The sequence below is a fragment of the Hevea brasiliensis genome, chromosome 2, assembly GCF_030052815.1.
Source record: "Hevea brasiliensis isolate MT/VB/25A 57/8 chromosome 2, ASM3005281v1, whole genome shotgun sequence".
Taxonomy (NCBI): Eukaryota; Viridiplantae; Streptophyta; class Magnoliopsida; order Malpighiales; family Euphorbiaceae; genus Hevea; species Hevea brasiliensis.
Window position 1 is genome coordinate 122815297 of NC_079494.1, and position 142846 is coordinate 122958142.

The 142846-nt window shown below is 34.2% G+C and overlaps 14 protein-coding genes and 1 non-coding gene across 21 annotated transcripts; 10 read left to right on the plus strand and 5 right to left on the minus strand.

The window, feature by feature from the left end:
- Positions 1-3175: 3175 nt before the first annotated feature.
- On the plus strand, positions 3176-3819 carry LOC110637747 (uncharacterized). Its single transcript, XM_021788059.2, has one exon. The coding sequence runs from the start codon at positions 3216-3218 to the stop codon at positions 3555-3557; it is 342 nt and encodes a 113-aa protein (XP_021643751.1). The 5' UTR covers positions 3176-3215; the 3' UTR covers positions 3558-3819.
- Positions 3820-5782: 1963 nt separating this feature from the next.
- On the plus strand, positions 5783-18574 carry LOC110637749 (SPX domain-containing membrane protein At4g22990). 2 transcript variants are annotated; one of them, XM_058142345.1, is made up of 11 exons: positions 5783-5972; positions 6704-6784; positions 10790-10910; positions 11435-11746; positions 11904-12008; positions 12487-12941; positions 13115-13413; positions 16281-16468; positions 17193-17383; positions 17964-18097; positions 18257-18574. In XM_058142345.1, exons 2-11 carry the CDS (start codon positions 6732-6734, stop codon positions 18493-18495), a joined length of 2097 nt encoding a protein of 698 aa, XP_057998328.1. In that variant the 5' UTR covers positions 5783-5972; positions 6704-6731; the 3' UTR covers positions 18496-18574. The 2 variants fall into 2 exon arrangements, with proteins under 2 accessions (XP_057998328.1, XP_057998331.1); XM_058142348.1 differs by lacking the exon at positions 6704-6784 and having other exon boundaries at positions 5801-5972.
- A 1308-nt stretch (positions 18575-19882) lies between these two features.
- On the plus strand, positions 19883-24193 carry LOC110637744 (ATPase GET3A). Its single transcript, XM_021788053.2, has 7 exons — positions 19883-20308; positions 20660-20784; positions 21466-21616; positions 22645-22755; positions 22995-23133; positions 23242-23357; positions 23733-24193. The coding sequence occupies exons 1-7, from the start codon at positions 20045-20047 to the stop codon at positions 23907-23909; spliced, it is 1083 nt and encodes a 360-aa protein (XP_021643745.2). The 5' UTR covers positions 19883-20044; the 3' UTR covers positions 23910-24193.
- A 722-nt stretch (positions 24194-24915) lies between these two features.
- On the plus strand, positions 24916-24996 carry TRNAL-AAG (transfer RNA leucine (anticodon AAG)). Its single transcript has one exon. It is a non-coding gene; the product is annotated as a tRNA-Leu (tRNA).
- A 527-nt stretch (positions 24997-25523) lies between these two features.
- LOC110637732 (ubiquitin-related modifier 1 homolog 2) lies at positions 25524-26749 on the minus strand. Its single transcript, XM_021788035.2, has 4 exons — positions 26602-26749; positions 26231-26306; positions 26064-26146; positions 25524-25768 (listed from the first exon to the last, which is right to left on the minus strand). The coding sequence occupies exons 1-4, from the start codon at positions 26622-26624 to the stop codon at positions 25651-25653; spliced, it is 300 nt and encodes a 99-aa protein (XP_021643727.2). The 5' UTR covers positions 26625-26749; the 3' UTR covers positions 25524-25650.
- Positions 26750-27526: 777 nt separating this feature from the next.
- Positions 27527-33821, plus strand: LOC110637751 (peroxisome biogenesis protein 16). Of its 5 annotated transcripts, XM_021788070.2 has the most exons (10): positions 27527-27884; positions 28363-28431; positions 28515-28572; positions 28937-29153; positions 29262-29560; positions 29642-29910; positions 30083-30150; positions 30251-30312; positions 30424-30501; positions 33361-33821. In XM_021788070.2, the coding sequence occupies exons 1-9, from the start codon at positions 27816-27818 to the stop codon at positions 30483-30485; spliced, it is 1173 nt and encodes a 390-aa protein (XP_021643762.2). In that variant the 5' UTR covers positions 27527-27815; the 3' UTR covers positions 30486-30501; positions 33361-33821. The 5 variants fall into 5 exon arrangements, 4 of the variants coding, with proteins under 4 accessions (XP_021643762.2, XP_021643759.2, XP_057998353.1 ...); XM_021788067.2 differs by lacking the exon at positions 33361-33821 and having other exon boundaries at positions 27532-27884; positions 30424-30705; XR_002491573.2 differs by lacking the exons at positions 30424-30501; positions 33361-33821 and having other exon boundaries at positions 27536-27884; positions 29642-29993.
- Positions 33822-40965: 7144 nt separating this feature from the next.
- LOC110637736 (transcription factor TCP9) lies at positions 40966-43213 on the plus strand. The gene has a single exon (XM_058142388.1). It carries the CDS (start codon positions 41420-41422, stop codon positions 42476-42478), a length of 1059 nt encoding a protein of 352 aa, XP_057998371.1. The 5' UTR covers positions 40966-41419; the 3' UTR covers positions 42479-43213.
- Positions 42466-45539, plus strand: LOC110637735 (uncharacterized). Its single transcript, XM_021788043.2, has 2 exons — positions 42466-43953; positions 44060-45539. The coding sequence occupies exons 1-2, from the start codon at positions 43341-43343 to the stop codon at positions 44932-44934; spliced, it is 1488 nt and encodes a 495-aa protein (XP_021643735.2). The 5' UTR covers positions 42466-43340; the 3' UTR covers positions 44935-45539.
- Positions 45540-45579: 40 nt separating this feature from the next.
- On the minus strand, positions 45580-54979 carry LOC110637734 (phospholipase D beta 2). The gene is made up of 10 exons (XM_021788042.2): positions 52842-54979; positions 52252-52368; positions 48643-48837; positions 48169-48420; positions 47972-48040; positions 47699-47846; positions 47427-47575; positions 46949-47119; positions 46429-46626; positions 45580-46168 (listed from the first exon to the last, which is right to left on the minus strand). The coding sequence occupies exons 1-10, from the start codon at positions 54549-54551 to the stop codon at positions 45875-45877; spliced, it is 3303 nt and encodes a 1100-aa protein (XP_021643734.2). The 5' UTR covers positions 54552-54979; the 3' UTR covers positions 45580-45874.
- A 659-nt stretch (positions 54980-55638) lies between these two features.
- LOC110637727 (subtilisin-like protease SBT1.1) lies at positions 55639-58422 on the minus strand. The gene is made up of 2 exons (XM_021788030.2): positions 58266-58422; positions 55639-58106 (listed from the first exon to the last, which is right to left on the minus strand). Exons 1-2 carry the CDS (start codon positions 58414-58416, stop codon positions 55783-55785), a joined length of 2475 nt encoding a protein of 824 aa, XP_021643722.2. The 5' UTR covers positions 58417-58422; the 3' UTR covers positions 55639-55782.
- A 1698-nt stretch (positions 58423-60120) lies between these two features.
- On the minus strand, positions 60121-63894 carry LOC110637731 (subtilisin-like protease SBT4.14). Its single transcript, XM_058142397.1, has 11 exons — positions 63618-63894; positions 63411-63502; positions 63226-63323; positions 62967-63110; positions 62777-62882; positions 62036-62549; positions 61807-61904; positions 61495-61719; positions 61288-61396; positions 60991-61204; positions 60121-60893 (listed from the first exon to the last, which is right to left on the minus strand). Exons 1-11 carry the CDS (start codon positions 63702-63704, stop codon positions 60355-60357), a joined length of 2226 nt encoding a protein of 741 aa, XP_057998380.1. The 5' UTR covers positions 63705-63894; the 3' UTR covers positions 60121-60354.
- Positions 63895-68514: 4620 nt separating this feature from the next.
- On the plus strand, positions 68515-72261 carry LOC110637725 (CRS2-associated factor 1, mitochondrial). Its single transcript, XM_021788027.2, has 5 exons — positions 68515-69204; positions 70128-70255; positions 70498-70723; positions 70805-70932; positions 71586-72261. The coding sequence occupies exons 1-5, from the start codon at positions 68652-68654 to the stop codon at positions 71724-71726; spliced, it is 1176 nt and encodes a 391-aa protein (XP_021643719.2). The 5' UTR covers positions 68515-68651; the 3' UTR covers positions 71727-72261.
- Positions 72262-72842: 581 nt separating this feature from the next.
- Positions 72843-83963, plus strand: LOC110637724 (lysophospholipid acyltransferase LPEAT2). The gene is made up of 14 exons (XM_058142404.1): positions 72843-73495; positions 73746-73926; positions 74024-74083; positions 74493-74656; positions 74749-74812; positions 74923-74991; positions 75205-75300; positions 75801-75845; positions 76699-76769; positions 81368-81434; positions 81936-81981; positions 83071-83183; positions 83275-83322; positions 83538-83963. Exons 1-14 carry the CDS (start codon positions 73014-73016, stop codon positions 83706-83708), a joined length of 1677 nt encoding a protein of 558 aa, XP_057998387.1. The 5' UTR covers positions 72843-73013; the 3' UTR covers positions 83709-83963.
- Positions 83964-95011: 11048 nt separating this feature from the next.
- On the plus strand, positions 95012-103267 carry LOC110669075 (MADS-box protein SOC1). Its single transcript, XM_021830558.2, has 10 exons — positions 95012-95246; positions 95389-95460; positions 95590-95673; positions 95838-96021; positions 101335-101416; positions 102009-102070; positions 102162-102261; positions 102351-102392; positions 102579-102620; positions 102928-103267. Exons 4-10 carry the CDS (start codon positions 95840-95842, stop codon positions 103063-103065), a joined length of 648 nt encoding a protein of 215 aa, XP_021686250.2. The 5' UTR covers positions 95012-95246; positions 95389-95460; positions 95590-95673; positions 95838-95839; the 3' UTR covers positions 103066-103267.
- A 23357-nt stretch (positions 103268-126624) lies between these two features.
- On the minus strand, positions 126625-131663 carry LOC110669076 (agamous-like MADS-box protein MADS3). 2 transcript variants are annotated; one of them, XM_058142420.1, is made up of 8 exons: positions 131260-131659; positions 128302-128377; positions 128049-128110; positions 127832-127931; positions 127477-127518; positions 127279-127320; positions 127037-127173; positions 126625-126895 (listed from the first exon to the last, which is right to left on the minus strand). In XM_058142420.1, the coding sequence occupies exons 1-8, from the start codon at positions 131439-131441 to the stop codon at positions 126808-126810; spliced, it is 729 nt and encodes a 242-aa protein (XP_057998403.1). In that variant the 5' UTR covers positions 131442-131659; the 3' UTR covers positions 126625-126807. The 2 variants fall into 2 exon arrangements, with proteins under 2 accessions (XP_057998403.1, XP_057998406.1); XM_058142423.1 differs by lacking the exon at positions 127279-127320 and having other exon boundaries at positions 131260-131663.
- Positions 131664-142846: the final 11183 nt, after the last annotated feature.

Here is a 142846-nt window from a genome sequence, read left to right on the forward strand (position 1 = left end):
CTGCATTTGGTCTATTAATAGAAAGTCTGGCTTGAGATATACTCGCTGGCAGAGGTTGGATTAAGAGAGCTGTATAGGAGATCGGCCCCCATTTATGTACTGTTTGAATATTATATGTGTGTGTGAGTGCTCCAAATTACCTTTTTGTTGTTTACGATGTGAATTGTATGAAAATTATGAAGGTGTTACATTCCACTCTTTAGAATGCATTAGCTTTAGATAGCTATAAAAATTGTACTTAAAATCGGTATTTTACTCTCTGAGTCGAACGCTCACTCCTGTTCACCTTATTTTTCCAGGATACAAGAGATTTCTTATTGAGTTCTAACATGCATCTCCCCTTCGCAGGTCATTTAGTAATATTTGATATGTTTTGCATAAATTTACTAAATTATAGAACTTCGCATGTGTTAGAAATATTTTATTTGATTTGGGTCTGTAATATAATGCAATGTTAGATCTGTAAATCTATTAAATGTATGTAAGATTGGATTGGATGAGGGAGCTGAGCTCCCATTTGATTTTATGACAGGATGAGTATGTGAAAGGTGAGCTGAGCTCCACAAATTGATAAATATTGTGCTTACAAGTTGGGTGAGTCAAAAACTCCCCGTTAGGTGGTCCATGTTATGATCCAACTGTCGGATTGATTTCTTAAAATTGGACTCAATATGGGTTTTAGAATTGGGTTAAAGAGTAGTTAGACTTACTACGGAGTTGGGGGCCTTAAGCTGGTCCAAGTCCTAGTGTCAGTCTGGCCCATAAATTGGGTTGTGAGAAATCAAGAGAGAGTCTTTTAAAAATCCTAAGAACAAAAGTCAATAAACTACCACTTAATGCACACACTTCACACTATCGTTTATATGTTTCTTTTTTCTTCTATCACTAATGAAAACAAAAATTTTGCTAGTTATAAATTATAACACCTTTTTGCCCAATAATTGCATCGCTTTATACATGTAACTATATTAAGGAGAATTGCATCTTTTTATGTAGTTATATTCTTTTTTGCCAATGTATATAACTTTTGGATTTTACCACATTTTGGCAATATTTATAACTTTGAGATTTTGCCAACTTTTAACAATGCGCATGACTTTTCATATGATTATTATTTGTTTGAGTTTTCAGTTAAATAGATTCATTTTAACCCATATGGGTGACCCAAATTATATTTTCAACATTTGACCACAAGAGAATAGCACCTAAGAGTTGCTAAAGAACCAAAGACTCGAACAGAGTCACCTAGGCAACTAAAGACACCTGAACACACAGCTGCCATATAAAGAGAATTAACAAGAGCATAGCACTGTCAAAAGACACCGATAAAACACTTGCAAAGCAACAAAATGAAGACAACAAATCATAGGCACACCAGCCATTATGCTTTTCAAAGTGCTCTAACCACTAAGAGATAAGAACCAACCAAATACTTTCTGTGCCAAAAACTCGACTTGGGGAGCCCGAAAGACAACAAGCCTCTTTTCTTTGCTCCGTCCTGGAACTCCTAAGGAAAAGCCTCCAAGATATCACATCAACTGGGATAAAACTTACTGATTACAAGAACAAACCAAAATACCATGATGCCCCAATTCTTACAGACAGCAATTTCTACATCCACTATTCATCCAAAGAGAGCCTAGAGGATTTAAATCGAACACCAAATCTTCCTCTGCTGCTGCAAAATCTCGCGGATGGTTAAAGGAACCAAGTCGAGAGCAAACACCAAAAAAGAGAAGATTTATGAGAATCATAACCTAGAATGTGACACAACCCAACAAAGGAACATGGATCCAATTCTTCTCCTGTGAATTGCTAATAGAAAAAAAAAAAAAAATCTTCCTTCAGATTGATTTCTCATACTTCATTTGCATATATATATATATATATTTTTAATATTTGATTCACATTTGTCAAAGCAATAGTGTAAAATTTTCACTGTAAAATATCTGGGTAAATATGTGGATGTATTAATTTGTCGATTTTGAAGGGAAATTTTATTATTTATCCTCTCTTGTTCAACCGAGTTGATTTCCTTCTCATTTCCCCTTGTGTGTGTATATTTCCATCACTCATTATGATTCAAGAGGATTTTACCCTTTACTTCAACAAGAAAAATATAAAAAAAAAGGAAAATCATCAAGTCCTTTTACTATCTAATTAAAAATACATGAATTCCATGGCATTGAGTTGCAGCCAAAGGATGGTCATAGGAGAGAGATTATTTATTGCTCTCAGTACACATGTATTTGCTCTCGTAATAATATGAATGTAATCTCAAAATTTACGTACTTACAAGAGAGTAAGTACTATTTTTATGAAAAAAATTTTACTTAAATCTTATTAATTATAAATTTAATATATAAATATATGGATATTGTTTGTGTATTAAATGCAACATAAACCAAGTGTAAGTAAAAAATTTTCTCTATACTTATATCCTCACGGAGTATTACATATATAATTTTCAAGTATATCCTCGTTTACATGCAGAAGCTAGTATGGCTTTTATTGTTGCCTATTCGCTATTGGAGGCAGAAATGCCCAGAAAACTTGTGGGTTGAAAGTTTGTTGATGATTAACGCGGTCAAATGTGCTGCCTATATGTCTTTTGATGGCGTGTAACGAAGTTGAATCAGGCGGATGTGGAAGAATGGCAATGACAATATAAAATTGTCCTCTTCTATGACGAAATATGGCCATGTATCAAAAGCATCGACTTTCTATATATGTTTCAGAAAGATCGAGAAACAGTTACATATATGGAGCATTTTTCTTTCAAAGGTTTCCTTTACAATTTGCCTAAACTCTTTCCCTGTTCCTTCCCTTTAAGCAATCGAAATAATTAATATTGTTGGGCGTTAAAGAGAAATTGCAAACAAATTTAATCCAAAGTTTACGTAAAGATCAGTACAAATCCAGAAAGAAATGAAACTACAAAATCCAACTAAAGCAGGCCAAGCATTAAGGCAAAGGAATTGATGAACAACAAGTGGAGTCGTTTTGGGGCAGTTTTTGGCCTTACAATAAGAAGGTGACTCACGTAACACTATCACGTCCATCTTGTCATGCCACCCCACCCCTCCATAAAAAACCGCCAAAACTGACCTTCACACCTCGCTCGTGCTCCCTTTTTACCTTCCTTTCCTTCACTTAAATACCAAGAACCCCATCTTCTTTCTCCATATTTATCTCTCTCTCTCTCTCTCTTTCTCATGGCTTCCAAACTCTGGAAGAAGTCTGCCTTCACACTAATGTCCATAGCTGATGCAGCTTCATGGTACTGCGTCCTTGTCCTTGTGATCCTTATGTTGCAAAGCTATATGAGAGAAACGTCTCAAGCGTCGTACGATCCTTATGAGATTATCAGAGGCAATCAAATCTTGGAGCGACCTTGCGATGAGATTTATGTTGTTCAAGAAGGAGAAACCCTTCACACCATTAGCGATAAGTGTGGTGATCCCTTTATAGTGGAGCAGAACCCTCATATCCATGATCCAGATGATGTTTTCCCTGGACTTGTCATCAAGATTACTCCTCCATCAAAACCTACATAGATATTATTACTGTAGTTTTGTTAATTTTGCTTTATTCTTGTACATACATGGACCATTACTTTTCTTAATTTAGTTGTAGAAACATGATAAACTAAATAAAGATATTCTGTGAGATCAAAACAAGAAAATACATGATCAACTAGAATTATTTGTATTAGAATTTGCTTTTGATTTTATTTTGTTAAGTTTTAAGGTTTGTAATGCATTAAAATTTGATTGTAAAATAGGAAATCAAATTTCAGATATAAAATATCTTGCAATCTATGGGGTTTTCATTTGCTTTCTATAAACATGCATATAAAATCAGGATTTGAAGTTGCATTTGCTTGGAATTAAGTGGTTGAAACAGAGCCCACAATCAGACGAGGATCGGCAATATATTCCAAGCTTTCTACCAACGCGCCTTGGACAGGCAGCCCAATCCAAATCCATCATCCGTCAGGTCTTTAGGAGTTGGTAGTTGGGACCAAAGAGTGTTTCTCAATAAGCATAAATAAATTATTTTTCTTTCTATTAGTATGCTATATACAATGAAAGGAAATTTTTGTATAAATTCAGTTTATTATGAATCTAAAATATAAATATATATTTATTATGAATTTAAGATATAAATATATAAGTCTCACCGTACATTTTGTATATTAAATTTATGATTGATTAAGTCTAAATAAGAAAAATCTTATAATGAAAACTCATTTTACGTGGGCTCTCTATATTTATTTGTAGTTTTGTTAATTTAAATTATCTAATTAAATAGTCTGATCTATGGTAGAAGTTGATAGAAGACTTGGGATTCTGCCTACAATTTTACACACACATAACAAAAAATGTCATAAAATCAATTTATCACAAAAATATTTATGGTCCATGAATTAATAATAATGCATCTTGATAATGGTGGATCCATTGTCATATTCCTTTTAAAACATGAAAGAGTTGGGCATAACTTTTCTTCTTTAAGTTGCCCATTATGGAAGCTAAGAAAAAATTGCTGGCCCACGTACGTGCATGGATTATTTAGATAAAAACCTAACATTAGTGGCTACTTTCCATCGTGCAATCGCAGAACCTGAAGTCTGGTTAATATGGTGGGTATGCCCAAAAAGGAGTTCTTTGTTAAACTTGCCAATTAATTGCATTAATTTTGCTCATCTAATTATTCATAAAATTAAATATGATTAGCTAGCCCTTAGTACATGATTGGTGAAGAAAAATACAATAAGATGTTGATATCAAGCACATACGTGTAGTTGTGATCCGTCGGATCTAAACGATCATTTTCGATTGGTTTGGCAGTGGTGGCACCCAATTCCTCATAAGGACAAATGATAGATCATAAATGAAAGCAGTTGAGGCATGGCCGATCACTCGATAATGGCCACTGTAAAGCATGAAAGAATATACGCGCATCATAATGGTATAGAATAGAGGGGTAAGGGACCGAACCCCACTTAATGGGGGTCGGACAAAACTTTTGATACCGGCCGTGTGGCTTCTCAACCACAAGCACGCACCTTACCTTTTATGCCCAAATCCAACATCAATGGCTAAGAAATATGAGATGTTTAGGCAAGAAAATTGGAGAAATTTATTTAGCAATTGCATGTGAATCACTTTACACTTGATTTCATGTCAGTTCTTTCCCTTAAGTGGCAATAATAATATATAGGAAGAATCTTTTCCCAAATCTTGACCGAATTGCATATCTTGTTACTTTTTAACTACCAAATTATAACAATTTCTCTTCCTCTCCATTTAACATGAAAATATATAATAATTATGAGCTTGCAGGAGTACATTCAGTGGGTATCCATCCATGGATGACAAGAATATTCGATATAAATAAAAACCAACACGACGTATGAATAATGAAATGATGATTGATGTGATGTGATTCTGTTTGTTTGTAATGAATGAATGTCTTTGTGTGATATCTTGTGGGTGGAGTTGCATGCATGCCATTGCCACAGCCCACATACAGTCAAGGATCCTCCAATTAATTCTTCGGTGTTTAGGCTGCCGTGTCGCTCTCCCTTTGGTTTTACAACTATTTTAATTTTTGTGCCAAAGAATATTCCACCATTAACCTTACTTTTTAACCCTGTCTTCTTCTTACTACCCATTTTCTTAATTGCCATCACATGGTTATCCCATAGTTTATTAACTCTGCCCTTTCATTTTTCCTAAGGGTCAACATGGAAATATCGATTTGACACGTGTATTAATCGTCTCCTTTCTTTTTCGCCCCTCTCATGAGAGCCTCCAATAAAGGAACCATTTCCATCCTATCTCTCACACTCTTCACCTTTGAATTCCCCATTTATTTCCCCAGTAAGCTCTCCCCAGAAATTCAATTCCTTATAATCTTTATAATTAAAGAAAGTTTTCTTCACCCTCCAAGCTCAGGCTGCTACTGTAAGTGAACTGTACTCATATATAATAAGTGAAAAATGTCTGTGGAATGTGTGCATGCAGCTTCTTTTAACATTATAATTTTCAGATATATAGATTGCCATGCATCTTCCCTTTCTCAGCTTTTCTAGATCTTTATAACCATATGCAACTATCAATATAGTCTAATTTGAGAACTCGTAATTATAAAAAAAACTTAATTACATGTAAAATATTTTAACTATTGTGGACCACAATAAAAAAAAATTATTATAAGATAGTAGAGGCGAGAATGCAACGGATATGTCACACAGAGAAGTTTGATGGTCACGTGACCAGTATACCTGCTCCTCGTAAATTGGCTTCCTCCCAACTATATTACAAATTTCGCGCGATTTCTCTCACTCTCTGTCTAGATTCATCTTCCCTTCCATTCCGGTTCCTTCATTTCGATTTCTCGATCATACTCTCATCTTGCCAGTGTTCCTGAGCTTATATACTACCACAATTTTGAACCGCATGCACATCACTTGTTTGTTTCGTGTCGTCTCTCCCATTTTCAACGCCCAGTTAATATGTATCGCTAAAGCTTTGGGTGTTGTAATGATCCTGCTGACTGTTTTGAGGGTTTCTTTCTTTTGGTTTTATTCTAATAATCAGCAGAATTTCTTAATAAGACTTGCATTGCAGTATATATATATGCCTTAATTTTGTCTTATATAGTTTCTTATGTGCTTATCATAATTTGTGTGTAGTTGTAGTGTATTGGTTTTGTCGTTAAGGATGGTCGCGTTCGGGAAGAAGTTGAAAGAAAATCAAATTGAAGAATGGCGAGAGTATGTTGTTGCAACAACTTTGATCAAATGGCTTTTAAATTTAAATAATTTTCCTGTAATTATATTTCTACGTGCTCAATTAATTTAAATTGATTAATTTGTTAATGGTAGTTACTGTTAGCATAATTACAGCAATCAGCATGATTATAGGAGATTTGTGTAACATAATTACAGCAATCAGCATGATTATAGGAGATTTGTGTAGCATAATTATAGCAATTATTACAAAATAACGAAAACCATTTATTGAAGAAATAGGAGAAGGACCCCAAATGTCAGAATGAATTAAACCAAAAGGAGTGTCTGAAGTAGTATTATTATGGGAAAAAGATAATGCAGGTTGTTTTGCAAGCTGACAATTTAAACAATTAAATGACTCAAACTTAGTAGATCCTAATAATCCACGAGAAATTAAAGGTTGAATTTTACTGGTAGAAGCATGACCAAGACGAAGATGCCATTGGTGAATGGAGGAATTAGGGATTGTAGCTGCAGACACAAATCTCTGAGGAAGATGTAAAGATGTAAGCTCAAATAATCGACCCACTCTGCGACCCTCCCCAAGAATCTGTCCCGTTTGTGGATCCTGCACTGACACCATGGTGAGAAAAATAACATTTAGTCCTTTTTCACACAACCGACCATGAAATAAGATTGAGTGCCAAATTAGGGATATAATAGGTGTCGTGGAGATGAAGATTTGAGGTAGACACATGACCAAGATGTGTGATGTTCATTTTAGTACCATTTGCAGTATGGATTGGTGGTAAGGAAGATACAGGTTTTGCGAAGACAAGAATTTAAGATTAGTGGTCATATGATTACAACATGCAGAGTCAAAAGCCAATAAGAATTACGGAGTGGCGGACATGGCGCAGGAGAATTAGAAGAGATAACCTGCTTTGAATAGTGCCTCAAGATCACTCATGGTGATGGCGGTAGAGCCCTCGATGTGATGACAGAGGAAGATCCGTGCTTTGAGACATTCTTGAATTTAGAATGCCCTCCTTTTGATCTTGGAGGCGTGTGGGACAATGTTCAAGAATATGACCGTAACCATGACAATATCGCATTTTATGGTAGGACAATATGCAAAAGCATGACCAATTTGATTACAATTCTTACAGAGTTGATTGCCGATTGATGTGAGGATCGAGTAGTTGCAAGAGCACTTCAAATTGAGGAGTTTTATCCAAACCGAGACGAGTCTCTTCAAAAATAATCTCTTGAATAGCGGTTTCCAATGATGGGAGGGGATTTCGATATAGCAGGGACGCGCGTTCGTGCTCATATTCGGGTCGAAGGGCCATTAGAACTTGAATGAGCTGAAGATGATCTTCACCGATTTTGGCACGAGATATTTGATTCCAAATAGGTTGGACACAGGCAAGAAAATCATTCATGATTGACTCGCTTCTTGTTTCAGATTATGAAGAGTAGTCCACAATCGATAATAGTGGGCAAGTCCATTGGTGTACGATATCGATTAGCCAAAAATCCCGATTTCTTTTGCGAGTCATAATTAGCAAACTGGATGTGGATGGACGAGACAGAGGTATTGCGAAACCAGGTGATGATCTGATGATTTTTACTATCCCAATCCTCAAGACGGTCAGCAAATTTTGCATCAGTTTCATCGTTCTCTCTTGTCGGCGTAGTGATATCTCCGGTAACAATACGCCAAAGCTTGCGACCTATCAAAAAACTTTTCATTCCTTGAACCCAAAGATTATAGTTGGAACCAGTCAGAACTGTTGCAATAGGTTTTGAAATATCAGATTTCTCCATTACAACCTCATGAACATACCAAATTAGAACCCCGTGCTCGTCTATGTTGTTTTCTTGGTTATGGCATTGAACACAAAGGGTATCGTTGTTGGGATCCTGTTTCTAATAAGTTACGCATCTCTCGTCATGTTACCTTTTGGGAAAATACTATGTTCTCTTCTCTTTCCAAATTTCATCACTCACAATACCGACTCTCTATTTTTCACCGACTCCTCCAAAGAGTCTGTTTCCAAGTCTGATCCAGTGATTGTGATGTGCTCAATATTAGCCCAACTACACCGCCTCGTTGAATCAAGACCGCTTGTTGATCCGACTACTGCATCTCCTCCTAGCACTACTCTTCGTCGTTCTACCCGTGTAAGAGAAACTCCTCATTATCTTTCTGATTTTCATTGTTACTCTACTATTGCAACCCTTCATGAGCCTCATTCTTATCGTGAGGCAAATCGACCCTCTTTGGCGAAGCTATGACCGATGAACTTCAGGCTTTAGAGAAAACTCATACTTGGGATTTAGTTGATCTTCCACCAAACAAGACTCCTATTGGTTGCAAATGGATTTACAAAATCAAGACCCGTTCTGATGGAACTATTGAACGCTACAAAGCTCGCTTAGTAGCCAAAGGGTACACTCAAGAGTATGGTATCGACTATGAGGAAACTTTTGCTCCAGTGGCCCGATTAACATCTATTCGCAGTCTCTTAGCTATTGTCATTCGTAAATGGAAACTTTTCGGATGGATGTCAAAAATGCTTGTCTTCATGGTGATTTAACAAAAGAGGTTTATATGCATCCTCCTCCTGGTTATCATTCTCCTCATAAGGTTTGCAAACTTCGGCGAGCCTTATATGGATTAAAACAAGCTCCCAGGGCCTGGTTTGCCAAATTTAGTTCCACTCTTGCTCAACTTGGTTTTCTCTCTAGTCCACATGATTTCTGCATTATTCACTCGTCGAATCGGTAGCGGGTATTGTTCTTCTCACGCTTTATGTTGATGATATGATAATAACAGGAGATGATTCATCTGGTATTTTAGAGTTACAACATTATCTCAATCAACATTTTGAAATGAAAGACCTGGGTTCTCTCAGCTATTTTTTGGGCCTTGAAGTTTCTCAAAATTCTGATGGCTATTATCTATCTCAAGCCAAGTATGCATCCGACTTACTTTCTCGAGGTGCATCATCGATAGCAAAACAGTATCAACCCCATTGGAGCTCAATTGCAAACTTACACCTCTTGATGGCACTCCTCTTGATGATCCTACTTTATATCGACAGCTTGTCGGGAGTCTTGTTTATCTCACAGTTACTCGACCTGATATTTCATATGCTGTTCATCTGGTCAGCCAGTTTATGTCTGCTCCTCGCTCAACTCATTTCTCTGCAGTACTTCGAATCCTTCGTTATATCAAAGGCACTCTTTTTCATGGTTTGCACTTTTCCGCTACCTCCTCCCTAGTATTATCTGGCTACTCTGATGCTGATTGGGCTGGTGATCTGACAGATCGTCGCTCTACAACTGGTTATTGTTTCTTCTTGGGTAATTCTCTTATCTCTTGGCGTAGCAAAAAGCAAACGTTATTGCACGTTCTAGCACAGAATCTGAATATCGTGCTCTTGCTGATGCTACATCTGAATTACTTTGGTTACGGTGGTTATTAACTGATTTGGGTGTCACTCATTCTTCTGCCACAATACTCCATTGCGATAATAGAAGTGCCATACAGATTTCTCATAATGATGTATTTCATGAGCGTACCAAACACATCGAAATTGATTGTCATTTTGTACGTCATCATGTTGCTCATGGCACCATATGTTTGATTCCTATCTCCTCTGTCAGCCAAACCGCTGATATATTCACCAAAACGCATCCTCCCGCTCGCTTTCAGGATCTCTTAAGCAAACTCAAGTTGGCACCTGTGCTACCACCTTGAGTTTGAGGGGGGGTGTTAGCATAATTACAGCAATCAGCATGATTATAGGAGATTTGTGTAACATAATTACAGCAATCAGCATGATTATAGGAGATTTGTGTAGCATAATTATAGCAATTATTATTCTTGTCCAAATTAGTTCATATTCTCATGTATAAATAGATGTAATATCTCTGTAAATGGGACACAGACAAATACACAATCCTTTTCTTCATTACTTGTATTCTTTCTTCTAACAGTTACGATTAATGCTAATTATACAATGTGATTCTATTCAGATACTATATTGACTATAAGTTTCTGAAGAAGAAAGTCAACCGTTATACACAACAAATTGATGTTGGGGCAGAAAATCAACTATATGTTCTCAAGGATTTCTCAAGAATGCTGGACTGTCAGGTGCTTACTACTATACATGAATAATACTTTAATTCACAATTTTATGTAACTAGTGCAAAATGACACCCAGGAAAATCATAATGTGAACCACATATATATTTTTCTATCTAAAATTGTGTTTTTTTGTTTTGGGATTTTCGTTCTCGTAATATTCATGATAGGAAAAAGCATGATTGGTTAAGTTGTTCTCATACTATATATCTTCAATTTTGCAGTAGATAATCAGGACTGCTTATTTTATTTTATTTTATTTTTTACTAATAAAATTCAATGCTTTACATGATTCATCAATTATCAGTGCCCTTAACACATTTTTCTCTAGCCCTGTAGTACTATTCCCTTTCATGGTAAGAATGTTTTTAGTATCTTACTGTTTCAGACAAGGCATACAGCCTTGTCTTGCGGTGTAGGATTCTAAATAGCATAGCTTATCAATTTATATTTATTGATAACGCAAGAATGCAATATTACATGTGATGCTTAAAAAAGAAATTCACTTTTCCCTGCCCTTTTTACAATTTCAGATTGAAAAGATTGTCTTGTTTCTGATACAACAGCAAGGACTACTAGCAAGCAGATTATTGAATCTAGGAGAAGAGCATGATGCTCTTTTACAGCAATCAGATGGTTCTAAAATACCTGAACTACGAGAAGCATATAGAGTGGTTGGACATGATCTCTTAAAGCTCCTCTTCTTTGTGGAGATGAATGCTACTGGTTTACGAAAGATTCTGAAGAAATTTGATAAGCGCTTTGGCTATAGATTTACTGATTACTATGTTAAAACCCGTGCAAACCATCCTTATTCCCAGCTGCAACAGGTGTTCAAGCATGTGGTAATATGCTTTAATGAAAAATGTATTCTTCAAAGTATTTATCCTTCAATAATCATTATTTTAAGTTAATAACTCCCTGGAATTATGGCTCATCATGTAACTAGTTGCAGTTTTGTGTTCTTATTTGGTACCTGATATTGAGTACTTGAGCATGCAGGGCATTGAGGCTGTTGTTGGAGCCATATCTCGCAATCTTGCAGATCTCCAAGATCATGAGGGGAACTACATATCAATATATGATCAGCCTTCATTAAGCCACCCGGTTTTTTTCTCATATCCGTTGAAAATTATATGCAGTAGTATTGGCCCCTTTTGTTCTTTCTTAACGTTTTAAACAGTTCCTTTAAGTATTTGTGGCCATTCTTCATGTTGTATTTCAACAATGCATTGAGCGGCATTTTCTTTTTCTTGGTATGTGAAAAGACAAGTAGTCATTTCAATCTAGAGATATATCAAACAAACTTGCCTGGAATCACATTATATGCACTGCAATTTATAAACAATGAAATAATTGTCATAATTTCTGAATATAAAATTATTGAGACTAGAATGGAGAAGTACTTTGAAGTAAAAAATTTGACATAAATTGTTATTATAATTTCTTGGATTTAATAATGTTTCGCCATACTGTAAAAAGACTAAGTGAGATGCCAAACTTGAGCATGTTATGACATCTGTCTTTATATTGATTCAGAAAGTACTTTGCACATGTAATTGACATTTGATGGATAATTTTGCAGGATCCCATCATTGACTCTATTAGAGCGGCTGTAAACAAGTTATCAAACTCAACAAATTTCCTTGAGTACTTGGGGAAGCATGCATTCATTATTCAAGAGGAATTACCAACTTCCTCCGAAGAAAGCTTCATTGAGCAGAATTATCATTTTATGTCACTTCTCCTGAACTTGGTGAACACGTTTCTTTATATGGTCAACACATATATTATTGTTCCAACAGCAGATAACTACTCCCTGAGGCTTGGAGCTGCAGCGACTGTTTGTGGTGTCATTATTGGGTCAATGGCTGTTGCACAGCTGTTCTCTTCAATATATTTTAGTGCATGGTCAAATAGATCATATTTGAGACCTCTTGTGTTTAGTAGCATCATTCTTCTAGCGGGTAACACCTTATATGCACTGGCTTATGATCTTAATTCAATATCAGTCCTTCTGATTGGTCGACTTTTCTGTGGGTAAGTGATTTCTTTGATACTCTCATTAATTGAGTGAAATGACCATGAGATTTTTTTCTTGGTTGATAACAAATAGCATTTTATGCTTTCTCATGCAGTGTCCTGATGCTTTAAAATTGGACTCTTTTGTTTGTTTTACACTATTAATCAATGAGGGTACAACAATATTTCAGGTTAGGCTCTGCAAGAGCTGTTAACAGGCGTTACATCAGTGATTGTGTACCACATAAACTGAGAATGCAGGCTTCTGCAAGTTTTGTCAGTGCAAGTGCACTTGGAATGGCATGTGGTCCAGCTCTTGCTTGCTTACTTCAAACTAATTTCAAGATTTACAAACTAACGTTTAATGAGGACACTTTACCTGGCTGGGTGATGGCTTTCTTGTGGCTTGCATACCTACTGTGGCTGTGGATTTCTTTTAGAGAACCTTCACGCGAGACTAAAGAACTTGTGCCACAACAAACTAATTCTGGTTTGTCAACATGATTGAGCTTTTTTCTAAATTTTGTGTATACAGTTCTTTTCACAGCATGATGGTTTTCTTGTCCCACTAGCTCTTATACTGGTGGTTCTTATAATTGTTGCACTGATGGTTGTGAACACTGCGACCTCTCATCTGTGTCTCTTCATTTAGGATCCATGAGGGTGTGATGCAGGACAGCTTGAGTTCTAAGAGTTAAGGCTGGAAAGAACTAGAAAGTACTATATAATTTTCCCAATGAACTTTTCAGTAAAACTGAACCAGAACCCTAAACTTCTTGCGTATTTGACATGAAATTTGTTGAATTCCTTGGCTGCATCAGGTGGGCAGCATTCCTAATCATGTTAAATATCAGAATTTGCTTGTTTCACCATATATTTGGATTATACCTTAGATTGTATGAGGTTTCACTATTAAAACATATCTTTCTCCAAATGTGAGTTGAAACTCTCAAGAATCAGAGGACCTAATTCCTACATTCAGGGCATGAAAATTTTTACTAAAATTTCCCCATCCTTTATATTGTCATGAAAAATCATACCCACACAAAATAAAGAACACAAAATTTAAAATGGCTCGGCGTAAGCCTACTCCATCAACAAATTCACTATCAAGGTATAACCACTAATTATTTTTCTCACCCTCAAAATCACTCAAACAAAACTCACGGAATTCAACACAACTCTCCACTTTGTGGGCTCTCTGCAATGCATTCAATATAATAACCAACCAACTATCATATATATAGGCCACTAAAACTTAGTCCTTTTAAAACTCTAATTATTAAACTTAATAATTTAAATTCTACTAAACTTCCTAAATTAATTATACTTCATAATTTCAATTAGACTTGGGCTCTAACAATCTCCACCTCCAAGTTGGAATTAGTCTTCACAATTTATACAAAAATCAATTTTCTTTTAGATATTTCCTTGCGCTCTTGATTGTTGATATTGCCTCTTGCTTCTACTTGTATTCTTTCAATCAACGTGCTTCTTTCCAATTTGTAGAGATTTTTTGTACAAATCTTCTCACCCTTCATGATCACAAGAGCACCTCAGTTAATTTTCATGACTCTACCATGAATCGAATACTCATAACCCAAAGAATCTAATTTACCTAAAGAAATTAAGTTCCTTTCAAATTTAGGAACATATCTCATTTCATCGAAAACTTTTACTTGATCACTATGCAGTTTGATCTTCACTCTTCCAATACCTTCAACTTCCATCTTGTTCTCATTGGCTAGTTTCATTTTTTCTCCTTTCTTTTCTTCAATCAAATCAAATCATTCCTTTTTTGAGCAAATATGGAATGGGCAAACAGAATCCATTAACCACTCATTTTGTAATGGATCTTTTGCTTTTTCCTTATCATCATCTACATTCAAACATTCACTATCAATACCATCATCCATTGTAATTGTAGCAGTTCTTTCTTTTTCTTTTCCGCGACTCCTTTTGAATTGTTTAAACTCTACAAGATATAGTAGCATTCTCTATTTTCATGGTCTACTCATAGTCTCGAACTCGATCTACTATTCTTTCTCCAATTATTTCTACATGAATTGCTTCTACCACGATTAGAACCAGTAACAAAAGCTCCACCTTTATTGCTACTACTTGTCTTCTTGAACTTCTCATCATCCAAGATAATTGTTGTAACCTCCTACACCTTCAAAGTCTCCTTCCCGACTGTTAGAGCTGTCACCAAGCTTTTTATAAGAGTGTGGGAGAGAGATTAAAAGCAAGATGGCATTATTTTCTTTATCAACCTTCACACCAACACTAGTCAATTGAGTAATTAATTTATTAAAAACATGATCCCTCACATCAGTACCTTCATCTATTATGAGTTGATACAACTCCTGCTTCAAGTATAAACGATTTGTGAGTGATTTTGACATGTTCAGCCTCTCTAATTTTTTTTCATAAAACAACTAGGGAAGTTTCCTCCAGTATATTGTATTTCACATTTGGAGCTAACTCAATCTAATCGTACTCACAGCCCTTTGTTGAAGCTCCTCCAAATCATCATCTTTCATAGTCACCGGTTGCTTCTCGTTCATCTTTGACATTTCGAACCACAGCTCTGATTCCACTTGATATGAAAAATCACACCCACACAAAATAAAGAACACAAAATTTAACGTGGTTCGGCGTAAGCCTACTCCACCAACAAATTCATTATCAAAGAAAAATAATTACAACCACTAATTATTTTTCTCACCCTCAAAATCACTCAAACAAACTCACAGAATTCAACACACCTCTCTATTTTGTGGGCTCTCTGCAATGCATTCAATATAATAGCCAACCAACTATTCATATATATATATATATATATACCACTAAAACCTATTTCTTTTAGGACTCTAATTATTAAACTTAATAATTTAAATTCTACTAAACTTTCTAAACTAATTACACTTCATAATTCCAATTGCACTTGGACTCTAACAATATTGTTGCATTTAGCACATGGAAAGTGCTGTAAAGAATGTTTATAATTATTATTAATTACGTGTTCCACTTGACATATGAAAGTGCAGCAGTAGAAAGTAGAAACCAATTCAAAGTCACTGGTGTTCTGTTTTCATATTCACAAACTCGTTCCACCAGAGCAGGCTAGATCTCATGATATAAGAACATTGCTCATCATCGTAACAAAATATGTTTCCCTACAAAATTAGGTAACGAGACAGCTAAGCTGAAGGATATTGGGACCAGCTGAACCCTTCATTTTTCAATTATTTATGCATTTTATAGATTTGCAAACAAAATTTCATATATATTTCTTTTAATTTTGTAGCCTTGATATCTACTCGCGTCTTGAAGATTCAAACATTCTTTATGCAGGGCTGTTTGTAAATGATGGCGCTGTAGAGAGTGGTTCTACGCAGCCATTGCTTTTAAAATCAGAAGCTGAGAATCAAGATGAAGCTACATACCAAGAACTTGAGGATGGTGATGAAGATTCCGAGGGAAGTCATGAACCTGTCACTTCAATTGTATCAGCATATCGACTACTCACACCATCAGTGAAGGTGTTAGTTCTTGGTCCTATTTTGACTTGTACTGCTTTCCATTCTTTTTTTTTTCCTTTTTCTTCCATGGCTCTCATTTTATTCTTAACTGATTGAAGTTTAATTCAATCATTCAAGTTAAACACAAGGTCTATGTTTTCTACTGTATAGTTGTATGTATGCATCTGTTGCTGTGAAAAATATATGCTGTCCAAGCAAAGTCATACCTAGTGAGCACTTGCAACTTTATGTTGAAGGGAAGACTTACTGTTTAGCGCTTTTGTTTTAAGGACTGATCAAGTGAGGTTCGAAATTTACATGCTTCTCAGTTCTCATTATGCTTAGTTGATAATCAATTTCCTATTTAATTTTCTACTCTTTCTTGTCTCTTAAATGTTTTATGAGCAGTTAAATAAGAAATAATCTGTCACTGCGAGTAGATAACAGGAATTAACACCGAGAATAAGATGTGCTATGCATATTGACGTGCCCAGTGATGGTTGATTTAATGCATACTGTAGAAATGATGAATGTTCTAAGAAATGATGAATGTTCTAAAGTTTAATTATTTGTAGTTTGGAGGGAATCACTCATTATAATTTGTAAGCATCAAGTGAGCAAGTATATTTATTCCATGTCAAACATGTTTCGGTCAGGTGCAATATGTGGTCATTCCTTTTGCTGAACTAAAAAACTACGGATCTTTAACACAATCTTGTACTTGAATCATGCAATTACTTACCAGGTGCAGCTATTCATTTATTTTATGCTCAAATATGCAATGGAGACTTTACTTGCTGAATCAAGCGTCATCACTGGATATTACTTTATCTGGTCAACCAGCAGTGTTGCAATTTTTCTAGCATGTCTTGGGCTGACAGTGCTTCCTGTAAATGTTTTGGTTGGAAGCTACATCAGCAACATATTTGAAGAGAGGTAAGCACTCAGGAGTGGGGGAAAAACAGCTTCTTGTTTTTTTCCTCCTTAATAAAAATTTGGAACTCTCAGCATATCAGTAAGGTGAAGGCTGCAATATCAGAAGTTTTCATCTTTTCATTTGATTGTTGATTTTGGCATGCCTTTTTTTCTGGTTAAACTTTTTAGTATATTATCAGATATGATGAGAAATTGATAAACACTTAATAATCTGGGAGTAATTAGGTCCTAAAATTTCCTTCAAAAGATCATTTGATTGTAAATTCAGAAACACAATAACTACTGTACACTTGAATAATTGTCTTTTAAACTATTAAATTCCTATTGTTAACACAAAGTTTAGGCTAATGAAATAATTTTTCCAGCCAAGTCCTTAGTAGTTAAGTCTGAAAGGCTCTGCCAAGAGTATAGGCTCTGTCAAGAGTATAATTTTTCTATTTTATCAGCTTTTGTGAAATCCACCAATAAGTCATGTTCATCCAGCAAAATATTGTCTGTAACTTATGATGTCATATACATGATGTAATTTCATTTTACTTTCATTCCCAAATCATTCGTATTTTGGAAAATCTGATTGCAGACAGGTTCTACTAGCATCTGAAATTATGGTGTGCATAGGTATACTTCTAAGCTTCAATATATTGATCCCTTATTCTGTGCCTCAATATGTCGGCTCAGCACTGATCACTTTCGTATCAGCTGAAGTCCTTGAAGGTAATTCTCTGTTAGATTCAGATGTGCTTGTCCTATCATTGGAATTTTTAAGTGCTATCATGTTTTCTGGAAAAAAAAATGCTGTCAAGTCATACTCTCTTACTCTGGTTTCTTACCTTGCTTAACAAATTTGGGATCCCACTGGCTTGATAAATCCAGGTGTGAACTTATCACTATTATCACGAGTAATGTCATCAAGGCTTTCTCGAGGGACATACAATGGAGGGTTGCTTTCAACAGAAGCAGGGACCTTGGCTCGAGTAATTGCAGATGGAACAATAACACTGAGTGGATACTTGAGTGAAAGTAGGCTCTTGAATGCCACTCTACTTCCATCACTCTTCATTTGTATCTCCTCCATTGTTGCCACTTGCCTCACCTACAACTCTCTCTACTGATTCCCTTCCATTTTCATCACATGTATATCTATTGTACAGCCTAATCTCAATCTCCAGGCATCTAATGTTTCGCTGCTAATGTAATGTAGAATGTCCATATTACTTATATCCGCCTATACAGTAGCCCAACAAGAAGTCCAGGCCAGGCAATTTCCGGCGGCAGTTTGTTGGGCCAATTGCCAATCGATTTACTGCTTTCGTTTGAGATAGTGAAGTGGAGAAATCCTTCACTAAGATGATATCGAACAACTACCCATTTTCAGGTTTAAACGCTAAAAAACAGTCCACCTTTTCTTCTAAATGATCGGTCGTCTCAGATAGAAGACGATCTGTCCCTTTTTTTTTTTTTTAATATTGGAGTCTTAAGAGAGATTAGCCAATACATTCAAAATAAATCATTTAAAATAATTTTAAGAAAATTGAATTTTATTTGTTAAAAAATAAGCACGCTCTCATCTCAAGCAATCAAGTGCGGCTTTTGAAGGAAAATTAGGCAGTGGATCAGAACATTAAATTTTATAATTTTTTAATAAATTTGTCACTTTTTTTTTTATTTTTTTTTAATGAGTGTAAATATTAAACCATCAAAGTTCATTTAATACATACTATTTATATAACAATTTATTAAATATAATTTATACTTATTTATTATAGTTTTTCATATAATTTAATCATTAAAATTATAATTCTTTATATAAAAAATATATTAAATGAATCTTAATGAATTTATAAATATAATATGGTATTTTTTATTAATATTAATTAATATATTTATTTATTATTCTTTTCATACATTTTTATTTGTTATTTTTTAAAAATTATTTTATTTAAAATTATTGATCAATTTTTAAAAATAAGAAATATTAATTAATTTTTTTTAATTTTATTTTTATTTATATAATTTTTTAAAATTCATATTATCACACCGTCTTAATTAATTAATTGAGATAAAATAGTAATTTAATTAAGGAACATTTTATTATATTTCAAATAGTTTAATTATTTTTTTAAATTATCATATAAAAAAATTTAAACAATAAGTAAAAGTCAACTGAAGAAGTATTAATTTTATATAATAACATAAATAATTATATTTTTACATGTGATATTGCACTAATATAATATTATACTATATTATTATATATAAATTTGATAATGATGGATGTAAAATTAGTAATAAATAAATAAATAATTTATAAAACGTTTCTTATAATCACACAATATAAAATCCTTTTAACAAATTACAAACAATAATTCCACATTGAACCTTTTTTGATATCTTAAGTTTAAAAAAATGAAAATTAAGTTTTGCATTAAAAGAAAATAAATAAACTAAAATTTATATAAACTAAGCAAAAACACAATAATTTAAATGCCCAACAGTGCAATTTAGCAGAGTCCCCTTTATCCTGCGCCATCGTAACAGAGGCCGACAAAAATCTATAACCAATGCATCTGCTACATCGAGTCGGATTTGTTCTCTGTCTCTAACTTAAGAATTGAGAGAGAGAGAGAGAATTGGGACGAGGAATAGCATTGTTAGAGAAGGATGGCAACAGATGATCAGGAGATTCCTGAAGGATCGGTCCAGAACATACTAGACCAAGATAGCCTCAAGTGGGTCTTCGTCGGAGGCAAAGGTGGTGTCGGCAAAACCACTTGCAGTTCGATTCTCTCGATCCTTTTGGCTAGAGTCAGATCCTCTGTCTTGATCATATCAACTGACCCAGCTCACAATCTTAGCGATGCGTTTCAACAGCGATTCACCAAGAACCCCACTTTGGTTAATGGCTTCACCAATTTATACGCTATGGTACTTTTTTATTCCCTGGGTTTGTAGTTTTTATTGTTGTGTTTTAGGTGAATTCGGGTGTTCGTGATGCGTTGAGGAATGCCCAGTTAACCAATTCAGCTTTTTATGGTTGATTTGTCAGAATTTTCTGCTGTTTTAGGAAATTTATATAATTAACAGCCTTTTCATTTAACATTTTTGCGGAAAAATTTTTCTTCGTTAATTCTTGCATCTATGATTTCTATTCCTGACTATATTGGATTTTAACAGTTCCTCTCATATTCATTGTTTTAGAAAGCTATTACGTTTATTGTTTATGTATATTTTGTTTCAATATCTCAAGACCTTGTTTTCTGGTGTTTTACTTTATAGGAAGTCGATCCTAATGTTGACAACGATGAGATAGGCGGAAATGATGGAATGGACAGTGTGTTTTCTGAGCTAGCGAATGCAATTCCTGGAATTGATGAGGCTATGAGCTTTGCCGAAATGTTGAAGTGAGAACCGTGTTTCCCTCGACTTTATTATGTTGCAATATCCAAATGGCAAATGCATTTAGTGGATCAATTCCTATGATTTGAGATCTTGATGTTTACTCTTTGCTGATATTGGATTTTTACAATTTTCCCCCTTTTTGATACGATGGTGTTAGTAACATGGGGACTGTCCTTTTATGATAACTATCAGCGCTCATCGGGAGTTGGCTTATAATGTGCTCTTTGTGAGCTTGCCATAGTCCAGTAAATTAACCATAATAATAACTCAATTTCAGCCTTATTACAGGTGTTATATTGCATAGTTGTAGAGGACTGTTTATCATTGAATCTTTGCCTAGACTGTTTTGGGATAGACTTTCAGATGGTTTGTTTTACCATATTTAATTGTATAAATAGGTTCTAAGAGTCAACTTATCATTATTCATTATATTATAAAAAACAATGTTCCACTCTATAAAGACAGATCAACATTGAATTCAACTATGCATTATGCAGTTTGGTGGGGCTTTTTCTTTGTTATTGACTCTCGTGTATTTCTCCTTTTTAACAAATGCATTACTGAGAGATGTATTATAATTACTTTCTTTGTAGAATTTGTTTGATATGATGGGTACCAATTTATTTTATTTTATTTTTGTAATGATTATGCCTAATGCTTTATACCCAAATTATTTCCTGCAGATTGGTGCAAACAATGGATTACTCTGTTATTGTGTTTGATACGGCTCCAACTGGTCATACACTGCGGCTATTACAATTTCCATCAACTTTAGAGAAGGGGCTTCAAAAAATGATGTCTTTGAAAAGTAAATTTGGTGGGTTATTGAGTCAGGTATGTCCTTGAGCAATATAATGATAACTCGGGCAGGGGCTCATTTTTTGGGCTTCCCTTCCACTATATCGAAGGTTTGAAATCAGGATTAATTTAGCTTAACTTTGTGTGCTCTTTCCTTCTAGTAGATAGTGATTTGATTTCAGAATTCATTTGAAAAATCATCTTAAGCCTGGTTTGGTTGGTTTCTTGTACAAATATAAGAATTGTATATTCATCTAGATGTTGTGTTTTGTTCTGTTTACTCTATATGATGTGAAACTTGGTAATATCTTCAGTGACACATCATTTCTTGCTTACAATTTTGATTTGTCTGTTTGTGCTTATCCCTTGTTTATCTTTTGGGTTCCAAATTTATTATTATGATGTCTTGTATCTTCCGGTTTGCAATGAATCCAATTCTGTTTATTAGTTCCCAATATAGCATCAAAACATTCTTGAATCTGGATCCAATTATGTTTATTTGTGTGCTTCTATCATGTCTTTTCATCATCTATTTGGCGGACGTCAGAATGAATTTTATGACCTACGTTTGAGTTAGGCTTTGCTATGCTCAGTCTTTTGCCCAATCTTAGTTAAAGTGGTTATCTTTCCTGTCAAATGACCCTAGGAAGTCTGTGGCCATTGACCATAAATATACTCTACTGATCATTAGGAGCAGATTCTGTATCCACTATCTTCTTTGTAATTTATACTTTGTCTGGTGGATTTCTATGTTTGAAGTCCTAATTGAAGAACTGAATTCATAAAGCATTGGTTTTGTGGTGTTATTGCATTCGTAACCATTAGATGGGCTCTTGGGCAGACCAAATTCATATGCTGTTCATGCATTCTTTAGATTTGTACATTCTTATCTGCTGTCATACAATAATGCAGCTTTTGCCCAGTTGGAAGAAGGAATTTAGACTGATATTGCGGTCTAAATAAATTTGAATCTTAAAATCTCATTTTTATCTTTTATTTCTTGTACTGTGGACGATTACTGATATAATTATGCATTTGATAAGAATTGACACTGTTCATTGTAGATGACCCGAATGTTTGGTATTGATGATGAATTTGGTGAAGATGCACTTTTGGGGAGGCTTGAGGGCATGAAAGATGTGATTGAACAAGTGAATAGGCAATTCAAAGACCCGGTAAGATCTCCCCTTCATGTGGCTTTCGTTTACCTTGATCCAGTTGACCTCAATATACTGCTAAATTTTTCCAGCATAAAATCTTAGATTCCTGAAGTTTCTGATTTCTTTAAATGTTTTATGATTTACCTGGCTTTTTTTTTCCTGTTGAAGATTCCTGTTTGGGGGATTTCTTTGTAATTCTTTTCCTTCTTGCTGTATTCACTTATTTATAATGCACTTGTTTTCTTCTTTGTCAGGATTTGACAACCTTTATCTGTGTTTGCATCCCGGAATTTCTCTCGCTGTATGAAACAGAGAGACTGGTGCAGGAACTTACCAAATTTGAGATAGATACACATAATATTATCATCAACCAAGTACTTTATGATGAAGAAGGTGTGTTTACTATGTTCATCATTGGTGCCTCTCTTTTCATGTTTTATAGTCTTGTTTAAATAAAATGGTACAAATGTTAACCATTAATTGTTCATGTTATTATTATAGATGTTGAATCCAAATTGCTTAAAGCAAGAATGCGGATGCAACAAAAGTACCTTGATCAGTTCTACATGCTGTATGATGACTTTCACATCACCAAGTTGCGATTGTTGCCAGAAGAGGTAAACTATATAGTAGCATTTGTTAATAGAATTTTGTAAGGAATTTTTTATATCTATATGATTTGAAAGCAAAATAAACAGGCTTAACATAATATCATTATTTATTTCTATTGGTATACAAATTCTTTGATTACTTTCCACATTCAGTGATCAGCATATGTCAATGTTTCCTTGCACCATATACCCTTCATTGCACCAAAATTATTTTTCTTTGTTGCTCCTGGTGCGCCAAATTTAGTGAATTTGTTTGGCTTCTTGCTGTTACTTTTTGAATTCTTGAGGTGTGGATACTTTCTGAATTCTTGAGGTGTGGAGATAGCGAGTGTTGATTGTAAGTTTGCCACCCATTTAATTAGTAAGAGCTGTATCTGATAGGTTACTGGGGTTGAAGCTCTGAAAGATTTCTCAAGTCATTTTGTGACACCATATCAGCCTTCCACCAGTCGGGACACAGTGGAAGAGTTGGAACGGAAAATAGAGACCCTGAGGCGACAATTGACAGATGCTGAAGAAGAACTAGAAAAACTTCGGAAAGGAAAGCAGACGGAGTAACTGTGTCCCTTCGCCCATTCTTCCTGAGATCACAATTAAATGGCATCCACTGACTTCAACTGCCAAGAGAAGTGGATCCTTTATTGCTCTTCTGAATGATCTCTCGGGTAGATTGATCAATCTATGAAATTCTTTTTTTGTGGTAGATTAATCTAATTATGAATTTGTTTATATTTTTCACTTCACAATAATTTCCATTTTTTATTGGTAAGAGTGTATTACACTCGGCCGCATATAGGCCTTTATTTTTGTATTATTTAGACCATCAAAGGGTCATTTTCTTATGCTTCATTGATTAAAACAGAACATATACCCGCATTTCTTAGTAGGGAATACTTCACTTTCACCACATAAAATTGTGGCCTTGCACCATTTTTCCAGCCAATTATTCTTGGGAAAATGCTGGGTTTTTATTTTTATTTTTGGGGTTAATGATGGTCACTGGTTTTCTGCAATAGAGTATGTTGCTGTAACCATCGAAAGAGTTTCTTCAACCCATGGGAGTGATGGCTCTATAAAAGAAGTCAATTGCGCAGGGAATGTATTCATATTGATGAAATTATTGGCAGTATGGCGGATGTTCACTAGTAAATGGCCATAAACCTAAAGAAAGTGAGCTAGAAGAAAGTTTGTTTTTGGGTTCAATAGTTCATTGGAGCTTTGCTAAAAGTTCCTGCCTTCGTAATGGCTCTGGAAAAATCCAATACAAAGTGGTGTGGGGCTAACTTCACAGGTGATGACTAAATTTCATTCTGGTTTAAAAAAAAATTAGTTTCATATAAAAACTTTGTAATTAAAAAATAATCACAATTAACTCATTCTTAGATTTCTAATTAAATAACATTATTATTTTGTCAAAAAAAAAAAAAAAAAAAGAGAAAACGTCTTCGCTCTCCCGATAAAAGTGCATACCCACTCTCACCCATTCAAACAATCCATTTATCTCAATGGGGAACAATTCCTTCACTTGGTAAAAAAATTACCTTTGAGCTTCTTGGCACCAATTGTTGAGATGGCCGAGTTGGTCTAAGGCGCCAGATTAAGGTTCTGGTCCGAAAGGGCGTGGGTTCAAATCCCACTCTCAACATGAGTCCTTTTCATTTTATTAATTATTTACCTATCTGTTATCTTTTCTTTTTCTTCTTTTAATAAAAAACATATTCACCCTAATCGTATATAATATTATAGCAACATTGCCAAAATGAATAGAAATGGGCTGCAGCCTTCCGCTTGTTAAACATCCTCTTTTAAGTCCTGATTTAGAATTAAAAACCTCAGCATTGCACCCCTCTCATGGATGCTTGACAATATCCAAGTTTCTCCGATTTGAGAAATATAGCTTTAAGAAATGGTCCAAAAGGTTTATGGTAGTTTTCGCATGTCAGGATGCTACAAATTACTATAACCCAATGCTCTGCCACACATTTGGGGCATCAGTAGTTTCCCCACGGTGCTTCCAGTCAATTGCTGCTCTTAAAACATCACAAAAATAAGCCACCTGCTCTTCTATCCTTTCATTTATTTTCAAATTTTTCTTTTTTACTTTTCCAGTGAAAAACAGTACAATAGAATCAATAGGGTATATAATGCATGACTGCCCCATAGAAATAGGAATAGCAAAAAATCTCATATACTTCCTTTATGCCTTAAAATATACTTTCACATAACATCTCTAGTGGTGAAGTTCACAAACAAGACTACAATTACTAATAATCTAAAAGCAGTAACAATCTGCTAGACACTATCCACCGTGCAAGGTTGAAATAAAGACTACCACATCCTTCTCTTCCAGAGTGGTATCAAGCTGCCCGCTAAGCTCCCAATCACAATCGTTCACAAGGACCAGAACGCCAGGTCTCCTGGGATACAAAACCAAAAGCTCCGCATAGTTAACAAAACTGCAATTATAGCAAGTTAATCAAGACATTATTGGTTTAAATCTTATTTTCTTAGTTTTGACTGAACCAGTCTCCAGACATCCCCTCTTCCACTGCAATAAAACTTTCATTTAAAATGGTCAAGGGAGAGGGGAAAAAAAAAGGTCATAGTTTCCCACTTTTATCTACAACTATTCTTGCATCACTTGGGATGAATTAGCATACGCACAATTATGAACATAACTATATAACAATGCAAGGAAAGCTTAAAACTTACACAGAATCCCCTTTCATGAACATTTCGGGCCTCTCCTTGATTAAATTTGTGCGAACCCAAGCAAGCAAATCTTTCATGGTTAACTGTGCAAAATAGAAGGGATCATGCAGAATATGTCAACTACAGACACTCTTATACATTTTGCCCATTATTAAATTAAAGTTTACCTTCTCTGCCCCATTTTTCAATTCAACATTGACATTGTGAATCTTCACCGAATTACTAAGGAGCTCTAGCCCCCCACTGCATCAGACAAGATAACGCCATAAAGATTAAAGATTTGGTCGTTGAGTGGAAAGAGGGAAAATCCTCAGAACTCAGAAATCAGAACTAAAGAAAGTGAGCGGGGGGACGTGAATTCCACATCAATTACTTTGAAATAATCCTCAGTGGAATCCCTGAGTTTCATTTCATGAAGCATATCAATTTATGAGACAACGCTGAGCGCATAACATACCATAAAAGAGCACTAATTCATCCCTCTTATTTGAAACGAGAACTAGTAAGATTCAGAGGAGAAAGGAAAGAAAGAACTTACCCGAATTCAAGAGTGAGTTGCATATTCAATTTTTCTGCACGAGTTGAAAACCCTAGACTGATCGCGCCACTTCCTTTCCCAAAATGCCAGGCTGACGTACTCTTGTCAGTGGTCACACAAGAAACCGACAGTCGTTTGTTATGTATCTCTAGTCCTAACCATAGTTCGGTTCTGTCTAGAACCGGACCGAAATCAACCTAAACCTGCATGATTTAAATTTAATTGAAATTATCTAATTCGGTCCAATTTTAAGTCAAACCTTTTTTTTCTCCTTGAAAAGGTTAGAATTTTTTTTTTTAAATTGACTATTATAGTTGATCAAAATATAAATCGAAACCGAAATCCTATAATTAGGTCTTAATCCTCTAAAATTGTTTAATTGAAAAATCACCGAAATCTGAGTGGGTAGGGTTGGGTGGTGGCCTATTGGGTTAACCCATCTAATTGATAGTTCTTACCCGCCAATAAGGTTTTTTATTTTTAAGATAAATAACAATACATTTTGAATTATTAAATCAAATCAAACTATGTTAAATAAATCAGTGTTAATTTAATCACCATATGCTTGGCTGAATCAAACCTGAATTTGCATTATTAAAACATTAAATGTGGCTATTAATTGCAGATGTTGCATTGGATATGATTTCTTTGATATGAAGAGTTGCAAAAAAAAAGAAATGTTGTTAGTCATTGGGTGGCACAAATCGGACATCTAGTGCCCTTTATCACAACATGATCTTCTGCTACACTCCCACATAACTGTTACATTGGCACAATATCTCAACCACTATTATGGATAGAAATATGCGGATCTTATGGTCGAATGGACAAGTTAATGTCACATAACTAGCAGTTTAAAATCCTACGGTCATAGATGCCGATTGTTAGCTACATCAACGGTGAAAGAAAATGCCTCATTTTCTCACACTAACAAAATCACACCTTATCTAATTCCACCCCTTCAACTTCCTTTCACATTTTGACTTCTCCGCCTGCAACTTTTCTCACCCTTTCTGTTCATATCCATACCTCTTCAAATCGAAGTCTACAGAGAAGGGTTCCTTTTTGTGGATGTTTCCTATTCGGTTTTTGGTCCAGAAATAGCAAAGGGTGTTGCTCCTGGAATTGAGGATCGAGTTCTGGATTTTGGATTCTGGATTCGGAGAGCTGAGCCTCTCTGTTTGTTTTCTTGCATTGGATAGAGATTTAGAACCATGGAGGCTTATAAAAGATGGGTTAGGAGGAATAAAGACTACGTCCACTCGCTGGAATCTCTTGCCAATGTAAGCTGTATCATTATCACTATCTAATTTGCAAAAGTTCTTGTGCAATATGTGTACTGATTGGTGTGCATATGGCGATTTTGGGTTCAAATGGGTTTCTCTATCTTTCTTTGCATTAATGGAGAGAACTGTAATGAAAACTTGTTTGAATGTGAATTCAGGTTGATATGCCTTTTACTTGACTATTGACTATACTTTTCCTTGTCTCCCATAAAAATAATACTTATTAGTTCCTGTGCAAATTATTGCATTTATAATTGGTTAGATTGCGGCTAATTATTGATATTAATCTGGTGTTGTCTCGCCTGTAATGAGTGTGGATTGCTTACCAGGAAGGGAAGCGAAATAAAGGATTAGGCCACTAGGGAGAATAAAGCATATACGCATGCCTTAAAAGTCTCTCTCTCTCTCTCTCTCTCTCTCTCTCTCTCTCTCTCTCTCTCTAATTTGATTTGTCCCAAATTCGAGTTTTTCACAGATGCACAAATCCATGCCTTCTATCTATTACTTTTATTGTTTGGATCTTCCAGCTGCTGGTAGCAGAAATGTAAGAACTCTAATGAATTGGCTGTGGAATTTGTTTGTATATTTGAGTTATATCTGATTTTCTTATTAAAAATATTTGTGCAGGGATTGACGTGGCTTCTTCGTGAGCGGTTTTCTGCTTCAGAGATAGGACCAGAAGCAGGTTTTGTGAAACTTTGGTAACATTTGGCCTCTTCTTTTGAGCTAAGAATTTGTTGGGGCTTTTCTTTTTAAAAAATCGTGAAAATGTTGCGCAACTAATATCAACTTTCATGTTTTGCTACAGTTCTAATTCAATGGTTAATTGAAGTAAACCTGTGTCCTTGGGTTTGTTGAATGTTGAATGTGATTTAATTGCTTTCTCAGACTCCAAAGAATAAGAATTTTAAATTTCAAATATTGAGTTTCTTGCAGTTTACATTTTTCCCTTCAACCAAATTACCAGGCTGATTCATGAGTTCAGATTTTTCTCCCTCCTTTATACTGCCTTGAAATGTTGAATTGACCAATTTAGTACTTATATGCAGTAACTGCTATCTTGGGCATAATCACTGGTATCAATGAGCATATAATTGATACGACGCCAACCCAATGGCATGCTGGTTCTGTGGAGCCATATTCTTTCCCTTATTCATTGTGTATATCCGCAATAAAGGACTTGGAAACGCTAGTTGAAGTTACAGCACAACATTATTATGGTGAAGATAAGAAATGGAATTTCATAGCTGTTACAGAAGCATTAACGTAAGCTGCCTTCGTAAATCAGTGTGTGCCACTATCTTACTCACTTGGACTGTAGTATTATTCTGGCATTTTTATATGTGCCTAATGATTGAATATTCCTTTGCTTAGGGTGTTAGTTAGGCTGGCTTTGTTCCGGAACAGTGGATATAAGATGCTTCTACATGGAGGAGAGACACCAAATATTGAAAAGCATTCAGATTTTTCTTCTCAACAAACTGTTGGAGGTTTCCTAAAGCCTGGAAACCATGGGCCTAGTCATTTACGAGGTAATAATGGACGGAATCCATGGAATCCAGAAGGGAGGGCATTGTCAGCATTGAGCAGGTTTGGACAAAATGCTAGAATGGTATCTGACCCAGTATGGTTGCGTAGGGTTCAACATCAGCATGCAATTATGGAGCCTCCATGTAAATATTTGTTTAAATCTTAAAAGATTTCATTAAATATCTTGGTCGTTGCCATTAATATTTTCAATTATGTCTTTACAGCTCCAATGGTTGATAGGACGACACTTTCCACAATATTGTCTGAGAAAGGTCTACATGGAGCATTATTTGTCATAGGAGAGGTGCTCTGTATCACAAGACCCCTTATTTATGTTATGTTTATCAGAAAATATGGAATTCGGTCTTGGACCCCTTGGTTTCTTTCTCTGGCTGTGGATCTTATTGGAATAGGCTTTCTAACACAAGTTACGAAGTCAATGCATGGAGGAAAAAGGCAACAGTTTCGTCTTACTGTCTCTGAAAAAGATGAGGTCAGGATTCTGCGGGATTTTATCTTGCAATTTTCTAATGCATCCGCATCCTGGTCGTTAGCATTCAGGATATATCCAAAAATGTACTGTTGAAGTAATTTTTGCTGGAAAATTTTATTTGCTGATTGATAGATTCGATACTAAATAGGTGTTGATCTTATGTTTGAATTAGTTAAAAAGAAGAAAATTGCAATGGGCACTTTACGTTATGAGAGATCCATTCTTTAGCAAGAACACCAGGTATTGATTTGTCTTCCAAGTTACTTCCTAATTTTTTCAGTTTCTTGGTTGGAATAATGAATAATCAAAGAAACGACATAATGCTTGTTAATCATTTCAGGCAAAGACTTGAATGCAGTGAAAAACTACTGGAACCTATTCCTATAATTGGGGTTCTAACTGGTGTGTTTTGTATATTCTTTCAAATTTTGCTGTGTTAAGTACATGTCTTTTTTATTTAAGTTGTCTCTTAAAAATTGACGTTCTTGATATGCATATCCTTTGGATTTGCAGCAAAAATTGTTGAGCTTGTCATTGGAGCTCAGACTCGTTACACTTACATGTCAGGATCATAAGACAAATCTGCAACAGGTTAGTCTTATGTTTCTCAACTTTTTAGGTGAAGTATACCACCAAATTGTAGTATTTTATTAGAGGTTTGTGATCCTAGTATTCTTTACTCAAGACATGGTTACAACTGTCAAATGATTTGGCCGTATCCCATCTGTGTCATAAGAAGAAATTCAACAAAATTGTGTTTGATAAAAAAAACTCTCAAAAATTCTAAATTGGATACGTGCAGATGCTAAGAGTGCTCAGCGTTTACATGTATATCCAAGTCAAAAGCTCTTTTGGGCTCTGACTCCATCTTTTCGGCCCTTTTTTTTTTTTTATGGCTTTAGCCTTTTTATTGAGGATATAGTCAAATATTTTTAAGTGGGCCTGGTCCATTGCGCTCCGAGAAACAAGCATTAGCAAAATATATTACCCTAAACGATGACGTGCTGAATTGCAATTAGTTCGTGGTGGTGCACGCTATACGAAGTTGGTGCTGGTGTAAAAACACGCTGTGGGGTCCAACATACCGGGCATGGCACACGTGTGACCAGCCTGTAGAGGTCCCATCCAAAACTGCTATGATGGCAAGTGGGTCTGTAGCCACACCCATAGTTGGCCTACCTGGGTGGTGGTGGGACCCAACACTACTCAAGAGATGAGGCCGTGAGGTAATTCCCCACCCTCTCCCGTTTGGCTGATCCTTCATCAGGCCAGTGAAAATGATGGGATCCGCCACCACAATTCCACGGTAGGGTTTTGGGCACACTTTGAAGTAGAGGTGCGAATTATTCAATTATAGCTAAATAATTGAATTGATTTGATAAAATTATCAAATCTGATTATTTTGATAGTTGTTAGTTAGTTTGATTTGTTTGATTTAATAATTAAATTAATAAAAATAATTAAATTTTTATTAATTAAGATATTAATTATAATTTTATTAATAATATATTATATTATTTATAATGATTATTTTTATATTTTATAATAATATTTAACTTATAATTATTTTTCTATTAATATTAGATCATATTTATTATTTTTGTAAATAAAAAAATTATAAATATATTTTTATTAATATTTAATTAATTAATAATATAAAAAATATATTTTTTAATTAATTCATTTGTAATCAATAATTCATTGAATAATATTTTCAATCTTGATTAATATTAGTTCTCATAATTTTGGATATTTTAGTTAATAATTTTAGACTTAATTAATTAAATGCTCATCTAATCCATGGAGAGGGAGGACATTGTGTGGTGGGATCCACGCCGTAGATTGACAGATTGACAATGGGTCCCTCTAGATATGGTTGCCGTACAGTACAAGGCTTTAAACATGATAAAGTTAGAACTTTGGTTTTTGTCATTTTCAATCAGCAGAATTACCTTCTCCACACACTTGAGGCTCATTGCGGTTGACCGCATTTGATCCCACCAAAACACCACCATTTGCTTGCCTTTATACTGAGTTCAGTCACCACAATAACAAACTTGCACCACTTTCCGCTATGTTAGCTTAGTCCCGGTTCAGACCAATAAAAAACCGCGGGTCTTCTCAAATCAAAATTGACAATTTTGATTTGCGAAGAAAATGAATTTAAATTGAATTATTAGATGTCAATTTAATTTCAATTCAATTTAAATATTATCTCAATGATTGATTTTCTTTTGCAAAGTTTGATTTAGATAAAACTATTAAACAGTCGGCGATCCAATTTAAGATCTTCAATTAATTTAACCATTGATTTTGATTCGAAAAGAATTGTGATTTTTTATTTTTTTTTAAATTAGGGCTAAGTGCCTATTTAGTTTAATTGTTTTTAAAGTAGGACTAAGAGCTTATTTGATTTAACTGTTGAATACAGTTGATAACTGTTAAATGATAGCTGATAGTTGATAGTTGATTTATATTAAGTGTTTGATAAAATTATATTTAGCTGTTACTGATGATATGTGAAATGACTAATAACGGTATATATATATATAATTTATTTTATTATTAAAATAAATATAAAATTATAAATTTTTTATATTATATTATTTATTTTATTATTAAATTAAATATACAATTATTAAATTAATATATTATATTATTTATTATATCATTAAAATTAATATATAATTATTAATTTATTATATTATATCATTTATTTTATTATTAAAATAAGAAAAATAATTAAATTTTTTTAAAAAATAATTAAATAATTTCAAAAATATAAATAAAATAATAAATTAATTATTATTATTGATAAAGAAAAAATTTATAATTAATTTTAATTTTTTAGATATAAATAAATATTTTATATTTTATGTTATTAATAAAAATATTTTAATAAAGTTAAAATATGTTTGTTAAAATTATAAATGAAAAATATAAAAGTATTAATAATATTAATTTTTGAGTTAAATAAAAAAAGGTAATATAATCAAAATAAAAAATAAAATAAAATCAGCTATGAGCTGATGAGAAACAGTTCTAAAAATAAAGCTGATACAAACTGTAACTGATGGGTACCATATCAATTATCTATCAGTTATTAGTTTTATTTTTTTAAACTTACCAAACACTCTAATTTACCTATTTGGGTTCTATTAACTATCAGTTGCACCCAACAGGTGAACCAAATACCTCCTAAGTTGACATAAGCCGAAACTGATGCGGTGACTGATGACTTTGTATAAATTAATTTACGTAAAAATTTGAGTTCAATTTTTTTAAATTTTAATGTTTAAAAATAAATTAACATTTAATTGTATTTTAAAGTCTCTAATTGTTAATTTTTGGCATTTATCCCTCAAACTATAAGAGATTGAGAATGCGTTAAGACCTACTTTCCCTCCTTGTAGAGCCTTTGTATCTGGCTTATTGTTCTTGACCATGTAGATACATCTAATTGTCGGGGCTCTTTCATGGCCTCATTGGGCTTCTTTGGCTTTGCATGTCTTCTGATGGTGAGGCCTCCCGTCTTTACTTCCCTAGGATGAGACTGTCCCTGATTGGAAGGTTCGGTCTACAGGCAACCATTTTTTTGCCTTTTTGCTATTCGGGTCCAATTATGCAAGTCAATGCCATCCAAATTCTAAGGGTTTTTTTTTTCCTAACCCCTGAGCTTGGATCTTATATATGAGTTTTGAACGGTTAGGCTTAGGAAGTATTACTTATTCATATTTAGGTTTTGTGCTTTCAGTTTGTATGAATTAAACTACCTAATGAAATTCTCATTATTTTCGACAAAAAAAAATCTTACTATTAACAATCCTTTAAAAAAAAAAAAGATCACGGTTGAGGGATCAAGTGGATTCACAATTAATATGAATCAAAGGGTTTTCAATAACATAAAATCTCTTATTTATCCTTTATATTTTTTGAGGTAAATTTTCCTTTCTTCATTTACGCTTTTCTCTTTCAATACTTTCCCTTCGACTACATCCTCTTTATTAGCAAATTGTAATAAATTACGCTTTCATTTTTAAGAAAAAAAAAAATTAAACTTCTTTTCTACACTTATTTTCTCTACACACATTGAAAAAAAAAACATATATAATTATTTAAATTTTAATAACATATACTTAATATTTAAATTTTAATTTTGAAATTTTATTTTAATTTTACTTTATTAAAGCTTTAAAGAGTACAATCCACATGTACTTTTTCCTTTAGCCAATATTTATGATGAAATAATTTTCTCTTAGCCAATATTTATCGTTTGGAGGCTTTTTTATTTTTTCCTTAACTCTGTTCCAATTAACAAAAATTATATATATTACATAAAATGCGTAAAGTATAACATGTCAAATTTTCTACCCTTTAATCTGGCTAGTTTAATTAAAAAAAAAGGCCAGTTAATGTTATGATTAATTTTAATTAAATCAAATTATTCATCTCACTTTTAATTTTAATTTCTGACTTTAATTAAATTTAATTATTTGATTTTTAAACAAAAATGATTTTAATTTAAATTAAATTAAATTAAATTAATTATTATTCAATTTAAAATTAATTTAAATTTGATCTATAATACGAAATTAAATTAGATAGTGATGGATAAATTAATATACTTATTTGGTTTGAATAAATAGGATGAATCTATATGAATTCAATTCAATATATGTTTTAATCAATCAAATAAACTGAGTATGTAACATGTCACATTAATTGTATCAATTGTAAAAATTATAATTTAATTGATTCAATTTAATATATATTTGAATTAGTTAAATCAATTTGAGTATTTGATATATCATATTGATTATGTATTTTAGTCAATTAAACTTTTAATTGAGTCAATTGAATCAATTGATTACGTGTAAGGTCACATTAATCATATATATTTAAGTTAATTGTAAGATTATAATTCAGTTGATTCAATTGAAGGTATATATTGGAGTCAACTAGATTAATTTGAGTATGTTGTATGTCACATTAATCATATATTTTAGTCAATTGAGTATTTAATTGAGTTAATTAAATCAAATTGATTATGTGTAATGTCACATTAATTATATACATTTGAATCAATTGTAAAAATTATAATTTAATTAAATATATATTTGAGTCAATTGAATCAATTTGAGTGACATGTCACATTAATTATATATTTAAGCCAATTAAGAAAATTACCATTCAACTGACTCAATTAAATATATATTTAAATCAATTAAATCAATTTGAGTATATAATATGTCACTTAAATAATTTATTTTAGTCAATTGAGCTTTTAATTGAATTAATTGAATCAATTGATTGTGTGTAATATCACATTGGTCATAATCATATATATTTGAGTCAATTATAATAATTATCATTTAATTAATTCAATTGAATCATTTTGAGTATATGACATATCACATTGATCATATATTTTAGTCAATTAAACATGTAATTGATTAAATTGAATCAACTAATTATGTACAATGTCACATTAAATATATATATATTTTAGGTTAATTGTGATAATTATAATTTAAATAATTCAATGAAATATATATTTTAGTTAATTGAATCAATTGAATATGTGACATGTCACATTGATCATATACTTCAGTTAATTGAATCAGTTGAGTATGTGACATGTTACACTGATCATATATTTTTATAAATTGAGTCATTAATCAAGTAAATTAAATCAATTAATTATATAACATATCACATTGTGTCAATTGATTATATATATTTTGTATCAATTGAATCAACTTACCATATATATATTTTGAGTTAATTGTAATGATTATTATTAGTCTTTAATTGAGTAAATTGAATCATGTAACACCCCTCACCCGACTACAATGTAGCCAAGCAAGGCATGCTACAATCGGTGCCGGAGCACCCTAACTTATCTTATTTTATTTTTTTTAAATAATTTTGAATTCATTTAATTTAATATCAATTATTTTTCGATGGAGAAACCAGCGGAGTTTCCCCTATTTTATTATCGTTTGGCATATTTCAATATTCACCTATTTGAAATTCAACAATATTTTCAAAATAAAATCTTATCCATGCTAATCATAATTATCTCATCAATCATTCTCATAATTTTCTCATATTTCAAATCTCATCCATACATTTCAATTTCATAATCATTTTCATACATTTCCATTCATACTCAATTCATATATAAACATTCTCAAATTACATAAGCAAAATTTTCAAATTTCCTTAATTTACATAATTTATAAAATAATTACAAAATTTCATAATTTACATGATATATAAATTAATTACATATAAAAAAGTTAATTAATTAATTTACATCGCATTCTTATTAATTACCTGTTCATAATATACATTACAATACAATATCTAAGCATTTTATACAAAATATAAAATATAATCTATATGGGCCCTATCTACATGCATTGCTGAGGAGGTGACAACATTGAATATTTCAGACTCTTCTGCAGATCAGAACTTCAAAATCTCTGTTTAATATTTTTATTTGGGCTTTACCTTCAGTACCTGCGCGAGTAATAATGGGCTTTACCTTAAAACAATTCCATCGCGCTAAGCATTGCTACTTAGTGGTGCAATAATATAACAAGGAAATAATATACAAATAAAGATAGAAATAAAACATAATTCAAATAATTAATATTTATTTATACTTCATATGCGGTTTCTAAAATTTAATATGTTTTATCCTAATTTAGTCTTCTTTAGAAATGTTTATTTTGCCAATGTACAGTAATAATGTACATAAAAAAAATGATCTAAAAATAATAAATTTATACTTATATTATTTTGTAAGCCACATTTGTAATATTTATGTATGCTCTAATTTTCTTTGCTAATCTTTTAGCATTTTCTCAATACTTTATTGGTTGTCTCAGATTATTTCATTATAAGTAAATTTTAATATCGGTCCAGTTTATTTCGATTCTTTCTAATAAATAACTATTCTAATTTATTTTAGGTCATCAAACTCATTTATTTTATTTAATTTCTAATATTTTTAATTGCTAGTATTCTTAACTTATTTCAATAAATTTCACTGCCCAAGTAACCTATGACAGGCTGACTAAACTGGATAACGGGTCGTTGGCACTAGATACCATGGGATGCAGAACGTCAACCACGTATGCAATCAGTATGGCTAAAAAGCCATGATAACACATAATCGGGCATAAAAGCCATGAATGTTGGCATAAAGCCATGAATGCGGGCATAAAGCCATGAATACGGACATAAAGCTATGAATACAGGCATAAAGCCTTTCGCAGTACTGCTAAAACAATACCCTATTGGCATACCAAACTATCAAATCTGACACACATGTTTAGGCAATACAAGGGCACATAATATCATTAAATATTAATATATTGTGTTTTATGACTTTATTATTTCATGATAAATTTCATAATTTATACATTCATCATAATATTCATAAATTCCTTACATCATTCATATTGATCACAATTCACAACAATGGTGTTCATATACCATTGTACTCAAAAATTTTTTCCTTTCTCTTATAAAGAAAACTAATGTTCCATTCATATTTTCATGTGATTCATTTATTCATTACAATATTTATATGAATTCATAACTCATACAAGGTGTTATTATCTTATTTGTAATGGAAACATAAATCCTAATGTAAACCTCATCCCATTTATACTCAACAATCCATCTATGTTAATGTCATTTCATATTTAAGTGGTATTACTTATGTTTTAGTAGACCTACAAGTAATGGAAATAAATCTTAACTATATACTCACATAACTTAAATGTTCATTAAGCCATTTAGGTGAATTACTATTTCTATTCCAAATAATCCATGAATGTTTCATGGATTCCAAATTTCATACCTTAATTTCCTCTACCAATTTAGTTATTATACTTTGTGTCTTTGTATTACTATTCACATTACTATTCACTCAAATTGTTGACTTTTTAATACATAATAAATTTATTGAACCTAAGTTATCCAAGATACTACATTTTGCATTCAAAATTTGTTTGTATTGGTTGCTAATACCATTTCCAAGCTTAATGTTAATTGGGCAGAATTTTCAGTTTTCATGCTTTGTCTTTACTGTTTTATTGGTCATTTTTGCAGTGGGAATTTGGCAAAATGATCAACATGAAAGTTGTTCCTTATTTTGTCTAGTTGAATTTCTTTTTTTGAATCACTCCATTTGGAGTTTTGTAGCTCAAGTTATGGTCATTTTACCATAACTGGCTGGAGTGACCTGTACCCAGAATTTCTGGGCAATTTGGTTCTACCAGATTTGGTGACCTAAGTTTGGTTGATAATTTGACTAGGTTATGGTCAGAATTTGGATTTGTGATCTTCATTAAAGTTGTTGGTCTATATCTCATCTTGTTGTTGGTAAAATTTAAGGTCAATTGGACCTTTCTCCACTGAGTTATGGCCAAATGACCAAACACTGTTCATGTGGTCATTTTGCCCAGGCAGACTGCAGGTCACCCAGATTAGGGCAAAATTTTGGTCCACTTAGTTTGGTTTTCTGGGCATGGTTTCTTCACCAAAGTTGTGCCATTATGTGTCTAGTTTCATGTCCAATTGGCCTTGAACCAATTGGAGTAACATAGCTCAAGTTATGACCCTAGGAATACACTGGACTCAAGTCCAGTATTCTGGCACAATGGGGTAGCATACCACTTTCAATTTCAAGACCACAATTACTTCCAATTTAGGGTCAAACTTCATCAAATGGTCACTAATTGACCATTAGAAATCCAATTAACCATTCAAACACAATATGTCCAATTTTCATACTAACCCTAATTGATCAAATCTCATTCTCATACAAATTCAAAAAGATTCAACTCCATTAAACTCCAATTCATATGTATACATTAATTGACATTAATATACAAACTTAATTGCAATTAAACCATCAAAACCCTAACCCTCTCTTGGCTGCCACAATTCATACATACTCCTACATAAAGTGTTTTATTCAATTTCTTAACAATTTCTTATTCACTTGAACTTCCTAACATGGAATAAAAAGAAAAATGTAAGAGTTAGCACTAACCTTAGGAGGGCAGAATTTTCCCTTCAATTTCCTTCACTTTCTTTGGTTTTTTTGGCAGCCAAACACCTTCCCAAGTAGTGTAGACAAGTTTTAATGAAAGAGGTCTAGGGTTTTGTGGAGGGAAATCAATGAAAATTAAGAGAGATGAAGAAAATTTTTTTTTCATGGAAGAGAGAGATGAGAGATTTCCGGCAATGAGAAGAAAAAATGAGGAAGATGGCTGTTTGGGCTTGTTTTTATCTCTTTATTTAATTTGTCAAATTGTGATTGGGTGGGAGCATGTTAATGACATCATGTGATGTCATAATTCCCAATTTCTTTCATTTTTCTTTTCTTTTCTTTTCTACTCATTTTCAATTCAATTTTTAACAATATTTATTCATATTTTAGATCATAATAATTATTTACTTAACTGGACAAGTCGGTCAAAAATTACCTCAAAAGGCGAAATGACCAAAATGCCCTCCGTTTGGCTTAACAGACTAAAATTGTCTGTACCGATTGAAAAAATTTTCTAAGCATTTTCTTGGCATTCTAATGTCATAGAAACTTCAATGACCCTTCTCTGGAGTCCCAAAAATTATTTTATGAATTTTTCCCCAGGTTTAGGGCTCCTAGTTGCGAGAACCGCAACTTCCCACTAGGTTACCTATCGCTAGGGCACCGGTTCATTTAACTCAGTTGTATTTTATTTCTAAAATTTTTCCTAAATTTTTCTTATTAATATTTGATTTATTTATGACTCCTCACTCTAGTCTAAATATTTTTTCAGACGTTCTAGCTGTCCGGACCGACACCGGTTATCGGAACAGTAGAATGTATGGAATTGCTACAATGAGGGTGTTACAAATCAATTGATTATGTAACATGTCACATTATGTCAATTGACTATATATATTTTGAGTCAATTGAATCAACTGACCATAAATATTTTGAGTCAATTGCGATGATTATTATTTAAATGATTCAATTGAATATGTATTTTAGTTAATTGAATCAATTGAGTATACGATATGTCACATTATTCACATATATTTGGATCAATTATAACAATTATCATTTAAATAATTCAATTGAATATATATTTTAGTCAACTGAATTAATTAAATATGTGACATATTAAATTGATCATATATTTTAATTAATTAATTCTTTAATTAATTCAATTGAGTAAAAATATATAATTTATTTATATAAATTTTTTTAATTAAGTAATTGAATTCATTTGAAATTATAATATTAATTAATTATTTATTATTATATATACATTAATCGAATTAATTTAATCAAATTATATTATAAAACATTTATTGATCCACTTTGACACGGTGCGCGAACAACCCAATCAATGCATTATGAAAATGGGGAGTGTCTATGTTCGTTCTTGGTGTAGGCTTCTAATTTCTGTAAGTCAAATTTCCTCTACCACTTGATGCACATAGGCATAGCATGGCTGTGGCCTGCGGTAAGTAAACCCCCCATTAACTTGCCTTTTGGTGGAGTGGGTTAGGGGGAGCACAGCTTGGTATGTCCCACTCCCACTTGCATTGCCGGTGGGTCATTTAATGGTTCACCCGATTGATAAATGCTAACTTATGTAATTTTAATTTTAAATTATATGTTAAATTCAAATTTAAAATTTATCATTTTAAAATAATTTTAATATCATTAAATTAAAATTTGTTAATTTTTTATTATTAACTTAAAAAAAAATACGTTTTCATAAGAAAAAGAAATAAAATCTCAATTTTAGTATGTTAATAAGAAAAACGAAATTAATAAAACCAAGCAACGTGCATATGTATAATCAAGCAATAAATTGTTTAGAATGAAAGATATTATATATTTATATTAAAAATAACGTAGTTATAATAATTTTATATTTACATAAATATAAATTATTTTATTAATCAATAATAAAATAATTTAAAATAATAGTTTTAACATAACTATACTCATAAAATTGTGCTAAGCTTTTAATAATATAAATGGAGTATATATTATTCTCAGTTTGCTATATTGTAATTTTGTTCTTATATTTGTCTAACTAACAAGAAAAAGCGATCATTTCCATCCAAAAGGAATACGTTGACAATTATTCCCTTTCTTTTTTTCCTTAGTTTTTCTCTGGAAATCGCATATTCTCTGCCAAACTATTGTGAAAAAAGAAATGTTGCCTAGATTATAATCGTGCGGGGATGGAACCACCACGTGTCATCATCTCCTTAGTGGTAGGCAAATCACCGCAGATTAGTCATTTGCCATATATACCCTCTTTTTCACGTGTTATTGCCACAATTCAAACTCCACTATTTCGACGATTCCTTCTCTTATGCTCTCTCTGTTTCTCTCTCTCTCCGCTTCCCTTCGTTTCTTTCTGTGACGTGTACCAAAATTTAGAACGCTTTTTTCTTTTCTTCTCTTTCCTTTTCCAAGATGGCAACAATCCAGAAACAAGAACTTGAAGAAGATGATGAAACCAGGAACGTTGATCTCAGTATCGACGGTGCTGCAGGTGAACATCCGGACAAGGTAGACCCTACCACCAACTCCACGTTGTCAACGGAGGAGGTTGCTCTAAAGGAAGAGCCTGACACAGTGGAGAGATCACCTTCGCCTCTTGGTGCGATGCCCGTCGCAGTCCACGTGCCACCAGCGATCAGCATGCCGTTGGTGGCTGCTCCACCCAAAAGACCTTCTGCGAAGGACCGACACACCAAAGTGGAGGGTCGGGGCAGAAGAATCCGAATGCCCGCAACCTGTGCGGCTAGGATCTTCCAGCTGACCAGGGAACTGGGCCATAAATCCGATGGAGAGACCATTAGGTGGTTACTTGAGCACGCGGAGCCAGCAATTATAGCCGCCACTGGAACCGGAACTGTTCCCGCTATTGCCATGTCTGTCAATGGGACCCTCAAAATCCCCACCACCTCTAATGCAAATTCCGAACCGGGCGACCCATCCGTTAAAAAGAAGCGTAAACGACCCGCAAATAGCGAGTACATTGACGTAAGCGACGCTGTCGTTTCAGTCTCCGCGCCTCTTGCCCCGATACCGACAGCACCACCGCAACACGCAGCTGCAGTAGTTCCTCAGGGTTTAGTTCCTATGTGGGCCATACCGTCTAACGGTGTCGTTCCTGGCGCGTTCTTCATGATACCGCCCATGGCGACATCTACTGCGGGACCTTCTAACCAACCCCAGATATTCACGTTCCCAGCTGCGGCTACGCCTCTAATCAACATATCGGCGAGGCCGATATCATCTTTCGTATCGTCCATGCAACAAGCTGCCAATATAGCAGTAACTATGCCCGTTTCGAGTTCTCCTGTTTCTGATTCAAAGCCTGCGAAAGCTACGTCAGTTATGGCTCCAAGTTCAAGTTCTGCTCCCATTAGTAGTACAACAAGCACCACCCAAATGCTTAGAGACTTTTCCTTGGAGATTTATGATAAACGGGAGCTCCAATTCATGACTCGATCTTCGAAGCATTGACAACATGGAAAACAAGAAAGTGTTTTTGTTGTTTTTTTCCTCATCTGTTGGCTCTTTTCCTTCATTGATGACTTTATTGGGGTCCAATTTCTGGTCTATTCGCCATTAACGAGTTCATTTGAGCTCGAAAATTGCCTTCTCTGATGGGGAGAGAGAGCACGTACTCACGCGAGGATGGGCTCTAATGGTGGGCACGTGTAAAGTGGATCACGATTAGCCAGGGTGTGGGGTCCACCGTTTGTGGTGTGCCAACACTCAACCGAAAATGCAAAGGGTAAGACACTGAAGACTCAGCTCCCTGGACCGTGCAGTGCAAAAACATTAGTGTGTTCTTTTTAAAGAGTGGGGCAACCTCATTGCTCTCTCATGTGATGGGGCGCGGGCCCAAAAAGGGTGGGCTCTAAGGGACTGTTTCGACATAGTTTACAGGGCGGCCGCGTGGTGGTCCCTACCAGGTTGGTTTGGTGGTCCGGTCAGAGCAGTGGAAAAGTAATACATGGGGTGGAGATGAGACACGTGTCCGACGTAATCTGTAAATCTGGGTCGTCTCTTTGTATCTGACACGTTGGGTGATTGTTTCCGTGGGCCTGATTGTAGTTTCTTTTAAAAGGAAAACGGAAAGGTGATGACTGATGAGGATCATATTGGAATTGGATGCCGCTGATCTTTATTTGTCTTGTAATATCAGAGAGTTACAACCAAATAAAAATGTACCCTGTAACATATTATTTCTCCTCCAACTGAGCTTTAGTCCTTTGAAATGCAACATCTCATCTCAGTTCACAGCGTCTTTCGAGTTCGACAGTTTCAGCAGTTCGAGTGCCATTGTGAAGTTTCTTGGTCGTAAATTTACCATCGTTCAATGGATCACGTATCGGCGCTGCCGATGGAGCTCTCTTTGCCCGAACATCTCCTCCAACCATTGTTAAGGGCTTCAAAATCTTCTAACCTCAAAGAGGCATTAGAAATTCTTATAGCAACTTCAAGAATTGATCATGGCCGCGCTGACCTTGCTTCTAAGGATATTCTTCCTGCTGTTGTTCAGATTATACAGTCCATGCCTTACCCTTCTGGACATCAATTCCTCACGCTCGCCTTAAAACTCCTCAGAAACCTCTGTGCGGGCGAAATCACCAATCAGAAACTTTTCATCGAATTGAATGGACCAGGAATGGTTTCAACTGTTTTGAGGTCTGCGGGGCTTGCTTCTGACCCAGATCATGGGATAACCCGTATGGGATTGCAGGTTTTGGCAAACGTTTCTTTGGCTGGAGAAGAACATCAGCAATCTATTTGGCATTGCTTCTTTCCAAATGAGTTTGTTGCGCTTGCAAAAGTCTCAAGTCGGGACACTCTTGATCCTCTTTGTATGATTATTTATAATTGTTGTGATGGAAACCCTAGCCTGGTTGCAGAGCTCTCTGGGGATCAAGGGTTGCCCATTGTGGCTGAAGCTGTGAGGACTGCATCTGCAGGTTTTTTTTTCCTTTTTAAATTACACTCGTTTTTAATAATTTTTTTTTCCTCTTATTGCCTTTCATTTAGATTGCAATTGTTAGTTCTGAATTGCTCTTTTGTCAGTTGGTTTTGGAGAAGATTGGTTGAAGCTGCTGCTATCAAGGATCTGCTTGGAGGAAGCCCACTTTCCGCAGCTCTTCTCTGGATTATGTAGTGTTGGTGAGTCTGAAAACAGTGAAGATATTAGTTCAAGTAGCAGCAATTTTTCAATGGAACAAGCTTATCTTCTGCGTATGGTATCAGAGATCTTGAATGAACGCCTTGGCGAGATAATTTCTTCAATTGATTTTGGATTGTATATATTTGGAATATTTAAGAGATCTCTTGGGGTCATTGACTCGAGCTCAAAAGCCAAATCTGGCCTTCCAGTAGGTTCTGCTGCAATTGATGTTCTTGGATACTCGCTTACCATTTTAAGAGACATATGTGCTCAGCACTGTAAGAACGGTCTTGGTGAACATCAAATGGATGTCGTTGATAAACTCTTTTCCTATGGATTTCTTGAATTGCTTTTATCTGTGCTTGGAGACCTTGAGCCCCCACCAATTATCAAGAAAGCCATGAAACTGAACGAGGGCCAAGATGCAGCTCCTTCGCGCTCATTTAGACCTTGCCCTTACCAAGGATTTCGGAGAGACATTGTTGCGGTCATTGGCAATTGTGCATTTCAAAGAAGGCGTGTGCAAGATGAGATTAGGCAGAAGAATGGAATTCTTCTGATGTTACAACAGTGTGTCACTGATGAAGATAACCCATTTTTAAGGGAATGGGGCATCTGGTCTGTGAGGAACTTATTGGAAGGGAATGCAGAAAATCAGCGAGCAGTAGCTGAATTGGAGCTTCAAGGATCTGTTGAAATGCCCGAGCTTGCTGGACTTGGTCTCAGGGTGGAGGTGGATCCAAACACTGGACGTGCAAGGCTTGTGAATGTGTCATGAAAGATACAACCTTGTGCCCCTCGTATGAGTCCAATGGGCATATGCTTCCCTTCCACTTGTTGGTATATACTCTCTTTACTGGAGGGATTCCTTAGAAAATAGGCATCTGATCTTCTTTGGAGCGTTATCTTCACCCTTGTGATTCTCAGATTTTATCAAACTTAAAAGACGCTAGAGGTCTTTTTTAACTTGTAGCAAATACTGTTCAGAAAGTTGTACATAGGCTTAACAAGACTAGGGGCGTGTGGATTATTTGGGATGAATGATAACTAACATGAGAAGAACTTTCATAGGGATCTTTTGGTTCCAGAATCAACGGGGTTCACTTTGCTATTTTCTTGAATTAGGATATAAATTTTGCCTAGAGATCTAAAATTATAATTATAGCTGCCATTTGGGTCAGTTCGAGTGAAGTTGGACGAGATAAATGAAGTTTTCTGAAACCAACTGTTTCATGCTCTGGATTTTTCTCATAATAAAGATTGGTGAACTCCTTAGCACACCTGAATGTCCTCGGAAGGAAAAGATGTAATTAGAAAAACTTCTGCAATGGTTCAATGGTTTGTGGTGGTTCCAAAAGCAAATGAGAATTCTTCTGATTCAAACATTGGTTAACACTATAAACAATACTAGCTACAAACTTGGAGGTAAAAAAATTCTTTAATTCTTTATCTTGTTATTGTATGTATACAAAAATATACAAGAACAATCTCATCTTCACAGGTCCTTGAACACATGATAAGATTTTTATCTTTTTTCTTTTTTTGATAAGCAACTCATAATAAGAATTACTACCTCGAAGCGTGAATGTCAATGCGAATGCCAATAGGGAGGAGGGAGTGTGTGTGTTGTTGGTCTTGAACAGGTTCAGATAGAAGGCATATCTCGAAATTGTGCTTCTATTAAACTCTTGTGGCTTCGGCGTCTAACCCTTTTCTATTTAGATGGTCAGATTCTCTTGAATGGCAAGAAATGAACCCACTATATTTCCGCCCACATCAGGGAAAGTTTCACATCCAGGAATAGGCTTCACTTTACCTTTCCTATCGACTTCAACTGGGTATTTTAGTAGGTGCCCTCTCATCTCTGTAACCTCATCAGCTCTATATTGTCTCCAGTTCATCTCCCCCAGTGTCCTAATTCTTCTAACACATTCAAGACTCTCTGGTTGTGTGAAGCAGTCCTCAATAGCTCCAACATGCTCTGCCCATAGTGACATCCTATATCCATATATCTATGAAGTACAAATTTGCAAACAAACAGCAAGTCAGTTGCATAATTGAAGAAACTGTAGTATTTCACAAAGCAACGATAATTAGCATAGGATAAAGATAAGTTGTGTCCCCATTCTGGGAACTTTTGGGATCATTAAATCCTAGAACTTGCATGTTATATGTATGTATATACATATATATATATATATATATAAGAAATGACATCTTCGGTTGAATTTTAGGAACTCAAAAAAGAACAATATTATTTGATCAAGGCTACCTGTCCATGTGGATTAGAATGTTTTCTTGCCCAGGTATGATTAGGCTGATATGCTCCCATTGCAATTTCAGTGTCTCTTGTGCCCTCCAATGAACGCTGGTTTATGTTTGCAGATCCCAATATTACATACTCATCATCCACTATCATCCCTTTTGAATGGACATAAATCATGAATCGCCGGCTTTTTTGACTGAGTGCCTGGTAATGTAAACATTATAGCAGTCATTCGCAAGTATGCAGTGAAAAGAGGAGAGAGCAACAATTGATATATATATATTCGATGGTTTTTGTATGAGCCAATGATTCGATCTCACACAGAAGCAAATAGGTACCAAAAATGCATCCACACTTGAAAATCAATTCATCTATAAGAAAGAAGCATCCAAGTGTGAAGTTTTCACTACATATTCTCATGCTTAGAGGAACCCTCCTTGGACTGGGATGTTTCTCACGTTGGCAGAGCAAGAGCTCCCAAAATCATGGTCGAAAGAAAAAATGTCAGTTTCAGGAATTAACATACCTGAGGAGTGTTTGCAGCAGTGGGACTGCTCGAAGTGTCATTCGTGTCTGTGAACTCACGATTACCAAGACAGAAGAAGTTCAAATAATCCTGAGGTGAGAACACATTCTCAAGTCCAACCTCCTCTAAAGCCTTCAAAATTGTCTCATACATCATTTGCATAGTTTTATGCTGCAGCAATTCATAAATTTCCCAGATTAACAAAATGAATTTCTCATCACTGGAACTCATAAAAACCACAAGTACTAAACTTTAACACGGTCAATGACATAAATTCCCCAGTAGGGATTCATATGCCTCAGCACTACATAATTAGTTAATTGATCATCAACTTTCCTCAAAAGAAACACCTTTATTTGGTAAATTAGCTCCTGCAGATAACACTTATGGCAGCAACAACAACAATAATACTAGCAATAGAACATAGTTTTATTTTTTTATTTTTAATTTCAATTGGTAGTTTAGCAGCAGTCCCCACCTGCCAAAATAGAATCCTTTGTGTAGCAGCACCTGTTGGAACACCCTCTGGCCACATTGGAATAATAATATAGGCGGCGAATCTCTCATTTGCTCTGATTTTATCAGCAATCTTCAGAGCAATTTCCATTGGAATTAAATTATTAGCACCTACAAGATGGCATGATAAAGCTCATGTTTTTCCATATCAAATAGAAAGTTCGGAAGTTGAGATGCCACCTACAAAGACATGAATATTCAAATCATTTTAAAACAAAGAATAAATATCCTCACCTAAATCTTTATATGAACTCCAGTTGAATGAGGAGCCAATGAAATATTGGTTCTCTATATAAATAAAATGCTGGGCAGCACGAATGGCCTTCACATAGGCTGTATGTATGCTCATGTCAATAAGGACATTCTTCCCACACACCAGGTTCTGCAAAAATGAACATACAATCAACATCCACATGCAACTACGTTTTTTGGGCACAATAACATACACAGGCTAAAACAGAAATGAGAAAATCATTTACGGCATTACCGAATATTATCTGATCTCACCTTGCTTGTGGCATCTTTGGGATCCTTTGGGAAGCGTTTAACAGAATTTGAATCTATTGAACGAAAAATCTGCAATGCAAAAAGGTAGGAAAATGTCTATCATGGCAAAAGAAATTTTGAACCTAAAGAACAAAACCAACAAGCATCCCACCTCAGCCTTGACTGGAAGTCACAGTTTAGACTTTCAACAAAATTACCTGAATATGCCAAGCTTCAGGATCATTCTCACCAACAGAAGGAGCATCAAGAACTCCTACAATATCTGGAATTCTTTCAATCCTGAGCAGAGCATCATCGTATGACATTTTTAGTTTTTTAATCCCATGAGGCTTTGCAGCCTTGAACCAGCGCTCCTCAAAGTTGGTTAGGACATCATATGCTGCAGGGCCATCAATTCTACAGTGCAAATCATGCCATGGCTCTCTAGGGCAACCAGAAACATTATTACCCTAATTGGGTAATACAATTACGTGGTTAATAAAGAGAAAACATATTTCATTTTTTTTTAAGAAAAAGCAACCACCATTAATGCTCTATCAATATTATCCCTTAAGTTTCCCTCATCACATTTGCTTCTTATGTCTATCATAATATGTTAAATAATAGTTTACCACAGCACAATACACTTAATCACAATTGTGTACTGAGATAGGTAAAATTTAAGAGCTTACTGTGAAAGTGGGGTTGTGATAGTCGTCCTTATGCACTGTTTGCAGTGTCCTAAATAAAGGGTGATGCGGAGTATCATATCTTCCATCACATAAATCAAGTCCACCAACAAAAGCTATGATTTTTCTTCTGTTATTGCCTGCATCAGCATCTACAATCACAGTTTTCTGATGGTGCGTATATATGGTTCCAACTTCCTGATATTTAAAGAGTGAGAGTAAAATTATTGAGAATTTCCAGTTTCTACATCAAAATTCTAATAAAATAAAATAAAAAGTGCAAATAAAATAAAATAAAATAAGAGCTTCTTAGCATATATGATTGATGGAGTGCCTGCTGTTTCACTTTCTTATACCAAAATGAACTTCGTAAGACATAAGAAAAAAAATACCATTGCTAAGTTTACAAATATGAACATAATGGTGAAAAACAAGAAGTAGAGATAATTATCTTCATTACTGATTTGCTAACCAGCATTGCCAAAAAAGTTATGATTAAGTTCAGTATTTCCTAGAAAATAAAATGTGAAAACATTGGTATAGTATTAGTAAAGCTGTGAAAAGAGTAGGAGGTAGAATTATACTAGTAAAACTAGTACTAGAAGGAGAAACAATAAATATAGTTAGTACTTATGCCCGCAAATAGGACTAGATAGTGAGAGTAAAAAAAAAGTTTTAAAAAGATATGGATGATCTAATGCAAAATATACCGAATGAAGAGAATGTTTTCATCAATGAAGATTTGAATGTATATGTAGGAAATGATAGACAAGGTTATGAGAATGTTCATGGGGGTTTTGATTTTGATAGCCGAAATGATGGGGGAAAAGCATCCTGGATTTTGCTATGGCGTACGACCTAATACTAGTAAAACCTACTTTATAACAAAGGAGTCGCATTTAGTGACTTTCAAAAGTGGACAACGTAAAAGCCAAATTGACTTCCTCTTAACAAGGAAGACAAATAGAGCTCTACACAAAGATTGCAAGGTTATTCCAGAAGAGGCTTTAATAAGTCAACATCAGTTAGTGGTCTTGGATGTCAAGTTTATGAACAATTCAAGTAAGACTAAAAGAAATATTGTAGCTCGAACAAAGTGGTAGGAGTTCAAAAGAGTAAACAAGTGAAGTTCAAAAATGAGCTTCTCAAGTCTGAAGCATGAAAGCTGGATGTGGAGGCCAATGGTATGTGGATACAGATGGAATTAAAGATTAGAGAAGTAGCTAGAAAAGTACTTGGAGAGTCTAGAGGACATGGACCACCCTCAAAAGAGAGATGGTGGTGGAATGAGAAAGTACAAAAGGCAATAAAGAGAAAAAGGGAATAGTATAAGAAATTACCTAAGTGTAATAATAATCAGGCTTATGAACAGTACAAGATAGCAAAGAAAGAGGCAAAAAAATGGTTAGTCAAGTAAGAGCGCAGACCTTTGAAAAGTTATATGAGAAACTTAGAACTCAAAAAAGGGAGAAATATATCCATGGATCAGCAACGAGAAGAGAAAAGAAATGTCAAGGTCTCAATCAACTTAGGTGCATTAAGAATAAAGAAGGAAAAGTATTGGTGAAAAATTAGTACATTAAAGAAAGATAGAGAAATTGTTTTGATGATCTCTTTAATAATAGTCAAAGTGGTAAAAGCGTAAATATAGACTACAAAGAAATAAAAAAGAATGTGAATTACACTAGAAAGATTAGATCTTCAGAAATAAAAGAAACACTTAAGAGAATGAAAGTGGGTAAAGCCTGTGGACTCGATGGAATACTAATTGAAGTGTGGAAGTGTTTGGGCGATGTGGGAGTGGCATGGTTAACTAAATTATTTAATAAGATTCTAAACTCAAAGAAAATGCCTAAAATATTGAGGAATATTTTAGTACTTATTTTTTAAAAATAAGGGAGACATATAGAGTTGCTCAAACTATAAGGAAATTAAACTCATGAGCCATACTACGAAGTTATGGGAGAGAGTTGTGGAACATCGACTACATCATGACACTTCTATCTCTCCCAATCAATTTGGCTTCATGCCCAGTCGTTTAACTATGGAAGCAATCTTTCTCATTAGAAACTTGATGGAGATATATAGAGATGTGAAGAAAGATCTACATATGATTTTTATCGATTTGGAAAAAACTTATGATAGTGTTCTAAGAGATGTCTTATGGAGAGTGTTAGAACAAAAGAGAGTATCTATTAGGTACATGCAAGTGTCAAAAGATATGTATGAAGGAACAACTACTATTGTGCGCACAGTGGAAGGAGACACAAGAGACTTTCCTATGTTAGTTGGATTACACCAAGATTCAGCTGTGAGCCCTTACCTTTTTACATTAGTTTTAGATGAATTGGCAAAACACATACAAGAAAGTATCCCTTGGTGCATAATATTTGCGGATGATATAGTTCTGATAGATGAGACGCGAAAAGGAATCAATAGAAAGTTAGAGTTTTGAAGAAGTATTCTAGAGTTAAAGGGCTTTAAATTAAGTAGAACGAAGATAGAATACATGCATTACAAGTTCAGTGAAGACCCAACTAGTTATAGGGAAGGAATTAGTTTGGATGGAGTAGTATTGCCCTAAAGTAATTAATTTAAATATCTCGGTTTAATCCTTTAAGTAGATGGGGGATGTGAGAAGGATGTCAGTCATAGGATTAAAGCTGGATAGTTGAAGTGGAGACGTGCTACGGGAGTTGTATGTGATCGCAAGATTCCCAATAAGTTGAAAAGAAAATTTTACCGTACAGTCATACGACTGGCCATGTTATATGGTAGTGAGTGTTGGGCAATAAAGGAGCGTATGTGTCTAAGATGAGAGTTGCGGAGATGAGAATGTTAGGGTGAATAAGTGGCCATACTAGACTAGATAAAGTCCATAATGAGAGTATTAGAGAAAAGGTAAGAGTGGTGCCAATTGAGGATAAGTTAAGAGAAATGAGATTGAGGTAGTTTGGGCATGTGAAGCGTAGACATACGAAGGCTCCAATTAGACAAGTAGAGCACATTGGGTTAGAGGATAGAAAGAAAAGGAGTAGACCTAAATTGACTTGGAGGAGAGTAGTACAACATGAGCTAGAAGCATTATACATTTCCGAGGATTTAACCCAAAATCATTTAGAATGGAGAAAGAGAATCCATATAGTCGACCCCAATAAATTTTTAAGATAAAAATTTAGTTGAGTTGAATTGAGTTATATTACTTTACCCATAAATTTTTTTTTTTTTGTTGAAAAAGGTTATTAAACCATGGAAGCGATAATGATCATACAAGCTTACTGATCCCATACCATGTAGGAAGTTTAGTGTATCTTTGTTTAGGATTTTAGATTATAAAGGCAGTAAGGATTTGTAGAGATCAGAAGTCAACTAATTATACTGAACAAAAAAAGCTTACCTCCAATAATTGCATTCATTAAAAAAATGTCAAATTGAAATTATGATGTTTAAGCACCTAATTTAGTTTGAAGGATTATGCAACGTAAGAGGCTTCATTATGCAAATTTTTTGACAGGTTCAACATATCAAGAAGAACGAAAATTCTCAAGCATTATCATAGCTACGAAAATTCTGCTTCAAGCATTATCATAGCTCCAATTTCAGTTTTTTTACCCTTTGCTTGACCCAGCTATGTCTTTTTCCAGCAATGCGAGGACAGAGAAGCACTTGCACTGATGAGTTTTTGAAAAAACTGCGCGTTTCCTCATCATGGGTTGCCATGATTCCATCCTGCATTGGTTAATTTTAAAAAGTTTCAGCAGAAAAATTATGTACTTTCAAATTAAAAGTGCCAAATAATAAATAGAGTAATTTAAGAAAAACTTTCTGGGGAAACATCAATACAAAAAATCAGAATTCATGTATTAATAGAAGATACAATGAATATGGAGCTCTGCCTCCAGAAGCCCACATAAACCACTTAAAAATGCATAGAGCATAAAGCATACAAAAAAATACGCCAAATGCACAGTAGTCAATACATTTAACAAAGATAATAACAATCCCTCAGTTTTCTTGAAATCCAGAAATCAAATTACAGCCTTGTGTTCATTGTGTTGAAACTAAACTAGGCAGGCCGATAATATATTACATAGATTGTGAAGAATAAAAGAGCAACCCAATAATACTTCCAAGCACAACCATGGAATACAATAACAGCACACAACTGGAATTACACAATTATATACAGAAAAAATTCTTACTGTTTTATATCCAAAGATACTCCTTGAAGTAGGGTCATCCCAGACAAGAAGCAGCACTCTTACTCCTTCCTGGGACTTGGACCTCAGCAGATCCCCCAATGTGATATTTGATGGATCACCAGCATCTCGAATCAGTTTAACATTGTGCCATACTGACCACCCTGTAATGTAAATTAAACGCCTGGCATGTCGTATCGCATCAAAGATGTCACGCCAACATTTCCCATGCACATAAGACAACCCATGATCAAGTTTCAAACTTGGCAGACACCCATCTGGAACATGGGCATCTTGATAAAGAGTCACAGTTCCACCTTTCCTAAGAGGAAAATATGTGCCTGGTACTCCTTGATAATCAGGACCTGCACCCACGCCTTGATGGTAAATGCTCAGTTTCTCCATCTGGGTGTATTGAATTGAAATTTTCAATACAGCTCCAGGTTTACATGGTTTGCCACTGCTATTCAAAATAGGGTAAACTCCCTCCACTCTATCCCCTGAATATATTTGTTCAACCGGAATGGCAACAACTCCTATCAATTGTGAACCCACAAAATCACTGTCTTTAACTAAAAAGTGCACTTCAGCTGCATAATGTGCAACGGGAACATAAAAATGTTGCATCCAAACAGGATCTTCGCTATTGCTAATAACAAAAGTTCTCCCAATTACAGCACCAGCTACTGAAATTGAAACGTATGGATCGCTGGTAATCTTGCGGCTCATTTGCCCTTCGATCTTGCTTCCTATATTTCCTGGCAATCTAGCAAACATATCACCCAGTGTCTTGTGAAACATGTCCATGTTTGGAAGGTTCTTCGCCTCATAAACACATATATCCAAATCCCCATGTAAAAGGAAAACCCGCAAAGATCCTTTATTATTCTGCCAAGGCACAATCTGCGTACTCTGGCTATGCCGTGAATCGCTAAAGGAACTTGAATGGGCATAAACAGAGGCAGAATAATAACCGGAAGAATCAGCCCGTCCCAAATATGCCCCCTCGTAATTACTTGAAAATGAGTCATTAGGATAACCATAAAAGTCTTGTCTGTCATGCCCAAAACTCAAACTATGAAGACTAACAGGGGAATCAGGCAGTGGTGGCACTGAGGGTGCTGGTGGGGAAGCAGGAGCAGAAGGGCGATTATTGTCAGTCAAATGCATATTGCTCATCAGATCATCCAAAGGTGGGTACGCAGAAGAGTGAGAATTGGCGGTATCACTATGAGTATCATGATTTATCGATGACGCAGTTCCCAAAGGAAGGCAACTTTCATGTCTTTGATGAGTGGAAAAGGAGGATCCTTGTGGGGTGCTATCATGGCCCGATTGAAGCTGATGAGGATACTGAGATACATTGTAATTGAAACTGCCATGATGTGTAAGGGATGGTGTATGAGAACCATGTGGAATTGGAGATGGAGCGTATGGATATGGATAGGGAACAGACCCAGAATGTTGCTGATAATAGTCTAAAGGGCCTGAATGATTCGTTGAATGCGGCGGTTGTTGCGGTGGTGGCGGTGGTGGTGATGGTGATGCGTAGGCAGGTGGTGGATACGCATAAGGGTATGGATATGGAGCAGGAGGGTGGCATGAATCTGAACTCGGAGGAGGTGGATAAGCATAATTTGGAGGAGGATGACGATAAGGGTATGGGTAGGGATTATTGTATGGGTACGAAGATGAAGACCCATAATTCTCCATTTAAGAATTAGACAGAAAAATCTTGTGTTTGCTTAAAATGGAAATCAAATGAAAGACTGTTCATAACAAAATCTACATAGAAAGATACCAAATGACTGATTTTTTTCTTCTTCTTCTTCTTCTTAATGGGTTTCAAGAAAGAAAAACAACAAACGGAGGAGAAAGTATCAAACTTTTATAAGAAAAAAAAAAAAAAGGAAAACAATCACCTTGTGGAATTGAATTGAGTGATAAAACAAGAAGAAATAGGCAAATAGCTGTTCCTGGAACCTCCAAAGAAGAAGAAACAAAGTCGTCTCATCCCCGGTCGGGTGCGATGTTATTCTCGTTAACAACGTGTGACCAGACTGGCTTTTCTAAGCTGTCATTCTTTTCCCAAAACAATTTAAGCCGCGTTGGAAAATATCATTGGATTGAAATATGAAAAGCCACCTAAATCCATTTTTTTTATTATCATTTTATGGATTATTGTTTCAACTTTCACAACGATACGCAAACTCATTTTAGCTTTTCTTTTTCATTGTTATTTATCTCATAAAATTAATATTATAATATTGTCAACATTTTACGTTGAAATGTCATCATAATTAAGATTTAAATTTAAAATTTAATAATTTTAAAGCTGACTCTTATACTATTCAATTAAAGCTTTAAAATTATTTCCCTAACATTGCATTTCACCAGGGAGTTCCAATCCTTACACTTTGTTAAGCTAAGTTGAGAATGTTTTAGAACTAGTCTTGTGGAATTATAAATTACCGAGCAGTTTTGACAAGGGTGATGAATAATGATGTTTCCTTTGTGGTGACACAGTGTACAGTTTTCATTAGATTCAAAAAAATCTTCTTCATGACATAATAGCAAAGCTTTAATTATTTCTATATATTGTCAATTCTCATCAAGCATTTAAACTATTATTACCTTTACCTTCATCTCCTAGACTTAATTTCCCCTGTATCAGCACCCACCCACCATTTTCTGATGTTTTATATTGGCTTCTTTCGCTTTCCAAGTCTTTTGACTTGGATTTGGTCAAAGGAAAAGTAAGCCATTGTTTTCACAAACGTTTAAATGCAAAATGCACATCAAAAATAAATAACACCTGAACCTGATGTTCAAGTACATAAAAATTGAAGCTGCAAACAATTTCTGCATTATTACACAGGATTTGAATTGGGAAATGTCCAAGTCTCTTCTTTTTCTGCACCTACGTATTGTGACAACCCCAAAACTACTGCCAGGTTACTGCTATGGGACTTCTGACCTTGTACTTGTCTGAAACCCAATCTATAGATCCAAAAGAGTAACTCACCCTGGCATCTCTTTCTCTCAACCCAACAAAAGTTACATTGTAACTCAGTTCCTCTCCCAATTTTTGGAAACTCAAATTCTTAGGCTGAACAGTTGTTGATACCCCATTGGGTTCCTGGACTTGTACTGCGTAAGTACTCGGTGATGTCCCTACATTTGTCACGGTTCTCTTGTATGTCTTGCTGATATTTTTAGCATTACCTTCAAAATTCACAGCAAAAGAAGGGTAATTCAGGTCACCAGGCTGAAGAAGTGTATTGTTAGGACAGCTGAAACTCTTCCTTGACACTAGAGCTACTTGAGAAGATGTATAATTCAGGCTGCACAGATAGAGTAGATAGTCCGCTGTGGTGATATTGTATATTAGCCCTGGATCAGAAGCACTCTCGGGGTTGACATGCCCTGAACCAAATGCGAAAGGTGTTGCTGATGCAGAGTTATTGGCTCCAAAATCAGCAATTGGAGCATTGTTGTTGTCTAGAACATAAGCTGAGGTCATTAGGGCTGATTTGATTACTGATGGGGACCAATCTTTGTGGACTGACTTGAGTAGTGCAGCTACGCCACTAACATGTGGGCATGACATTGATGTTCCTGAAATTATATTGAACGACACACTCCTCTTGTCGCTCTTGAGTAGAGATGGGCTACTTAAAGGTGGCCAAGCGGCTAAAATGTTCAACCCCGGTGCAGTTACATCCGGCTTTATCACATCTGGTGCTACTGAACTAGGCCCTCTGGATGAGAATGCAGCCATTGCTGGTGCACGATTACCATATGTTGTTCCTCTGAAAGTAATAGAAGCAGTAGGTCTTTTAGTAGAGTTGACATACTTTTTTATGGCTCTACCTGCTGAAGCTCCTAAAGAGGTGGCTGGCAAGACGTGGGCGTCAGCCAAATGCTCTTCACCTTGACCCTCGGTGTTGATTAGTAGCATTCCTGCTCCTCCTGCCAATTTCACTTGTTCTCCCTTGGCGGTTCGGCCGTTCATTCCTTTCTCACAGACAACAATTTTGCCTCTTACTAGCTTCTTGTTGAGTGACCCACTAATGCAAAACTTAGCTGATTGGCCACCTGCAGTTTCTCCATATGCGATTGGCAATTGCTTGGTTGCTTTGCCAGGATACAGAGATGATCCAGTAAAAGTTTCTCCATTTCCAAGTTTGACGGTTGTTGGAAAGCTTCGATCAGTGTAGCTAGCAGCAACCGTCATGATCCAGGGTGCGGTGTTGCCTACAGTTGAGGTAGATGGACCAGAATTACCGGCAGAGCAAGAAACAAAGACCCCATTTTGGGTTGCCCCAAATGAGGCTATAGCAAGGTTATCAGAATAAAACGGCTTGTCGGTACCGCCCAAAGAGAGGGACAGCACATCAACACCATCAGCAACAGCTTGGTCTATAGCCGCCAATAAATCAGTGTTGGTGCAACCTAAAGACCAGCAGACTTTATAGACGGCAATTCTTGCTGTATACTTCATTCCAGCTGCAAAGCCATTTGCCAAGCCAAAAAAGCTTGCATTGTTTACAAGGTTTCCAGCAGCGGTTGATGCAGTGTGTGTTCCGTGGCCTTGTGAATCCCGAGGGGATCGGTAATCAACTGTTTCATTGATCCTTCCTATAATGGACTCGTAGCCTTTTAAGAAGGCTCTTGCACCAATGATCTTCTTGTTGCAATTTGATGGTGAAAACTTTGTGCCATTCTCGCATGCGCCTTTCCATCTAGAAGGCAGTGCAGATAAGCCCTTGTCCTTGAAACTAACATGCTCTGGCCAGATTCCAGTATCAAGAATGCCAACTATCACATCCGAAGCCAAGTTTTGAGCATTCCAAAGGCCTTTACCACTTTGAAGTCCAAGAAACTGAGGAGTGTATGTGGTGTGGAGAGTTAGCATTTCGTCAGGAATGGCAGAGAGAAAACCATTGATTTTGCTCAAGGCTTGGACTTGTTCTTTAGAGAACTTCCCAGCAAAACCAGAAAAGGCTGTTTCATAGACATAAAGAAGATGAGGAGAAGCTGTTTCTTCTTCTTCTTCTTCTTCTTCTTCTTCTTCTTGAGATGAGAATTCGTTGACAGAATTGATCACAGCTTCGTACCATTGTTTGGAACTTCCTGGAGAATGATATGAGGCTGGGATCTTGGTTTTGTCCATATGAATTACATATGTTTGTTTGTCAATTGAAGCAGTTGACAATGTAGCCATTAAGGCCAGCAACAACAAGCATATCCTCCAGATCATCCTCGCTGTAAATTCCAAAAAAAAAATATTAGAAAAAATAATGCATGTAAACAGAAAAGTTTAGTTACTTCAAAAACAAATCCACGTTAATGATAGCTAATCATATCTAAAATTAAGTAATAAAGAATAGACACAGGTAGAGAAGGTGGATCCTGTATAAGTACCTTTCCCTGTGCCTGAATCCAAGAGAAGAATGCAGCAGCAGGATGAAGAATGAGCAGTACTTGAAGGGTATCTTATTATATAGGGAATTGAAAGAAATTTAAAGAGTTGATAACCAGAATTTAGTGTGCTAAATTGCTGATTAATTATCATCCCTACTTTCCCTTTTTTATTTTTCGTTGGAAGGTGCATGCCTTGATATGATTTAAAGTGCAAGGAGGGTTCACTTTTCTGTGAGAGAGACTTTTTTAGTGCTCCTATTATATTTAATAATTAGTCAATTCCACGAGTTGCAAAAAGGTGGGTGGGTGGTGGGACATGCCTATATCTCCCTAAACAGAGCTTGGAGGGCTTTGACAATTAGATTTCCCATTCCCATATAAAATTTAGCGAGAAAATTGCACTAGCTAGTACTGCTCTGGATTTTTTCAAGAAATAGTAAATATTTCTGATAGAGAAAGTTGAGTTAATATCATGAAAGTGCTTTTAATGAAAGTGCTTTTAGTTGGCACTTTCAATGGTGCTAAAGGCCGCATTAATTGGAATGGACTATCTTTTCATCGTGGAACAGATTAAAATTGTTCTAGATTTTTAACGTTGACGAGTTTCTCTAAAATTATAATTCATATGCTTAGACCAATGTCTGCTATGATCATATGGTCTTCCTTCATCTTCCAGGCTTAGGTTCCCGTCTCCTTAGTGCTTGAGGATACAGAGTTACGAGTTAGATCCTGTTCAAGTAAGGTCATGAACATGATTTTTAATTAACATATAATTTAGTTGTTTCTTTTCACATTTTTACGGAAAAAGAGTAATCAATTGGTAGGTATAGCAAGACAGAAGCACTAGTATGAGAGAATTAAAAGACCTGAAGCACTGAAGAATATTTTTGAAAGAGGAGAAACCTTGCAATAATGGCTCTCATGACATGCTTTGTTGGTGGGGGGATGCATGATGGTGGGTTTGGCTTTGAGCATTTGTTCTGGAATTTCATGCCTTATTTTGCTTTTGCTGTAAGGGAAATGGTGCATGTAAGCCAAAAAAAATGAAATTCAATTGGGACCAATACCATAGATATACTGCAATCAAATGGATCACTTAATGATCATTCCATCCGGCCTTAATAATTTCTAAGTGTGTGAGTCACTGAGTCATGAGGGTCTTATAACTGTATATGTTCTTTTCTTGGAGTCCATTTCAAGATATGCCTGGGAGGAGAAATCAAATTGTTATGCCCACTGGAGAGAGTGGAATGGAAGTAGTTGAGCACATGCCAATGAATCAAATGTATCAACTAACTTTTATTGAGGTTTTAAATGTTATAAAAATGAAAACAATATTTCTAATAAATTAATTAAATCTTGATATTTTTAAGAAAATTAATTCCGAAATAAAGAAAGCTGTTAAGAAGTTATATAAATGTCTGTTTTTATCATTATTTGATTCCATTAATAATATATATATATATATATATATATATATATATATATATATGACATTATAAATCAGATGTAGCCAAACAAATTTTCCCAGACACTGACATGCTTCCCATTGAAGTTTGATCTTTTTCGATTCTTGCCTTGGAAGCTCTCTATCCCAATTTCCTTTTTTTTTTTGTTGGTTAATTACTTTATTCTTAAGATCAAACAGGCTGGGCCTTAGTCACCAGGCTCTATCCTAAGAAGAAAACCCAGGCCCATTCAGAAAAACATTGGACCGCCTAATCTAAGTCAGTAGTTAACATCTTACAAGCATCTGTGACTCTCTGCAATGCACAAGACGAATAATAAATGGCGATTTGAGGCGTAGCTCAAGAAGAACAGTACTGAAGATTATTATAATTGTTTGGAATTATAATTTATTTATAGACTAAATTAATTAGAACACTTTTTATTATTTATATTTATTTATAATTATATAAATATAAAAATATCTACTTAAGAATTTCTCACATAATTTAGCAAGCAACATCAACTTAACGTAATCATAGAGAATTAGAGATCACAAACCCACACCAGCAAGCGTTACTATATAATGCATTTAAGCTTATTTCATCTTTTTTAGTTGCTCTGTATGTTTTCCCTTTAATTTCTATTCCAATGGTTTGAACACGACAATCGGGCTCCTTACAATGTGACGAGGGCTTTTCCATGCAAGCGAACCAGACGCCATTTGTCCACTTGAGATGGGTTTTGCCTTAACCACGACCGTGAAGCTCCTCTTTTGTAAGGCACGAGAGAAGGAGAGACTCCTGGGGTTTACTGTGATTTTCACCCCTTTAGGAGCCTTAATAGTGGCATTGTAGATAGAAGGAGAAGGACCCACATTGGTTACCGTCCGTCGAAAAATTCCGATGCTTGTCTCCCGGTCATTTTTGGCATTAAGTTGCATGGTGGGATAGTTAAGAGCATCATAGCCAATTCCAGGAAGCATTGAGGAGCAATTTATTTTTAAGCCAATTAAAACAGCCAATTTTGATCCAGGGTAGCCTTCGTGACATAGGAACTGGATATAAGACATTTCATCCATGTCATAGACTAAGCCAGGGCTTCTAGCTTTAGTTGGATTTAATTGACCAGCACCATAGGCAAATTCTGCGTCGCTGTTAGCTCTCACACTCATAGGTTTTGCTTGACACAGATTTCATGGAATTGTAAGGCCATTATGGAGATGATCAGCATCCAAAATCAGAGATATGAAGGAACAGAAAGCTATATATGGAATTACCTGTGGTCAGAATGGCAGATTTGATTGCTGCTGGTGTCCAATTTGGGTGGAATGACTTTACATAGGCAGCTACCCCAGCAACATGGGGACAGGCCATTGAAGTCCCAGACATAAGTATGAATTTTGAATACTGAGTGTCTCCTTTTCGCCCTGTGAGTGATCTCAGAGGAGTGTAAGATGCCAAAATGTCAATGCCTGGTGCTGCAACGTCAGGCTGAATTATTTTAAATGATCAGCAAACAGTGTTTAGACATTCAATAAATAATAACTAGCATGGCTTACTTGCACAATCAATACCTTGAGGAGATGCTCTGATAGCGGATTTGGTCCCCGAGATGAAAACGAAGCAATAAACGGTGCAGGGACTTTTACTTCGTGGGATCTGTATATCACTGCTGATGCTGATCTGCAGCAAACAGAATAAACCCATTTTTTCATAATTCACCATTCTTTTTCACACATTTCAAATTCGTATGACAGGATCAGGACAAGCTCATCCGTTACCTAGTGGAATGTATATAATTATTGATGGTATTACCAACAGTGACATTGACCACTGTCCCTGGTGTCATGAAAATTTGGGCAGCGTCAAGATATTGCTCACTTTCAACAATAGCTCCTAACCCACCAAGTCCTTTAACCACAGAATCAGAACCCCACGCTTGTAGCTCGCAATAAATAAGCTTTCCCTTCACCTTTTTAGGGTCCATTGATCCATCCATACAAAACCTGCAGTATAATTTCGTATTAATTTTATTTTCCTTGCTAAAATTTATCAACTTCCATTGCAAAATACCTTGATGAATAAATGAGTACCTTGCGCTGTCCTTGCTCTCAGAGTTCTTAGCTACATCAGCTCCACTAACAATAGGGTATGGTTTCTGCTTTGGTTCAAATGCGTTCACCCCAATCCCCTGTGTACTCAAGTAGACTCGGATTATAGAATGGCAAATTTTTTTTAACTTCAGAACAAGGCTTTTTAAGGTTTTTTGTCATGTTAATTATTTCGAATTATTTATCTTAAAAGTGATAATGTAGGACTTACCGAGAAATTCTTCCCATTACCCAACTCAACTTTGCTCCTAAACTGCCTATCAATGCCGCTAGCAGCCACGGTTAAGACCCAGGGTGCATGGTTCGCCACAGTACCTGAAGTTGGTCCATCATTCCCAGCAGAGGCCACTGTAATAATACCCTTCCTCATGGCATGAAATGCACCTATTGCCAATGTATCCGATACATAATCCTTAGTCATTCCACCAATTGATATTGAGATAACATCAACACCATCAGTTATGGCAGCTTCAAATGCTGCAAGTATGTCCATATCCGAGCAACCTGAGCTGGCCCAACATACTTTGTACATGGCCACTCTGGCAGCTGGCACTGCACCACGAGCATCACCTCTTGCTAGACCAAAAAGGCTTGCACCAGGAACTTGGTTGCCTGCTACGGTTGATGATGTGTGAGTCCCATGGCCATCCACGTCGATGGGTGATAAGATATCGTTGGGGTCTGGATTGCGATCGAGCTTGAAGTGCCGAGCTCCTATAATTTTCCTTTAAGAACCCAGATAAAGTGGACAGAAAGAAAGAACCCATGAGATTAAGCTATTCGTCCTTTTTCTTTTTTATTTTTAATCTTACTTTTTTAGTGACTATGAAAGATTGAAGAAAGTATGAAAAACTGTGTTTAATACAGGTTGTATATATGTCCTAAAGTGCATGCCTTTCCATTTTTTTGTTACATCCCTGGAAATTTTACAATAAAAAGGAGAAAATTTTACTTGTTGCATCCTGAGAAATTAGCGAAATGCCCACAAGTGCCTTTCCATTTCTTGGGTAGAGGACCAAAGCCATCGTCCTTGAAGCTCTCGGATTCCGGGTTGATCCCTGCAGGCACATGTACCAATTGACTTTGTAAAACAAAATTAATAATTGAGTACAATAGCAAAACAGATATATTCAACTATATACCTGTATCCAGTAGACCCACAACTATGTTTCCCTCCGTTTTCAACTTTCTTTGTGCTGTGTTAGGAAGTCCAATAAAATCCCATGATTTGGTAGTGTGGAGTTTGTGATACTGATTTGGGAACACAGAAAGAACTTGGTCGTGTCCTGAACAATTACAGCAAGCAACAACAACCCGCCAATAATCTCAGAAGGAATTTCTTCAATCCAAAAAATTGCAATTATCCATTAATAAAACAAGGAAACATATGATTTCACATACGTGATAACTTGTTGGCTTCAGCTTTAGATAGCTTGGCTGCAAATGCATTAAAGCTCTTTGTATAGCTGTACACGACAGACTCCTTGGCATCACGATCGCTGTGTCACATAAAAACAGGTAAATCGAAAGCATCATCTGGATATTACAGAGAGGGGAACAAAAATGGTTTCAGTTAGTAAACCTGCCTTCTCTTCACGGATAAGAGGATATCCATATGTGTTTGGACTGCGGAGACATGGTTCAGTGGATCATCTCCAAGATAGACAATGTAGAATTCCTGTTAATTGAACGACAATCACTACTATTATTGTATCTTTCCCCTGAAAAATATTGGCATTCAAAAACAGTTAAATATATAGCTAGAGATACTATAATAAGAAGATCTAAGACACCTTTCCTTCTCCAGTTGCAGCAACAAGCCCTGTCAAGGTCAAGATCAAGATGAGAGGGAAAGAATGGATAAATTTTTCTCTCGACATGATAGCAGGATCAATGGTTTGGTGCCAAACTATATCCAGAGCTATATTTATATATGTCTGTGTAAGCTTCTTGTGTATCAATAGCAACAATTCAAGAAAAGTTTCAAAAGGGATAAGAACACAGAAAACGTGTACTTAACATCTTAAGTTTTAGTTGATTGAGGTATGCAGTTAGAAACCTTTAAAGAAAACAAAAATTGCTCTAGTCAATGTCATTGATGGCCTAAGATTGCTTCTTCTGGTGGAACTATGTTGAACATTTTTTCCCTTTCAGTACATATGTCTTCTACTTCCACTGTCGTCTGTAGTGCTTTGTGACAAGTAAGTTAGTCCATGTGAGGTCCATGGTTATTGGCAGAAAGGGACAATATTTATGATGAACACTATTATGCTTATCTTTTAATCACTAAGATTTGTGGAGGAGACTATATTCAATTTCTAATCCAATAGTCAAATAGTGGAGAAAGATTATTATCCATTATCAATTTGAAAGGTGTCTATGAATTTGCTGCGTTAATGGGCACAATGGCAATTGAAAAAAAGTTTTTACAGACCTTCTATGGGCATTGTCAAATTTGAAGGAGAAGTTGCTTCAACATAAAAACCCAATAACATCACAACCCCTTTTCCTTAAATTTCAATTTAAGCAATTCAAGGTTTTTCAATACCTAAGAATATGATCCAGAATAGCTTAAAAGTTTCCTGAATAGGTACCTTAATACAATTGGGTTTCCTTGTCTTAGTGGATGGCAACAGGGCGAATCAAAATAAAAATCGCTCTTTCATCGTTGTCTCACATAATAAATAGGAACTTTCTTATCGGAGTGCCGATCGAAATAAGTTTATCTGTATGAAATTTTTTTTTATAAAATTATAATATTTAAATATATAAAGACGCAAAACTCTCTCTATCTCTACTCTACATAATATCAAAAGAGAAATATAATTAAAATAATAATAGTAATAATAATCAAGGTGAGACAGACTGGATGATGGTTAGAAACAATTTTCATCCATACTTAAAAGATTTTATTCCACTCCGTGACCAAAATATGTTAATGCTTGTCATCTTAATTAGCCATCGATCTTAAACAAATATGAACTTGGATAAACAAAAAATAAATAAAGTCGTTGCTTTTTATTTTTTACTCTTGTGTTAAGCTCTACCATTGAATTACCAGTGAAATGATTTAATGTCTCTTTTCATATTGAAATTTATTTTTTCAATATATATATATATATGTCCTTTTATTAGGTTTTTACTTTCCAAATAAGGAATAATGGTAAGCATCTTTGTCCAACCAAAATCATCTTTTACTTGACCGCCAAAGTAATTAAGTAATTTTTTTTAAAAAAAAGATAGCGATTTACTTCTAAGCAAAATATTACTATGAGGGATGTCATTGGTGGGTATAACTATGGTTCAGTTTGGATTTAATTTAATATTAAAATTAAATCAAAACTAGTAATTTCATTAAAATTTTAATTTATTTTAAAAAATTAAAAATTTAATCATTAAATTAAAATTAATGATTTTATTCGAAATCAAACCGATGATCGCCCTTAATTATTGGCATTGTCCACTTTTTCCTTTGTCATTAAGAAGGGGTGCTTGCATATTCAATGGTTAAAATATCTAAAATTAGCATAATATTCGTGCTATTTAAGGTGGCATATATATATATATAAATAAAGTAGGAAGATTTTTTTTTAGTGTTATCATATGATATTTTAAAAAGAGAAATATATATATATTTTTTTAATTTTGTTATGTAGTGTTTATCATATAAAAATTATTATATTTTATACTTACTGTTATTATTAATTTTTTATGCTAAATATTTAATTTTATTTTTATTTAATTCATTTTTTAATTTTTTTAAATATTTTATTATTATATTGTTACCATAATTTTCATGACTAAATAATTAAATAATAAATTAATAAATAACATCATGTAATTTTCCTAATTATAAGTTATTAATTACATAATTATATATATATATAAATTATAAATTTTTTAATTATTAAACTTTAATACTATAATAAGTAGCTATTATTATTATTATTATTATTATTATTATTATTATTATTATTATTATTACCTAAATAATGTTTGGTATAAATGAATTTCATAAAATTTTGTGAAATTCATTTGTAATTTTAAAATTTTAGTGCTTAATTTAAATGAAAATTTATTTGAAATTTTTAATAATACATTCTATATAATTAATTATAACTAAATCAAATTCCATCAAAATTGATAAAATTTGCAAATGAATTATAAACTTAAAATCATATATATTTCAAGTGACAAAATTATTCTCTTATTATATATCATTTTATTTTATTTTTTTTATCCCAAACATAAAATTCATTTCATTTACAATAAATTTTATATTTAATATAAAATACACCAAATAAAAAAATTCATTTGTAAATGAATTCTGATTCATTTATAAAGAAATAAATTTTAGCATAGAATTGAACCAAACAGAATATTATAAAACTCAATTTAATTAGAAATAAGAAAAAAATAAGAGTTAATTAAATTAATTTATTAATTATACCCAATAAATACATATGCTAACTTTATATATGTTTCATTTTTACTTATTGATAAAGAGGTGTTCTTGATTTTTATAAAACAAATTCAAGAAGAGATAAGATTTTAAATTTATTATATTTATGCTAAATGTCAAATTTTAATTAAATTTATTGGTGATAATTTTTTTCAGTTTTTCCTAAACAGTTGTAATATAACTATTATATAATTTAATTTTCTAAATATAATTTTTAATTAATTTGATATTTTAATTTTAAATAATAAAAAAATATTAATTACTAAATATAATTATCCTTTATTATTAGATTCCTAATTTTTAATTTAAAAACTTTAATGATAGTAAAATTAAAACCTATATTTATTTTGAAGGAAAATCAAAATCGTTTACTATAATATTTTAAACACGTTTACTCAATTAAATTTAATATTTAATTGCTAATGCTTTGCCAACCCAATACGATTAATTTTAAAAATCAATAAATATTATCATGACTCTCCGATTATTGTTATAACTGAAAAATTATAATTTTTAATTAAAAATATTATCATGAATATTATCACAATTTTTAATTAAAAATATTCTACTAAACAATTTCTTTTAAAGTAGACGTAGATCTTAATTTCACTGCTACTGATATTTTTAAATTAAAAATTATGAAACTTCATGATGAATGATAATTATATTTAGTAATTAATACTTTTTTATTGTTTAAATTTGAAATATCAAATTAATTAATTAATGATTATATTTAGAAAATTAAATTATATAATAATTATATATTACAATTATTTAGTAAATACATAAAAATTACAATGAGTAAATTTAATTGAAAATTGCTACTTATCATAAATGTGATATATTTAAAATCTTATTTCTTTTTAAAAAATTTGGACCACTTTTTCATCAATAAGCGCAAATAAAATATATATATAAAATTAACATATGTATTTATTGAATAATAATAATAATAATAATAACTTATTATAGTATTAAAGTGTAATAATTAAATAATTTATAACTTGTATATAAATAATTAGAAAACTAATAATTTAATCGTAATTTAAAGCAATTATATAATTAACTAATAAAAATAAAAAGAATTTAATAAAATTACTTGACATATATATATATATATATAATTTAAAATTTTTTAAAAATAATAATAAAAAAATATAATATGATTAATATTAATTAATAATGTTAATTATTTATTAATTATACTATAAAAATTATTAAAAAATAATGAAAATTAAATATTAATATAAATTTCTTATTTACCATAATTATGAAAATAAAATATTTTATTTTCCATAATTCATTATAGATATAACATTCAATATATATATAATTGAAAATATATCTTTATTTTTTTTATAGATAAAAATATATCTTTATTAAATGCATATTAAATATAAAAAAATGAGAAAGGACAAAATATTTAACTCTATAATACTACTTTAATATTATAATTTTAAATTATTTTATTAATTTTAAGATATATACTTTTTAAATTTGTATGATTAAATGAGATAATTAAAAATTTAATAATTATTAAATAAAAAATTTATAAAATTATTGAAATATATCTAATATTTTTAATTAATTAACTATGAAAATTATAATAATAGTGATAATAATAAAAATATTTAAAAAGAGAATTAAATATTTAATATAAAAAAATAATTATTATAAATATAATAATTTTTATATGATGAATATTACATAATGAGATATGTTGACATAATAAATTTTCTTTTAAAATGTCATATAATAATATCAAATGAAAATCTTCTCCTTTATATATATATATATATATATATATATATATATATATATATATATTGTAAAAATAATTAATTAAATTATATATTTTTCTCATTAAAAAAATAACTGTGGAGACAATCAATGAATTAAATCAATTAATTACTCAGGCTCAACTGGAGTGGGGCCGGTTTAACTTTTGAACCAAATTGAATTATACTGATTTAAATTGATTTAAAGCCAGTTAAAATGGTATTTTTTTTTTCTCCAAAATGGTGATTATTTAAACTGTGATTAAATTAGATTAGAATAGAATTGGACCCAACGATTTAAATTTGAGCAGAAATCCAAAATTTTATTCAAAAAATAAAAAATTTTTAAAAATTGAAACCATTAATTTTGATAAAGTAGAACCGAATTTAAAACCGTAAAAAATCTTAAAAATCAATTCAAATTTATATCCCCGATGAATCAGAACCAGTTATTTTAGGCCGATCCTGAACGAAAATCGGCTATGCGACCGCCTTGTTTGATTAGCCTTAGCCTGCAGGCTGCAGCAAAACCCCCGCCATTTCATTCCGTTGATAAACCCACAGTGGCCCTTCAACCCTAACCCTTGATGTTACTTCTAGCTCGCATCTCCCTCCAGAAACCACCAATTCCCTCTCCCTCCCTAGCGTTAATCGCTCGTCATCTTTCTACCGCCTCAACCTCTTCAAAACTCCATGACCACTACTCGTTTAAACCCCCACCCTCCCTCTCTCCCGAAATCCCTCAGAAACCTAATCCAACTCCCAGGAAAAAGCGAAAGCCCTTATATCGTCCACCTTCCTCGCTTGACCCGATTGCCACAAAGCTCACCCACTCCGATCTTCCCTTTGATTTCCGGTACAGTTACACGGAGAGCAGCCTGACGGTAAGGCCCATTGGGCTTAGGGAGCCTAAGTACTCGCCATTTGGTCCAGGCCGTTTGGACCGAGTATGGACCGGTGTTTGTGCCCCGGCCGTTGACCCGAAGGTGAAGTCATTGGAAGGGAAGGACTATCCGAATTTGGAGGAGAAGAGGAGGATGATGAGACAGGAAATTCAAGGGGAGCCGCTTAACAACGCTGAGAGGAAGATTCTGGTGGAAAATTGTCAAAGGAATAGAACCAAGAAGCAAATTAACCTCGGTATGAATTTGCTTCTTTTTATTTTTTTGGTGAGAGTTTAAAGGTTTTCGATTGGTAACTATACAATTGTGTTCATTTGATTTGTACGGTGATGTTTCTCTGATCATTGATTGATACGAGAGTGGAATTTAGCAGCCTTGAATTCTTATAAGGCTCCCTTTGGCATCAGGGATTTGGGATAATTATCTGTTTTTGGTTTAAATTACTTGGATACATTCTAAAACATGTAGTCTTTTTCAAAAATATTTTATGGATTTATGATTGTGCTATTCATGAATGTTGATGAAAATCTAGTTAGGGATGAACATCAAATACACACAGAGAAGAGGTACTTTTAATTACACTCTGAAAGCTTTTATTAAACAGTTTTTTCTTCTCTTTCTTTACAAGTCAATCATTATTTATACAAGGTGAATACTCATTCAAATTCTTAGATTTTTAATACTTTACCAAAGACTCTAGGATTCTTAGAAGTTTTCTAGTACAGAACAGGCCACCACTGAAGTATGCCAAATTGTATCTTACCTTGAGTTATTCTTTGTCACTTTGTGCTTGTTATCTATTGGTTCTGCAACCGAGTTCTTTTATCTAAATGTATCTTCTTTACTTTAAAGGGTGGCTTTGGTGTAACCCTGCTTGTGACTTGAAGGTCACAGGTTTGAGCCATGGAAACAACCTCTCTATAAAGTAGGGTAAGACTAACCCTCCCTAGAGCCCACGAGTGTGGAATGCTTCATGCGTTGGGTCACCCTTTTATCTTCTTTACTTTATAGTAGATCATATGAATTTCATATCCATTAGATAGCATCATCCTTACCCCTTGTGCTAAACTCCAATTCAAAAAGTACGGTAGATTTTATGAAATTTTCTCTTATTTTTACTGCTTTTGACATTATATAGCTTTCTGTCATTTATTTTTGTAGGGAGAGATGGTTTAACCCACAATATGCTGAATGATATCCATAATCATTGGAAGCACACTGAAGCAGTCAGGATTAAGTGTCTAGGTGTTCCCACTGTTGACATGAAAAATATATGCACCCAACTTGAGGTATCTTCCTTCCTTCTAATCTGGTGATACTATCCATTTTCATTTCTAGGCATTTTCCATTCAAATAAGTTACTATCATTTTTCTTGTTTATTTGTTCTTTTTGCTTTTTTTGATTTTACATCTCATCTCATGAGTTTGTGCACAATGAACCAATGATACAAAGTGTCACACAAAACAATGTCTACAACTACATTTTTCCTTGTAAGAAAAGTTTCATACTAGTTTTATCTGTCTTTCACAGGATAAAACCTTTGGGAAGATCATCTACAGACATGGTGGTCTATTGGTGTTATATAGAGGCAGGAACTATAATCCTAAGAAAAGGCCTAAAATTCCATTGATGATGTGGAGACCTCATGAACCCATATATCCCAGGCTAATCAAAACTACAATTGATGGCCTGAGCATTGAGGAAACAAAAGAAATGAGGAAGAGAGGACTAACTGTTCCTGCTTTAACAAAACTTGGTAAATGTTTTCTTTCTCTCTTGTTCCCAATACTTACAGTATCTGTTCACTAATTTGCTAGTCATGAATGCTGAAATGCAGCAAAAAATGGTTATTATGGTAGTCTGGTACCCATGGTCAGAGATGCTTTACTCGCCAATGAGCTGGTTCGGATAGACTGCCGGGGCCTTGAGAAGAGTGATTACAAGAAAATAGGCTGCAAACTAAGGGTAAAACTTGGATGCGATTTAATTCTTTGTTTGCATTTCCTAGATTTAAGATTTAAAGGTTCTATGTATTAGATCCTTATATTAGTATCCTACATTGTGTGTGTATATTTGAAATAACTTTCTTATTGAGTATTTATTCAAATAATCTGATATATGATCTTTTTTACAAGGCATATTGAACTTCTAATTGAAGAAGCAATGTAAGTGTAGCACGTTTATTATATAAGTAATTGTTATATCTTCTTCAAGTTAAAAATATTAAGAACCTTTTAGATTCGGAAATGCTATATTTGGCTGTCCTGTTCATTGGGCAGTTTTGGTGCTATTTTTCCTGAAACAGCAATTGTCAAAAGTGTTAAATCATTATGGTCTATGTGCCTTCCGTTGCTTTTCCTTTTGCATGAACCTTGGCTAATCATTCTTAATGGAAAGGGTTATGGGCAAATTCACTTCATTTTCTTATGTTGCCAAGTTTCTTCTATTATGTGAAAAACATATTTTGTATGAACACAATGGCTTGAAAATATGAGGGAGATGTGATTTTCTTTTATCTCATTAATTTTCTTGCTCTTTGTTGATAGCAGATACGGAACTTGATTTCCATCGTGTGCTCTCTTTTCTCATAGTCTTAACAGTTCTGAATATTTTTACAGGACTTGGTTCCATGTATCCTTGTAACATTTGAGAAGGAGCAAATTGTTGTGTGGCGAGGGAAGGATTATAAGCCTGCAGTAGATGAACTCTTGTTTACTGAGAGAAAATTCTTTGATGATCCTGAGAGCAGTGGGGTTTAGATTGAAAGAGAGTTGTAGCTCAGATTAGAGCAGCTGTTAGCAAGAGTACTGCTCTAGCGATGATGAGTAGTTGCTTGCTCCAGTTTCACATGTTTTTGCTGGAGTTGATGCTTGTGTTCTCCAATTTGGAATTTGAACAGATCTAGAGGATGCTCAACAATCGAAGGACTGGAGTGAGCAGTTGCAGTAATAGATACCAGATTGATTCATTATTAATTGTGATTTTTGACCTATTTCTCCCTCTGGTCTTCCACCCAGCAAAAGGAAAAATGAGGGGAACAAAAGAAGTAAAAGAAATTGAAAAATTGAAAGGAATGCTTGTAAACGAGACGGATATATTTGGATTGGATGAATATTGGGGGCCATTGAATTATGGTATAGATTTTGGGAATGATAATGTAATGTTGTGCAGAACACAGCCATTATGGTGTCATGTGTTGGGTGAAAGTTGAGGGCTGGGGTGAGATCTGATCGAAGAAATCTGATTTTGGCATGTGGATCCCCAAATGGAGTCTCGTGACTTGGCTTTGGCTTTTGTGATGGTTTTTTACACCTTGTTTGGATAGGTGGAAAAGTGAGAGGAAGCAAAATAAGTAAGGGAAAATAATTTTGAAAAGTTATTTTTTTTTTGTTTGGATAAGATAAGAAAAATAAAAGAGAGAAATAAAATAAATTTTATTTGTTTTAATTATTTTCTTTCTAAATTAAAAAAAATAAAGAAAAAAATTAGATTTTTGTATTAATTTTTATTTTTTTATTTTTTACTCATTTAAATATAAAATAAAATAAAAAATATATTTCTTCTTTTATTTTCATTCTCTCTCCTAAAATTTATTCAAATGTAGTGTTAGTGTCTGGGCGTCATTGTAGCTGTGGTCATGATGGGTACCGCGTGTAGCGCACGCCCTCCGACCGAAATTTGATGGGGTCCTTGCTTGTTAGTCGTTTTATCTGAAATGACTCCCATTAAGCGGCTTTTCTTTCTGCTGCCGACCTCATTTTTTCGCTAATATTCTGGCAATTCTAAATTTGTTTTATTTTTTTAATTTTAAATAAGGTATCAATTTGAAGAAATGGAAAACAAAAACAGAAAATGGGAGAGTGGGAGACTATTTAAATGAAGTGGACAGCATTGAAAGCACGTGGCCAAATATTAAACATCCATTACAGCAGCGCTCCTTGTCCCTAGCTGACTGGCTCCACTGCCCCGAAAGTAGTGGAAAAGCATTCTTCCCTTCTCTTTACCATATCCCCTGATCCGCTTTACCTTCCACACAAACTACGTCAATGGCGGACCATGATCTCTCCTCCCCGCTTATCCCGCCTCAACCCTCCGATCAACCCCATCTTGTCCTTACAGTTCGCGATAACGACTCCGGTCAACGATCCTCCTCAACCCAATCTCATAATCACCACCACAACAGCAGCAATAACAACAATAACATTTCACACCTAAACCAGAATTATCGCAACCCGTTCGAGTTTCTCGGGTCAGATGGGCTGACCGTGCCCGCACCGTCCACGATTGATCCATTCCGAAACAATACGCCCAATATTGAAGGAGCTTATGAGTCGCTAAAGATCTTGGTTTGCTTACCGATTGCTTTGGTGCGATCGGTGCTTTTTGGGGTTTGTTTGTTGGTAGGGTTTATTGCTACCAAATTTGCTCTCCAGGGATGGAAGGATAAGCATAATCCTATGCCCAGATGGCGCACTAGGTTAATGTGGGTCACTAGGATTTGTTCCCGTTTTATTCTCTTCGCTTTCGGGTATGTTGATTTCGCGATTTCTTGTACGCGCTTATGGTCTGTTTTGCTAGATAAGAAGATAGAGGCAAATATATGAAATCGGGAACTCAAATAAACCATTTCAAAAGAAATATTATTGGAGTTTGATATGGATAATTTGATTTTTATTATCATTATTATTATTATTTTGTAGCTTATCAATATTTGTTTTCACTCATTCGAATCGATTTCCCTTATTGTACTTATTATATTTTTCTAACTATTGTTACAGCTACCAGTGGATAAAAAGAAAAGGAAAGCCTGCTCCTAGGGATATTGCTCCAATTGTCGTATCAAATCATGTATCATACATCGACCCTATCTTTTACTTTTATGAATTATTTCCTACTATTGTTGCAGCCGAGTCACATGATTCTATACCGTTTGTTGGGACTATTATCAGAGCAATGCAGGTAACTATTGCTTTATGCTTGCTCTCACATCTGATTAGTGAATGCACATGTAACTATGTTTTTGAGAGTCATGATTTTTGTTGGGATGTTTTCTCAGGTAATATATGTCAATAGGTTCTCACAGTCATCAAGGAAACAAGCGGTTAATGAAATAAAGGTAGAACGTTTCTACCTTCTTCTAATCTCCACCTTTCTGATTTACTATTGATGTCTGTACACATTTCATTCAATTCTGAAATGCTTTTTTTTTTTTTAACAAAATATTCAAATGCATGGATCTTTTTGCCTTCTGAATGTGTTGGATTCATCATTGCACATGTTTGGTCTTTTTGCCTTCTGAATGTGTTGGATTCATCATTGCACATGTTTGTACTTCGAACCGTTCATAGAATTGCTTAAGAAATTATGTATGGTCATATAGAGTTCTGGAACTGATTTTACCATGTACCAGTACTGTTTTTATATCCTGGAATCTTATGTTTACTTTGCAAGATAAAATTCAAATAACTTTTATCAAGTTATAAGCCATTTGATACAGAAATGTGCTTTCAAGGATCTGAATACAGAGAAAGGCTTCTTGCGATAGATTTCCTCGTGTGCTATTGTTTCCAGAGGGAACAACAACTAATGGCAAGGTCATTATTTCTTTCCAACTTGGTGCATTCATTCCTGGTTATGCAATCCAACCAGTGATTGTCCGCTATCCCCATGTTCACTTTGACCAATCATGGTAGGAGACGTTTTCTATGTGGAAATTCCTCCTTGGCTGCTTTGAATCATGTCTTACTAATCTTTCTTGTTCTGCCTTGCTATTTTTCTTAGGGGGCATATTTCATTGGCAAAGCTGATGTTTAGGATGTTCACGCAATTTCACAATTTCATGGAGGTATTACTCTCTTGCGTGTTAAACTTGATCCTTGGTCACTATGTAACATGATGCTCTAAAACTGTGTTTTGGTGTGAAGTAATTAAGATTATTTATTCTGAATTGAACAGGTAGAGTACCTACCTATAGTTCAGCCTATTGACAATTGTAAAGAAAATCCTGCTCATTTCGCTAAGAGGGTGAGTAGCTTTTTATTTTTTTGGTTGAGTCTTTTGTTTCCCCTATTCTGATTTCACTTATTTTATTGATATGCAAAGGCACAAAGTACTCCTGCCTATTATGGATCTGAATTGACACTTTGAACAGGAGTAGTTACCCTTTAAATCTACTTTTACATTTGTTCCCATAATGGTTTTTTATGTGGATTGATTGATGGACATGGATATATGCAGACTGGTCATGCCATTGCAACTGCTCTTAATGTTGCACAAACATTTCATTCCTATGGGGACTTGATGCTTCTTATGAAAGCATGCCAGTCAAAGCAGGTACACCTCTCTTTCTCTTATCTGCCTTTTAAAATGACCTTGCATAAAGGTATCTGCACTTGACCAGTGACAATCTGATTATTCTCATGTGTTATTGTAATAATGCAAGGTTGACTTAGAATATTGCATTGCCTGTTTGTTTTGTGGACCTTCATAGCCATTTAATTCTGCAAGCAAATTTTGGCCTTTAAAACACTTCCTGTGCTAATTGCAAATAAAAAAATTAGAAAGTTCAATATTTAAGTAAAGCTTTATGTTGATATTGTCATATAACTATTTTCAACTGATAAACTTCATTCACATCTCATATTCTCTCAACGATTTATGATTTAACTTTACTGGCAAATTTCTCCAACTCCTTGGCAACCATGTCTTCACTCTTCATGCTTGGTTTTGATCTTCCAGCCTCCCATTTGCATATGGCAGTATAGTTTCCATTATATTGGTACCAATGATTTTGTGCTGATAATTCACTACTGTTATTACATTATTTTTTGCAGGAGAAGCCCTCCAGTTACATGGTTGAAATGGCTAGGGTGGAATCAGTAAGTCTTCACACTGAAATGCCTTAAATTTGAAATGTCAATGTTTCTTTGTTGGAATACTAAAAGTGTAATAACTAGTAATAGTTAATATTTGTGAATCTTGGTACGCAGATATATATGAATATAGGGCATTATTTGAATTCTTAAAATCAAATTGAAAATCATTTTTTTAAATATACTAGTTAGAGAGTGTTAAAAAATAATTAAAAATTAAATTTGATCAGTTTTAGTCATAAGAACACTAAAATAGCAAAACATTTTTTTTTAAACTGCATTTCTCAATAACATCTAAAATGGTGCTTTTATTCAGAAAAGCAGTTTCAGACTCTGAAACTCAATGCCAAATAGGACTATAATTTTTTGTGATATTCTGCTTTTTATAAAAAGATGACAACACTGAGGTTTTTCCTCCATCATGATCAAAGGTTCACACTTAGCTTTCCTTTTTGTAAACTGTTGTCAAGTCATCTGTATGTATAGCTTGTCAGAAGTAAAAGATGGTCTTCTATTCTCTTGGTCATGATCATAGCCTAAATGCTCTGTGTTGGAAAGCCTACTTAATTGTTGGTCTTCACTAGGAAGACTGCATCGCCCTTTATCCACTTTCGAGTGACATGTTCTTTAAATTCCAAATTTACGCTCTCTTTTTTTTTTTTTTTTATTTTGATGTGTCAAATGTTTTAAACTATTGTACATCACTTCTAATTTCTGCAATGCAAATATTTTTTTCATACAAGTTTTATAGTTTTCAAAATTGGGCCCTGCATGTGTTAGTTAAATGGTGAAGTTGCCAGCTTGTACTTATATGTTGCTGTATTTTACTGAATAACAGCCATTTATTTTGTTTGTTCAGTTATTTCATATGAGTAGCTTGGAAGCTGTGGACTTCCTGGACAAATTTCTCTCAATGAATCCTGACCCCAGGTATTGATTTTTTTTTTTCTTGTGAGTAGTTATAGGAGTTATTTCTTGATTATGCAATTGTTTAAAAAACATTTTGTACCACTTGTATCAGTGTTATTAAGGCGAAAGGCGACACTGAGGCGATAAGGTATCCCATGGCCTTAGGCGAGAGGCCAGGGCCTTTTTGAAGCAAGGCGCTGTAACCTAAATTGCCTAATATATATATATATATATATATATATATATATATATATATATATATATATATATATATATATATATATATACTTCTAACATAAAAATTCATTCATTTAACTGGTTTAATAAACTCCGCTAAGTAGTTTCGCTTAACTCCCAAGTAAAGGAGGAGAGAGGTTGCGAGTGTGACAACAACATGAAAAAATTTTTCACCACACCCTATGATATGGATTCAAATGATATAAACGTTGGGGCCCTCTACTAACAGCTACACGCGCCGTGTAGTAAATATGCAGGGTGTAGTGATAAATATGCAAGCGTGTAGCGCCATGCACCGAAGTGAGCGCACATGCTACATGGGTGGGTGTGGGTAAAGGGTTCCATCATGTGCGGGTAGTTAAAGTTAGTCCATAGGACAGATAGTAGAACAAATAGTGGAATAGAGCACAAGATAGATATAGAAAACAATAGAAGATATCATAGAAGGAGACCAATTAGAAAGGAGCAGGAGGAGGACTGTGGTTGGTACTTGGAATGTTGGATCACTTACGGAAAATTAATGGAGCTTGTGGATACCTTGGAAAGGAGAAGGGTGATTGCTTGCATTCAGAGACTAAATGGGTAGGAGAGAGAAGTAAGGAAGTGGGTAATTCAGGTACAAAAGTGTTTACCGGGAAGGAGAGAAATAAGAACGGAGTGGGTATATAGAAATAGAATATTGAAAGATACGAAATGTGTGAAAAAGAGTAGGAGATAGAATTATCTGGTAAAGCTAGTACTAGAAGGAGAAACAATAAATATAGTTAGTGCTTATGCCCCACAAATAGGACTAAGAAAGAGAGTAAACAAAGGTTTTGGGAAGATATGGATGATTTAATTTAAAGCATACCGAATGAAGAGAATGTTTTCATTGGTGGAGATTTGAATGGACATGTAGGAAGTGATAGGCAAGGTTATGAGAATGTTCATGGAGGTTTTGGTTTTAAATGAGGAGGAAAAAGCATCCGGATTTTGCTATGGCATACGACCTAATACTAGCAAATACCTACTTTATAAAAAGAGAGTCACATTTAGTGACTTTCAAAAGACAACAACATAGAAGCCAAATTCTCTTAGACAAATTTCTTAACCAGAGGGTCATTCTATGGAGAGTTGCAAGGTCATTCCAGAGAGGCTTTAACAAGTCAACATAGGTTGGTGGTCTTGGATGTCAAGTTTAGGAACAATTCAAGTAAGGTTAGAAGAAATAGTGTAGAACAAAGTGGGAGGAGTTCAAAGGAGTAAAGCAAGTGAAGTTCAAAATGAGTGAAGTCCAAATATGGAAGCTAGATGATGGAGGCCAATGATATGTGGATACTGGATGGCATCAAAGATTAGAGAAGTAGCTAGAAAAGTACTTGGAGAGTCTAGGACATGGACCACCCTCAAAAGAGAGATGGTGGTGGAATGAGGAAGTACAAAAGCAAGAAGAGAGAAAAAAGAATGGTATAAAGAAATTACCTAAATGTGATAATAATGCAGGCATATGAATATGATAAGATAGCAAAGAAAGAGGCAAAAAGGCGCTTAGTCAAGCAAGAGCACAGCTTTGAAAAGTTATATGAGAAACTTGGAACTAAAGAAGGGGAGAAAGATATTTATAGATTAGCAAGGAGTAGAGATAGGAAATGTCAAGATCTCAATCAAGTTAGGTGCATTAAGGATAAGGAAGGAAAAGTGTTGGTGAAAGATGAGGACATTAAAGAAAGATGGAGAAATTATTTTAATGATCTCTTTAATAATAGTCAAAATGGTAATAGCGTGAATATAGATTATAGAACAATAGAAAAGAATGTAGATTATACTAGAAGGATTCGATCTTTAGAAGTAAAGGAAGAGAATGAAAGAATGAAAGTGGGAAAGACTGATGACCGATGAAATACCAATTGAAGTGTGGAAGTATTTGGGAGATATGGGAGTGGCATGGTTAACTAAATTATTTAATAAGATTCTAAACTCAAAGAAAATGATGAATTGAGGAAGAGTATTTTAGTACCTATTTTTAAAAATAAAGGAGACATACAGAGTTGCTCGAACTATAGGGGAATTAAACTCATGAGCCATACTATGAAGTTGTGGGAGAGAGTTGTGGAGCATCGACTGCGCCATGATACTTCTATCTCTCTCAATCAATTTGGTTTCATGCCCGATCGTTCAACTATGGAAGCGATCCTTCTCATTAGAAGCTTGATGGAGAACTATAGAGATGTGAAAAAAGATCTACACATGGTTTTTATTGATTTGGAGAAGGCTTATGATAGTGTTCCAAGAGAGATCTTACTAATGTGTTAGAACAAAAGAGGGTATCTATTAGGTACATACAAGTATTGAAAGATATGTATGAAGGAGCAACTACTATTGTGCACACAAAGGAGAGGGACACAAGTGATTTTCCGATCTCAATTGGATTACACCAAGGATCACCATAAGCCCTTACTGTTTACATTAGTTCTAGATGAACTGACGAAACATATACAAGAGAGTATTCCTTGGTGCATGATGTTTGCGGATGATATTGTTCTGATAGATGAGACACGAGAAGGAGTCAATAGGAAGCTAGAACTTTGGAGAAGTACTCTAGAGTCAAAGGGTTTTAAGTTAAGTAGAACGAAGATGAATACATGCATTGCAAGTTCTGAAGGCCAAACTGGTGATATGGAAGGAGTTAGTTTGAATGGGGTGGTACTGTCCCAAAGTAATCACTTTAAATATCTAGGCTCAGTCCTTCAAGTAGATGGGGGATGTGAGGAGGATGTTAGTCATAGGATTAAAGCTGGATGGTTGAAGTGGAGACGTGCCACGGGAGTTTTATGTGATCGTAAGATTCCCAATAAATTAAAAGGAAAATTTTACCGCATACCATACGAAGGCTATGTTATATGGTAGTGAGTGTTGGGCACTGAAAGAGTCGTATGCATCTAAGATAAGAGTTGCAGAGATGAGAATGTTAAGGTGGATGAGTGGCCATACTAGACTAGATAAAGTCCGTAATGAGAGTATCAGAGAAAAGGTAGGAGTGGTGCCAATTGAAGATAAGTTGAGAGAAGGGAGATTGAGGTGGTTTGGTCATGTGAAGCGTAGACACTGGAGGCTCAGCTAGACAAGTAGAGCACATTAGGTTAGAGGATAGAAAGAAAAAGGGGTAGACCTAAATTAACTTGGAGGAGAGTAGTACAACATGACTTAGAAGCATTACATATTTCTGAGGATTTAACCCAAAATCGTTCAGAGTGGAAAAAGCGAATCCATATAGCCGACCCCAAATTTTTGGGATAAAGGCTTAGTTGAGTTGAGTTGAGTTTTAACTGGTTTAATAAGTAAAAAAGCACATTAAATTACCATTTGCGCACAATACCTTTTTATTCTATACCAAGAGGAGCATATCAAACTTCCCATTAATGGGACCTAAACCATTTTAAAATTATATTAATTAACCATTCTAAATGAGATTTACAATATCCATTTAATAAAAATCATATAACAATTGACAATAACAAAAATGCATATCACAGTGCCCATATAATAAACAATATGAAACAACAAATTAACAAAAAAAAAAGTGCTACTGCTTGATAAAAATGGCGTAACTGTTTGTAAGAGAGAAAAGCATAGAAAAGATAAGAAAAAAATTAAAAAAAAAAGGGAAAATAAGTAGGAGAGAAGAGAAAAAATGGGGTTCTCCAAGTCTGTTGGTGAGAGGAAAATGACAAGTGAGAGGGGAGAAGAATATAGAAGAAGAATAGAGGAGAGAGAGAGAGAAAAGAAGGTGAAGAGGGCAGAGAGAGAGAGAGAAAGGAAAAATACCTGGTCTGGTGCCGTTCTGCTAGTCTATTGGTGGCGTGAGTTTAGGGTTCCTTTTTTTTTGTATTTTTATGCTGTTTAAAAAGAATAGAAAAAGAGAAAATGGACTTTCTTGACGCCTTGGTTGCCCAGCACCCCTCGCCTCAGCAATCTCGGGCGCGTGCCTCCTTCAAGTTGCCTCACCTCAGCTAGGCGAGGCGAGGCAATAGCGCCTCGCCCAGCGCCTCTCCTGGCGCCTCTCCTAGCGCCTTTTATCGCCTTTAATAACACTAATCTTGTATTCATTGTTTTAATACATGCCATAGCTGGTTAGATTTGTGTGGTTGAGTCCTATTAAGAAGTTTTAACTTAGTCAGGAAGTTCTGATTTTTCGGTATAATTTATGCAGTGGTGCTTTGCATTCTATTATCCCAATTGCGCTGCTTTTTTCATAATGTGTTAAATTAAGCATCTAATGGTGGTGCTAAATGCATAATGTTGAAAATCCATCACTAAATGGCACTGTTGTTTAGACTTTAGAGTTGGTACATTGAAAATGCAAAATATATATGTATATTCTGACATTTTTATTCTTCCTACAGTGGTCGTGTTAAATTCCATGACTTTTTGAGGGTTATGAAACTAAGGAGTTGTACTCTTTCTGAAGAGGTTAGTAATTCCATAAAGCAAACGTTATTTCCCAATGTTTGGATTGTGTTTTAGTTTATTCTTTCCACTGCATTATATAGAATGGTTAAAAGGATATGTTGTTGCTTGGTACAAATAATTGTTTATAAGCATGTGATTTTTTAATGCTGTTGCTTATTTATATGTGGCTGTTACATCTCTCTCTCTCTCTCTCTCTCTCTCTCTCTCTCTCTCTCTCTTGGGTGATATTATTGTTGTAGCTTTAGATATTTTAACATTCCATTCAATGTGAAATGATTATGGTATTTGCAGCTAAATTTACAGAATGTTCCAGCATCCATTTCTTATTTTTTGGACTCAGATTTTATGTAGTGTTATTTTGGAATGTATGTTTGACTCTGCACAGAATGGCTGTGAATGATTAACATAAAAACTGCAGTTGCTGATTTTTTTGAATTTGATCATGTGTATGGATTTACTTCACACTTTCTTGATTCATTATTTTTTTTTTTTGGATTGTAGATATTTGGGTTCATTGATGTGGAAAAGAATGGATCAATCACATTCATTTTTTTTTTTTTTTTTTTTTTTTTTTTTTTTTTTTTTGTTCAAGTGGAGCATTGCAAGTTCAGATAGGGAATTTTAGGGAGTGAGTGGAGAGTGAAAGTAAAGTGAAATCACCCAAATCAAGTATATAATCTATTAGATTGAAGAGGATGATGGGATGTTAGATGATGGGAGGGAGGATGGGATGGGAGGGAGAGTGGAGAGTGAGAGGAGTGTGAGTGTGTGATTTTAATTTTTATGTGAAAATGAAATAAAATTAAAAGGAAAATTAAATTTCTGATATATAATATTATATTATATATGGTAGTGAGTAGTGAAGAAAAAAAAAAAATAAAATAAAAAAAAAAGAGAGGAGAGATGAGAATGTTAAGGTGGATGAGTACTAGACTAGACTAGACTAAGTAGAGATAATGAGAGAGGTAGAGTAGAAAGCCAATTGAGAGAAAGATGAGAAAGAAGAAAGAGAGAAGGGGGTTTTTGGTCATGGAGCGAGACAAATGGAGGGAATTAGGAGACAACATAGAGACATTAGGTAGGTTAGAGAATAGAAAAAAAAAAAAAAAAAAAAAATAACTTGGAGAGAGAGTAGTAGTACAGAAGAAAGAAGACACATACATTTCTGAGATTTATTTAAAAAAAAAATCGAGAGGAAAAAAAAAATCATATAGCCGACCCCAAATTTTTGGGATAAAGGCTTAGTTGAGTTGAGTTGAGTTGAGTTATCTTTGTAGAATGAAGATGTGTAGTCTTCCACACCTGCTTTTGTTTATGGATAAAATTATTTTTAGCACATGCAATGCAACCAATTTATCAACATATGGATGTGAGTTTCTTAAGGTTTCACACACATATCTTCACTAGATTTACCGGTGGAATGAATTATTGGAAAATGTATTGCTGTGTGATTTTATTGCTAAATTTAGTAGGCTTTATGCATTTTTGACTGAATGTAATCCGCATCATTGGAGTTATAATATGTAATTGGTGATTCATTATTTCTAGAATAAAAAGATACGATCCATGTCAGGGAAGAGTTGCACTCATTGATATAATGTTGAGTGGTACTGTATATGATATATTGTTTCCTCCTTGCAGTTCTTGTATGGATCGGCTCATGTCATGAAGCAACCATTATTCAGGCAAACCTGTGAACTAGCTTTTACCAATTGCAGTGCTGGAGACGGTCAAATTTCAAAAGAACAGGTATGTTATTAATTGTTCTTTCCTTTATCCCTGCTCTTATGTAAATGAATCCTGACTGACGTTCTAGGATTCTAATTGGTATTTGGACCAGTTGGGAGATATCATTAGACTTGCAATCCCAGACTTGGATGATCATGAGGTAATTTATCACTGCTACCCTGCATTTGTTAGTCAATGCACTGTAACCGGACATAATAAACACCTACAGTGAAAATTTTACAAAGGAACTTTGCTATTTAAAATCTTCCACCTATTTCATCTTTGATTTCTTCCCCTATGGAATTTAGAAGGATGGGGAAGAAAAGAGCCAACTGTAACATATAATGAAATCTGTATCTCATTGATTACTTGCAGATCCACGAGCTCTTCAAATTATTTGATACTGATGGTGATGGGAGAGTAAGCAAGGATAACTTCATGTCTTGCTTAAGAAAGAATTCTCTGCTGATACCACTTTTTTCACCTTGTTTGGTGTGGAAAGTGTCATCAGAAGCTGGTGATAGGATGTTGGAGGAGATTGTATGATGTAATTATTTCTGTATTTGGATGTGGGGTTGGGTTGTGCGTACAACTAATACCGCTCTGATGTTTTGGTTTTGTTTTGAATTTGGGAGGAGACAGAGAGGGGGAAGAGTGTCAAAAGGGTAATCTTTGTGCTACCCTTCTTACACATGATCATGACATAGTTTTGATAAACAAGTTGTCATTCAATTGTACTCGAGTAATCAAAATGTTATTTTTAAATGCACAGCCTGGAAATGCAATGCTTCTATTTGGTTAGTTGATTTTATTTTGATTGGTATTTTTAATTTGAGGTGCTATAATTTTATGGAGGATGGTTGTTATAATTTATAAGTTGAATTTTATACGAGAATGATGTTTAATAATAGCTTTTAAATTAAATATTTATATTGAAATTTGTCTTCACGTATGCTAATGTGTGTGTGTATGTATATATATATATATATATATGTAAAAGGTTTAGGTCTTCATTTTCTTTATTTCCCTTATAACAAAAGTACTTGTATTGAAATTTATATATTTATTAATTTTTGTTTTTATATAAATATTTAATTTAAGAAGAATTAGATTGTTTCAAGTTGAATTTAGGTTATGTGTGATATAGCATAATTAAAATTATAATGTAATCTTGGTTACATTATATTTTTAGTTATGTTGTTTTGTAATAAAAAAATGAATATAATAAAATAATAATTGCATAATAGTAATGTAATGGTTATTACATATAAAAATAAATGTAATTATGATTATTTATTTTAATTTTTTTTATTTATTATTAATACTATCAACATTATTACCATTATTCAATCATCACTGTTACTATCAATATTATCATTATCATCAATTGATCATCACTATTACTATTTTGTTATTGTTCTTTTATCATCACTTAGCTATTGTCACTACCATTACATTACTTTGTCACCGTTATCATCACTTAATTATTACTATTGTTATAATCATAATCATTTAGCTATTACTATCACTCGATTATTAATTATTACAATCACTATCACTTATTATTAATATTATAAATAAATTAAATATTAAAATTAAAATTATTATTACGTTTTATTATTTTTATTTTATAATTAAATATAAAAATATAATGATAATAATATTATAATTATATACTATTTTCATCGATAAATAATAATCACATTTAAAGTTTTTGTAATAATTAAGGAAATGATCAGATAATTTTATTTTTATAAAAAAAAATATTAATTATTTTTTTAATTATTTTTTTTTAAATCTGAAGAAATGAATATTGATGTGATAAATAATTAGTTTAATTAAAAAAAGATGATAATATTAATTTTAAAAAATTATATAAATATTTATTATATATAATTAATTCTTTTTAATTTTTTAAATATAATAAATAATTTTTAATAAAATAAAAAAAAATAAATATAACTATTCTTTATAAAAAAATAATAATTAATTATATTATATTACATTCTCCTGTACGTATCCTTATATCATACACTTTTTTTTTTTTTTTTTTTTGAGATTGTTGGATATTTATAAAGGAAAAGCCGGTGCAATCAGAGCATGTGAGCCTCAGCAATGTTGAGGTTAAGATAGCAGAGTTAAGAGCGTGTTTAGCAAAGTGCAAACGTCTGATGGCACACCCCCCGACCCCCAACTTGCGACATTTATTAAATGGAGTTAAAGTCAGTCATCAATTATTATTATTATCTTTTTTTTTTGTCGAGAGTGATCAATTAAATTATAGTCTTAATAATAATTTATCTTTCATTTTAAAGTTTTTTTTTAAAAATACTTAGTAATTAATTTAATTAAATTATTAAATTATACTTTATTTTACTTAATTAAAAAATTAATTCGAATAAATTATATTTTATTTTATTTAATCAAATTTATTTCACTCCCTTAAAAAGAGAAAAAAAATAATAAAATAAGATTCAAGAAATTACAAAAATAATTATTTTATTTAATAAAAATAAAAATAAAATAAATTAATTAATACTTAATTTTCTCAAAATAATAGATGATTTTAGAGACATGAAATAATTTATAATAATAGTTTTTAATGGATATAAATATGTATTCATTAAACTCTAATTAATGTAATTTTATGAAAAAAAAATTAAATAAACCTTTTTATTTTTGGTATATTACTAATAAGTCCAAAATAAACTTTGGGTTAAAAAAACTAGTAATTTAGACTATTTTTGATAAAAAAATTAAATTATATTTTTTATTTTTTAATTTAAAATATAAATTTTATAATTTTAAATATTAAAAATGATTTATTATTTTAAATAAAATCCAATAACCAAAAAATCGATTTCCCAAAACACAATCTCTATAAATATAATTAAAATTATTAAAATAAAATCACAACGGCGACGAGATAAGGTTTTGTCAAATTGTAATAAATCAATGATAGGACCAACCATATCAATTTATTTGAAAAATAAAAATTTACAACAATTCATTTCAATTTTTTTATTATTTTTATTTAAAAACAAAATAAATAAAAAAATTTATTTCTTTCAACTTAAAAGACCAATAACAATATCCATAATCTAATTTATAGCATAATAAAGTAAAGAATATATTATATTTAATTAAATAATTACAATTTCTTCAAATCCCTTCTAAGTTATTTTTATTGCATAGAAAAAGTAAAATGATTTGCTTCTTTAAAAGTTAATTTGATAATATAGATTAAATAATAAAATTTTTATACTTCATGAAAAATATTATTTTTTAGTCTAATTACACTCAAGCCATAATTACCATGAGTTCTCCCTGCTCGCTCGTCAGTTAACTAAACCTTATTTATAAACCTCTATTGGAAATTTTAATTTTTTATAATTTTAGTTTAATTTATTAAATCGTTAAATACCTTTTTTTTTTTTATGTAAAATTGAGTCAGTGGCAAATGAGATCTCCTTGGATCGTACAAAAAAGAGGAATCATAGCACGCTTTGTGGTCCCCTACACACCTTAACCTTAACCTTCTCAGTTATGACACGACTGAAAATTCCAGGGGGACCACGACCCCAAAACAGCCTCAGCCAATGCGCATGAACTCCACTTCTGCGCACACTCATCGACAAGTGTTGGCTATTCCCACGTGATAAATATTATTAAATTATGTTTACTAATAACATGTCTTCTAAAATGATTTTATTGTAAAAAATAATAATAATAATAATAATAATTTAACTTAAGTTTATGATTAGAATACTAAAAAGCTACCTTTCAAAGGTAGCCGCTTAATTACATTAAAATTCGAATGTCAAGTTTAATTTTTTAATTAATTTTTAATATATTTTAGTTAATATACCATAGTAAAAAATTGTGGAGGAATGCACAACATCTCGCCTTGATTATCATAATAATTTTTTTAATATTATAACATGTTAAATTCTAATTATAGTAGGGAGGAAAAAAAAATCTTGATATCAATTGGGATAACCATTGTGGAGCAGCCGAGCAGGATGGCTGGTTAAGGTCAACCCAAAGACTCTAAAGGAACACCAATAAGAAGAAAAACGTGTCACCATTTGCCCATCAACATCCCTACCTATTCCCTATCTCAAGCAAATTAAGTTAAAAATTAGGTACCATTAGCATTGCTTACATTTGGGTCACGGTTTTGGGACAAATTAAGAAAAAAAAATTGATGCTACTCGCCCAAATATTATAGTGCATTCACCCAATAAGGACAGGGCAAATGGCATTCACTCATGAGGGGATGTTTGCCCCTCCAACATTTATAAGGACATGGAAGAAAACAAAAATTCGAGATACTCACATGACGAGTTAGAATCCTAATAAGAGAATGACTCTTATAACAGCATGAACTCTATCAACGGAATAACCCGAGATATCCGGGGATCAACCCCTATCATGACTTAACACTCCTAATCCCAATAGGAGTCTAACTGATGCCTATATACATATCTATATAAAGATTGACAGGTACACGAGGTCTAACCTTTTATTTCTCAACTCTATATTCATTCTCCAAAATACTCAGTACTGATTTAGGCATTGGAGCTATGGTCAACTAACCTACCTGGTATTATTTCTTATTTTGCAAATCCATACTCATGGAGGTTCCTGTGACAGTATCAAGAAATTTCTAAATAAAGAATTCAAAATTAAATAATAAAAAAAAGAAAAGAATAGCATAAGAAGCTTTATACTCATGATTAAACATGGAATTTTAATGGTTTTCAATTTATTCTGAATTATTGAAACAGAAACATGGAAGGATGAAATAGGGAGGGAGAGGGAGAGGGCCCATTAGGTCCTAACCCCATGTGAAGGGAAGTTGAGGTTGATGATAGAAATTTATATGGATCACATCTCTCTGCGTTTTCGATAACATATTGGAAGATGCACGGGGAATAGTACGAGCTTGCATCAAGTGCCAAGAACACGATTTCATCCCTCACACCCCAGCTGAAAAACAAGTGGCCATAGGGAGCCCTTGGTCTTTCCACCAGTGGGGTATCGACATCATTGGGCCATTCCCAAAAATAGTAGGATAGAAGAGGTACGTCATCGTGGTAATAGACCACTTCACAAATGGGTAGAGGCTGAAGCAACACCCAAAATCATAGCCAACAAAACAATTAACTTTTACAAAAGAAACATCTTTGTTAAATTTGGGATTACCAACATAATAATCACTGATAACAGCAAGCAGTTTGACTGTAAAAAATTCAGAGAATTTTCTTCATCTTAAAAGATCACTCAACTATTTAGCTCGGTCTACCATCCTCAAACTAATGATATGATCGAAGTAACTAACAGGACAATCTTGCAAGGCCTCAAGAAAAGACTGGATGATGCAAAAGGAAGATGGCCAGAAGAGCTACCTAGCGTACTATGGGCTTACAGGACTACTCCCAGGTCAGCTACGGGAGAAACACCTTTCTCCTTAACTAACAAGGCAGAGGCTATTATTCCAACATAATTTCAAGTACTTAGCGCCAAAACAGCAGTGCCAGAGTAAGCAGTTGAACCTGATGACATTAAATTCACTATAAACCAAGTGGAAAATTTAAGAAAGAAAGCATTCGTCTAGATAGCCAAATACAAACAAAAAATGATTCGAGCATTTAACACAAAGTCAAGGGATGTGCATTCATGGTGGGAGACCTAGTCCTCAAATGACCTGATTTAGCCAAAGGAAAAGCCAAACCAAGAAAGCTTCAGAAGAACTGGGAAGGTCCTTATCTCGTCTCTAAAATCATCAACCTCGGGGCATACAAACTCACCGGGCTGAACGGAAGAACAATCCCGATATCCTTGAACATTAGCAATTGGAGGAAATTTTACCAGTAGCATAACCATTAACACATAATATTTATTTTGTAACTTGGCAACTATAGCTTATATCTACCCTTTATAATAAAAAATTAATTTATGATTCCTCCACAGCATAAGACCTAACAAAGGCGTTCATTCGCCTACCTAATGGGACGAATTTACTCATCCGAATTAACAAAGTCATTCATCCGCCAACTTAACTAGCCAAATTTACTTGCCTAAACTAACAAAGGTGTTCATCCGCTTGCTTAAAGGGCCGAATTTACTTGCTTAAACTAATAAAGGCGTTCATCCGCCTGCCTAAATGGGCCGAATTTACTCCCTCGCCCTAACAAAAGCATTTATTGACTCGCTAATCAAGACAAATTTACTCTCTTGCCCAAAGGCATTTATCTGCCTGTCAATTAGAACGAATCTACTCGTCTGCCCTAATAAAGGCGTTTATCCACTTGCTAACCAGGACAAATTTACTCTCCTGCCCTAAGGGGTCTATCCACTAGCTAACCGGGACGAATTTATTTGTCCGCCCTAATTAAGACATCTATCCACCTGCCAACCAAGATGAATTTATTCGTTCGCCCTAATTAAGGCATCTATCCTCCCACCTAACAAGACAAACTTAGTCTCCCGAGTTAACTAACTTGCAAGGTATCAGAATTATTTAATTATAGTATGTGTTTAATTAAAAGATATAGGTACTCGCCCACACAATTAAACAGTCATGAGAAAAAAAAATTCTCAAAGTAATTCACATACTTCATTCATGATAATTAGATGACAAAACAAGTATTATATCATTAATATATTTACAAAGTCAAAAAGGGGCAAATGCCCAAACACAAACTAAAAGGCAAATGCCTAAATAGAAACTAAAGGGTGAACACCCAAAAGACAAGATAAAAAACTAAAGGTAACATAATCACTGATGGGCACCATCGTTGTCATCAACAGTTTCTTCCTTCTCCTCGTCAAACCCCTAAAGCAGGAAAATCAGCGCCCCCAAGAAGTAGGTCCTTTACCCAACCAAAGTAGACACTGGAATGCTTCTAAAAAAGGCCTGTTATAACTACAGACTGCATGTCTAGGTAGGTATCAGCTAACTTATCCATGGCAGCATCCTCCTGAGCCTTCAACCTCTAGCTAACTCGCTTGCCCCTCTGATTCCTCCAGCAGTCTTCTTAACTCTTGATTTTGTTGATTAACATCTTTGCCATTTTAATAAAGTTGTGTTGGGATTGTCTCTCTTCATAGCTTCCTTTCAGTAACTTAAACTTTTCGTGGACCATTTGGGCAGCAAACAAGGGCTCCAGATTATAGCTTGCCATCTTTATAATGAGGTCATCATCATTTTCTCTGTCAAAATGGAGGCGATCATTTGAAAGAAGAAACATCTTTGCTAACACACCTGTTAAGGCATAGTTATCCTCAATAGTCCTATGCCTAGCCAAATCTACATCCAAACCCTATGGGTGATGAGGGATCATAAAGGAAGGTAATGAAGGCATTTGTGAGCAATCAAATACATCCCTAGTGGCCACAGCAACCTTAATGGAGTGAGGTGCCCCAGGCGTCCTAGATGTTTTACCCTCGTCCCTAGCCATTTGGAATGCTCAGAATAAGGGGCCCTCCTCGCCTTCCTCTTCTAAGAAACTTGAGTTGCCAGCGAACCCTTCTCCTCTCGCTCAAGCCAGCCATATCTACATAATAGAAAGACAATTAGTAAGTTCACTACCCAAAAATAGTTAAGTTGTGGAAATATACCCTTTTGCCCAGACTCATGAGGTGCATCCCCAACAGATGCACCCCAATCGTCAGACCAACGATAGAGCGTACCCCCTCTATCAACCCTAGTATATACCAACTTCTTGGGCAATCAAAGGGCCCACGGTAAATGGCCCCCCCTTGGCTAAACTCTTTAGCTTAGCAATAGCAATTTGTTCAATCTCCGTCAAGCTGATCTCCCCTTTCCTAGTCTTCATATTCAATGACCAACTCAAGGGAAAATTCTGATAGCCTGCCCAAGTAAGAAAAATGTGCTCTTCCACCTTTTCACAGAAGATGGAAGCCATTTTAGAAGATGACACCCTTTTTTCGTTTGAAAATAGTTGAACTCTTGTCCAGGGCCATCGAGTAATTAAAAGTAGGAAGCAAAAATCCTAGCCCCACACTCAATGTTATGCTGACGACACAAACCCCTAAAGGCCATAAGAGTATTCCTGCTGTTGGGTGCCAACTGGGGGATGCAAACATTATACAACTCCAACACCCTAACATAAAAATGATTTAGAGGAAGCCGAAATCTAGTTTTGAAGGTTTCTTCATAGATTACAAAGAAGTTAAGGAGACCGACAGGGTCGTGCGCCTTAAAATCCTCATGAACATGATGGAATAAGTAATCATCCGACAAGTCATACTTCAACAAAATAGAATGGATGGCAGTTTTTCTAAGTTTTGATTTTATTAGGGCAACAGGGCCACTATTATCCCTTACATTGGCTTGGGCTGTCCCACCTGATCCACCCACCCACACCCCCCCTCCCCCCAGCCCAGCGCCCACCCCTGCTTTCGCCCCCACAACCAAATTAGCCTTTTGCTCACCCCCTTAGACAAAAATACCCTCATCTCTGCTCGCTCGCCGGGATGTGTCCACAACCACTTTTGGCTCTTAAGCATTATCGTGTCTTACGGGGTAAGGGCATAAGCACTACTGGGCATCTCCTGTGAGACTCGAGGAGAATCCATAACTTGAAAAGTTGAACGGCAATACCTCAAGAAAGATGCAATAAAAAGAATGGTATAAAATTCCAAACAAAGTTAAAGAATAACCAAGTTGCTGGTAAACATGCTCTCAAATGCAAGAAACAAACAAAGAGGAATAATTAAGGGGCAATGTAAGCTTAAGCTTATATAGGGAAGGCATTTAATAACCTCGAATATCGAATAGGCACATAGTAAAGCCCGAAGGGTAAAAACCCTTGATCTCCCTTGAAGACGTGACACCATATAGGCTAAGCATTTCAAGGGTCCAAAACCCGAACTTAAAGATTTGGATACGTAGGGGGGACTAATGATGCTACTCGCCCAAATGTTATAGGGCATTCGCCCAATAAGGATAGGGCAAAGGGCATTCACCCATAAAAGGATGTTCGCCCCTCCAACATGTATAAAAATGCTCTTGAATCATTTGCCCAAAGAAATGAAGGGGGCGTGCGTTCGAACATAGAAGAAAATAGGATTCCGAGATACTCGCATGACGAGTTAGGTCCTAATAAGAGAATGACTCTTACAACAGCATGAACTCTATCAACGGAATAATCTAAGATATTCAGGGATCAACCCCTATCATGACTTAATGATGCATACATTTCATATCATTATTTATGTATAATTCTTGCAACTAATTTACCCTTGTTTATAGCTTTTATACTAGAAATTAGCCTTTATTTAGTTAATTTTCTCTCTATTGTACTTCTTAGTTTAATTTATGGAATTTACCTATTTTGTAGGTTAAAATATGGAGAATTTTGATGATATTCTGATTAGAGCAGCAATTTAGAGGAAATCAGAGTTGAATTGCAAAATTTTAAAAAGAAAATTTTGAAGTTGAGTTTTAAAGAAACAGAAAGTTGCACAACCTATGGCACAGTTTATGTCACATGTTATGTCGTTGTCAGATATGAAGTTTTTCTCAGGCAGAAAGTTACATAAGCAGAGACACAACCTCATTTAGCCTGTGTTGATGCACCTGATGAATTTCAGAATTGGACAGAAAGTTACATAACTTGCAATACAAGATGCAACACAATCGATTCAGCTTATGAAGTTTTAATGAAAAATTGCTGACATGACACTTTTGCTCCTCTGATCTAATACATCATTTTTTCAAGAATCTTCTGTCTTTTAACCCATTCTAGGGCAGACCTCTGAACCATATAAAAACATCATTTTCTCTTTCTTACAAAAGGGAGAAAAATTAAAGGATTCTTGCTAGAAGAGAGAAAGAGAGAGAGAAGCACCTTGGATCGTTGCTGCCGCAGCCAAAAGGACATCTTTTGCAACGTTCTAGCAGCAGTTTCTTCATTATTTTCACTGTATCTTTCTTTCTCTTAGCTTAGATTTTCATTTCTTCTTCATTTCTTCACTTGGGTTTGTCTTGAAATCATGATTTGTGAATAGAACTTTGAGATTCTAGAGATGGGTATATATATATTGCCTTATATTATGATTTTTGAACTGATTTAGTTATTTTAATGAGATTTGCTGCATTTTTTATTTATTGCTTGTGAGTTTATTATCTTACTTGATGAAAGGGCCCTCATTAAGTTAAGTCTTAATCCTTTACAGATGGACTGAAAGATGAATGTTTAGGATAGATAATCTTGCAATAAACTTAATTTTCTTGGTGTTAGAAATAAGCTAAGAAATTAAGAGGACTTTTAAAATCAGTTAGAATTTTGAATGGGTTTTTGTCAAGTTTGAAATACCGTGAAAACATGGTTTAATTTGATGAAAACTACATTTGAAATGCTTAAAAGAGGTTTCAAAGAATTAAGAATTGATTTCCTTCAAAAATTATAAATATCATGTATTTGGCTAAATTAGGGATAAATCACATGCAAATAATATTAAAAATCCTATCTCTATAATCATTTTAATTTTTATTGAAGTTATATTTAATTCCTCCCAATTTCATAATTATTGATTTCAATTTGAATTTTAGTCATCTAGTTTAATTAATTGTTTGATTTGGCTTAAATTCCTCAAATACCAATTTTAATTTTAAATTTTATTATCAATATCTTTAAATTTTAGTAGTCTAATTAACTTATTCATTTATTTTCAATTTGAGCACAATTCCCTGTGAGAGCGATATTTTTAAAACTATACTATTGTAACTCGTGCACTTACGAAAGTTAATTCATAGCAACATCACTCAACACCCCTAATCTCAATGGGAGTCTAATTGATGCATATATATATATAAAGATTGACAGGTGCACGAAGTCTAATTTTTATTCTCTCAACTTTACTTTCATTCTCTAAATCTCAATACTAATTTAGATATTGAAGCGGTGGTCAATTAATTCATTTAGTGTTCTTTCTTGTTTATAGATTCATACTCATGAAAATTTCTGTGGTAAAATTAAGAATTTTCTAAATAAAGAAATCAAATTAAATAATGAAATAAAAAAAGAAAAGAATAGCATAAGAAGCTTCGTACTCATTGATTAAACATGGAATTATAATGGTTTTTAATTTATTCTGAATTAGTAATTGCAACAGAAACATGAAAGGATGAAATAGGGAGGCAAAGGAGAGGGCCATTAGGTCCTAACCCCATGTGAAAGGGAAGTTGAGATTGACGACAGAAATTTATATGGATCACATCTCTCTGCGTTTTCGATAACTTATTGGCTCTCTTGCGTACGTTATTGTACGGACGACAGAGACATGTTCCTACCTTTGTACTAATACTCTCTCTTCCCATTTTTCATTTCATGATTTTAGCCCTTTATGTCTATTATCTATTTATTTCTATTGTACAATCAACATAGGCTTTTTCTTTTCGCTGGTCGATGCAGCAGAAGAGAAACTCATAATAAATAAATAAATAAACAAAAGCTTTCATTTAGTAAAAAAAAAAAAAATCTTTCGAATATTTCCTTTCTCTTTCCTGGATTTTCCCTTCCATCCAAGTTTCTCTCTGTAATCAGCTGTTGATTTTTTTTTTCCTTTTATGATTTCCCTTTCATTTAAATTTGCTCTTTTTGGTATTTTCATGGGTTTTACCAAACCAAGCCATGCGTTAAATAATAATAATAATAATAATAATAATAATAATATATACCAATAACAAAGTGATGTATAGGTAAAAATTTGTTTCGTTATGGGTGGGATTGTGAGGTGGGCTTCCAAGAGCATTCATTTTGAAGGGGAGAGAGACACACAGATGAATAGGGAAAGGTGATTGTGTTGCTTTGGTTGTGACTAAAAGCAGAACCTAGAATAAATCAATCACCAAGATGTAAATATAACAGATGCCTCCTCTCTGTGTAATATATATATATATATATATATATATATATATATGTAACTTTCTGGTCTGGTTTTTGCTTGCAAACATCAGATTTTTTTAGTTACTTCTTACATTCTATTTCTTCTTTTGGAATCTATTTTTCTCTCCACTATTCACAGGCTTTCTGGGTCTTTGCCTATTTGGTAAGATTTCCGAATCTCCTTTTGGCTCTTCTCCTAGATGGAATTGAACAACATTTCTTGTGGTTTGCCTTGTTTTATCTGGATTAATAAAAAACGATTCCTACCTCCATAAAATCTTATTGTTTTTTCTGGGTCTTGAAAGGAACCCTCAGATTTCCTTGTCTACCTTCCTCTTTTGGCTTATCTTCCTTTTCTGGGGCTTTCCTTCTATTTGGTAAGTTTCTCTCCCTTCATCGTATCTTTCCTCTGGTTTCTTCAGAACCACTTGACTTGAATAGCATTTTATAGCGTTTTGCCGAGTATTTCTCAGTCTAATCCATCACAACTCTTACCTTGGTGACAGGGTTTGTGGTCTTTGCTCACAAATTCTCAGATTTCTTTGCTTCTTCCTCTCTTCACCTAAAGAGGCTTTCTGGGTAGCCTATTGGTAAGATCTTCTCATTCTCTCTTGAAATTCAAAATCCTTTTCTTTCACACTCTCATTGTTTGATTATATGATGGCCTCAAATTGTATAAAGATTTATCAAGTTGTATTTTTTGGCGTTATATCCTTATATGTGTATTGAGCTTTATTTAATGGTGACTATAAAGAGATGGTGAGAGGAAAGACTCAAATGAGGCGCATAGAGAACGCCACAAGCAGGCAAGTCACCTTCTCCAAGCGGCGAAATGGGTTGCTGAAAAAGGCCTTTGAGCTGTCGGTTCTTTGCGATGCGGAGGTTGCCCTTATCATCTTCTCTCCAAGAGGGAAGCTCTGTGAGTTTGCAAACTCCAGGTAAATATTTTCTTCTGCTTTTTTCTTTCCCCTCTTTTATTTATGGAATTCCTCTTTCTCCAGTCATTTTACTCTCCTTTTTCATTCCAACTCTGAATCCTTTCCCTTCTAGTAACTAAAATCTCGAATTTCATTTTATATGGGGCTATATGGTTCTTGCACTATGGATGGTAAATCTCTCTCTCTCTCTCTCTCTCATATACGCACGGCTTCGCAGAATAAACCTACATACACTTTAAGCTGAGAGCTTGGATTCTCTGGCTGATCCCTTTGACATGTGTACAGGCGTCTACAGAAAAGAAACAAAAGATATACTTGGCCATTAACTTGTTTGTTTTTGAAAACCGCATGCATACATGAAAGAAAAACCTTGCTGTTCACGATGACGGTCTCTGTAGGTTTCCGGTAGATGATTTTCTTGGTATAATCATCTTCACCTCTAATGAAGCCAACTTAGCACTGCTGGCTGTTAGTTTAGTTGCAAGGTTAGTGTCTTAGTGACTGTCGGTTTATTTTAATTATTTTAGTTATTAATTTTGAAATATTCCTTTAAAGGGTTTAAATAATCTTTTTTTTTTGAGATATATCAGTCTCTAATTACCGTTTGGAACCACTGTTTTCAGTACTAATATTAGGCTTAACACTCACAAATTGGAAAAGAAAATAATAAAAAAGGTAGTGCACTTTCTTTGATTTTGATTTCATCTTAGTCCTTACAAGGTTGAAGTTAGTCTTTGGAGCAAGTGTGCTAAAAACTGACATGTCAGGGGATAGTGAGAGAAGATGCTTGTGTGGACGAGAGCGGGGCTTTGGGGTTGATGGGATACTTGAACATAATCTAATATATGGTACGGTTGCTTCCCAAATGTGTTCATATCACTAGGGCACCATTATACCTATGTAATTAATGTAATCAAACAAAAATATGAATGAAAAATGAATTAAAAAGTCGTTTCATTACAGTCCATCCGTCCTCTGTAGGTACTGTTGTTTCCTGTTTTTTTCAAGAGTAAATCATTGCGTTGGTGGGTATTATTTTCATTTCATTGTTTATTTTCTTTATTCATTTTGGAGTGGTTATATCAAATTAGAATATAATGAATATGTTATTTAACAATTAATTAAAGATAAAGAATAAATTTATAGTAATTTAAATGAATTAGTTAAAATCTTTAATTTGATTTTTTAATCTTTTGAAAAATATGATTTGAAGGCTCTATTTACTTGCTTTCGAAAGTCTTGATTATCTTGTTCTCAATTGAAGATTGCTTCGTTTGAACTGAACATTTATAATTCAACATTCTGACTTTCATTACTTGTTCTTTGAATGTTAGATTAACGATTTGAATGGCATGATATGCTTCATCTAAATCGAAGTTTGATGTAGAAAATGATTATTTGTTGATTGATTTATTGCTTTATTTTGAACAATGAGATTTACAATGTGTTTAGATGAAGTGAGACAATATTTTATAAAGTAAGATAAGGAAAGATAATGGAAGGTAAAGTATCAAAACTTCTTAATCCACCTGATGGCATAGTTATTAAAAGCTCAAGGCGCATTAAGGGGCTAAGGGCTTCTGGAGTTTAGGCGCAAGGTGCAAGGTCAAGGCGTACACCTGAGCAATGTGAGACGCAAAAAAAAAAAAATTCAAAATAAAATAAATATGAATATTTTATCAAATTTTAAATAATATAAAACTAAAAATAATAATAACTAATAAGCATTCAAGTACTAATATATTAAAACTTTAATAATCTTTTAATGTTTCATAACTAAAGTCAAGAAATTATAAAATAACTATATCTTTTTCTATACCTTATCCTTTTGACATTCATCTTCAAAGTCAATATCTTTATCATCTCCCTATCTTTAAAAACTAAAAGAGTACTCAACTCAATTAAGCTTTTATCTCAAAAATTTGGAGTCAGCTATATAGATACTTTTTCTCCACTCTAAACGATTTTGGGTTAAATCATCGGAAATGTGTAATGCTTTTAGGTCATATTATACTACTCTCCTCTAAGTTAGTTTAAGCCACCCCTTCTTTTCTTTTTATCCTCTAACCTAATGTGTTCTACTTGTCTAACTGGAGCTTCCATATGTTTATACTTCACATGACCAAACTACCTCAGTCTCCCTTCTCTCAACTTATCCTCAATTGGCACCACTCCTACCTTTTCTCTAATACTCTCATTACGGACTTTATCTAGTCTAGTATGGCCACTCATCTACCTTAACATTCTCATTTTCGTAACTCTTAGCTTAGACACATACGACTCTTTTAGTACCCAATACTCACTACCATATAACATGGCCGGTCGTATGGCTGTATGGTCAAATTTTCTTTTCAACTTATTGGGAATCTTGCGATCACATAAAACTTCCGTGACACGTCTCCACTTCAAACATCCGGCTTTAATCCTATGACTAATATCTTCCTCACTGAACTTGCAATACATGTATTCTGTCTTCGTTCTACTTAACTTAAATCCCTTTGATTCTAGAGTACTTCTCCAAAACTATAACTTTCTATTTATTCCTTCTCGCGTCTCATCTATCAGAACTATATCATCTGTAAATGTCATGCACCAAGGGATACTCTCTTGTATATGTTTCGTCAATTCATCTAAAACTAATATAGAAAGGTAAGGGAAAAACTAAAAGAGTATCAACTTTTTTTTTTTTTTGAAAAAGATAATTAGTAGTATTGAAAATGAAAATATAGGAGGTTTGTAATCCTGAGTTTGTTAGTTTGATGAGATTTTGGTGCACACCTTTAATAACTATGCCCGATGAGTTGAAAAAGTGAAGGTTTTGAAGATTTTGAAACTGTTAAAAACCTTGCCTCATTTAAAAAATCCATTATTTATCTCCAAAAATTTCCTCTTAAACAATCTGTTAAAGGCTTAGCAGAGTTTCAACACCTTCGATTTGATGCCAATTTGTGTTAGAAAGTTTGAAAGACCAAATTTTCAATACCTCCCCTTTTCAAAATCTTAGGATCTTAATCTAAACACGAAATGAGAGAGAGAGAGAGAGAGAGAATTTGTAGATAGCCAATAAACATTATCATTTTGTATTTATCATAACTTATAATACTCATTTAAATAATCACATTAATCACTTAAACTTTGGCAAGTTAATTTTTTTTAATTAAAAATAAAAAGAAGAAAATCGCATGAGAGCTGTTGATAGAAGATTTGAAGCCTTATACCTACCAGATTTTAAACTGACAAACCGTATGGTATGATATGATAGCTGATGCATCAATTAAGTGTACGCTTGGTTGCCTTTGCCCTTTCTTTTCTTTGTGCCACATAATTACCAGTTCTTCACCTACCGCATAAATTCTTATCCCGACTCCTTTTAAAGCTGGCAAAGTTATCTAGATAATAGAATTCCCACGTAGGCAATAAAATTAAGTGATATTTACCAAATAAATTTCATACCTTTTTAATTTTTGTAATTCTATCTTATATTATAAAAATTATTAATTAAATTTTAAACTTTTTTACTATCATTGATTTTATCCTACTATTGACAAAACTGTTATTTTATTAATAGAGACGCTAAGTCAGATGTTACGTCATAAGATATTATTTATAAAAATTAAAAAGTATAGATTTAATTAGCTATTTAATTACTATAGGTACAATTGCAAAAAATTGAAAATTGAAGATTTTTTTGACAATTTCTTCTAAAATTATTAAATGTTAAAGTGTAAATTATATATATATATATATATATATATATATATATATATATATATATATATATTATGCAGGTTAGTAATTAGAATATATAAATTTAAATGAGTTCAAATGTGATTCAGATAATATAATTAGATTCAGAATGGATTCGGGTATTTAAAATATTAATTGAATTAAAAAGGATAATTTTTATAGATATTTTATATGTTCGCATCCCCAACATAGACTAAAAAATGAATTATCCTTAAATATTATATATCCTTAAATATTATATATAAAAATTATATATAATTAAGTAAAATATACACAACAACAATAACAATTAAATCTTGGATAATTTTTCACTATTCAGTTATGTTTGAAGCTTGTTAAATGTTCATATGGTTGATTGATGCTGAAAATTTTATTATATAGTCAAACAAATTGGATCAGCATATAGTTTTGAAGTTGACTTCATTAAATTAGTGTGATTATGATACAAGATTTTGAGCGAAAGAATTATTTAGTCAATTTTTATTCTTATTGATCAGTCTCTTTTTTTTTAAAAAAAAAAAAAATTGGCTTTAGGAAGTCGAGTCTTGAACACTGTTTTGCAGAATATGAATGGAATAATTGATTTTAGAATGAGTCTTAAGTAGTTGCAAAAGGAAAAAAAAAAATAAAGAAGAAGAAGCAGAAGAAGCTGCTTCTTTTTCTTCTTTTGCACTCAGCAACAAACATTTTTCTGAACTTTTACCATATATTATGATCTTGTTTTCTCTAGGAACTGAAGTTGGAAGATTTTAGGTATCAGTTTTGAGTTAGAATGTCATGTTCTGATTCAACCTCTACATTTGAATAACCTTCTCTGAGAGTCTAGACATATTCTAAGTTTGTATTATCACTATTTGTGAAAATAGTGATGGAATTATCTGAATGTAGTTTTTGAGGTGAGCCTAGACTTAATTTACATAATGAAGTTCTATGATTATGTTAATACAGCCTGCACTTAGTTGTGGAGTTAAATTGAGATAATCTTCACTCAGTTATGGTCCTGCAAATTAAAGGCATCAAAAGCGTACTTCTTGTTGTGTTTCTTTGTTCTCTGATGTTGTTGTCATTTTTTCCTCGATTTATGGTGAGTGGTGACCATTGTGCTGTTTGCTGCCCAGAAGGCTTGTGCCCTTTGATTAAAGAAACAAGTCCTTTGTTCCTTTATTATTATTATTATTATTGGTACAAATAGCATTGACTGGACTCAAATTTAAGAACTCATTTTTTCTTATTAAAAATAAATTGAGAACTCACAACTCTGTAAATAACTTTAATATTACTGAATTAAAGCTCATTGATACTTTTATCATTATTATTATTATTAGTATTATTAGTCTCTTAATTCCTATTTAGAAAATTTTATAATAATTTAATTAAAATGATTTCTTTTGAATTAATTTTATTTTTGAAATAAAAGAATTTAATTTTTTAATTTAAAAAATTATTTTAAAAAATATAAATAAAAATAATTGTATGAAAATTTAATTAAATTCTTTTTTTTTTAAATAATTTATTCCAAAGGAAATCTCAATGTATTTGATTCATTAGGTTATTATTGGGTTTCAGCATGCAGGCGACAATTCAGCGTTATCGTAAACATGTGAAAGACACTCAAATCAGCAGGAAAATATCCGATGAAAACATGCAGGTTAATCTTTATTTGTTCTTCCATCTATCATTACCAGCTTACATCTTTCTTTTTTTTTTTAAGGATGAAATGAATGTTTCAAGAATCATCTTCTACCAAAACTGTGCATTGTGTTTTTTAGCGCCAGTAATGTTAATTTTGATGAGAAATTAGATCTTGCTCCATGTCAGAAATTACTTGTTACTGAATTAATATGGCCCTAAATATCTGCTTTTTGGAATGGTTTTTGCTTGTTGAAATCTTGAAGTTGCTTTCAAGATAGTCTCCATAGCATTAGTAATTTGGTAGCTCTCTACTAAGCAATATATAGTAGATTGTGACCAGAGACTTAAATGCATACCATGCTCGAAACAGAAGTGCGCTCGTGGTCTTTCTGGTTAACCCAATAGCTTTTCTATAGTCGCAGTCTTCTCCATATGCTAGCAGGTATGACCCAGTCGCTATATGCATATCCAATAGTATAGTTCAAACTTGCTTGATCCCCTCCAAGAAAATCTACAAAATTTTCTTGTCTCTGTTGACTGTTGTTTCTCTTCCGTGGTCACCAATGGATATCCTCTCTTAATTTTCTGTCTTAAATTTGAAATGGCAGCAACTGAAGACGGAAGCAACGAACATGGTGAAGAATATAGAGCTCCTTGAAATTGCAAAACGGTCTAAATTCCTAGTTTAAACCCCTTTTTTCTCTTACTGTCTGTGGTCATGTTTTGGAGCTTACATTAAAGATAAAATGTAAATGCCTCAGGAAACTACTGGGAGAATGCTTGGGTTCCTGCACAATTGAAGAGCTACAGCAGATAGAACAACAGTTGGAGAGGAGCGTTAGCAACGTTAGAGCTAGAAAGGTTCATCAAAAGCACCATTGGCTATGTGTTTTTGCCTTAAATCTTCCTGGACTTACACAGTCTAAGATGCTTTTTTTTCGTCTTTTCAGAACCAGGTTTTCAAAGAACAGATTGAGCGACTAAAAGAAAAGGTAAACTTTTGAACTTCACTTAAATGCCAAGAACTGGCAACTCGAGAAATTCATGCATAATTTTGTGCAAGAGGAAAGCGGGTCTTGTACGATTATGAGCCTAAATTTTCTTTCCCCTATTTTTAATTCATTGGAGTTTTAACCTATTCATAGCTTTTTCCCTTTTGTGTATTATGTATATTTCAGGAGAAACTATTGGCAGATGAAAATGCAAGGTTGTGTGAAAAGGTTAGCACTTAATATCATCAGTATCATCATCAATTCATCATCATTATTAATTATTTATTGCTTTATCATTTATCATTTATCATCATCAACAATGATAAAAGAAAGGAATTTGGAATCTGACTACTTTCTTTGGATTGAGTGTTGTAAGATCTAAAATAAAATTTTATAAGCAAAAACTCAGTCAACAGATTTATGGAATAGAAGCAAGGTCTTTAAACCAGGCTGAACCCAGGCTTGTGACCCCGATCACACCACCCACTAACATTCTGGGAACACTAATGTAAACCATTCATTTTTTCTTTTCCAGTGTGGCGTCCAACCATGGCAAAGCTTGAAAGTGGTGGGAGAAACTAGACTCTGTGAAGAAAGTAGCCCAGTTTCAGATGTGGAGACTGAACTTTTCATTGGACCGCCAGAAACAAGAACTCAGCGCCTTCTCCAATGAATTGATTAATGGTGGGCAAATTCATGCCACAAATGAATATATATATATATATATATATATATATATATATATATATAGCAAGAAGCAACAATAAGGGCAACTGTGTGGCGATGGTAATATATGTTATTTGAACAATCTTGACAGGAGCTTTATAAACTTAAAGATAAAAGCTAGCAATCTAAATTTTATTTGTTGCATGTAATTACAGTTCTCCATATTCCTTCTGCGACTTTTCTTCTAGATACTCCTGGATGCTATAATCGGTATATATTAGAATTTTGAGTTGTGAACAATATTATGGAGTTGATTTGCAGGAATATTACGAGGATTATCCTGCATACTAGGATATCTCACAATAGATTACTTTTTCATCAGTGAAATGACTTCACATGAGGCCTTTCGCCAAAACAGGATTGCCATAAACTACAGAGTATACGTACTACTTTTTTCCCTTCAGTTTCTCGTTTCTTTGCTAGGATTGAAATTTATATTAAATAGGAGCCTCATGGTTTCACCTGAGTGGTGGTAAATAGGAGCTGCTTCTCGGAGGAATTTGTTATGAATAGGAATAAGTAATAAGTAAGATCTAGTGGATCCAAATACAAGGGCGGGAATATATTCATTTCAAGAAAGGGACTTCATTGATACATCCATCCTGCTCGGTAAACAGGTTTGTGAATGCACAAGAGAAAAGAAAGAAGAGTTGTGTGTCTGCACACAGGGAAGCTCTCCGGGAAAGGTAAATGACAACCCAAATATATGGTGCCTAGGAGGACCAACCAATGCCAATCGATGGATTTGCCGAAATATCACGGTGGCCATAAAATCTTCTTAAGCAGGTTCTTTGGATAAAACTGCTTTTGTGGCTGCGAAGGAATAGCTCCTTTCTGGGTAACTGAGATAGCACCACAGGTGTTTGTAAAGAAGTAAGCTTCTCTTAACTTCTTTTCATTCTGTCAGAGAAATTTAAAGTTTTTTGTGTATACATTAAAAACAATATTATAGTTTTAGAGGATGCATAATCACAATATAAATGAATATTTATGCAACTTTCAAGTAGAATTTTATTACAACGGAAACAGAAAATCTGGTTTGGGCTAGTGAGGGAAGGGGAGATATTATGGTTTACTCATCCTGAGAAGGATCTCTAGCATGACTATGCTGCCATAATTAGTTTTCCATGTCTGACCTAGAATGCATCAAACACCTTAAACAGCTGCAAATCAAAAGAATCCCAATTTGAATTGATAAGAAAAATCTTTTGAAGGATACAAATAGATGGCGAAAAGAGCTTATCAAAAAAAAAAAAATAAAGTAGATGGGAAAAGACACAAGGAATTGAATGAGAAAGCTAGATTTGGCGAAAGAATTCATTTCTCCAAGCAAACAGATCAAGCGACCCTTTTAACTATAGATTCCCCACCGCCCCACCCTGCCCTTTTACCTCAGCCATGTTCTACATCATCGTCCAGGCTAACATATACAGGCCCTATCTTTTAGAAGTTATTAACAAAAGGAGCGGGACTATTGCCTGCTTCAGTTTGAATGAAAACAATCTGGTTAAGTTACATGCCAATGCAATATGTTCCCAACTTCTCCTTTGCTTCACATTCATAACTCAATAAAAATCTGAAAATGCAGTTTTAGAAGTAATCTAATCAGTTTGTTTTCTGCATGATATGGATTTAAGATGCTAAATCTAATTTAATGGGCAAGTTATGGCAATTTTCTGCAATTTGAGTAATACCATGCATCTTAAAGATCTTGATATCTCTAAATACCATTTAAAGAAGTTCTAATTGCACTAATGCGGTATCTATGACAAGAGGTGGTGAAGCCCTTCTTTGTTTAACTATCAATATCCCCATACCAGAGATAGAAAAAGCCAAAATCATTGTCATTGAATTACTTAGAAGCACTGTCAAGCTTAATTCTTTATTTACCTTTCTTACTAGGTTTTCATCAATTTCTGTTTCATGGAGAATGTCACGACTCAACCCAACCTATGGGCCGGACCGGCACTAGGACCTGGGCCAGCCTAAAGCCCCCGAGGCCCGTAGTAAGCCTAACTATTCACTAACCCAACTCTAAGGCCCATTTGGGCCCAATATCAAGAAATCAACCGGACAGAGTCCGGCCATAAAATGGATCTACCAACGGGGAGTTTTTGACTCACACGACCTGTAAACACAATAAATACTCAATTGGGGAACTCAGCTCACCCTCCACATACTCATCATCATAAAAATAAATGGGAGCTCAGCTCCCTCATCCAATCCATCAATCATGCATAGAATATTTTTACAGGTCCACATAACAATTATATTACAGACCCGAATCATTTAAATATTTCTAACACATGCGGAAATTCTAAGATTTAACAAGTTTATACAAACATTAATAATCGACTTGCGAGGAAGAAAGCAGGTTAATCTCAAAAATATCCTCCTGTGGCCTGAAAAAAATATTGAACAGGAGTGAGCGTTCGACTCAGAGAGTAAAATATCAATTTTAACCATAATCTCTATAACTATCTAAAACTAATGCACTCTGTAGAGTGAAATGCAACATCAACAACATTTTCACATCATAACATCAAAAAGGTAATTTAGAGCACTCACACACCTTGTAGTATCAGTCATAATATATGGGAGCCGATCCCCTATACAGCTCTCTTAAATCCAACCTGGTGCCAGCGAAGAACTCAAGCCGGACTTTCGCTTAATAAACCAAATCGAGGGTCCCAGCGAAGAACTCAAGCCGTGACTACCCCTCGAAGAATCGGGTCCCAGCGAAGAACTCAAGCCGTGACTACCCGTCCTATCCATAGTCCACACCACATCACACGCACGCCAACGCACGCACACTGCTCCAAATTACCACAACAACATCCATGGCACTTTAACAGTTATCAATGCAACATAAATCGTGCCTAGAGTTTAACTACATAAATATATGCATATAAGTGATGCATGGGCATACTTGAACATATAATAATAGTGAAATTACAATTAAAATTAATATTTTACTCACAAACTTGACAACGGTCACTGTGGCGGATGGGCGGAGGAAGAAGGCTGTCCCGGCTCACCTGACAATTACATTATAATTTTTAATATAAATGACTCAATACAATCAAGAAAAGACCAAATACGTCCTAAGTCGTGCCGAAAATCCGGCAGAGTCTCCCCTATACCTAGGACCTACCCAACCTGCAAAAGGGCTCAAAACACACTTCTATATTCACAATCCATATATCCACAACTCAATCACATCCCACAGCCCCTCCTGGGCCCATCAAATCAGTCATCCATCACAATATGTAAAATTTCAATTTAATCCTTATAATTGATCATTTTTGCAAAAACTACCCAAACAAGCTCTAAAAATTCTAAAACTTTGCCCCGCGGTCCTTAGCAATATTACTAGGCTATTGCAAAAAGAATCATAATTTTCTGAGCTACCACGAATATTTTATGGATTTTTAATCCTATTTAAGCACTAGAAAATTACGAAAAAGCAAGGTTCGGGTTTACATTTGCAGATTCCGACTTCGGGGACGTGCTCGGGACATTTGACAATGGGGGGGTAGCCAAAACCTTGGTCCAATTCGGAGACTTTTCTGGTAACGAGTCTGTCTAGCCGGAGATTCACAGGCCTGGTTAACTGTCGAATTTCCGCAAATTGAGGATGCCTACACGAAGCCCACAATACGGGGGTTAGTACATAAATTTTTCAGAATTTTCTAAGCTCATTTAATGCTCAGAAAAATACTGCGAAGTTCCGTGGGACCCACCGAAAAACGGTGTAGGAAAAATTCGAAATTTATGTCGCCGCGAAGCTCTCGACGAGTGGAGCACTCTGGTACTCTCGGTTTTCTCGTGGGATTCACGGTTTGCGAGAAATCTAGCCCGAAAGTCAAAATGGGCTAAAACTTCCCGGACAAAAATTGGACAAACCGCTCGATAGATTTCGGTGTTCTTGGTGTCTATGGAAAGCTCTCGTCAAGTAGATGATTTTAGACACAAGACCCGGTCCAATTGGTGGCCGGATTGACCGGATTTGAGCCGGGAAGTTGAAACATCGCGCGCGCGCTGCGCGTCCCTTCAGAGGCCGTTTTCCAGCGTTCCAGGCGGCGGCCGGCTGTGGGGGAGAACCGAGGTGAGGCGCCGGCGAGGTGGGAAGGCAGGGGAGGCGGCGGCCCGGCAAGGGGAGGAGGGAAGAGAGAGAAAAGAGAGAGAGAAGGGAGAGAGGTCGACGCGCGCGGGAGGAAGAAGGAAGAAAAAGAAAAGGCCGGTTCGATTCGATCGGTCCGATTTGATCGGTCCGATCCGGTCCGATTCGATTCGGCCGGTCCGATTCAGAATATAAAATTTTGAATTTTTACTTTGCCTCGGGACCGAAAACGAGGTCCAAAAATTCCGAAAAAAATTTAGAAAACTCAGAAAAATACGTAGATTCCAAATATATTTTTAGTTTTGCCACGTGGTCTTTAAATTAATTTTTAAAAATCACCAAAGTTTATATTTTCGGAAAATCGAACCCGATTTTTAAAATCCGAAAAATCTTAAAAAAATTCCTAAAATTTAAATAAAATTAAAATATCAAAAATGCTCATAAAATAATAAAATTTAAAATTTTGGGGTGTTACAGAGAAGCATATGGTAAAACATGAATTCACGTTCACCATCAGCTGTGTTACAAATGCCAGTGCTGTCCTTGCATGTGAATAAAATCACATGCTAGAATTATCAACATTGTTTTGCTTCAGAATACCAGCCAGCATGTATCCTAATTCATGATCTCCCACCAAAAATACTGAGATCAGTGGCTGAAATGGAATATAAAACAAGCAGCATAACTAAAAGTAGAACACCAAGCTATATTCTGTAAATGATTCCCAGGATTAGAGAACCTTTCAGTGCCAACAAAATAGTAAAAATTTCAACTAGAAAAGTTTTCTGCAATATGAGTTAAAAATTATATGCAAGGAAGCAGGGAAAAAACCTAAACTTTAATAGTCACACCTTACCAATAAAACTTTAATGTGTTTGGAAGGATGATATGAAATAGAATGGTTTAATATATTTTTCTTGTTTGGTTATATAGTATATGTAACACCCTCATCAGAGCAATTCAAGACATTCTCATCGTCTGGACCTGGTCGGTCCGGACAGCTAGAACGTTCGGAAAAATATTTAAACTAAAGTCAGGAACCATAATTAACTCAAATATTGATGAGAAAAATTTAGTAAAAATTTTAGAAATGAAATACAACCAAGTTAAATGAGCCGGTGCCCAAGCGAGGGGTAACTCAGAGGGAAGTTGCGGTTCTCGCAACGAGGAGCCCTAGACCCGGGGGAAAAATTATAAAATAATTATTGGGACTCCAGAGAAGGGTCATTGAGGTTCCTATGGCATTAGAATGCCAAGAAAATACCTAGAAAAATTTTTCAATCGGTACAGACGATTTAGACCCGTTAAGCCAAACGGAGGGCATTTTGGTCATTTCGCCTTCAGAGGTGATTTTTGGCCGACTTGTCCAGTTAAGTAAATAATTATTATGACTCAAAATATGAATAAATATTACTAAAAATTAAATTGAAAAGAAGTAGAGAAGAAAAGAAAAGAAAATGAGAAAAAAAGGCTTATTTATGACATAAGGTGATGTCATTTAAAAGCATCCACCAATGAAAATTAAACAACCAATTTACTAACTAATAAAAAGAGATAAACAAGGCCAAAGGAATTAAAATACCAGCTGCCTTCTTCTTCTTCAAAACGTTTTAAACCTCTCCCTCTTCTCCCTCCATTGATGTTTAACCAAAAAGCTTCATTTCTCCCTTGTTTCCACTACTAAACCCTAAATCTCTTTCATTAAAACTTGTCCACTCATCTTGGGAGAGTGTTTGGCAGCCTAGAAAAGGAAAGAAAGTGAGGTTGAAGCTTGGAAAAATCTGCCCTACAAGAGGTTAGTGCACCTATCTCCTTAAAACCCTTATTTTCCATGTTAGGGACATGAAATCAACATGAATTTGTGAATTAAATGAACCAAATTGGTGTGTATGCTTACCTTGAATTTCGGCTGCCCTAAGGAAGGAACAAAGGTGGAGTGTTTTTGATGGTTTTAATGGACTTAGAATGAATTAGAGATTATGTTTAAGGTGTATATACACATAAATAATGAATGGAAGTGCTTAATTAGGTGTATGTGTGAATTATAAGGGAAAACTAGGGTTTTGAGAAGTGAAAAATTGACTTGGCTTAGGAAATTGTTAGAGAACATCTTAATGGTCAATTAGTGACCATTTTAGGTATGTTGACCATGAATTGGACTGAAAAATAGTATAGCCAAGTGAATGTGTAGGCTGCCTTGTTAGTGCAGCAGAGTGACTGAAAATTCAGTCCACTTGGACTGCCATAACTTGGGCTGTGTTAGTCCAATTGGTGTTTGGCCAATTGGACATGAAACTAGGCTTATAATGACACATTTTTGCTGAAGAAACCATGCCCAAAAGACCAAAGCAAGAGGACCAAAACTTGGCCCCAATCCGGATCCCTTGCATCAGCACCTGCAGAAATGACCAAATGAACAGTAACTGTTCATTTGGCCATAACTCACTGTAGATTTGGTCAATTGACCTGAAATTTTTACAGCAACAAGTTAAGACATAGACAAACAACTTTCATGAAGAAACCTACCCCAAATTATGACCAGAACCTAACCCAAATGGCAGTCACAGTTACTGTTCAAACCTGCAACTCTGCAGATTTTCATTTGAGCAGCAATGTTTGGAGGACTATAACTCTCTCTAGAAAACTCGGATTTAGGCGATTCTTGAACCGATGGAAACCTAAGGCATAGTAGAACATTTCATATGAAGAAAGTTAGACCAAATTATGAACTTAACTTGATCAAATTACTGACCAAAGTTGGACCAAAAATCTGCCAGACCCAAAATCTCAGCATGAACAGTGCACGTGAACAGTAAACTTATTTTGCTCATAACTTGAGCTACAAAACTCCAAATGGAGTGATTCGAAAAAAGAAATTCAACTAGACAAAATAAGGAACAACTTTCATGTTTACCATTTCCTCAAATTCCCACTGTAAAAATAACAAATGGAACAGTAAAGATGAAGCATGAAAATCGAAAATTTTGCTCAATTAGCATTAAGCTTAAAAATGGTATTGGCAACCAATACCAACAAGTTTGAAATACAAAATGTGGTATGTTTGAGGTGTTAAAACCAATACACCTATTTTCTATCCAAAAGTCAACATTTTTGTTGACCAATGAGGTGAATAGTGACACCAAAACCAAAAATTGGCAATTTTGCCAAAATGACCTAAGCTTTGAGAAAGTGACTAAAACCAACAAGTTTTGAATGCAAAATGTGGTATGTTGGGAGTGTCAAAACCAATGTACCTATTGCTTATGCAAAAGTCAACATTTTAGTTGACTAATGAAATGAATAGTGACATGAAAACTTGAAATTCAAAAATTGTGAAACTTAAAAGTGCAAAATGCCCTAGTAGGCCTAATGTGATTGGTTTGGATAGTTTGGCATGCCAATAGGGTATTTTTTTAGCAGTACTGCGAAAGGCTTTATGCCTGTATTCATGGCTTTATGCCCGTATTCATGGCTTTTATGCCCGTATTCATGGCTTTTATGCCAATTATGTGATATCATGGCTTTTTAGCCATACCGATCGTGACACGTGGTTGACGCTCAAGGCCCCATGGTATGACGGCCCGAGGCACCGCGGTGTCCAAAGGCCAACGACCCGTTATCGATCCAATCATCCAAAGATAGGTTACTTGGGCATGGAAAAGTATAACTGTGATTGAACTGATCATTAAAGAAAATACGAAAATTAAGTATCAGGAATGATTACAAAAGTACAAAGAAACTCAAGATCATGAAGAAAATAATTAACAAAATACATGAAGAAGTTAATATCATAAAACGTAATTAGCCCTCGACTAAACATTAAGTTGGTAATTATTCAGTTCTTATGAACACAATGGCTAAGAAATTATGATTTTTATTTGCATATTATTTCTTTCTATATTATTATTTGCACCACTAAGCTTTATGCTTAGCGCGTCGCTTTTGCAACGCGTAGGTACTGAAGATTGGACAGAGGGCCCAGTAGACCACAGATTCGGTAAGGCAGTTCACGCTCGCATAGTGTGCGTGTCACCTCACCGTCATAAAGTGCATTGGTAGGACGCTAGATGTCATTTTGGTATTTTGTAATTGATTTTATTTTCTCATATGTATTTGAAACTTATGTAATGTATTTTGATATTCATGTAAATAATGAAAAGTGTGGTTGTAAATGGAAAAGTGAATGTTTATCTATGATATATGCATGGTATCATATGAGATGGATGAATGAGAACTGAGATTGAACATTGTTGAGAATTTGATAAATGGAGTTGAGATGATGGAAAATGAATATAGGAAGTGTTTTTCACAGGTTCCGAAGAACTGTTTTCTCCATTTTTAGCCGGTACTTTGCCGGATTTTCTATAAAATTCTCGGAACCTCAAATAAATTATAATTTCGATAAATGGCTTAAATAAATTATATTTGACAAGTTATATTCAAAAGGAAGAATAAAAATGAATTAAGATAAAATAGAGTGCTCGGCACACTGAGTGGCATAACTTGCTCGGCTACACTGTAGTCGGGTAAGGGGTGTCACAGTATAGCATGGTAAAATAAATATTAAAATTATTAAAATACCTTTTGTTTCTATTTTAAATATATAAATGGTTTAAAGATATTTATTTAAATAAAATATTAATTTATAAATAATGTTATCATAATAATAATTAAACAAATTTTATTTTTTTAATTAATCATTAAAAATATCTTATAAATATATAAAATCTTCATGAGAGAATGAATTATGTAAGGATAAAATGAAAATACAAAAATTCTAAACCATCCCAAACCATTAAATACCATTATTTTTTAAGAACAATCTTTCCAAATATGTATACTAACTGTACCATATAATATGAAACCATCACAAACCATATCCAAACATAACGTAAAAGGTTGAATTTTTTTATTAGTCCAATTAAAAAAAAAACATAATGAGTTCATATTCTTATAATTTAAAAAATTATTTTTTTATTATCCCAATTAAATTGAAAAATTAGTAGTCATATTCTTAAAATTTATTTTTAAATAATAAGAAATTTAAAAAGATTCAAATCATAGTAAAATACACAAGATCCATACAACGCAGAACTTGGTGTTGAAAGGAACCATTGCCTCTCCTTAAAATTTTAGTTTTTTAATTTAGATTAGTTTAAATTTGGGCATGTCATTAATAAATTCTCATATCTAGTGCCTACAAAATTTTTAAAGGTTATTTTTTTATTAGCCTAATTAAAACATTAAATGAGCCTATATTCTAATAATTTAACTCTTTAAAATTTGAATTTTTATTTTAAAGTAGTTTAAATGTGTATCGTTCTTAAGGCTTTATTTGAATGGGGTGAGAGAAGGGTAATTAATGAAAGGATAAGGGAGGGTAAGGAAGGGGAAGGGTGAAGAGGGTTATAATAAAAAAAATCTTATGTTTGAAAAGGGCTGAATTAATGGAAAGATAAGAAGAGATAATGTATATTGTTTATATTTGAAAAGAGGTGAAAGAAGGGTAAATAATTATTAGAAGTATAAAAAAATCCTTTTCTATTAAATAATTTATTAAATAGTAAACTCATCATGATAAATCTTGAATTTGCAAATTGTAACAACTCAAAAAAAAAGGAGAATTGGGAGGTGAAAGTGGCGTGTAGCAGTGGGCTACACTCACTGTCAACTGCTGCTGCTGCAGCAGCAGTTTAAAAAAAGAAAATTTGATTTTTCTGTTTCTCTCCCTCTTTCCTCCACCACCACCACTACTCTCCCTCTCATCTCTCTCCCTCTTTCCCTTTTCTTGCTCTGGTGACCCCTCCCACCGGCTGGCGACACCCTAGGCGGCACCAGCAACCACCGGCAACCTCCAGCTGACGTCCGGCGAGCCTCCAGCGGCGGCGGCAAGGCAGGAGAGAAAAAAATGGGTCCTAAAACTTTGAACGCTCGCATCTGTCACGACCCAACCTATGGGCCGGACCGGCACTAGGACCTGGGCCAGCTTAAAGCCCCCGAGGCCCGTAGTAAGCCTAACTATTCCTCAAATCCATAACCAGGCCCACAATTTAGGCCCAATATGCATATAAAATAATTTAAATCAAACTGTTATAATTTCATTTCGGGCCAACTTAGCCCAGAAATTTTCAGAAACTAAAATCAGGGGAGCCCAGCTCAACCCTGTTACCTCATTTACAAACTGTTTAAATACCATACAAATCTTCTTTATTTATTAATCTCAAAAATTTAAATTAACGCAACCTCTACCAAGGTCCACACTATTTCTAACACATGCGGAGTTCTAGATTTTAAATTTAGAAAAGATAGTAAAACAATTAAATAATCGACGTTAAACCTGCGAGGAAGAAAACAGGTTGCTCTGTAAAATAACTCCTCCTGTGGCCTGGAAAAATATTGAACAGGAGTGAGCGTTCGACTCAGAGAGTAAAATATCAATTTTAACCATAATCTCTATAACTATCTAAAACTAATGCACCCTGTAGAGTGAAATGCAACATCGGCAACATTTTCACATCATAACAGTAAAAAGGTAATTTGGAGCACTCACGCACGCTGTAGCATCAATCATAATATATGGGAGCTGATCCCCTATACAGCTCTCTTAAATCCAACCTGGTGCCAGCGAAGAACTCAAGCCGGACTTTCGCTTAATAAACCAAATCGAGGGTCCCAGCGAAGAACTCAAGCCGTGACTACCCCTCGAAGGATCGGGTCCCAGCGAAGAACTCAAGCCGTGACTACCCGTCCTATCCATAGTCCACACCACATCACACGCACGCCAACGCACGCACACTGCTCTAAATTACCACAACAACATCCATGGCACTTTAACAGTTATCAATGCAACATAAATCGTGCCTAGAGTTTAACTACATAAATATATGCATATAAGTGATGCATGGGCATGCTTGAACATATAATAATATCGAAATTACAGTTAAAATTAATATTTTACTCACAGACTTGACGATGGTCACTGAGGCGGCTGGGCGGAGGAAGAAGGCTGTCCCGGCTCACCTGACAATGTAAAATTTCAATTTAGTCCCTATAATTGACCATTTTTGCAAAAACTGACCAAATCAGCTCACTTCTTACCTGTGAAGACTACATATTCTGTGGCACAGTACGCCCGGCTCTACATTCGAGAAATAGTCAGATTGCATGGAGTTCCAGCTTCCATAATATCTGACAGAGGGCCCCAGTTCACTTCTCGATTTTGGAGAAAGTTGCAGGAGGCACTTGGCACATAGTTGAACTTCAGTACGGCTTTCCACCCTCAGACAGACGGACAGTCCGAAAGGACAATCCAAACACTGGAAGACATGCTTCGCATGAGTGTTTTGGATTTTGGAGGTCAATGGGATGATCAACTAGCTTTAGTGGAGTTTGCCTACAACAACAGTTACCATTCCAGCATAGGGATGGCACCCTATGAGGCACTATATGGAAGAAAGTGTAGGTCTCCTCTGTGTTGGACGGAAATGGGAGAAGCGAAGGTGCATGATGTAGACCTAGTGCAGTACACTTCAGAGGTAGTTCGTTTAATCAGGGAGCGATTGAAAACAGCTTTCAGTAGGCAGAAGAGTTATGCAGACCCCAGACGGAGGGATGTGGAGTTTGCAGTAGGCGACTATGTATTCCTGAAGGTTTCTCCGATGAAGGGAGTCATGAGATTTGGAAAGAAGGGCAAGTTGGCACCTCGGTATATCGGACCTTTTGAGGTTACGGATAGAGTTGGAGCAGTTGCCTACCGGTTGGAGCTACCACCCAACCTTTCTCACGTTCATCCCGTGTTTCACATCTCCATGCTCAGGAAATACATTCCAGATCCTTCTCATGTACTACAGCTGGATGTGATAGAGCTAAAAGAGAACTTGACATTTGAGGAGCAGCCAGTAGCCATAGTGGACTACTAAGTGAGATAGCTGAGATCCAAACAGATCCCTATGGTTAAGGTTTTGTGGAGGAGTCAATCAGTGGAAGAGTGCACCTGGGAGTCAGAACGGGACATGCGCAGCAAGTACCCTTATTTGTTCAATGTATAATCATGTGCTTTATTCTGCCTTGTGTAAAAATTCGAGGACGAATTTTCTGTAAGGGGGGAAGAATATAACACCCCAAAATTTTAAATTTTATGAGCATTTTTGGTATTTTAATTTTATTTAAATTTTAGGATATTTTTTGAGGTTAACCTGCTTTCTCCCTCGCAAGTCGATTACTAATGTTTGTATAAACTTGTTAAATTTTAGAAATTTCCGCATGTGTTAGAATGTTTATTTGGTTTGGACCTGTAAACTTAATATTCTATGCATGTTTGATGGATTGGATGAGGGAGTTGAGCTCCCATTTATTTTTATGCTGATGAGTATGTGGAGGGTGAGCTGAGCTCCCCAATTGAGTACTTATTGTGTTTACAGGTCGGGTGAGTTGAAAACTCCCCGTTGGAAAGTCCATTTTAAGGCCGGACTCTGTCCGTTTGGTTTCTTGAATTTGGGCCCAAATGGGCCTTAGAGTTGGGATTAATGAACAGTTAGGCTTACTACGGGCCTCGGGGGCTTTAAGCTGGCCCAGGTCCTAGTGCCGGTCCGGCCCATAGGTTGGGTCGTGACAGTATCCGATGATCCCGACATCCGATTGGAGTGATTCTAGCGGCTATGGACTCCGAATAGTGAGCTCTTTCAGATGAGACCAGCCTCGCCGGATTTGGTGGCCGTTTCCAACACCGCGAGGAGAGAGGAAATCTACTTTTTTAACTTTCTGACGAGATTTATGACAATCCGACCGTTGGATCGACGATCCAAGACCACCTATGGACTCAGGAGGAGGAAAGAAACATTTTGGTGTAACCAATTCCGACAGATGTCACTGGCGGCCAACCACCTTGCGCAGTGGTTCTAGCGGTGGCTCCGGCAAGCTTAGGGGATGATTCAACTTCTAGAGGCTTCCTTATAATTTTTTGAAATTTTTGAGACACAGATAAGCTTCGGGTAAGATTATCTTCATTATTTCTCAGTCTATGGAGCATAAATGCAGTGTTTCTTAAACAAGAAAAATTAGAGAAAAATTCTAAGAAAAATTACATCAAAATCCATTACCAGTAAAGGAACTAAGTCTGCTGGGAGGATTCTTCCATCCACCACCATAGGGCTATCCGGAAAAATCATATCTACATCTATGTCGTCACTAAGAGGGGTAGTTACAGATAAGGGGCATTCTAAAGTTATAGGGCTCCTACCCAATCTCATGGTAAAAACGGGGGAGACAAATGAGTGCGTAGCACTTGGATTTATCAAAACACGAGCCTCATAGGAACATACTAGAAGAATACCTACCAAAACTGCATTGAAAGCCTGAGCATCCTAGTGGGTCAAGGTAAAAACCCGAGCTTGACCCCTACCCTGCATTGCAAAACCCTGAAGTTGACTTCTACCTCCTGACCTACTTCCAAATCCATGTCCTCCTTGTCCTCGGCCCTGTTGGCCACTGAACTGACTGCCTACCATGCTGGAAGTACCAGGATACAATTGACGAGAAACATTTGCAACAAAACCCTATGACCCCATCTGTGGCTCAGTGAAAATGGGACATTCTCTAGCAAAGTGACCCTGCTGGCCACACCGAAAACATACTCCTGAATCCATCATATAAGGTCCTGAATGTCCTCTTCCACGCTGCGTGCAAAGTGCTAAGGAGGATCCTGAACAAGACCCAGAACTGCTATAACCCGAACTGTGACCACTGTTAGATCCGTACCTTGGTCTGAATTCTCTAGATCTGTGTTTAAAATCATCCTTCTTATTGTTTCTACTTCTTCCTCTGTAATGACTTTAGCCTCCACTATCCGTGGTATCTATGTAGCGAACACCTGAAGAACCCCCTGCTTTATTCTTGTTTGCCCTTCTACTGTCATCTCCTATACAGCTGATTTCAATCTGTCGGGCTCGATCAACTACCACATCGAAAGACTGATCAGACATCATGGTCAGGTTTGCATACTTCCTGTCCAGCCCCTTTAGGAAACTCTTTACCTTTATACTTTCTGTAGCCACTGCTGTGTGTCACAGAGGTGACTCAATCCCACATCGATCAAGTATGGGGGAGTGACTGGGCTAGGCCTTGCTTGGGTAAACGCATTTTGGGTTGGGCAGAGGCTCGGCCCAGGAACAAAACCATGCGGGCCGAGGCCCAAAGCAGACAATATCTACCCACGTGAGACACCCGTGACATTTGGTATCAGAGCCGACCCATCTTGGTCGACTCACGCCAAGCGCACAGAGTTGTAGGCAGGGTGGCCGGACTGCAACGAGGTTGTTGCAGGATCGGGTGGGGGAGATGTCACAGAGGTGACTCAATCCCACATCGACCAAGTATGAGGGAGTGACTGGGCTAATATGAAGGGGGTGGCCTTGCTTGGGTAGACGCATTTTGGGTTGGGCAGAGGCTCAGCCCAGGAACAAAACCGTGCGGGTCGAGGCTCAAAGCGGACAATATCTACCCACGTGAGACACCTGTGACACTGTGGAGGCATACCTATTCAGTTCCAAAAATTATGTAGTATATTCATCTACTAATCTACCATTCTGCCTTAAGGCCTTAAAGGCCAGCTGCTTTTGGTCTCTGAAGCTTTCTGGCACAAACCTGTTGACGAACAGTTCCACAAACTGGGTCTAAGATAATCCCTCAATACGAGGTAGTACGTAGTCTGTCATCCACTGCCTTGGCACTAGCCCCAATACATGCTGCACACACTCTATTAATCTCTTGTCAGTTAACTACAGTTCCACCCCTGCCTGTTTGCAGGAGTCCAAAAACCTGTAAGCATCATTAGTTACATCATAGATACCAGACACTAACTTCTTAAAATTTATTACTTGTTTGTAAGGTTCCCCTCTTGGTGCGGTGAGCTGCTGCTGTTGTGGAAGGTGGACCATATATTATGCCATCATATCGATGGTTCCCTACAATCCGGCTAGGGTAGCTGCCATTGGGTCCATAGGACCCTGGGCCATAAAAGATTGTTCCTGTACTGGTGGCGGCTGCTCTTCTACTTGAGCAGCTCTATGTCTCCTGCCCCGCCTCCTCGGGGCAGGCACCTCATCCTGTGCTGACATCTCGTCTGGCACATCCCGCTCTAGTGCAGTGACAACTCTTCTGCTTCTATGCATTTTCCTGAAATTCAGCAACATTAGCCCACAAAATTCAAAATGATATGTTACACAGCTCTATAGACTCATATTTACACACAATTATATGAAGCAGAAATTAAAAGCAAAGATGACAATGTAAGGATGAATGTGGACCCTATTCTCTGCATGTGACTCCTATTAGACTCTTCCCAAAACTTTAGACATATATTCCCTATGAATCTGGAGCCTAAGCTCTGATACCACATTTGTCACGACCCAACCTATGGGCCGCATTAGCATTAGAATGCTAAGGCCCCGAGGCCCCAAGCCGTATTCCTAACTATTCCTCAACCCAATATAAGGCCCATTTTAAGCCCAATTTCAAGAATAGAATTCAACCGAACAGAGTTCGGCCATAATATGAACCATACAAAGGGGAGTTTTTTATTCGCCCAACCTGTAAACACAATATATAATAATTTAGGGAGCTCAACTCACCCTCCACATATTCATCATGTCATAAATCAAATGGGAGCTCAACTTCCTCATCCAATCCAATCACACTCACACATACATGCATTTAATGTTCTTACAAATTCAACATAATATTATATCACAGTCCCAAATTGATTAAAATACTCCTAACACATGCAGAGTCTAAAATTTTGGCTAAATTATACAAAATACATTAGATATTACTAATTGACCTGCGAAGAAGAGGAGCAGGTTATTCAGAACAAGTAATCCTCCTGTGGCTTGGAAAAATAAGGTGAACAGGAGTGAGCGTTTGACTTAGAGAGTAAAATACTAATTTTAACTACAATTTTTATAGTTACCTAATTTTAACTACAATTTTATAGTTACCTCTAATGCAAGGAGTGGAATTCAATACGATCGAAATTTTCATACATATCAAATAATAACAGTAAAATGGCAATTTAGAGCACACCCAATAATGTTCAAGCAATGTTCAAGATATATATGGAGTGATCCCTATCACTCTCTCTTAATCCAACGCAATGAGTAGTGTTTCTTAAGCCAGGTTTTCGCTTGATAAACCAAATGCGGGGGCCAGCGAGATTATGTCGAGCCGTGCCTACCCTGACTTATCCATAAAGGACCGGGTCCCAGTGAGTGTCTCTCAAGCCGCGTCTACCTGTCCTATCCATATCCAATACCACACACTACACGCATGCCAATGCACGCACACTGCTCCAAATTACCATAAACAATATTCATGGCACTTCATCAATTAAGAATGTAATATAAAATATGCCTAGTGTTTAACTACATAGATACATATTGATAAGTGATGCATGGGCATGTTTGAATATATAATAATATTGAAATTACAATTAAAATTAATATTTTACTCGCAGACTTGAACCGAGGTCACTGTGGCGGCTGGACGGAGGAGGAAGGCTGTCTCGGCTCACCTGACAATTTCATTGCAATTTTTTAATATATTTGACTTAATACAAGTTTAGAAATGACCAAAGATGCCTTAAGTCGTGCTGAAAATCCGGCTGAGTCTCCCCTATACCTAGGACCTATCCAACCTACAAAAGGGTTCAAAATACACTTCTATTTCCACAAGTCACACATCCACAACTCAATCACATCACATGGCCCATCTAAATAATAAATTTGAAAAAAAAAAATTATAAACAATTTTTACATTTAAATAAAAAAAAAAAAAAAAAAAAAAAAAAAAAAAAAAAAAAATAAAATTCTAAAATTATTAATATTAATATATATTAATTAATACAATTTTAATTTTTTTTTTTTTATTTTTTTTTTATTTTATATATTTTTAATAATAGATAGTAAAAAAATAATAAAAAAAAGTAAAAGTTTACCGGGTTTACCTTTTCTCAATTTAAATGCGGAATGTAAAGAATAAAAAATATAGTATATTTTTTTTTTTTTTCAAAATTTTTTTTTTTTGAAGCTTTTGCTTGTCCGAAATTACAAACCTGAGTAATTGTTGAATTTCAATGAATTTAAGGTGTACCTACAAAATTTATTTTAGGGGTATATATTATTTTTTTATTGAATTTTATTTATTTATTTAGTGGAAAAAAAAAATACAAAATTTCATGACCTTGATCAAAAAAAAAAAAAAAAAAAAAAAATGATATTTATCTGTAAGGAGGAGGAGCACTAGGGTACTTTGATTTTTTATGGGATTCACCATCTAGCCTAAAAGTCAAAATGGGCTAAAACTTCTCGTCCAAAATTAGACAAACAACTCAATGGATTTTGATGTTTTGAAATTGGTTTTATGGGTTTGGGGGATGATGGTGTTGGCGGGAGCGCCAGAGGTGGCATGGGGGACGGAGAAGAAGACGCGCGGCGCCAGGCGCACTGTGAGGGCGCACTTGATGCTGACGCTGCGGCCTGCGAGCGGGCACTTAGGCTTTGTGCGATTGTAGGAAGGGAGTGGGAGGAGGATAGTAGGAAGGGGTGGCGGCACGGGAGGGGGAAGGAAAGCGGTGGTGGAGAGAGGGAGAGGAGGAGAGAGAGTGGTGGGGGGAGAGAGAGGGAGAGAGAGGAGAAAAAAAAAAAAAAAGAGAGCCGAGATTCAATTCGATCGGTCCAATTCGGCTTGGTTCGATTCGATCGGTTCGATTTATTATATTCAATCTTTAAATTAATTTTTAAAAATCATCAAAGTTTCACATTTTCAGAAAATTGAACTCGATTTCTAAAATTCAAAAAATTTCAAAAAATTTCATAAAATTTAAATTAAATAAAATATTAATATTTACCCATAAAATAATTAATTTAAAAATTAGAGGTGTTACACAAACAGTAATGATCCACCATGAATAAATCACAAAATTAATAAATTAAAACAATAATGCACAAATCTAACAAAGATCTAATAAAGAATTGATTATTTAGAAAAAAAATTGATAATTGAAGCATAATAATTGTAGTAAACTATTGAAAAAATAAATAAAAAAATTTGATAATTGAAGCATAATAATTGCAGCAAATTATCGAAAGAATAAATGATTGAGGGCGGAGAAAACATGGATGGCAACTTGAGAGAGAAGACATTTATTTGTGGTGATACGCTAGGTTTATTTTTAATGAGTATAATTAGATTTTTAATAAAAAAATTAAGAATACAATAGAAAAATAAAAAATAAACTAATTTTTAGCTCTCATCTCATCCTTCTTAAGAAAAATTGATATTTGAGGGGTAAGGGAGGGTAAGTCTTATCCTTACTTGCCTTTACCCTTTACTAACTCATCTCTTTCCAAATAAGGATATAATAATTACTTACCCCTCATTGCCCTTATTTATCATTCTTTTACCCCCACCCAAACAGAGCGTAATAGACTCCCATATTTAGTCTCTAAAAAATTTATAAAAAAATTTAAAAAATTAAATTTTTATTAAACTTATTAAAAAATTAATGAGCCCATATTCTAATAATTTAAATATTATTTTTTATTTATCTAATTAAATTAAAAACTAACGACTCATAATTTTTAGATTTTTTTTAAGTAATAAAAAATAAATTTAAAAAAAAACCAAATTATGAGTTAAGCACACAAGATACTTAGATCTAAATGTTATATCCATCATAGGCCTCTATATCTAATGTCATGTTTGTTATTGATTGATATTTTTTATTGATTTAATTAAATAAAATTTTTAATAGATTAATATTTTAATAATTTAAGATGAAATTTTTAGTAGCCCAACTAAATTGAAAGGTTAATAATTCATATTTTTTTAATTTTTTTTTAAGTAACAAAAAAATTTTAAAAAAAAATTAAAAGAATTTAACAATTTTTTTTATTTGCCATTTTTTGTCTACTTTATCTTTCTGCTAATGTTTTTCTTATTCTTTTCTAAATAATCTGTTCTCTGATTCTTCTTAAACCCACTACCTTGGATATTCAACTTATATTGTTGGTTTTGACTTTTTAATCTTTGTCTCTCCTCTATAGGTCTTCCTTCTCCCAACTGCTTTAATTAATATGGTGTCGTGTTAATTATACATTGGATCTTCTTCTTCATTTTACAGTGCGTACTAATAATATCACACCGGCAAATAACAATATTCCCTCTGTAACAAGGCCAAGTGGGCTTGAATGGGATAATTTTTGTTTAATAGGTGAATGTCAATTTGTTCTTTACTTATTAATAAATAATTATTAGATTCTTAGGTACTTATTGGTTACTGAGTTATACTTAGCATTTATCTATTTTTTTTAAAAGTAAAAGTTTATTAAAATCCAGAGAAAACTAGTAAAGGAAAATATAAGAAAGAGCCCGCCCCAAAAGTATCAAAGCTAACAAAGAGGAGCAAGACACCAAGACACTTAACTAAAACAAAAGAAAGGGCCTAAGAACAAAAACTCAACCTAAAGAAGCTACTCACTAGACTCAAAAGGAATTGATATCAGGAAAATAAAACAAACAAGAAGATAAAGTTTGAAACTGTAAAGATACAAGACATTAAAGAGCAAACAAATGTGATAGAACTTTAATGCTTGTGGAGTGGTCAAAGGCCAAACTTGAGATGAATACAGAAACTTCTTGATACAGTACTACCCAAAAATATCTAAATGAATATAATTCTAATCTAATATAAATATTATCCACTAAGCATAAATATCCCTTCTTAGTAGGGATTCTGAATCTCGCTCTAAATGAATTCCTCTAAAAAAAAATAGTCAGTCAAATACTAAATCCTATTCAAAATAAGAGTCTCTCTGGTACCTATATAAGGAATTCAAGCCTTCATAGTCAGATATGCTATTATCTCTAGTCAATTATATATTCAACTCTCTCATTTTGCACGTCCAAACCTATAGGAAAAATCCACGAATAGCATCACTGCTACTGATTGATTTCTTGAAACAGATTTATATCATCCTTGATTTGTCTTAAGAAATAATCTGCCACCAGCTCATCAAGCTCAGAGAAGACTAAACCCAATTTTTTTTACCCATAGAAATAGTCTACCATGCTTCCTGTTCAAGGTTAAGAATGTTGTCCAATGATTTTTCCATAGCCTTAGTTTTTTTATGAATCAAATTCATCCGACAAATGTAGCTGTCAGCTGGACGAACGACTTTACTCCCATGATTACCGATCTTTTTGTTTTTTCTTTATACCATGAGCCAATTTAGGTGAGAGACCAAGCAAATCTGTAACTAATTTTGGTTTCCTCCTCTGAGTATGCGAGAGAGCTTGAGGCATTTATTGTGATTAGAGGCTAGAGGTTGGTCTTGCTTAGTGGGCTTAGATGGGATGATGGTTAGAGGGTTTTGGGCTTGAGAAGGGTTTGGGTTATGAGGCAGAGAGACTGGGTTACTAATAGAATCTTGATTTCAAAAGTTAAATAACATAACAGGCCCAAGTTCAGCTTCAAACGAAGCTGGATGCAAAGTCACCAGAAATGAGAGGCATAAATCTCCATAGGCCTTAACATGAGCAAGTTACAAACTGGAGAAGTCGGCTGTGTGTTCTTGATCATTCTTGTTTGTGGAGCTCCAAGTTGGAAGACAAGGGGCAACAAGTTTCATTCACCCTTGGAGATAGTGAAAGCAAACTACGAGGGGGAAGGAGACATGTCAGTACCTTGCACGAGGGGATTAAGGTTCCTCAATGCTAGAAAGGCATTAGTTTCATTGTCTTCGACCAAAATGATGTGATATCTTGTTTTATCTAAGTTGACGGCCATAATTTTATGAATAAAATTTAAATATGATGCGGATATTAAAATTCTATCCAAGTCAATCTTTAATTTTGTTACAGTAAGCTTGCAAATCTAAGACACACACAATCTCGCGATCACACAATATATAAAAAAGAAAAGAATCATACAGGATTTATATGGTTCGACCATAAGGTCTACGTTAATGGTAAGACAACAGAAAAAAAAAATTTTCACTGAAAAAAAGAATAAGATACAATCACTCAGAACTCTCAAACCTTAATCTCAATATGTTTCTCAAATAACTCAAAAATATACTGTAAAGAGCAGATCATTACAATATTTATATTAGTCTACACCCCCAACGAGATCAGTGATGGGCTACGAGCTTGGGCCTATCAGTCTATACTCTCTACTACCACCGCAGACCTTACTTATTATTCTAATCAAGTTGTAATGTAAAATTTTCGGGTCGGGTCATAATTCGAGTCCATGAAAATATATTCAAAATTTAAATAACTTCAAAATAACAAATCTCTTTGAAATGCAGATATTAAAATGAAGGTAACACAGAATTTGCTCAGCCAATTAAAAGATTTGAGGTACTACAAATAAAGTGGGACACCATGGCTTATAGGGGTGATTTTTTCTGCCCACGGGCACCATAGAGGAGAACCATTGCAATAAACAGCCACTCGAGGGAGATGTGAATGCTTTCATGTCTTATGGTGAATGAAAAGTTAGCAAGATGACAGAGCCACCCATAGGGGTGGTTGAGATGGAGAAGACAACGTTGGCATGGAGGTTGGCTTGGATGGTTAGAGCTTGAAAGGGATGCTTGAGTTTGCTAACTGCGCTACATTGAAGCCACTCAAGATTTTCGGAGTAAGGTTGAAAGGGACCTCCAGAAGTATAAGTGCTTCTGGGAAAACCTGGGCAAAGGTCAAAAGAATCATTGTTATCGGACCCTTATCTGCGCAAAGTTGAAAGGAGATGAGTATGCTGAGGTAACTGAGTTTCTTTCCCTTCTCTATTGGTATCAAAATCTTTTTTTGTGTGTGTTTTAGTTGTTGTGTTGCTCCTATCCGTAACTGTCAAACCATTGCTTTGTAGCGTGATGACCATGATGTTACTGACTTTTGTGTTTTTGATGCGAAACAAATTGCTCACTGCTATGAAAAAAAATTCTTGCTTTGAGTTATAATGGCTAGAATGATGATGCTGCTTTCTGGTTCTTTGAGATAGGGGTGGACAAGCACGCAGCTTATAATGATCCACAAAGGTTCAGATACCCAATGAAAAAAGTGGAGCTTCTGTGACTGTGAATTGTGACAAAACCAAATCTCCTTAGCCTTCTGTTAAGTTTATTCGGAATGAACACCTCTTCGATGTGCCAAAATATTGAGAATAACTTTTTTAGGTATTATGAATCTACATCTTGTGGAAAGTTTTCGAAATAGACAGAAGAGGAAGAGGGGGGATGGCGAAGAATGGGAGGTTATAGCTTCCTCATTATGCTATTGAGATGAAACTTCTCAATAATAGTAACTAAGGCAGATTTTGGTTTCTGCTATTTTACCTAGCATTTATCTATTTATTTACTGTAATATTTTTAATTTATAAGAATTTTTTAGCTTTCTAAGTCTAAATTCTTCAATTTCTTTGTATATAAATTCAAAAATTATTTAATCATGAGATAAAAAATAATTAAGATATTTTAGTTGATTTTTCTATACTTTCAAAATTTTATTTAATTGGCCACTAGTTACTCAATCATTTCTCTTAAAACAATTTAGTAACACAAAATTTTATCAAATTTAAAAATTTATTTTGAGGGAAATTAAAAATGGGATATAATTAGTGTTTTGGGCCTCAGTTTTTCCAAAAATGCGATGGAATGAGGAAGATTGAATGTACACTTCTCAGTAAATCTAGAGCAATATTTTGCAATTGTAATTGTTGCAATCATTTTAAATTGGCATATATATATGCATATGATCGATTTTTACAAAATATTTCGAGATTTTGTTATGTTCCCCTGGAGCCCATGTTTCCTTTTTCACAATGAAATAAGACTCGCATTTTATAATTTATGAAATAAATAAAAACTTGTAAATATATGGTGTACTAAAAATTAGCATATCTATAACATCTTATAATTTTCTAAATATCCCATTTGCTAGGTGTATAGAAAGAATTAACATAAATTAAAGCACAAACTCAAAAATTTACAACAGGAATGTTACAAAAACATTTAAAAATTTCTAGTCTTAGATTCCACTTGTTTATCAGAAAAATAATTTATATATAATAAATATTTTCTATAAAAATTATTTTTTAAGAAAATGAAGGTATTATTTATATTATCATTTGGTTGTAATGTTAAAATTAATGGTATATATTTATTTTATATATATTTAATTAAGTACTTTTATATTTTAATAAGAATGCTAAAGTCTAGAAAATAACTGTCTTTTGAGAATGTAAAATTATTTTTCTTAAAATATTAAATTAAAAAATATCTTTTAGTTAACCTTTTTTACTTCAAACGCTATAAAGTGCGAAAAGTATTTTATAAGAAAATATTTTCTTCAAAACAAAAATCAAAATAAGTACATAGTAGTAAGAATTTTGATCATGTCTTACACATCAGAGTATATATTTAAATATGACAAATCCCAAAACAGAAAAACCATCTAGACATTAATCAAACATATCTATATGTATATATAGTTTAGAGGATTAGGTACTGTTCAAAGGACCCATCCCTGCATGAAGTTAGTCTCACTAGCCATGCTTCTTGGAACAGAAGATCCTTCGGCTTGAACAAAGTGATGGTACCTGTTTTTAAACACCAAAAATTAAACCTGTTTTAGTACATTAATTAATTCCCTTCTGTTATCTGGCTTCATTAAATTTAATCTTTTTTTTTTTCCTCTTTAGCATTATCTTTCCAACTGATCAGCTAAACTATAAGAGTACCCTATTTGTAGGACAGGTCCAGGGTCACAGTCCAAGGGGTTGGATTGAGAAGCATGCAAAGCAAAGTTGCTGTTTCCATCTGCTGCACCACAGTTCCATAGGTCTTGGATGGCTAGACTTTGTCCTTCTGCTTCCAGCTGAAATTAACGTAACAAACATATAAAGATGGTAGATTAGAACTATACAAGGATGTATGATTATCATGAGTACTGCTGATGATTATTATTAATCTCGAGCTTGACCTTAAATTTGAGTTGCTTGTTTAAGTCTCCAAGGTGACGTTCCTGTCAAATTAGAGCCGAAGGTGATAACCATTGAAAGGACAAAATAGATTTGGTATTGTCTGTCTATAATAATCTTACATGCATAACCAGCTCTTTTCCCCCTCACTTTGCTAATTAACACAAATTCTTGTCAGTCATTAATGCGAATTCACGTACCTTTTTGCGGAGATCTTCCATTTGCTCAATCATAATCTGTGTCTGTAATTAAGAGCAAATTAAGTGTAAATTAATATGAGCTAATTAACATTGAAGCATTCCTTTCTTCTAGACGAAAAAAAAAAATTAATGAAGAAATTACAGATTGCAGTTCATCCAAATGGATGTTGCACAAGTCAAGCAACAAGAACTCATGAAAATGGAATATAAGTTAAGTATATATCAGCAAGAAGTGAGTCACCGTTTAGTCTTAAAGGAGAAAAAAATGATGGCAATCCATGCATGAAGACATGAACACTTTTTCTAATGCAAATTATATCATGGGAGGCTAGATTGACAGAGAATAAAGATCTACCTTTCTTTGTCTAGCTAGTGCAAGAGCTCCTTCAAGCTGCTTCTCAAGATTTTGCAGTTCCTTCACACTCAGCGGACCGAGATCTTCCCCTAGCAAATGCCTTACAAAACATCAAATCACTGTTAGTATATATTCCTTCTAAATTGAGCTGTCTTATAGCTCCAATTCAACAAGAAAGTTTTAGTAAGACATAATAAGAGAATACAAGTCTTATAACCTTTGAGTAAGTTGTAGAGATTCATATTTTGCCTTTAACTTTGTTGCCTCTTGGTACCAGCTCTGCATTTAACCCAAAAACAAGAACCCCACCCAAAAGGAAAGAAAAAAAGTGAGAAATAGTGCGGAACAAATTAAATCATAAGGCTAATTAAGTTTCCTTTTTTTTTTTTAAAGAAAAACATATACGTTTCTGTTCATTAAGAAATGCCAAGTGCATTAACTAAAGGTTTGAAATTTTATCAAACACAAACCTGTGTTTCGCGTTCAACGCTGTTATCTTGGGGAGTGAAGCAGCAGCGTTGATACCGCTCAAGGGTTTTGGTTGTACTGCCAATAGATGTTATAGGTAATATGAAATTTGATTTCTATGGCAATAACATTAATACACTAGCTTGCATATTTGAACATAAACCATGTACAGCTTGCAACAAAGCATTTAGTAGAACTGTTACTATCATGCATAGTCACTGTTGAGGCCTGCTAGTAGTGTGTTGTCAACTGTTTAATTAGTTTAGCAATAGTATCTAGAAAATTGTTTAAACTGTAGATACTAATTAGCATTAGGGTCCATTTGATGATCTACATCATCTCTATCCACTTATTTTATTCATCTGCCCATGTTGCCTCAGAAGAGATTATACCATAAAATCTTTTACACAAGTGTACTTTTTGCATAAATTAACAACTTCTTTTCCTTTTTCTTTTTCTTTTTCCTCTTCCTTTTTTTTTCCTTCGTCGCAATTTTTTTCTTTCTTAGCTTAGAGAATAACATGCTTAAGAAATGTCGGACCAAAAATTTTGCCCAACTGAATATTCTAATCAACTAATTCTTTGTTTTAATTAACTATTCTAATTGATTTTAATCGTTGAAGGTCTTAAACAAATACATCTCAAAGAAAGACTTTCTATATATTCATTGTGCAAAATTAGTAGAAGGCTTCTCTCTTATGTAAAAAAGTGAAAAGGGTTTGTTTGCTTTTAGCTCTCATTGGAACCACAAAATTACTTACAAGTATAATAGCAATGCTGGCAAAATAATAATAATAACAGCAATGCAGTATTGAGTCTTAGCAACAATTGTGCATTTAAACATGGATATTCATAAATATTTTCACCAATTAACTTTAAAATAAGGAATTATTTTCAGTACTGCATTGGTTTTGAATTTGAGACCCGGTCCAAGCTGAATGTACTAAAAAAAATAAAATTTTTCATTAAAATTTCATGAAACCACGAAAAATATTTGCGTCTTCTTCTAAATTAAGGTTTTGTTTATTTAGCGAAAAATATTTTCTTAAAAAATATTTTATTAAAAAAATATTGTCCGTATTTTCTAACATTTGGGACACTCAAGAAAATGGGTCAATGCCTAATTAAAGAAAAACTCAATGATTTTTAAGTTAAATAACTTTCTTTTTTTTTTGAAAAAAAGTAATTTTTTTATTTTTTAGAGTTTTTCTTTAAAATATAAAAACATATATTACACGCTATTAATTTAATATTATAACTAAATAATAAAAATATTTTAATTAAAAATATATTTTTTAAAAAATTTTTATAAAAAATATTTTTCCTCTACGAAACAAACGGAGTTTAATAAAAGCTTGAATTAGAAGATAAGAAAATGACAAAAGAAATATATTGCATTCAGTGCAAACACAATATCACTTGAAAACATAAAACAATTAATCCACAGCAATCATCTTATATACATAGCAAAATGAGCAAAATTAATGAATGTGTGTTTAGGCAACAGATTAACTTATATTACATGGCTGAAGATCCTTATATATCTTCTATGAGTTAATAGTTTGTCTGTGTGTGTCACATGGGGAGAGAAAAGTTTCACCATAAACACAAAACATAGTAATTGCCAATTAAGTAAAGAGTTAAATAAAGTTGGACAAATTTAATTCATATAGCTAAAAATCCACTTCTTTGGTTTAAATTAGAAGCATTGAATCATATGATAACTTGACCTGATTCACACCCTTGATGTATTGCAATTTTAAGCATCATTTTCATGACTACGTTTCCTCTACTAAATTGCCATGGTTTTCTTGGCAAAAGAAAATCTCTAATGCATTATAAATTCATGAGTGGAAAGAGATTGAGCTTTGAAAATGTATATAAAGAAGAAAAAAAATATTAGCTTTAAGATCAAAATTTTGGTTAGCATTTGGCCGAGAGAGAAAGAGAGAGCAGATAATAGTCCAAAAGAATGAGGATCTAAAGAAGTATAAACCTTTGAAGATGGACGCGGTTGATTTGCCAACTGCAATCTAATCCATTATGGGGGAAAGACAAAAGGAGCATTGATAAAACCAGAAGATTAAAGGATCGATAGACATCTCTTTCTGAATGATTGATTAGGGCAACCTTGTGTCCAGAGATAGAGGGGAAAAAAGATACAAGAAGAAAAAGGAAAAGAAAGAAACCCTAGATCTTGCACAGAGGTCCGAGAGCAACCTCCATTGGTGATTGGACTCCAACAAAACAAAATGTTGATTTCAAATCCAAGGTTGTTTTTGTTTCAGGTGAAGGGAAAGTAATGGTACCGTAGATTCACTTTCCAATCAAACAAAAGCCGAAACCATAAGAGAGAGAAAAGGTTTTTTGCAATAGACCATGAAACGTGTCAATCTGTCATTGGGAAGAACCAGAAAATCCCAGAATTTCAATGGATCCATACATGTGTAAAACCCAATAGCTCACAAGAGTCAAGAAAACATGGGAATTTGGGAACAAAAGAACCGGGGGATAAAGTGCGTGATTTGAGAGAGAGAGGTGTCAGAATTAGATAATTGATAAGAGAGTACAAGAGAGAGCAAGCATGGATCACAGGAGCCTCGAGTGATGAAAAAAAGAAAGCCTCTAGCATGATAAGAATAAGCAAGATGGTATCCAGAATCCCAGACATAAAATGGCAAACACACAAAGGAAGAGAACACATCAAAAGAACAGTGAGAATTAGCAGGCTAGTTTGGTTATCAACATGGAAAAAAAGTAGGGGTTTTCTTAACAAGGAAAAAGAAGTCTAAACAGCAGAAATAGAAAAGTCTTTTCTTGAACTGAAGTATAAAACTCCATGAATCCAACGAGAAAGAACTAAAATATATAAGAATATTTAAAAAATGGATCAGGCAGACCAAAAGAGAAATTAAGAAAGGATCAAGAGATCGAGATAGCTAATAAAGAGAGAAACATACCCAGCACTACCAAATTCATAAACCTTGCCACGACTAGAGAAGATGATAAGGGCAACTTCAGCATCACAAAGCACAGATAGCTCATAAGCTTTCTTCAACAACCCATTCCTCCTTTTGGAGAAGGTGACCTGACGGTTGATCTTGTTCTCTATCCTCTTCAGCTCCACTCTTCCTCTCCCCATTCTGTGTTTTGTGCGAGTGTCAGTTTGTGCTGAATATATGTAAAGTATGTGTACTGTAACCGTGTCTTGTTGTGGTTGGGAGACTTGGTGTCAAGCCAGAGGTGGGGATATATATAATTGCTTTTTCTCCGAGAAGTGGAAGTTAGAGTCCTCCTTCTTCATGTGTAGATATGGAACAGAGAAGGAACAATAAATCTTCTTTTACAATAAAATGGAAACCCAACATTTCTCCTCTTTTTTATTCTTTTTTTCCATTTTAATTTTAGCAACCCTTTCTCTCTGTGCACCCACTCAGTTCCTTCATAAGAAATTTACTTTCCACGCTCCTCTCTCATGCGTGTCTCCACACTCGCATCTCCTGTAATTAACAGGATTAATTATGTTAATTTTAGAAATCTAATACAAACAGAACCATAATTCCACATGCCTAAAAAAATGTTCATTATATGATTATAATATTGATTTCAATTGGAAATAGAATTTTTTTCATCTTATTAATAGGAATTTTAATTTTTTTTAAAATTTTGGTGCAACTAATCAATGAATATACTAAATTTAGCGTTCTTACTAAAATTTATATTAAAAATAATAAATTTAATTAAATTTCAATATTTTTCTTATGAATTGTTTACTTCATTCTATTTTTTTAGCTCTTATTGTAAGCTTAATTTTATATTAAAATGAAAATAACATATTATTAACTCTTAGATTAAATATTATTTAAACTAAAAAGTTCGTGCACTTACTATTTTAATTATATATCTATCTTAAGAACGGATATTGATATAAGTATTTAATTTATGATACATTTTATAAAAAAGAGCTTAGCAATTCTTAAAATCAAATATTTTATATTGAAATTTATACATTATCAATTAAAATATACACATAATAATATATGAATTTCAATTTTGTAACACTCCTAATTTTTAAATTTATTATTTTATGGGTAAATATTAAATTTTATTTTATTTAAATTTTGAAAAATTATTTGAAATTTTTCGAATTTTAGAAATCGGGTTCGATTTTCCGAAAATGTGAAACTTTGATGATTTTTAAAATATATTTAGACTCTACGAATTTTTTTGAGCTTTCAGAATTTTTGGACCTCGTTTTTTGTCCCAGCGCAGAGTAAAAATTCAATTTCGGGTATCCTGAATCGAACTGGCTGAATTAAACCAAACAGGGTCGGACCGACCAAATCTGTAACGCCCTCACTTTAGCTAGTCCGTACATTCTACTGTTTCGATGACTGACGTCTGTCTGGACAGCTAAAATATCTGGAACTATATGCAAACTAGAGTGAGTAGTCATAAATAACCCAAATAATGGTAAAAAAAATTTAGGAAAAATTTAAGAAAAGAAATACAATAAAGTTAAATGAGCTATAGTCCTAGCGATGGATGACCTAACGGGAAGCTGCTGTGAAGACAGCTAGTAGCTCTAAACCTAAGGGAAATTCTGTGAAATAATTTTTGAAACTCTAGGGAGGAATTATAGAAGTTTCGATGATAACAGATTGTTAAGAAAATGCAAGGATAATTAAATCAATTGGTACAGACGATTTTAGCTCATTAAGCTAAACGGAGGGCATTTTGGTCATTTCTCCTTTAGAGACGATTTTTGACCAACCTGTCCATTTAAGTGGGTGAATTATATGATATAAAAAAATGAATTAATATTAATGAGAAATTAATTAGAAATGAGTAAATAAAGAAGAAAGAAAAAGAACCTTATAAAGGAATAACTAAAATACAAATCACTTTATCTTCTTCATTGTTCCATCTTGGCCGAAACATCCCCATGGAGAAACCTTCATTGTTTTGCTTTCAAACCTCAGTTCTTCCTCAAATCTCTCCCTATTTTATCTACCTCCAAGCATAAAAATTTGACCTTGGACCTTGTTAGGGTGATTGGCTGCTAAGAAAAGCCAAGAAAGAGAAGGAATTGGAAGTGAGAAAAATCTTCACATAAGGTTAGTGTCCAAATTTCGCTCTCTTTCTCTTCATTCATGTTTGTGGACTTGATTGGAGTTGAAAATTGTGAGAAATTGAAATGAAAACCCCTTGTATGCATATCCCCAATTTCGGCCAGCTTTATGGGAGTGAGAGTTTGAGGGTTTTAATGGATTTAAAAGTTTTAGAAAGGATGTTAGATGTGTAGATACCAATTGATAGTGATTAGTATGTCTAATTGATAGGTGTTGCATGAATTTTGAATTGAAGTTAGGGTTTGGAATTACAATTTGGGGGTTTTGCCAAAGTGTGGTTAAATTGGTATTCTTGAGGTCAATTAGTGACCTTTTGATATTATTTGACCTAAAAATTGAACTAATTGTGGTATGGAATGGTGAGTTGAACATGCTCCCTTCATACTGGAATTCTGGACCATTAGAGTCCAGTGTGTTTGAACAGCTTTAGTTGAACTTGTGTAGCTCCAATTGGTGCAAGGCCAATTGGAGGTGAAATTAGACACATAATGCCACATTTTTTGTGAAGAAAAACTTGCCCAGAAAAATATCATAAGTTGACCTATAAATTGCCTCAATCCGAGTAAAATACAAGCTATCCTTGGAAAATGACCAAATGAACAGTGTTTGCTCAAATAGTCATAACTCAGTGTAGAAATGTTCAATTGACCTGAATTTTATATAATGGAAAGCTTAGACAATTTAGAACAACTTTCATGAAGAACACAAATCTAAATTCTGACCATAACCCATTTGAATTGCTAGCCAAAAATCAGGATACCAAAACTGCCAGAACCAATTCTGCCCAAAAATTCTGGGTAAATACCAATCTGGCTAGTCCTAAAGAAATTAGCATAACTTGAGCTAGAAAACTCTAAATGAAGTGATTCAAAAAGGAAATTAAATAAGAGACAATAAGGAACAACTTTGATGAAGAGAGTTCGGTCAAATTTTTACTGTAGCATTGACCAATGGAATAGTAAACATAAGGCATGAAATCTGAAAATTTGAAATAACATTAAATGAGTTTTGAAATTGAATTTGCAACAAATACCAACATGTGTAGAATGCAAAATGTGGTATGTTGGTATATTTAAAACTAACTTACCTATTGTGTATGAAAAAGTCAACATTTTGGTTGACTAATAAAGTAAATAGTAACCAATGTATATCAAATGAAAAGAATTACATAATTAAATTTTATAACATGCCCTAGTATGCCTAGTGTGGTTGGTTTGGATAGGTTGGCATGCCAATAGGGTTCTAATAGCAGTACTGCATATGGCATTTTGCCATTCTGTGATTTATGGCTTTTGTGACCATTCTGTGATATCATGGCTTTAAGCCATTCTGACACTATTGAGATACTTGGCCTTGTGCCCGATGATTACTATGGCTATTTAGCTGTTCTGCGCACACCTGGAGACACTTTGTGACCTATGGTGTGATGGCACGAGATACTTAGTACCCAGTGCCATTTTACCCGTTTATCCAGTCCGATCAACTGTATAGGTTACTTGGGCAATTAAATTAAGTCTTAATAAATTATTATTAACTAATGTACCAAATTGATAAAATTATTAATAAGTACCAAAAATTTTAGTCTGCATAAAACATTAACAACAAATTTGCATAAACATTTATTTTTATTTTATTTTAGTTTATTTTATTTTATATTGGTACCACTAAGTAATATTGCTTAGCGTGTCGTTGTTTGCAATGCGTAGGTATTGGAGACACGGAGTGAGAACCCAGAAGACCCCAGACTGGGTGATCATTCAGATCTGCATTGAGTCCAGAGTCACCTCCACTACTGTGCAACTTGGTAGGGCCACTAGGCCTCATTGGACATTTTGGATTATGTAGTTAGATTATCATTTTGATATGTACTGTATGAACTCATGTACCTATGGATTGATGTAATGAGTTGTAAATTTTGTTAATAAATAAATATTTGAGTATTTCTTTGTGAATTTGATCTTAAAAATGTGATGAATGACATTGTGAAACTGAGTTATGAATAATAAATAGAGATTGATGAGATTGTGTTGATGTTATTGGAGTTGTGGATGTGTTAAAAATATATTGGAAGTGTTTGTTTTTCAAGTCTGAAAGAACTGTTTTCTCAATTTTTAGCTGGCACTCTACCGGATTTTCAGTAAAATTTTCAGAATTTCAAATTAATTCATAATTTCAATAAATAACATGAATGGTAAAAAATTTCACTTAGTGATTTTTAATAAATATATTAAGAAATAATAAATTGATTTGGAATATGGAATAAGACAAGATAAGGTGCTTTGACACTCTATGTGACATGCCTTGTTCGACTTCACTGTAGACAGGTAAGGGGTGTCACATACATAGTGGTGTTAGAGCACGGTTTAGGCATTTCTGGGTCTAGATAGAGTGCATACCATTGCATTACATTTGTAAGTGTTGAGGTAACACTGATGCAGATCTATTGTTTTTGGTTATTTTGATTAAGATATGGACTCAACATCACAGAGAGCAGTCGATAAAAAGGTGGAGATTCATGCTCCACTTATGACTGAAGCTGGAGGCAGGGGGGACCTGTTCCACCAGTACATGAGGCACCTGCACAGCCTCCACAAGCCATGTTTTAGCAAATGGCCGAGTTTTTTAGACAAATGGTAGGAGCTATGCCACCGCCACCACCTCCACAGCAGAAATCTCACTTGGAAAAGATTAGGAAGTTTGTAGCTGTGGATTTCATGGGTAAGAAAGAAGATGACCCGATGGCAGCTGAGAATTAGTTAGACCAAACCATAAGGGTATTGAAGCAACTTCACTGCACCCCAGAGCAGAACCTGGAGGGTACTATGTCCTTGCTCCAAGATGATGCCTATCAATGGTGAGACACAGTAACCCAGGAGGTGCAGCCAGATAGAATTACTTGGGAGTTCTTCCTTATGGAGTTCAGGAAGAAGTACATTGGAAATGTATATCTAGAAGATAGAAGAAGAGAGTTCATTAGTTTGAGGCAGAGACAGCTAACCGTAGCAGAATATGAGAGAGAATTTGTTAAACTGAGCAGATACTGAAGGGAGATAGTCCCCACAGAAGCTGAGAGGTGTAGAAGATTTGAAGAGGGGCTAAATGATAATATCAAAATTATGATAACAACTCTGAGGATTTCAGATTTTGCAAAATTGGTTGAAGCCACATTAAAAGTGGAAAGGGTCAGAGTAAGTGAACATAGTAGGAAAGATAAGCAGCATAAGAGGGAATTTGGATTGAGGTAGTTAAGAATACCGACTAATAGTAAGAAGTGGGGCCAGAGAGGCCAGTTTGGGATATCTATAGCTAGCTCCCTGGGTATAGTAACAAGGGAATCAGCCCCAGTGCTAGAATGTATGCACTGTGGTAGGAGACATAGAGGAGAGTGTCGACTGTTAAAGGGAGAGTGTTTCAAGTGTGGAGCTATAGATCATTTCATAAGAGATTGCCCCCAGAAGAGTGATTTAACAGCTCTAGCGCAAGCTGATAGATCTGCCCCTACAGTTCAAAGGGGCAAAAGATTGGGTAGAGCAGAGATGGCTGACATTTCATAGAAGGCTGCTTCTGAGACAGTCGAAAGGCCCGAGGCTAGAGTGGCACCACAGGTATATGCTATGGAAGCTCGGGAGGAACCAGACCCAGACATTGATGAGACAACACAAGGAAGTGGAGAAGCAAGGAGGTAGTAGATTCCTTGACCATTTACATTAGGTAAATTTCAAGGACGAAATTTTATTTAGAGGGGAAGAATTGTAATGCCCTCACTTTAGCTAGTCCGTACATTCTACTATTTCGGTGACTGATGTCTGTTCGGACAGCTAGAATGTCTGGAACTATATATAAACTAGAGTGAGGAGTCATAAATAACCCAAATATTGATAAGAAAAATTTAGGAAAAATTTAAGAAAAGAAATGCAATAAAGTTAAATGAGCCATAGTCCTAGCAATGGATGACCTAACGGGAAGCTACTGTGAAGACAGCTAGTAGCCCTAATCCCGAGGAAAATTATGTGAAATAATTTTTGGGACTCCAGGGAGGAATTATAGAGGTTTCAATGACAACAGATTGTTAAGAAAATGCAAGGATAATTAAATCAATCAGTACAGACGATTTTAGCTCATTAAGCTAAACGGAGGGCATTTTGGTCATTTCGCCTTCAGAGACGATTTTTGACCAACCTGTCCATTTAAGTGGCTGAATTATATGATATAAAATATAAATTAATATTGATGAGAAATTAATTAGAAATGAGTAAATAAAGAAGAAAGAAAAAGAAAATAAAAAAAATGAAATGGAAAATGTAATTATGACATCACTATTATGTTATTAAAAATTTCTCACCACTTATATTTAGACAAATACTTATAAGACCATTAAAAAGGAATAAACTAAAATACAAATCACTTCATCTTCTTCATTGTTCCATCTTGGCCAAAACATCCCCAAGGAGAAACCTCCATTGTTATGCTTTCAAACCTCAATTCTTCCTCAAATCTCTCCCTATTTTATCTACCTCCAAGCATAAAAATTTGACCTTGGACCTTGTTAGGATGATTGGCTATCAAGAAAAGCCAAGAAAGGGAAGGAATTGGAAGTGGGAAAAATCTTCACATAAGGTTAGTGTCCAAATTTCTTTCTCTTTCTCTTCATTCATGTTTGTGGACTTGATTGGAGTTGAAAATTGTGAGAAATTGAAATGAAAATCCCTTGTATGCATATCCCCAATTTTGGCCAGCTTTATGGGAGTGAGAGTTTGAGGGGTTTTGATGGATTTAAAAGGTTTAGAAAGGATGTTAGATGTGTAGATACCAATTGATAGTGATTAGTATGTCTAATTGATAGGTGTTGCATGAATTTTGAATTAAAGCTAGGGTTTGGAATTACAATTTGGGGGTTTTGCCAAATTGTGGTTAAATTGGTATTCTTGAGGTCAATTAGTGACCTTATGATATTATTTGACCTAAAAATTGAACTAATTGTGGCATGGAATGGTGAGTTGAACATGTTGCCTTCATGCTTGAATTCTGGACCATTGGAGTTCAGTGTGTTTTAATAGCTTTAGTTGAATTTGTGTAGCTCCAATTGGTGCAAAGCCAATTGGAGGTCAAATTAGACACATAATACCACATTTTTGGTGAAGAAACCCTGCCCAGAAAAACTATCATAAGTTGACCTATAAATTGCCTCAATCCGGGTAAAATACAAGCTATCCTTGAAAAATGACTAAATAAACAGTGCTTGTTCAAATGGTCATAACTCAGCGTAGAAATGTCCAATTGACCTGAATTTTATATCAATGGAAAGCTTAGACAATTTAGAACAACTTTCATGAAGAACACAAACCTAAATTCTGACCATAACCCATCTGAATTGTTAGCCAAATTTTGGATACCAAAATTGTTAGAACCAATTATGCCCAGAAATTCTAGGTAAATACCAATCCGGCTAGTCCTAAATTAATTAGCATAACTTGAGCTAGAAAACTCCAAATGAAGTAATTTAAAAAGGAAATTAAATAAGAGACAATAAGGAACAATTTTGATGGGGAGAGTTTAGTCAAATTTTTACTGTAGCAATGACCAATGGAATAGTAAACATAAGGCATGAAATCTGAAAATTTGAAATAACATTAAATGAGTTTTGAAATTAAATTTGCAACAAATACCAACATGTGTAAAATATAAAATGTGGTATGTTGGTATATTTAAAACTAACTTAGCTATTGTGTATGAAAAAGTCAACATTTTGGTTGACTAACAAAGTAAATAGTAACCAATGTCACACCTTACTTTTCTGTAAGGCATAACATAATCCCATAGTATACTTAATAAATTATCACTTCGCCTACCGATAACCCATTAAATATATTACAAGAGATTTTTAAACAATTTTACTTCCTTTAAAGGTAGCGAGCACTTTTGGTAGGAATTAAAAATTTTTATTGAAGTTAAACCACATATCAAATTTTCAATCAATTTAAAGTTTTCGCAAATTTTATAAAAATTTCAGCAGAGTGCCAACTGTAAGTGGGAAAAACCAGTTCTTCAAAACCTGTGAAAACACTCCCAATAATTTCGTTTCTCAACCCCAACTGCCAATATATTCTCAAATCAATACAATTCAACCAAATTTTAATTCAAAATTCACAACTCAAAATTTGTTTATTTAAAATAATTCGATAAACTCATAAACATTGCATTAAATTAAATTTACATACACAAGTCTTAATTTACAAAAGGAAAATCAAAATTAATATTATTACAAACTTTAATGTACAACTGCTCATCTAAATACTTAAATACATATGAATAAAAGATTATTTACATCAAGTTAAATTTACAAGGGTATAAATAAATACCTGTATAAAAATCTTCAAACTGTGCTCCCCTATTACTGTAGCAGGTCACTCTGCTGCTATGCCCTTTTCCCTATCTGCGACAATAAAATTAAGCTATCGCTGAGTAAATTTTACTCAGTGGTGCACAATAAAATTTAAAAAGCTGAATATAAACCATTCATTGCCAAATCATAATTTAAACATTACACAATCACATTTTACAATTTTCAAATCACATTTATAACAAATCACAATTTAAATATTTCATAATTTTTAAAGCTCAATCTAACACAAATTTGATCAAATAATTTAATAAACACAATGTTGTCAATCAATAACACAATTTAAGCCATGATACAAAATTTTCGAACATGCCGTGTTATACACCACGACAAGACAAACTCATCCCACTAATCGAAATCAATGAGGGAGGTGGCAAGCTAGCTAATGAGTACTCATCCAAACTCACCTCAGACTGATAAGTCAGAGAGGGAGGAAAATGATCAAATATCAAACTCAACCCCACAAGTGGAGGAGGAACATAGTAAGGGATTGTCATGCCAAGTGTGAATCAAAAACAATTTCAAATCACAACATTTAAATATTTCATACAAACCACAAATCACATTTTATCTCAAAATTTTCATTTACAAAGTAGGCAACACAATAATTTTCAAATAAAATTCCCAAAGTCAAAACAATTAAAAACTATTCATATTACATACTAAATCAAATTTCAATAAGAAATACTTAAATAAGTTTATTATGCACAAACCTCGTAATTAGTCTTTCTTTATTTCACTCCTGTCGATTTCTTTCCTCGGAATGCCCTTTTTCCACTGAAGCACACAATTAAGATGTTTCAATATTTATCCAAATTATGTTTAACCATAATTTTAGCAATTGAAATTTGCATTTAAACTTTACTTATATAATCCCATAAATTGAGTTCTTTGTGTTCTTGATGATAGTGGTTACTATTCATTTGACCATTGGGTCAAAATGTTAACTTTTCCACACTAAATAGGTATACCAATTCTCATTACACCCACATACCACATTTTGAGTGCCTAATTTATTGGTTTAGATTGGCATTTTAGTTTTCTAAGTCTCCTAAGAGAGTTTTCAATTTTTCAGTTTTGATCCCCTATTTTGCACTGTTCCATTGATCTAGCTACTATAGAAATTTGGCTATGTGTTCTGCATCAAAGTTGTTCCTTATTGTCTTATCTTTAATTCCCTTTTTGAATCACTCAATTTGGAGTTTTTCAGCCCAAGATATGGTTATTTGAATAGGGTTGGCCGGATTGATGTTATCCAGAATTTCTGGGCACTTTATTAATTCTTGCAGTTTTAGACAACTAATTTTAGGTAGAAAAATGACTCAGTTATGGGTAGAATTTAGGTTGGTGTTCTTCATGAAAGTTGTAGTGCTATGTCATACCTTTTTAATGCCACAAAAATCAGGTCATTTGGACATGTCTAGCCCAAGTTATGGCTAAATGAACAAATACTGTTCATTTGGTCATTTTGGTACAGTGGCAATGCACAATACCCGGGTTTGACCTAATTGTTCACTATCTAAATGTCATTTTCTGGGCATGATTTCTAAATGAAAAATGTGTCCTTATATGTTTATTTTCATTCTCAATTGGCCTCACACCAATTGGATGGGTAAAATTTCAGTTTTGGTCCCTAAAAAAGACCTAGGTCAAACTGCCAGATTGGGACCCCTAACCAATCCGAATTGTGTTGAGTTTCTACCAATTCAAACACATCACAAATGACTCTAAATGACCATTTCAAACCTCAATCGGGTTCCCTTACATCAATTACTAATTTTCTCTAAATTTTTCCCTAAACCTTAAGTGCCAAGAACCCTAATTATGTAATTCATGCAACTAATGAGATTAAAGTGCATAATCTTAATCTACATACCTAATTCAACTTCCCTATCACTTTAATTCCATCAAATTCAAACAATTTTAGTCCCCCTTAATGCTGGCCGAAATTCACTACTAGTCCCCCATAATAGTTTTGTTTGCATTTTTACTTAATTCTAAGTTAAATTAACTAGAAACATAGGAATTCAACTAAAAATTTCAAGTTTCATCACTAACCTTTCTTTGATTTTTACTTCTTCACTTTCTTCCCTTTTCTTCCTTTCTTTTCTTCTTCAATCTCCTTTTCTATGGTGAATTAGAAGTTTTTGAGGGTTTAGGGTTAGAATTTATGGGACAAAACTAAGTTATTCAAGCTTAAAAAGCTTATTAATGGAGGAAAACCATAGAAAAAGAGGGACTTGGGGTCTTGGCTGGCTGGTTGGGGAAGAAAGAGTGAAAATTCTTGTTCATTTTCTTTGTTTTTATGTGTATTTAAGTTAATTTTTGACTTGGTCAAAAATTGTCAAAAATTAACTTAAATACACGTAAAAACAATTGGGAAAATAAAATTTAATTTTGACATCATATGTGATGTCATTCAAGTGATGCAATAATTCAATTTTTCATTCTTTTTCTTTTTCTTTTATTTTTTCATTCTTCTTTAATTTGGTCAAAAATTAACTTAAATACACATAAAAACAATTGGGAAAATAAAATTTAATTTTGACATCATATGTGATGTCATTCAAGTGATGCAATAATTCAATTTTTCATTCTTTTTCTTTTTCCTTTATTTTTCCATTCTTCTTTAATTTAATTCTATATTTCAAAATTTTTATTTCTCCGATTTTATTGGACAGTTAGATCAGGAGTCACCTCTAGGGGTGAATTGACCAAATTGCCCCTCGCCGGATTGATCCGTTTTGCAAATAATCCAGTATTTCTTTTGAAGTCCTGACCTAATTATTTGACCTGCTTATCAACTCTTTTCTATGATTTTCTCTTTTCCACTAGGTTCACAATAGTCCTTAGGACCGCGATGTCACAATTTTCTTTTCAAAATTAGGGTTAGGACTGACCTCGCAGTCACTTTCCGGGAAGGTCACCCATCGCTGTGTTCCTCGGCTCATTTAACTTTTTATGTTTTGTATTTCTTACTTAGACTTAACTATCTGATAATTGCTATTTATTTTC

Bases quoted from the DNA above. Each gene is read 5' to 3' on its own strand.
- LOC110637747 (XM_021788059.2), top strand. From the start codon at position 3,216: ATGGCTTCCAAACTCTGGAAGAAGTCTGCCTTCACACTAATGTCCATA.
- LOC110637749 (XM_058142345.1), top strand. From the start codon at position 6,732: ATGGTCGCGTTCGGGAAGAAGTTGAAAGAAAATCAAATTGAAGAATGG. The intron at 16,469-17,192 runs GTGTTAGTTCTT...ATTACTTACCAG, and splicing joins TACTCACACCATCAGTGAAG to GTGCAGCTATTCATTTATTT. The intron at 17,384-17,963 runs GTAAGCACTCAG...ATCTGATTGCAG, and splicing joins AGCAACATATTTGAAGAGAG to ACAGGTTCTACTAGCATCTG.
- LOC110637744 (XM_021788053.2), top strand. From the start codon at position 20,045: ATGGCAACAGATGATCAGGAGATTCCTGAAGGATCGGTCCAGAACATA. The intron at 22,756-22,994 runs GTAAGATCTCCC...CTTCTTTGTCAG, and splicing joins ATAGGCAATTCAAAGACCCG to GATTTGACAACCTTTATCTG. The intron at 23,358-23,732 runs GTAAACTATATA...TGTATCTGATAG, and splicing joins TGCGATTGTTGCCAGAAGAG to GTTACTGGGGTTGAAGCTCT.
- LOC110637732 (XM_021788035.2), bottom strand. From the start codon at position 26,624: ATGCAACTCACTCTTGAATTCGG. The intron at 26,307-26,601 runs GTAAGTTCTTTC...TGTCTGATGCAG, and splicing joins CAACTCACTCTTGAATTCGG to TGGGGGGCTAGAGCTCCTTA. The intron at 25,769-26,063 runs GTAAGTTTTAAG...TTTGTATCCCAG, and splicing joins TTCATGAAAGGGGATTCTGT to GAGACCTGGCGTTCTGGTCC.
- LOC110637751 (XM_021788070.2), top strand. From the start codon at position 27,816: ATGGAGGCTTATAAAAGATGGGTTAGGAGGAATAAAGACTACGTCCAC. The intron at 27,885-28,362 runs GTAAGCTGTATC...AGTTTTTCACAG, and splicing joins CGCTGGAATCTCTTGCCAAT to ATGCACAAATCCATGCCTTC. The intron at 28,573-28,936 runs GTTTTGTGAAAC...ACTTATATGCAG, and splicing joins AGAGATAGGACCAGAAGCAG to TAACTGCTATCTTGGGCATA.
- LOC110637736 (XM_058142388.1), top strand. From the start codon at position 41,420: ATGGCAACAATCCAGAAACAAGAACTTGAAGAAGATGATGAAACCAGG.
- LOC110637735 (XM_021788043.2), top strand. From the start codon at position 43,341: ATGGATCACGTATCGGCGCTGCCGATGGAGCTCTCTTTGCCCGAACAT. The intron at 43,954-44,059 runs GTTTTTTTTTCC...CTCTTTTGTCAG, and splicing joins TGTGAGGACTGCATCTGCAG to TTGGTTTTGGAGAAGATTGG.
- LOC110637734 (XM_021788042.2), bottom strand. From the start codon at position 54,551: ATGGAGAATTATGGGTCTTCATCTTCGTACCCATACAATAATCCCTAC. The intron at 48,838-52,251 runs GTAAAAAAACTG...TTTAAATATCAG, and splicing joins ATAGCTGGGTCAAGCAAAGG to GAAGTTGGAACCATATATAC. The intron at 46,627-46,948 runs GTATGTTAATTC...TTACATTACCAG, and splicing joins CTGCTGCAAACACTCCTCAG to GCACTCAGTCAAAAAAGCCG.
- LOC110637727 (XM_021788030.2), bottom strand. From the start codon at position 58,416: ATGATAATTAATCAGCAATTTAGCACACTAAATTCTGGTTATCAACTC. The intron at 58,107-58,265 runs GTACTTATACAG...TGGAATTTACAG, and splicing joins GGATTCAGGCACAGGGAAAG to CGAGGATGATCTGGAGGATA.
- LOC110637731 (XM_058142397.1), bottom strand. From the start codon at position 63,704: ATGTCGAGAGAAAAATTTATCCATTCTTTCCCTCTCATCTTGATCTTG. The intron at 63,324-63,410 runs GCAGGTTTACTA...TATGTGACACAG, and splicing joins CTCTTATCCGTGAAGAGAAG to CGATCGTGATGCCAAGGAGT. The intron at 62,883-62,966 runs GTATATAGTTGA...ATGTGCCTGCAG, and splicing joins TGTGGGTCTACTGGATACAG to GGATCAACCCGGAATCCGAG.
- LOC110637725 (XM_021788027.2), top strand. From the start codon at position 68,652: ATGTTACTTCTAGCTCGCATCTCCCTCCAGAAACCACCAATTCCCTCT. The intron at 70,256-70,497 runs GTATCTTCCTTC...TGTCTTTCACAG, and splicing joins ATATATGCACCCAACTTGAG to GATAAAACCTTTGGGAAGAT. The intron at 70,933-71,585 runs GTAAAACTTGGA...ATATTTTTACAG, and splicing joins AAATAGGCTGCAAACTAAGG to GACTTGGTTCCATGTATCCT.
- LOC110637724 (XM_058142404.1), top strand. From the start codon at position 73,014: ATGGCGGACCATGATCTCTCCTCCCCGCTTATCCCGCCTCAACCCTCC. The intron at 73,496-73,745 runs GTATGTTGATTT...CTATTGTTACAG, and splicing joins TTTATTCTCTTCGCTTTCGG to CTACCAGTGGATAAAAAGAA. The intron at 74,992-75,204 runs GTGAGTAGCTTT...GGATATATGCAG, and splicing joins CTGCTCATTTCGCTAAGAGG to ACTGGTCATGCCATTGCAAC.
- LOC110669075 (XM_021830558.2), top strand. From the start codon at position 95,840: ATGGTGAGAGGAAAGACTCAAATGAGGCGCATAGAGAACGCCACAAGC. The intron at 96,022-101,334 runs GTAAATATTTTC...ATTGGGTTTCAG, and splicing joins TGTGAGTTTGCAAACTCCAG to CATGCAGGCGACAATTCAGC. The intron at 102,262-102,350 runs GTTCATCAAAAG...TCGTCTTTTCAG, and splicing joins GCAACGTTAGAGCTAGAAAG to AACCAGGTTTTCAAAGAACA.
- LOC110669076 (XM_058142420.1), bottom strand. From the start codon at position 131,441: ATGGGGAGAGGAAGAGTGGAGCTGAAGAGGATAGAGAACAAGATCAAC. The intron at 127,932-128,048 runs GTTATAAGACTT...ATGTTTTGTAAG, and splicing joins TCTCTACAACTTACTCAAAG to GCATTTGCTAGGGGAAGATC. The intron at 127,321-127,476 runs GTACGTGAATTC...CTAATTTGACAG, and splicing joins TGGAAGATCTCCGCAAAAAG to GAACGTCACCTTGGAGACTT.